This window comes from Ciconia boyciana, chromosome 10 (assembly GCF_034638445.1).
Source record: "Ciconia boyciana chromosome 10, ASM3463844v1, whole genome shotgun sequence".
In the NCBI taxonomy this organism is placed as follows: domain Eukaryota; kingdom Metazoa; phylum Chordata; class Aves; order Ciconiiformes; family Ciconiidae; genus Ciconia; species Ciconia boyciana.
Genome location: NC_132943.1, coordinates 1,042,534 through 1,186,200, shown reverse-complemented (window position 1 = coordinate 1,186,200; position 143,667 = coordinate 1,042,534). Strand labels below are relative to the sequence as shown.

At 45.2% G+C, this 143,667-nt stretch overlaps 2 protein-coding genes and 2 non-coding genes across 9 annotated transcripts; 2 read left to right on the top strand and 2 right to left on the bottom strand.

The window, feature by feature from the left end:
- Positions 1–42,495: 42,495 nt before the first annotated feature.
- On the bottom strand, positions 42,496–48,398 carry NR4A2 (nuclear receptor subfamily 4 group A member 2). Of its 6 annotated transcripts, none has more exons than XM_072875018.1 (8): positions 48,234–48,398; positions 47,301–47,423; positions 46,236–47,101; positions 45,583–45,712; positions 45,287–45,450; positions 44,653–44,855; positions 44,068–44,246; positions 42,496–43,957 (listed from the first exon to the last, which is right to left on the bottom strand). In XM_072875018.1, the coding sequence occupies exons 3-8, from the start codon at positions 47,097–47,099 to the stop codon at positions 43,701–43,703; spliced, it is 1,797 nt and encodes a 598-aa protein (XP_072731119.1). In that variant the 5' UTR covers positions 47,100–47,101; positions 47,301–47,423; positions 48,234–48,398; the 3' UTR covers positions 42,496–43,700. The 6 variants fall into 6 exon arrangements, with proteins under 6 accessions (XP_072731119.1, XP_072731123.1, XP_072731121.1 ...); XM_072875022.1 differs by having other exon boundaries at positions 46,236–46,923; XM_072875020.1 differs by lacking the exon at positions 47,301–47,423 and having other exon boundaries at positions 46,236–46,562; positions 46,692–47,101.
- A 19,598-nt stretch (positions 48,399–67,996) lies between these two features.
- TRNAA-CGC (transfer RNA alanine (anticodon CGC)) lies at positions 67,997–68,068 on the top strand. The gene has a single exon. It is a non-coding gene; the product is annotated as a tRNA-Ala (tRNA).
- A 226-nt stretch (positions 68,069–68,294) lies between these two features.
- Positions 68,295–68,365, bottom strand: TRNAG-GCC (transfer RNA glycine (anticodon GCC)). The gene has a single exon. It is a non-coding gene; the product is annotated as a tRNA-Gly (tRNA).
- An 8,764-nt stretch (positions 68,366–77,129) lies between these two features.
- Positions 77,130–139,744, top strand: GPD2 (glycerol-3-phosphate dehydrogenase 2). Its single transcript, XM_072874512.1, has 17 exons — positions 77,130–77,473; positions 91,375–91,482; positions 100,411–100,582; positions 104,029–104,153; positions 105,159–105,256; positions 106,321–106,484; positions 120,924–121,088; positions 121,857–122,001; positions 126,308–126,501; positions 129,137–129,271; positions 129,515–129,690; positions 130,218–130,349; positions 130,810–130,968; positions 133,517–133,629; positions 133,723–133,801; positions 133,918–134,016; positions 137,596–139,744. The coding sequence occupies exons 2-17, from the start codon at positions 91,381–91,383 to the stop codon at positions 137,719–137,721; spliced, it is 2,184 nt and encodes a 727-aa protein (XP_072730613.1). The 5' UTR covers positions 77,130–77,473; positions 91,375–91,380; the 3' UTR covers positions 137,722–139,744.
- Positions 139,745–143,667: the final 3,923 nt, after the last annotated feature.

Below are 143,667 nucleotides of genomic sequence, written 5' to 3'. Positions count from 1 at the left end.
TCTAGAGTATCCGCTGCAACAGCCCAGGAGCAACCACAAGCACTGTCCTTCAGGATGGTGAAGGGAAAACTTAATTAATGTTACAAATAACTTCACAGCTTAAATAGCTTTGGGAGTACCATGGGTAAGTCAGAGTCAGAAGCAAATCTTTCACTTCCATCTCTGCTTCATGCCTTAGCTACAGGTCCCCTCTTAAACCTCATTCTGCTGCCTTTTCAGGGGAAAGAAAGGGACTTGCTGAGGGACCAGCTGACAGCAGGGTGAAAGCATCCCTAACGTACTGCACTTACTGCTCTGCTTGAAACACCAGGCGTCCAGGCAGGGAACAGCAGAAGGAAGGACACCCAGGGCTTCGCATTGCTCTAGGCACTTCTAATCCCGAGCTTAGCACACTAGCGCATAACTCCTACAGATAAGGTCCTTGCAGTAGTCACCCGTCCCGTTGTCACCTTCAGACTGGGGTACTGCAATGGGCTGCAGCACAGGGCTGCACCAGAAGCTCACTCACTCTCCATCTGGTGCAGAACATGACAATGGGATTATTTCATGCCGTCAGATGAAGACAATATATCTTTATATCACTATGGTAGAGGCCATACTAATTCCTCATTCACCACCAGGACCAATTCAAGGTGATGATTAGAGTAACACATGAATTATTTGCAGGGAAACTTGTTTTGACAAATGTACCACCCTTTTCTGCTTATGAATTATCCCTATACAAACTTCTGTTGATACTCATTTATTACATTCACTTACAAGTTACTCTGATTTTTTCAATGACTCATTTACAATAACAAGGATAACTAAAGATTGTCCATGGACTATTCTCAAGCCTGTTGGCTTAAACATTTATTTTTCTGTGTGATTAGTCATTTAAGTCACACAATGCTGTTTCTGGTCATTGATAGCTACCCTACAAATTCAAAAAGTCTTGCATCCCCAGCTGAGTGAACTCAGTCTAGATGTAAATGCCTTCAAACTTTTGGCAAGGAACTTTCAATTAAAGAACCTTTAGTCTGGATTTTTTTCCTGACAATACAGCCCAGGTTGAGTTTCAGAGAGTGAGGCACGACTTTGTTTCTGCAAGCTTTCGCATAATGTAGAGCTGAGAATGTACTTTCATACCCTAGTCAAGGTATTCACTTGCTGCAGATTTCATTATTTAAGGTGACTCCATCCTTTGCTCCAAGATTCAACCTAAATTTTCCTAAGAAGGGCAAGGTTTATGAACAGCAAAACAACTGCTACTGAATCTTAAAAGACAAGTTCTTAAACTTTCCTTCTAGGATTCATCATCTCCACTTGTTCAATGTGATGCTGCATTACTGTTATATGATGAATATACTGATTTAAGTTCAGAAACGCTACCGTGCTGGCTGCCTGCGCACCTGGCTTCTAGCAGTTTGTAAGTCACAGCGGTAGTGGCTTGGGCTCTTGAGAAAGCAGCTCTGAACCCATCTAACTCAGCTTCTCTACAGACTTCACAGGAAAGACAGGATCTACGTAAGGTTGGACAATGTAAATTCTAGTTAGATGGCAACTCAGACAATAATCAAGATCTTAAAATCCATTTTATCATCCTCTTTCATTGAGGATGAATGAAATCCTCTTTCCTTGTTTGCAGAAGGTAAGAAAGCTATATGAAACCTATAGACAGAGGTGCCTCTAGACATAACGGGACAGAACGACATTAATGAGTATTTCTCTTTTCACAACACCTATCCTGTCAACTTTCTCCAGGCTATTATTCAGATCCGGCAGGGAAAAACACAAGCATGGCAGCAGCCCCAAGGAAGTTCCTGTGCTCGCCTTCCCCACGCGGCAGGGGCAGCAAAGGCGCGGTGCTCTGGCTCTCGGCAGCCACAGCAGCACGAGCGCGAGCCCCTGTGCCCCGGGCTGCTGGGCGGGCTCCAGCCCATGGTGCTCCCAGCCTCGCTCCGAGGAGAGTACTAAACCCCTCCAATCAAACCTTAATTTCCCTGCAAAAGTTGCATTTGCAACCTTTCTCCATGACAGCAACTGTTATGGAGCATTTTAAAAATAGTCCTTATAACTTCAGTTCGGTTTCAAAATTAATGATCCATATGTTTAACCTATTTCAGGACATCTATATCTAAAGAAAATGCATGGGAACCAGGCATTCAGACATCTTACCCTTCAGTAAAAGTTCTACTGACTGCAAGGGGCTCTTAACTTGATTTCTTGTAGATAAATACAGAACATATTTACAGCTGCCAATGACAGATGTTCAGTGCAAATATTATTCCGGCAGATTTTTTAATCAGATGGTGTAATGCATGATAGTGTCATTTAAAAAAAAAAAAAAGTATGAATACAGTGAAAAAATTACCATTTGAAAGGCAAAACTATTTTTGCAGAATTCATAATGAACTGATTTTTCTCATCAGCAAAATGATGTTACGAGACACAGAAAACTTATTTCTTAGTTGTAACAAACCAAATAATTAAAAATTATATACATGTTCACCTTTATGTTCAGGTGCAGAGGAGTCCCACACACTGTGACCTGTATTTGTTCAGCACCATGGAAACCATTTCACTCCATTATCCAAACATTATTTACATAAAACCGAGGGGGAAAAGGTAAGAGAAAATAAAAGTGACACAGGCAGAAATAATAACAGCGATCGGATTCATGGTGGAGAAGTGGGCAGGGAACCAAGAGGGCTTTAATGAAATTTACATTCACGGAGGGGAGCGGTTTATGAGGAGCTGATTGCATCAAAATGGGATAAAAAGGAAAAGTCAGGCCTATGTGAAGTAAGATTTTCTGCTTCCTGCAATAGCACTTGTACAACTACTTTATCAGAGTGATAAATCTTACTTAAACAGAGCAGGGGAACCTTGGCAGGAGAAGCACAATGGTACAACAGGTAAACGAGCAGAAACTTGGTGATCACACCGTATTTGTAATAAGCAATCAAACAACAGTCTAAAAGCGACATACACGCCTCTCTGATGGGAAAAGACACTTTCTGCTGAAGGCTGCAAACAGCTACTCAACAGTTGCATGCGGGTTAAAATATTTTAAGATTGCTGCTTTGAGACTGCTCCTTAGTGTCACCTCGCCACTGCCGCTGCTTCAGTACTGACCATGCAACAGCAAAACATTTCGCTAAAATATCTTCCCTTTATAACCTGCTGAAGTGTTCCAAATGTTTTTTTTTCCAAATTTTCTCTAAAGGGAGAAAACATCCAGGATAATCAGAAGATCAGGAGACATGGATGTATTAAGACAAGCTGAATTTAGCACAGACAATTCCCTGTTTGTCCAGCTCATGAAGCTGCTGAAGCCAAGAATTCTGCAAACAGAGGAAGGGAAAAAACAAGCAAACCAAGAACTGCCTCATCCAGTTTTTCTGCTGCGGGCTGAGTAAGATACACCTCAACTGCAACTGCCAGCCTCTGCCAGGACGGCAGCTCCAACCACGACATCAGCAACCCTGTCCATGGCCAGAACACATGCACCGAGCAATATTTCATGTAATGGCTTCCAAAACAATTTACAACCAAGTGTTGGAATACCGAATGTTTAATGTCACTTAATTAAAAGAATTTCATTTTAATGCCTTTTGCACATTTAGAGCCAATTAATGCAAGGTACTAAGTACTTTTAAATCACATTTCAGCCAAGATGAGCTAAGGATGATCAACTGTTCACAAGATGAACCTTTTCTGGTTTGACAAAGGACAGGAAGTCTCAGCTGAGATGCCGAGATGTTCTTCCAAGTGTCCTTCTTCGAGACAGGAAGTCAGAGAGAAGCAGAAGAACTGAAGGCTTCCTCTAACAACAGCACCTGCAGACTGTGACAGTGACTGCTACCCCAGAATTCAGGGAAGAAAACTTCAGTGCTCTGGTTATCGTCATCTGTGGGCTGATCTCACCCTTAATTTCAACTGAACATACAATCCTCTTCTTCCTCTATCATGTCTTAACATTAGAGGTTTCGGAGCACTGTGATGTTGAATGTGCTACTAACTGTATGTCCTATTCCCATCTTACTCATGGCTACGTAATAAGCAAGTAAAATGATTTTACATGTACAATGTATATAGCAGTGTGTGGTTTTCAGTGGTTTGGAAGGAAAGGGACCACAGATACTTAAAATAATTTAGATATTCAACAGTTCTAAATTTTTAATCTTAAGATAACACCTCTCCATACCATGCCTCCTCTTTCCTGAGCAGCACAACCAAAGTCCTTAATAGCAAGGAAAAAAAACTGACCTGCACTGGAATTCCACCACTGGAAGATGTTAAAAAGAATTACAACCAAAAAAAAAGTTGCACCATTAGCTTTCTGTGGAAAAATAAGTTGTATCTTTCATGCATCATAGCAGGAAATATAAATAGCCACTAATATACTGTCTCCATATGTTAGACTGAACAACCATTCTGAAATACTGGTCCCAGTAATTACTGACTGCTACAAAAAAAACCCAACACGGACCTAGTACAGACCTATGTTTCTGTTTATCAGCTAACTCCAAATGGAAAGACCTGGCTGTATGAGATCCTTTTCCCCACTATCCCCGTTTAATTTGATTGCATGACAAACCAATGCTCTCATGTTTTTCTAAGTTGTTCTTGTCTTTCAGTATGTGAAAACAAGAGCATCGTAGGTGGCATAAGGTATGATTTGCTACAGATGCAAACATTGAAGATCTCCTTATTTTCACTGTTTATAAGCCCTTGCCATCCTGTTGACGTCACTGGATTCACTCCCGACTGACAGAGATGTGTAAGAACAAAGGACTTTTCACAGAAAAAAGGACGGCAGGGAGGAGAAGCAGCAGAAGCAATGAGACCGAGACGTATTCTAAAAAAAAAACCCTCCATGATGTGAAGCCACATCTGTTGGTTTATAGATCACTGGACACTAAAGGCAGCAGAGTAAAGGAAAGAAGTCATCAGATGACTGCCAAAACTGGAAGTTAAAAATACACCAGCAGCTACATGAACACTGGAAAGGAGACCAAATACAAATTGGATACCACTGAATATATGCAAGCATAACAGGGTTTTTTTTAAAGTCATAAAACTTGGTATTTTATCATGAAGAATCCCTTCTAATTCCAGAAGGATGCACAGAGCTAGAAGGACAGACTTACCCGTTGTTGAAATGCTCTTAAGCCCAGTTTGTCTCCTTCATTTAGGACTACTCAAGCTCTAATGTAGATTCCTCTGGGTGAGTCTCACTAGGTGCAATTTCACAGCTGATCTCTGATCTAGTTCAATATTTCCTTTGTGGCTGATGCAGTGTCATCTCCTTCCTTTTGAGCAATTCTAACTTCGATCTCTTTTCTCTACAGCTTTTCTTTTCATGTGTCAGTTTATATGAGGAGCATGTACCCCAACAGGAAAATGCATAGCAATCTTCACTGGTATATATCTGAATGTATCCCATAATTGCAGACATCCTAAATTATGTTAACTAGCCTGAGCTAAAAAAATCTGGGCTTTCCAAAACATACTACTGTATGTATTAATTAATAACCATCAACTAAAATATAGCATAACAGCTGGTTTTTGCTTTTTTTTGGTTTGCATTTTTATTTTAAAAGGAATCTTTGATGTAATTAAAAAAAAAAAGCCCCTTCTCACTCTCAAGTTAAGGAGGAGCAAGACTGGTGTTTTCAGTAAGGTAGACTCTACCCATTTTGTTGTTTGCCTTCCAGGAAGAAAAAAGGGAAACTAATTGTATGCAGAAGTCTCTAAAAAGGAGATTACATAGGAAAGGTACCACAGCAGGTACTTCCACTCTACTCAAAAAGTTGTTGAAGAGACTAACTACAGTGTCTTCACCATGAAGGGATCGGTGCGTCTGACCAGGCTCTTTCTCCGCAGCCATGGCTTTTTGTTTTACGAGATCACAGTGAATACTTCCACATCTTCTCTGAAAGTTACAATCGATACAAAAAATGAACCACACTTTGTAAACACTGTGATCACATCAATTGCTATTGTATTTGTAATTACGTTCATTTATCAAATGTGCTACTAGGATGATCATAATAATCTCAACATATCCATAAAAACTATCTAACTAACATTATCTCAAGGTGTGCACACATCCCCAAGTCATGAATCATCCATCCTATGTTATGTATTTACCACCAGAAGTTACAGACAAGTATTTGTGAAAAAAAACTTGCCTCTGAAATATTTAGAGACCGTATTTTCACGAAATATCATCTTCCCATGCTCATTTAGCCTCCATAAAACAAAAATCTCAGGCAAAGCCTTTAATACTCACCCACCTGTGATACTGATGGGTAAACAAGAAAAAAGAAAAAATAAATAGGAAAAAAAAAAAGAAAGAAAGATTCAAAACTCTTAATTTCACCTTTATAAGAGCATATTTTGATCCTGAAGCGTTGATGACAGAGGGTACAGCTGACCAAGCAGAAAGTAGAGAACAAAGGTAGTACAAAGAATATCACTATTTATTAAATGTGCTTCACAAATACTGCATTGATATCTGCTTATTTTGAGAAAGCGGGAGGTGACAGACATCAGATTCTTGAACACGACACAGAATAAGAACAGTGGGTAGAAACTCTTTTTTCATTCCCCAGCAATCTCCTAACCTGATGTAATCGACATTTCTCACTCAACCTTCAGACAGCTGCTGAATGCACATATTAAAAAAGAGGTGTATACAAAATATACGTTGGGTGTGCACTAGTTAAGTGAATGGAAAAAAGGACAAAAGTAAGAGAAGACAAACACAGCCCTCTAAGAATCTACTTTCTATTTTCAACCCAAGACTCGTTTTCCATTTCTGTGTGCTTTCCCTACACGCATCCAAATGACACACTGTTGGTCACAGTAAGAGAAATCCCTGAGTAGATTCAATGGAAGAACCACCCACCCAGTCAGCAAAGGGCATATATTAGAAAGATTAAAGATTAATTAACATTTTTCAAGAACTTTAGCAATTCTGCTGCTTCCAGAGCACTAATATCACAAACAGCAGTCACATGCAAAGGCCGGTCTGACCTCTGAACCTGGTATGACAAAAGATATCTGTGGTCCCAAAGAGCAGAAGACTTCAAATTTTGGGCTGGACAGAGAAGAGGACTGAAGACGAGACCTGCCCAGTTCTGGATTCTTCAATGCCATCTACTCATTCAAGGGAGGTGACTCACAGCTCTGCATCAGTAAAACCCCACTGCCAGCCAGTCACATTCACCCAACAACTCAGGAAGCCTCTGAGCAATGTGGTATATTTTAAAGGCATGCTTAAAAGTCTAGAGCAATTCTTTTATCCCTAAAAGCATCAGACTGCTTTTTGACACCAAGCTGATGTACACTTTTTTGCTATTTTGCTTCCCAATGGTAGCCCTGTATTTTTAATACAATGTAATTGTGGTCCTATTTCCCACTCAGTCACTAACACTGTGGGGCAGGGTGATCTACAGAGCCACACGGAAGCTGTTGGAAGAAAAATGTAACCCATTAAGAATAGTATGAATTAGTCATGGGGCAGTTGCTTACCCAGCGTAATGCAGAACACAGGCAGACGTTCAATAACATGACGTGGAGTACACTGACAGAGTTGTTCTGCATCTAACATGTATGAAATTGCTTTATTTAAAAAATGGTATAGTTTAAGTCACATATAGGGAACGACAATTATAACATGCTTGAGGGCTCGTGTGAGATTTAACTGCTGCAAAATGCGGCGTGCACGTCATTATATGAAAACAGGAATCAAAAGATGTATCAGTGCCTGTGAATTGAAGCCGCTCTTCCCATTCCTCAACGCACTCATGCAAACAGGCTGCTGCTCGCCACCCCCTGGGCCACCACCTGCCCGTATGGATCTTCCTCCCGGTCTCTCCATTTGTGCTCGGGGAGCAGCAGGGACATTGCCAGGCAGGACTCTCATCAAAGATTTCATGTGGGTGGATGTGCCCTGTTGCTCTTAGTTACAAGGCTGCAACCCAATTAAAAAAAAAAAAAAAAAGGATTCTCTGGCGTGCTACAGAGGCCATAAACATTAAGACTTTGATCATTCATTGGTACTTCTAGAGCAGGCACCCTCAACCACTACCAGGTGATACTGCGTGCATCCAACGCGATGCGCTGAGCCAAACTCTGATCCCCTGTATTCGGTATTACATTCCCCTCACACCACAAGACATTCCACTGATTTTATAAGAGATTTCTAAATGACAATGATGCCAATAGCAAGTGAAAGTATGAGAACCCAGCCCTCTAAATCTTACCTTTATTTTACCGAATTCTGATATGCAAGGCTTGCCTAATTCCTTTAGCGCATACCTCTGGGAAAATAACATAGGAAACATTGAGTTTCACTCTTGAACACAAACATTTCCTAGACATTCAGAGAGAACTAGAAGTTCTTGAAAAGCTCTGATCCCAACTTCTGCCTTTTTCCTTGCATGGACAATAACACTGATTGTGACAACCCCAAGCTCACTGAAGTCAGTGGAGACTTTTTTCCCTCCTGTGAATGGATTTTGGATTATGTCCTACAGGAGCACAAAGTGCTGAGTCAAGACCTGAACCACCAGCTCATTACAGACAATGTCTGTAATTTGTCTGTGGTTACAGAACAGGCCCATAATCTTAATTTACATATTTGATTTTAAAACAAAGGAATGTTGGTAAATCAGATTAATAAATAAGTCCTAGAATTACAGGATACCCCAAAAATATGGCATTTCCACTATTTTTTAAAACATGATGGTCTCCTACTCAAATTTTATCAAGAGTCAACCAACGTATGGAAGACATTAATAAGTGACATTTTAGGTACTAATTGATAAAAATCCACTAAAAGAGGATTGGCAGTATAATCTCAGCTATTATGATTGATTTGTTAGTTAAATCTGTGTTTATAATCAATTGCCCTCCAGATAAATAGGTGGTTTAGCCTGGGTGGTACGTTAGATCACTAATGAAAGATCTAGGGTAATCCTTAAACAATTACGTAGTCCTGTGCTTACAAAACAGCCTCATATACTGAATCCATGAACAAAGTTTAGGTATTTAAGCACTGTCTTTTGGATGTCCTAGAATATTAATTATACCTGATATATAAAACGTATTTAATTACAGCGAAATGTGAATCTGGATGAATTAGCTACACACATAAAAAATTACACACATCCTTTTCTCTGTTATGAACAATTTAGCATCATCTCTGAAGCATGAGCTTTGTAACGTAGAAGATGTTCATAGTGAGAAATCAGCTGTGAAGGGAATTCAGAAGAAACGTAGAGGACAGAGCATCAGAGACCTCTTTGGCAATTGCTCCACAGGCCTGGGACATCGCCAGAAGCAACCTCTACCATTGCACCAGTGTGTGACCAAGACCATCAACAGGTCCCAGGTAGAGCCACGGCAGTATCTGCACCGGTGTGAAATGATTCCCAGCCCAAAGAGGTTTCAAAGGGATATGCAGCATTTCCACTACTAACACACATGGAAATCCACATGCTTTCAACATGCTTTTCTTGTGAGCAAGTTAGCATGAGAGTTACTGGAAATGGTCAATACCTTCAAAAGAACAGAAGACTGAGAAATGTTTATAAACATCTGTTTCGTTCAGCTACTTCTAATCATTTCTGGCCATCAGACTGAGACACAAAAGTGAACAGTTATCCAGTTATCCATCTTTTGACCAACGTCCCAAACAACTTTTCACCATTCTGCCACCACTGGCAATTTACATTGAAAATCTATTTAGAATGCATCCACCTTGAGCAGCAAAAGGAGCTCTAAGTATTGAGTTTAAACAGTGCAGATTTCCCAAAATGGAAAATTAAATTCTAGAGACACCTCCCTCATTCCTTCTTTTGAAAGGAAATTAATTTATTTCCATGCAGTTTACTATGTTGGGAAACTTTTGGACAAAACCTTCAAAACAGAGATCCATTTCTGTGTGGTCAGTAAGGGTCAGATTTTCTCACCTCCCCTCTGGAATACCTTTACCAGGCAAAATCCCAGTTTACTGCCTCTGCCTCGGTGGTGCACGGTGACCCAAACTACAGCAGCGTTAACTGAGAGGATCATGAGACTACGAACTAAAATATGCGAACTAAACAAATAGCTAATGGGAATGATTCTGAGCCCCAAACCCTTGAAATAATGGCTTCGGAAGAACTGGTAACTAAAAGTTTCCACAGCTGAGTCACAACAGCGCTCTGTCTTACATGACCTGGGAAGACAAGTTACGTACAAAGAATAACCCAAGTTTTCAGGTTCACATAGCATATATACATTCGGCTTGAGCAATGAAGGATTTTGCCTGCATATGGAAATACCAGGCATCAGGAAACACCACAGTCCACCCAGACACAGAAAAACTGTTTGCTCAGTCTTCGAGCAAACCAGCTCTAGAAAACTGAGGGTAATTACTTCATTTCTCACCCTAACACTAAGTTCATTATTTTTTTGTGTTTGTTTGTTGTTATTGTGGGGGTTTTTTACATCACACTTTAAAAATATACATACCTTAAATAGCCCAAAGTATCGTATATAAAGCAATTATCTGTTCTGGTTAAATGTATTTTTTAAACATTCTAATAAATAACCTTGCCTCTACACAGGGGTATATATCTCTGTTGAGTGTGGCCAATGTACAATTGTTCTGCAGCTCCACGGCTGTATTCCTGAAACTCGTGAGATCAAAACAAACAATCTAATAGGACTCGCTTGGCTGCATCACAGTTGTTTATAAAAATGGCCTGTATATTACTGGTACATAAAAATCAGGCAGCTGGGCATCACGTGTGGTCCCAGAGCAGAGTACAAAGGCAAGGGAGACACAGCATATATATTGTAATAGAGCATAATCACCACTTCATATCGTATTTCTGAATAAAATAACACATCAACTTTTTTCTGCGTTCTTAGACACACCCTTAGCTTCAAATTTAAACAATTAAATGAGCTTCACAGAAGCTTGTGCCTGTGTGCCCGTACCACGTCATTTCGTAAGCCTCAGCCACCCGCGTTTCACACGCAGGATCCACGAGCACGGACGCACGCATGCACGCACGAAAAGCAGAGGCACGTTCGACACTGGGAATGGCGTGGATAAGGTCGCGCGCTCCTCCCCGGTGCACGTTCCCGCTGCACGGCACCCACGCCTCGCTCTGCAGCCCAGCTGCCCCGGGTGCAGAGGGCAGCTCGGGCAGCGTCGTCCTTCCCGCTGCGACCTGGGCGCCCAGCCCAGCCCTGGGCACAGGGACGCCCGCTGCCTGGGCAGTGGCTCACCGCCGGCACAGCACCCACGGACCCAGCAGGCACCAGCTGGGGTAAATCCAAAAAACCTCCTGTGCTTACACACTGCCCATCTGCAACCAAGGGCATGAAACCTTGGGCACGCTGGGGTTCAGCGCAGCTGTCTCTTAATAGAAATCATGTTCAAAAACTGCAGTCGGTAAGCTTTTTTTTTAATTTATTTTTCATTGCCATTACACTGAAAAACAAAAAGTCTCTCCCAAAGCAAACGCAGAAGTTGCCAGCTCTGCTGTACCCCATCCGCGCCATCGGAGCCTTTCAACGAGCCGGAGCCGCACCGACGCTTCCCGCGCACAGGAGGCTCCTGCAGGGAATCAGCCGGGCAGAGCCCCCATGGGCTGGGACCTGCGGACCGCCTGGAAGGGGCAGCAACCCCGGCCAGCATCTTCGCTCCCCCGGGCACTCCGGCCCTGCCCGGCCCTGCCCGGCCCTGCCCGGCCCTGCCCGGCCCTGCCCGGCCCTGCCCGGCCCTGCCCGGCCCTGCCCGGCCCTGCCCGGCCCCGCTGCCGGCAGAGGGCGGCAGAGGGCAGCGCCCGCACAGCCGCCGCCCGGCCCTGCCCGGCCTGCCTGTCTCTACCTGCCTCTACCTGTCCCTGCCCGGCCCTGCCTGGCCCTGCCTGTCCCTACCTGTCTCTGCCTGTCCCTGCCTGTCCCTGCCCGGCCCTGCCCGGCCCTGCCCGGAGAGCCCCGGCGGCGGCGGAGTGACGCGGGGCTTGCTTCGTGTCCAGAAGACAATGTGGTTTGGGCATGGGCATAAATGCAAAGATATTTAACTTGAATAACGTGGGGAGGCGTGTCCTAAAGAGGAGTCCATCTGTGAACAGAAAAATAGCCTTTTGCTGAAAAATGAGAGGACTTTTTCCTCAGAGGTCACATCGTATCTGTGGGCCTCATTCCTACCCGTCAGACAGGCGCTGTTTTTCCCCAAGAAAGCTCTCAGAATTCATTAATGCTGTCATTGCCCAGCAGTTCTTACCCAATACCCACATACCGTCACGATTAACGGCGTCACCGCAGACACAGGCCCAACTCGGAAGGTGTCGTCGGAAGCAGGCGGCCGCCCGAGGCACGCTGCAGAGCTGCTGAGAGGAGGAGCAGACGCCCACGGAGAGCGCGCCACGGAGAGCGCGTCTGCTGACGCTGAGGGACAGCGCTGACCAACACGCGTTACAAGAAGGACGCTGCGGCGGCATTTGCAGAAGAGCAGATGCCCTCGCTTCGCCTGGGACTTGGAGCGGGGACGATCTGGCAGGAAGGCCTGGAACGAAGCTGGTGATGCACGAAGAATTGCAGCAAGAGTCCCCTTGAATGAACGGATCTCGGTAGAGACCCCACAAGAGAAGGACAGTGGATGACAATTCTGACCCACCCTAAAAATGTGGCACTCCTGCTACAGTTCTGAAGTTACAACTATCAAAACAAGAAAATGCACAACTGAAAGTAAGGCAGAGAGCTGTTCACAGTAAGAATGGTGCTCAAGTGTCAATTATCCTGAGAGAAAACAGTCTAGGTTTAACTTAATATTCTAGCTACTCTTTCATATTCATTCTTCAAAACATGAAATTAAGTCCCCAAACTTTCCGCTTTTCCTCTATAATCAAACGAATTTCAGAATTCTCCAAAAGCATGACAACTCCACCAAACAGAATTGGATTTAATGCAGCAGCCAAGGCGAAATCCTCATTAAATCTTCATCACAAGGTACCAGATCTGTGTTACTTTTTCCTACTTTTCAGCACTTTCACCACTGCTTAATCTTAAAATGTTAAAACCCTTGACACTTACTGCTGTCCTGTGTATTCACCTGAAATAGCTTGCCTGCATAACTTCATTGCATTCTAATGCCACTCCTTTTCCATCCTGCATTCAATGCAAACCATTTTTTTAAATTAGTAATTCAGGTCCAAGTTCATGTAAACCCATGAAATTCGGAACAGTTCAGGCTTAAGATTTATGCCTGAAGCACCTCTAAATTTCTTCTGAATGAACGTAGGGAGTTAGTCTCAAGGTAGTCTAACTGTCTCTGAAGTTTGCCGCTTCAAGAGCACTCGATTAATAACATCGCAAGGACTTTAAAGTAAAGTTTGAAATAGATGCAGGCTGTGAGAAAAAGAGATGAGCATAATTAAAAGATCTGTCACATCCATACACCCTATATCTAACATAAATTCTCTAACCCTTGAGCCACATCTGATTCAGATAGGGCCAGGCCTCATGAACACCGTTTTAAAACTATCTTAGCTCTTTGATACCCTTTTCACAGTGAAACTCTTTATTGAAGAACCATGGGAGTCGACTTAAAATTCAAAATTACACACTCTTCTTTCCCTGCTGCCCTGCCCCCAAAGATGCCAGAATCTCAGCAAGACAGGTAAAAGTACCTTACCATTTTAAAACTCCCATTAAAGTATTTAATCTTAGAAAAAGAAATAATCATAAAGTGAGAAGCTATGAAATCCAAAAAGTTTCTGTAGAGTGCAGGATTTTTAAAAATGTCAAGGAGAAACGCAATAAATATATGCTAAGATAAAATTGTAAGTGGCAAATTATTAAAGTGTGAGGCCAATATTAGAAAATACTCCTTATAAGTAAGCAGAGAAAATGCAATCATCCTGCCAATGAAAAGCAGTCAATTACAATAAATAGTGTATGAACGCATCTCATATGCTTTCGATGCAATACACATACCAAAGGAGAACTGTCGAATTGTTATAATTTGCATGGGAGAATTACAAATGAGACATAAAATATCATTTTGAAATGCAAGTTATTTTTATTTTGGAATTACCATGATCAACAGTGATCCCCTGCATCCAAATGACCAGACAAGGCAATAATAAATCACAAGGACTTACGCTATAGGCAGCACAGAGAACAGAGGGTCACAGACTGTTTTGCAGATAGATTATCAGATACACTTGCTATCCTAAGTATTCACAGGACGTTTGTTTTTCAAGTATTCAAGATGATCCCAGCATCTGGGTGTAAAAAAATGACATAATAGATGCTAGATATTAATTCCTTTGGTCCATCCTATTTCCAATTCCTACTTTGCCATTGATACCTTTGGACTCCTAATTTATTACAGGCACTTTTCTTGGTTGGAGTTGCATAAACTGAACCAGTGACCCCAGCTGCCTTAGTTAATGTAAGGAAAGAAAAAAAATTATTTGTAAGTTGTTAGCATGGTATTTTTTGTGGCCCAGAAGAAGTCCTTGTTCATTTATCTCCATATAATCAAAGAGCAGCTGTAAGGCATTCAAGGGCTTAGCTTGAAACCGTGCTTCAAGAGGCACGATTCCCAATTTGAAAGTTGGACTAAACAGGCACCAAGAATTACATCAATTAACTCTTGTCCGTTATATACTTAAATGTGAGGGCCACTCCTCAGACCCTATCAAGGAACTGAAAATACAGTAATAGATGGACGTTGCACAATGTTTCTGAACAGTTGCATTTGCCAATATTTTTCCCACTTCAGACCTTGTAGAAAGTAGCAATAGGATGTTTCAAAGTCGTGTTGCGCTTTGGATTTTATTTTACCTGGAAGAAACTTAACAGGCATTTTTACAAGGACAAAAACTTATGGCTGATTCACAGTTCGCGTCCTAGCTCTGGAAGCTGCAGGTCATCTTTTAGGAAAGAACTGGCAACCTAACTCAAGAACCAGGTTTTCCACTGGTCAAATTCAGGTAGCCCCGTTTACTTCATTACAGAAAGGCAGATCCACCCCATATGAATATCTGGTGGTAGGGTCTTTGCAAACCAACCTGTCAAATCCTTCTACTTGACAATTCTAATGATAATGACAGTTTTAGTCATCAAGAGAGCTTCTATGTGGCAGTTAAAATGCCCCCAAATCCAAAGTGCAGCATTATACAGTTTTCCCAACATGCTGAAGAGATTGTGATAAGAAAGGACTCTAGCTTCCTTAGCCTTCAGGCTTGATATCTGCATTGGGAATCTCAAAACCTTCAGCCTTTACAAGCAATACGCTAAACAACCTGAAGGTTTCCATTGAATTTCTTTTGCTACCTTTCTTCTCAAGTAACTTGTTTAATTCACCCAGAAATAATATCCTCTTATCACAAATCCTTTAAGCACTGTAGTCCTGTCAATTATGGCATAACGAGCAAGGAAACCCTCTGCAATCCCATTGGGGTCAGCTGTGGCGTATTTTGATTCCTGTTGTTAGAAATGGGAAGGTAAAGCAGACCATGCCATACACAGCTATCTCCTTGCTAAGAATTTGCAGAAACTTTGTGAGCATATTTTCCCCTATAGCTTTCAATTTAAGTTTTCCCACTGAAGATCAGCAGCTCTGAAGGAAGGGTCATCCACTTGGCTTTCATTGCTCCTTTACAGAATAAGGCAGGACCAACAAAAATCAGATTTCCTTTAATTGCCATGGATTTCAGCTGATGATATGCCCATATGAAGACAGGTAAACTCAGAGATAATTTTAACATTGCCATAATGCTGATCTACTTCGAGATACATTTGCCCAGTCCATGTTGATGGCTGCCATCCCCATGAATCAAAAAAGTGGAGAGAATATAAGGGTGACAGTACAATCCTCCAGCTACTAGAAATTTTATGTACACCCTTTGGGCTTGTGGTTTAGCTTCCCAGGTGCAAATTTTTTTAATTACTTTTTGAACTCTGCTTTATTCTAAAACAAATAAGTACTCTAAAAAGGAATTACAGTGTTGGATTGCCATGGGGTTGATTTTTCAGGGGGGGTTGCTTAGTTGGATGGTTTTTGCCCAACTGCTTAAAAAGTTGCAGGGATTCCAGTATCCCAGACAAACACTTTCAAATGTCTATGGCTAGTTGTTGGCCTGATCAAACGAAAATGCAACCCTGATTAATCAATACTGATGGCCATTATTTAATTTCCCTTCTGGCTTCTGTAAACTGAGTATTTTGTTCTGCCAGAAATCCTGTATTTCTTTGTAGTTGCTGTTTATAGTGTATTATTAAAAGTAATGAATTATTTTATTTGCCTCATTATCTCCACGAGAGGCATGCAAATGCTGTATGCTGCTTTGACTTAATCTTTGCCAATCAGCATGCTTTGCAGAAAATGTATATCCAGTCTGGAACATGAGCTCCCTACAAGGAACACAGTATCAATAACTTTATGTGAATTTCCAGAAATACAGAAATACATGAACAGATTTAATGTTTGAAAGTTGTGAAGATCCAAATTTCTTCATCTGCTGATACTTTAAGCTACCACACCTAACATACATCTGATGCCATCTCTAAAGAGAAAACAGTTTAACTCCCAATTTTGTTGTATACCAAAAAGAAAATAACATAAGCTAGTTAGATAAAAATGTTTCTATATAGGGATATTTCCCTATAAACTTCCAATATCTGTCAGAAGTTCTCTTAAAGAAACATGATTTTTTAATATTTTGCTCCTGAGAAAACTCTACTAGGAGTTTTGTGTGACTAGGACCAAAATGAAGAAAAGCATTTTCTTTGTACTCAATGGACAGCAACAGAAGTTTTGGTGCGTTTGATTATCGGAACCAAAGAAAATGTGCTGTTCAGTTTGCAGTTGCTTGTGCAGGTCAAGATAAGCTAAATTTTTACATTTACGTATTTCCTGTCACGTGCACATCTCCTGGTCAGCGCATTCTACAAATGTGGGAAATTCAAAACCAACCTCCAAGTTTGGGAGCTCAGAGCCTGTCTCTAAATTTACTCGTCATTAATTTCAATCTGCCTTGAAATCCCCCCTACAGCTACCTTCTCTTCCATTTAATTTTCCACCCAAGTTCATACAAAGAAGAGCAGTACTTCTTCCAGTGTTGTTTTCTGTTGGCAGCAATACCAGAATCACAACCTTCTTGGCCCACTTTTCTTATTAGCTCTCTACTGCCTGTTCATATGTGCAATGCAGTCCACAAGGTTTGATATACTCTGTCATTATATCACCCCGAGATCTAACTGGCTGGCTGCAAAGGTTTTTGGCATAATGTATTTACTGTCTGGACAAAAAAAGGGTTTTTTCCTTATGGTTTTACCAGTGCTGCAGTGAAAACAATAGACTCATTTTTTTTCCTCCCACAGCTACGTCTTTAAAATTCTTTCAGTCATCTCCTTTGACCACCTGGCTTTCCTCTTCCATCACCACTGGGAACGATGTCCACAGCTCTGCCCAGTGTCTCTGAACAAGGACGAACGCCTGCAGAACTGGCGACTGCCCAAGGAGGGTGGGTTCTAGGTCTGAAATGGGAGAATTCCCTCTTACAAGGATTTTTAAAACTTGTGTTGCTTGTATTCAGCAAACACAAGAATTTTGGTCAAGTAAAGGAAATCAGATAAGGGAAGTTTTACTGCAGGGTAGGCATTCCCAAGAAAGTAATTCCTGGATTCCTTAAAAATAATTTTTTAAGCAACTGGGCTCTTGATTTCCTGAAGTTAACTTGTCTCATGTCTTTCTAATTGTTCTTCTAGTACCTCCCTATTTTCAGTAGCACATTTTTTTTGTTAATTGATTACAACCAAATTTCTTCAATTTATCCCACATTCCTCAAAGTCTGCTAGTCTAAAGACTAATCCTTTTGAGCTACTACCTTTCACATAAACCCTCAGGTGGATTTCAAATATGATATGATTACTAGACCCTAGATATTCACCAGTTTCTATCATATTTATCATACTTGCTTCATTTCCTAGGAGAAAGGGTCTGATTCATTAAAAATTATATGCCCCATTTAAGCAGGTTTTCTGCATACTTTACTCAGGAAAAAATGCTGAATGCATTTTTACCACATAAAAGTATGTCTTTTTTGTGATTTATCAACCTTTTATACCCTGCTTATAAGTGGATGCCTCTCAGTCATGTACCCTAGTGGTACATAACTCCTGAAAAGGATGATAACAAGCATTTCCAACTTCCAGCTCAGAAACTGAAGCTATTTCAGATAGAACAAATGTCACATGGTTTTACTGTTTATGATATTTTTGTGTGGTTTTATTCAAGCACCATGATTCACTACTTGAGTTCCCTGCAACAGTTAAATTCACACTCAGTTTCAGTTTGGTTTTGAAAGATGGATATCCAAGTATTTGTGGGTCAGATGCAATCCAAATAATACTAGGATGGGTTTTTTTGCAGAAGCACAGATTTTCACATTACTGTAATTTATCTATCTTTATCACTTTGGAGATTTAAGTGATCATTTGCTGTTAGCCATGCCACAGTTAAGCACAGAAGCTTTTAATAACATCTAGGATTAAATTCATTCTTGGGCACAGAGCACAAACAAGGTTCTCTGGTCCACCTGAAGCCTTCAGCATGGAGTTTACATAGTCTAGGCACCTTTGCACAACCTCTTTGTATTATGACAAATTTCACAGGTAGGGGAAACAAGTCTTTCCAACACTTACATCATGAAACTGTTTCTTTATTTTATTTCATTTTTGGTTGTAGAGGGAGGTTATGGGATGGGGAAGGAGTCTTAGAAAGAGCTAAAACAAGTAGCAAGGGACAGAAGTGTCTCAAGAAGCTGACAACCAAAAAGAGTAAGAGAAGGCTGTTCTCTATCAGCACACTGTTGTTTTGGAAATCCTGCAGCTAATACTGAAACTAACACTTCCGTATCTTTTAAATCAGAGAAGATCTGAGACAGAAAGTTGGTTTTATAATGAACACTTCTCATAAATGATGACCAGAAAGCTCGAAAAAGTCATTATTAGCATTTGTAGAATACAAGTGACTTCTGAACCCTCAATATACGTGAAAGTATGTTTCTTATTTAACAACACTTTGCAGCAGTCACCATGAACTAAAACACCCTGGTATTTACCAAGTCTCGCTGATATTCAACCCATAGGAAAATGAAGGTGGTACCTGATACGCAAGAGCACTGTCAGAATTGACAAGGACTGCCTTTTAAGCAGTGACCAAGTACTAAGCACTTTCATAACAGAAGCTGGCATTAATTTCAAAGAACAACCACTGATATAAGAGTTACCACATCCCTTTATGGTTAGTATATTCAGGCATAAAGAAACAGAAGCATAAAGAGAGATTCACCTGTAGTTCAAACCAAAAAAGTCCAAAACATCCCCAAGCATGCACTGTCACATGTTTATCACATAAAAGAAAATGCCTCTAGTAAAATATCAGGAGGATAAAAATTGCAGAGACAAAGGGCAATTTTCAACACACTGTTCACGCAAATCTGAACAGATACTCCACAGACACAGCAAGAAGCTCCCACTGACCAAGTTCTGAGTTTCTTGTCAAAAATACAGGCATCTTGGAGCTATGAAATTCATGGAGAGAAAAGGTTTTGCTGTGCTCTCTGTGGCTGTCATGAATTTATTCACATTAGTCTTCTGCTGTATTAATCCAATAATCTGCTGCAAAATCACTTCGCCTGCCATACCAGAGAAAGTCTTGAAAGGTGACTTCCTAGGAGCGGTTAATACCTGGTACAACGTGAGACAATCCTTGGGCTTCTCCAAACGGTGCTGTGCATAGCATGATACAGCCTGCGAGTGTTACAGCTTCGTTCCTACTCCACAGCCTTGTTGAACTCAGTTTCATAAAAGTGGTTAGTGATAGAACTGCCCGGACTTTTCCTTGCTGTGCCTGCATCTCATTTGGCAAAGGAGACAAGCCTGAGACTTCTGCTGCTCGTATCATTTGGACAGGGCTTCACACTAGGGTAGCTAAAACAAACCCTTCTTTTCAGAGCTATCCAGTGTAAGATTCTGCCTCAATCATTTTCCTTTTTCCCAGATAAAGGAGAGAAATTGGCTTTTTTCTGTAACCTCGGTTTATGCTGAAACACAGATAGTTCATATTTCACATAGCAAACATAGTTAATTCATGCAAATGTATAAGATTATATTAAAAAGATTATATTAAACAATAAAAAGATTACCAAACTAAGTAAAGCACTGCATCTCCTAATCTTGCCAATGTTTCAAATGCTATATGTTGTGCAATTGTTGCAATGACCTAGACTCCAGCAGTGGAGAGATTGTTAACACACGAGAACACTACTATTTTACAGCACACTTCCACCAGGAAAAACCACCCAAAACCCCCAAGATACTTGCTTACAGTGCAAGGGGCATTTATTCTGTAACACACTTTTGTAATCCCTTGATCTGTTATCCCACATAACCAATGACGGAATCATACAGTGTCACGGATGCTCTTGCAGAAGATGGTCGCTTGCTAACCTTGACTAAGATGTAGTAATAGTAACAACGCAGAATCTGCAGTCTCAGTCCCCGTGGATGTCATTCAGTTTTACATGCAGAATTAGACAATGGCCAACAGAAAAGAAATGCACATATCAACGGGGAAATAATCTCTTACGTAACTGTATGAAAAATTGTCATAAAACATGCCTGGGACATGACTGAGCTAAAATACAAGTTGTCTGCATAAGAACAGGGTATCAAGCTGTTCTTTAACTTTCAGCTTTTGAGTTCCAGTTTGAACTCAGTAATTATACAACACGAAAAGTAGGCAGTTAGCATGGAGAACAGATCTAGCTGCTGACAAAACGCTACTGTTCACAAAAGTTCAACCAGTCAGAGCTTCAGTTATTCAGAAGTGCTCTATTTGCAGTACTATGGCTATGGTTTTCAATAGCATCTATTCCTCAGGCTAGCAAAACCAAAACATAGCCATGACAAACTATGCAAAACTTTTCCGTTGTATCTAACAAAACTGTAAAAAAGGCCGATTTAAATTCTATATAGAATAAACAGAGAAAAATCACACTGCAATCACAGTTCAACTTACCTTTTCTTAGTCTCCTATTAAATCAGAACCAGAGCAAATGTATCAAAGACTAATTTTTTTCCTCCATTTTGAAAAAATTTCATCACAGCTTCATCTCAATATGCCTTTTGATACTGGTTAGACAATTTCTTCTAATTATTTAGAAGACAACAGACTCAGCTTTTGGGAGACTACACATCCTAACCCACATAGGTGGGCATACCACCTACTTATGCTTACAACATCAACCTGAAATCTGTAAAACAGTTAAGCCAGTGGCAGCACAGAAAAACATATGCTAGGCACAAAAGTCTTCAACATGTAAGTACCACTATGAGCTCTCATTTCTGCATGCAAATAGTATATAGCTTTTTGGGGTTTTATAAAATAGGATCCAGTTAAATTTTGTTAAAACTGCAGATGAAATTATTTTGGAGAATTTCCCTCCTCTCGACTTACAATGCTCTTTTTGTGCATGTTTTCCACTTGTTTTACTCTCCAGGCTACTGATGTCCCCATAGAAATATCTTACAATTTTGTAATCATTCCTAGGGTTCCTACAATTCCACTTGATCTATTTTGCCAAGCACCTCCTGCTAGAATGCATCTTTATGCAGACACCATTTCAGTCAGCACCTACCTTAGCAGTCACGTTTGCTCTTGGTCTGTATTATTCTGCATGCACAACTTTGCATTTTTGTGCTTTGTATTATACCCTCAAAACATTTTATTACGTTTAAATGAAAGAAAGAAGCCACTTAAATATTGGCTAGAAGTTTTCTCCCTTATGCAGAACATGACACTCATCCCAGCCAGATCATGGAAGCAAGATTAAATTGTCCAGAGTGTTTACTGGGAGAAGTGCCTCTGACATGGAATAAAACTCTGGAAGGCACGGGTGGGAGGAACAAGAAGAGCTTTAAAGATTAGAAGGCCTAATGGAGTTTGGAGGGGACGCATTTTGAATCTATCAAACTCTGACATTTGAGGTAGCTTTATATTTTGCTTTAAGAATAGTACAGACCCCAGTGAATTATATAATGGAATATGTCTCCCCAATGTAATCAAAGTTGACCTAACAGATTTGTCTTTCTGGCGATACAATCTACCAAAAATCTTTACTGTAAGGAAATCAGAACTGGATTCTAATGACAAAGAGAAAAATCACTTTTTAAATATATAACAGGCCTAGAGAAAGCAATTCCTACCAATTATAAATACCACAATGAAAAGCACCATTAGGAAACTAGTAGCTCTCCCCTTCATGACTTCTGAGGAATGTGTGCTCTGCAAGATTTTGATGTGGTCCGAGCCACCAGACCTGACAGAGCCAAGACCGAGGCTGGCGGGGAGAGAAGAGTTCAACGTGACCTGCAGGAGCTTGCACGCTCAGAGCTGCAGTCCATGGACCTAAGACCGAGGACCACTAGAATTAGGTAAATAGCCCAGTACAGCGCTTGTGTAATTCACATGACTTAACCTTCAGTATCGGCCTTCAGGTTTCCAAAACAGCCTGTAGGAAAAGGGCAGCTCCGAACTCAGGGCACCTGAAGCACTCAGAGAAGAACCTGTTTCTTTTCACTGCCTGTATGGCTCATGCCCTTCAAGTAAGCACTTGTGGCGGGACACCTAAAGGCAGACGGCAGCAATGCTTCTGACACTGCACCTGAAAAACCCTTCGGCACTTACCTAAACATTACAGGGGATGCTGAGTAGGTACATCCAATTTTTTAAAAAAATGTATTTATTAGGCTTGGGAAAAGGACTCCTTTCTCATCTAGAGGAACGAGAGGAACGGACTTGTATTGTAAGGAATGGACTTGTAGCAAGCTTGTATTATAAGTGTATTTCAAGAGGCACTTTTCCAGGTTTATGCAAAAAGACATGGCTCTGAATTTGTATAATAATCCATTTATTTTATTAAATCCCTCAATATAAAAACATGTAAATGATTCTTCCCAAAAAATGTTTTAATCATAACTTAAGTCAAGTTTACCTGTTGCTAACTAATCTCAATTTCAGAACTACTGTTAACTAAAGAATGTAATGCTGATATCTACGAAGTTAAGAGCAAAGAGTGAAATTCCAGAAGTGGGTGCAGAAATTCAAATTTATATTGCCAAGCAACTGAGCAGGCGAACCTAAATCAAAAGGCAGAGCCACTGCTAGTCTCATGAACATGCACAATAAAGCCAGTCAGATTCCATTTGTTAAAACATGCCATTCAATTAATTTTGCCGTCTTTACTGAATAATTTACTTGATGAATCAATTATTCTGGTAACTAACCACTTCTACATCCCATTGACTTCTGTGTGGGCAAAACTGATTCTTCTTTTGGCACTAATTGTATTTTTCAGAGCCGGTACAGAAGAAGGCAGGGGTGGGTTAGCAGGTAAACTGAGGGAAGACGATAAAGAGCATCTGGCATTGGTGAATCAGTAGGTGACCAAGGCAGCACCTTCCTCTGCAGGAGAGGGTTTAAGCCAAGCTCAGCAAATCAGCAGGGCCACAGAATAACCCTGTTAGCTTTCAGCTGCTGGTAACCCATGTTCATTCAAACCAGCAATATGGATGATGACGCACTTGTATATTTTTCCCCAGTTTGGTTAGCTACCAAGATCCCCCTTGGATATTAAATGCGATATGGGAACTCTTAAGGACAATTTTTTATTTAGATAGTTATATGACTAGTGAAAAATGTTATAACATTTTTAAAAACGAGGCTTTCCTGTAAGCACCATCAATTTCCTTAAAATGTTTGCTGTGAAACCTTTATCTCGGAGAAAAGATAAACATAAGGATGCAGAGACAGAGAAGAGATATTTCTGCATCTATTTGAAGAAATCTCATCCATAAAGAAACAAATTGCCATGGTAATTATCACTATCTTACTTGTAATTGTAAGAATAACCGTACATGGTTTATACATATGGACCATTCTCATTCTGTTTGCTTTAATTCTCCCTAGAAAGAAATGATCTTTTATGGAGCAGAAGTATTAAATGTGTTCTGACAACCAGGAAGGGGCGGTTTGCTGAGGTGCTCTGCCACAAAGCAAGCCCGGTTTGCAGATTCTGAAACGTTCCTGATTGTGCTTCAGAGACTAAAACACCGAAGGTTCTAGGAACACTAATTCAATATTCACCAGCAAACCTGAGAATTACCTGCATGTTCACCAGGACAGTGCTGGCGAAAGAGTCACAGATGTAATCTGCATTATAGCAGAGTTAGTTTACATTAGCCTTCATCTCAAAACTAATTACTACAAAACAAGAAAGGGTCTGTGTTATCGACATTATGAATGTTTTAAATATCAAGGCGGTGAGTAGATCTACTGTGTTTTGGGTTGTGGGTTTTTTCTAAACTGTGGCAGAGCACCGTGTAAAACTAAAAATCAAATTTGCATTATAAAGCTATACATGGATTAATATTTAGTTCTTCTAGTCACTGCAGATAATCTATTCTGAATAGCCAAAGAGTGAGAGTACTCATAACCCTAGTCCAATTAGTCAGTGGAAAGAAATGGTCGGATTCTTCCAAACGATAACCAGCTACCTATCAGGAATAGCAACTGTCCACCCATTCACCCAGTCTTCAAACACAGCAGGTGACACCCACAAGCCAAGTCATAACTTCAGCGTAATTAAGTAATGCTTGTGTATTTATTCCCCGAATGTTTGTTAAACACTTGTAGGCAAGAGCTGGTTTGATTTCCAAGACGGACTTTCATACAGTTAGTTGAACTGGAAACGTCAGCCATGGGCTGGCAGAGCTCTGCGGGGAGCCGCCAGCTCCGGGACCACCCGAGCCAAGCCCGGGGGGCTCAGCCCTCCTCTGAGCGGGAGCACAGGGTGGTGATTTCCCCCAGAACAGCCCCGAACTGCAGTCATGGGAGGGCTCGTAAACCGTAGGCAAACAACACGCGCTTATTTTGCGCTCGGAGCCAGGGAATTAAGCCAGGTTATGAAACTACAACGCTACAGCTACCTTTTTAAGACCTTGCGTCAAGACATGATAAAATCTTGACAAAAGGATGCAAGACTATAGATAAGTCAATCTTTTTGCTTTCCTAATATATGGCTATATATTTTAAAGGCTACTCTTCCACATTACATACATCTTTCTTGGGGGATGCTATTTCTAAATATATGAAATTTCAGTGAGCACATTTCTATTCCAAACCAGGAAAGAGATTACCATAGGAATGAGTAGTTAAAAATAAATCCATCTGCTGTCGATGGAGGAAAAAAGGAGAATCCAGGCCACAGTGAGGACCACCTCCTCACCCTGTGATCAGGGCTTGTTCCAAAGGGTGCAGCTGATCACCTGCTGAGGGGCTCAGACTGTGGGGCTGGGGAGACCAACTTCGGTGAGTCCTTAGAGGAGAGCTGAGCAATGAGAAAGTGCCTGGAACAGTTTATACACTACGAGACTGACAGTTCATTCCTCTGTGAAATTGCCAAATTTTAAGGTCTGCGGTAGAGAACTGTCATTTACAGCTTAATCTTAGTGTTTCTGTGCTTAAACTGTATTTATAATGTGTATGCTTAAGCTGTATTTATTAATCTTGAGGATTAATAAATTAATTAAAATTACTTAATAAATTATTAATCCCTTTGAATAGAGAAAAATGAGACTCCAAAACTTCCATTTTAATTTATTCACTACTGGTCCAAGTTTCTACTGAAGCTAAAGACCGCCTGCATAAGGATTAAGCATATACCTCCAAACGTATCCATATACCTCCGAATATAACCAAGCACAGTAAAATAATCTCACAGAGAAAATAAACCATAACTTTCACATTATTAGTTGCATCCCAGCTTTGCTCTCATTGATTTTGGGAAATGTTTTATTATTAATTCCAGGATGAGGGCTGGCCCATAGCTTTGAACGTAATACCTTTCAGAAAAAACAAGGGTTTACCCTGCCTAAGATTAATATTCACAGGTAAGCTAGAGACACAATAACCCTAGCCATTCATTGAGCAACTGAAAGCTTTTTGCATTTCACTTGCTGAAACGAACATTTCCATTAAATATTTTTAACCATGATATGGCCATGTGTCTGATTTCTGAGCCCACAGCTACAGTATATACGGCGCGTGTATACTGGCTCATGTTATCCATGCCAACACATGGAACAGAACACAAGCTTATGTGCTTGTGTAGTAGACAGCACAAGGCAGGACAAACGCTGGTGGTAAGGCAGGCAGGTAGGTGACGGCAGCTGGGAAGCCTGCAGCTGATTTCTGGGTGTTCTGCACGAGGAGTCCCATCGTTCCTGCCGACAGCGAGGCTGTGGGCAGGGGGGCTGCCCTCACCTGCCCTGGGTGCACCCACACCTGCCTCCCACAGACTCCCATTTAGCTCTGTCCACTCTTGGCCTTTAGCTTTATTAACACAAACCTAAACTATTTCCCCTTAAGATTGATAGCTTCTGTTCTCCTGGACGAGGACTGCACAGCCTGTGTACACAGGAACCTTTAGCATCGGAGCCACACGTGCCCTTTAGCATCGCAAGGCGCATTCAGCAGAGTCGCCTATCAAGTCAGCAGAATCACTCGCTGCTTTCCCAGAAGAGCTAGCCCCAGTTGTCAGGGTAAAGTATCATTTTTATCACAAGGCAAGTGCTACCAGTGTATTAAAATCAGGTCTAACAAAATAAGGTCAAACTCAATACAGTGAGAAATATTACAGCCAGCATATAATTTCTATACCTTAACTTTCGCTGCAGTGTTTTAAACAGATCAGGCATGGACCTTAAATTAAAAAACATGAAAAGAACAAATAGCCTCATTTTGTAGTTTATATGTTTTTCTACGGAGGTAAAGGAGGTGGGCAAGCCATAAATTTGCCAGTCCTAGTAGTGCAAGAGTACTTCGACTTACTGCTTCAATAGTTCTAACACTGAAAATATTGTACAAGATTCTTGTCTATAAAATCATATGCCAGATCTGTGCAGAGAGTGTTTCCTGGCTTCTCAGCCCCAAAACTGAAGCACTCAGAAGTGGTATTTTAATTTGCCTTTAACTATTTTTGGCTCACAGATGTTTACAGTGACTGCCCTTTAGAAACCTGGAATTAGAAATCTCTCATTAGTTAGATTTTTTCTCCTTCTGCATGGAACTGCAATTGTTACTGTAATATTATTTACAAGTAGTGAAAAAAGACATGGATTGCACTTATGGCATCAGAAAAGAAAGATTGTTATAATGAGTACTGCAAATAGATACCGGGTTGGAGAAAAGTGCAGCGCTGCACCTGCAGCAAGAGCGCGGTTTTGATTTACACAGGAGCTTCCATGGGAATGGAGCAGCATGACGTGGGCTTTCATCTGCCTGATACGCGTCCTGATACGCGTCCCAGGGAAACCTGATACGCGTCCCAGGGCAGGTGCAGCGGGATGAAGGGTCTCAGAAACAGTGCAAAACCAAAGCAGGAAACAGGCAATAGCAACACTACCCATGCTTCCCTCCAGTAATTCCCAGCACTCCCCAGCTACAAGAAACCTCGGGTTGTCTGCAGCCTCTGCTGCCGCGGATGTCTGCGGTGTCCCCCCGCGCTCTCCCCAGTGCCACCACCGCCTACCCCGAGGTGTCCCAACCGCTGCAAGCTTCTGTCTGTTAGTGATGGGGAAGGCTTGCCCTGAAAGTCATCCTGATCTCAACTTCCCCAAGAGTACAGGGAGCAGGAGGTATGCTAAAGCAACCCCACAACTGCCTGCACTTACCCTAGGAGCTGGTCAGCCCTGACTACTCTACAAATGCAGGGAATACAAAAGTGGGAAATAGCCTACCCTGTGCACTCATCCTACCTTGGACTCTTGATACGTGTATACATATGAGGAAAACAGAAGGAAACTTATTTTAGAAGTTTTTTTCTCAGATTTTTGGCTTCAGATTGAAAAAAAAAAGGAGCCCCTGTTCCTATTAATAAATGCAATTAAACTTCAAGCTAGAATGTTAATTCTAGCTCTGACTTAGTCCTTCATAATCTGTTATTTTTCTCCAGAGACAGCTACAGGACTAAGCTGTTCACGAGAATCTGTGCACAACACTTCTACAGCAGGCATCTAAGACCTAACAAATTCTATCATCCATGTCCTTTGTATCTTCACATACCATAATCATTTTGAAAGCTTCAACACATGTCTTCTAATGGTGTCAGTGTGTATAATGAGATAGGCAAATCAGATTGTCATGAGAGAATCTTAATTGCATTACATCATTTGAGTTGTAAACGTTTGTCTAGTCACTGTCCAGGTAGGACAATCAGTAAAAGAAGAGAAAAATCCATTCTTTCGTACTCCAAAACAAAGCAGACTTCCATTACTCATAGGCAGACTGTACTGTACGCTTCTCAGACACACATTGCAACAGCGGGTAAACACAAACAGCTTCAGGAGATGCATCACTTTTTCCCCTATTAATGCTTCAGGAACCCTGGCTTCCAATGTCTTGGGGTCCTCAAGGCGTATTTCATATATTGTTTTTAAAGCTTGTTATAGACCCTGAGGAGGAAAACTTAGATCAAATACAGTTTGACAGGTAAAGGGCATTGTGAAGACTCCGTAAGCGTACCTGCTACAGGGGGAATGTGCTCACGATGTAGAAAACCCTTTCTATGCCATGCAGAAAGATGTCTCCCGTGCACATTTTTCCAAGCACTCCTTACTACTGATCAGGAAAATGATCATTTTACTTATGTAAAATATAAGCACTACCTTACTCTGTTTGTGCTTTCTTCCTCACTGTCACCTTGGTACTGTGCAGACGAGCTGCAGAAACTGCAAACCAAGGAAGAGGGGAAAACCAGCATCACAGGTATCCTCTTCATATTGGAAATAATGCACTCAAAACAAATCCTTTTGTATAAAAATCAGTGTACTTTGTAGCAACTATAGGAAAGCCTAGAAACGTGGACATCTTAAAAAGTCCTTCTGCTTGTTTGTGAATCCAGCCAAGATGAGAAGCTTACATTTTTGTGAACGGTGAGCCATGAACGGTGAGCATTTGTATGCATGTAACTTCAGAATATCTTAATGGTAGAGGACTTCTTATACGTCTCCTCCTGGAAACCAGTCATATCTCTAACACATCTAGATGCAGGTATCCAGAGTCTTTACTTACTTTTGAAAAAATTGTTCGAGGTCAACTTGTTTTAAAAGTTGCATTTTGATATATATAATGGTTTTTGTACTTAACGTAACTCTCAAGAAACAATGCCATGTTACTCTCTTCAAGACAATACCTGTTAGGCTCAGAAGGGTTCCTGGAGTAATAGTCCCAGGAAGAAAAATGCTGTAAAGTATGTTATGGACTTCTCTTTTTAGATACATGAGATTATAAAGTACATAAACCTATTGCTGTAATAATTTCTCCCTCTGCAATGCCATCTAAAAATCTCAAAATTTTCTGTCTAATCTTTGCAATGCTCATGTTTATGTTCCAATTTTTCCCACATATTCGATGACAACTGTTTTTTAACAGCAGCACAGCCAGACTCTCTTACTGAGCTATTACACAAGAAATTTATTATAGGAGAAGCGGATGAAAACAGTACTGAAAATAACTTGGAGGTCAAATTTATGTCATATATTAACTTTACGTAATCAAACTCCGTTCAGTTGAAGTACGCCAAAAAAAAACCCCTAATGAGAGGAAGAAAGCCACAGCTATTCCTTCGGTGTCCGTTGGCCGGGCACGCGACTTCAGGCTCTCAGGCATGGGCACACGTGCTTCAGCTATCAGCTGGGCGCCCATCACTTACGCCATGGCTCTGACTCTCAGCAAGGACACCGCCACGCTCTCGCACAGTGTCATAGCTACCAAGGTCTCCTTGCACGCCCTGCAGCTCTATCATCGGGGAAATCTGTTGCAAGGAAGATCTGAGGACAACTGACAGCAGATTTACTGTAAATCCCACAGATTTAGTGCTAGAGGCCTTCAGAAGACTGTCTGGGAAAAGTGGCTAGGAGTGGGCATAATCTAATATGCAGACAAAGAGGAGCAATGCGGGTGGCTATCTTCAACTATAAAACGGGTTTTGATCAAGAGCTCACCAAAGAAGAACTTCAAGTACAACAGACAGTTTTTCAAACCTGAAGAATTGCACCTTATCTTTGTCCTGGAGGAAGCCTATCCATCTTTTAATCACAGCTTTCTGAGTCAGCAAAGCCTATCCATCTTTTAATTACAGCCTTTTAAGTCAACATGCCCGTCCCACTCCAGCTCTTATTTTTCCAAATGCTTCCCAAACTATGGGATGACTCCCTCATTATAGCTCCCTTATCCCAAAACAGGGAGACATTGCTTAAAACAGCACTAGTCCGGGTCCTGAGTTCTTCTTATGGAAGCAGATCAGCCTCACATGCTGTGTATTAAATCAGTTCATGTAAGTGACAGAAGAAAAAACATTTAATTTGCCCCACTCACACAAGTACCACTTCTTCAGGCCTCAACCAGCGAGGAGGAACCCAGACCCTGCTGGCACTTGCATGGAGGTGACGGGTTGCGACACACTGCAGTTGGATGTTCATCACACACTGAGCAGACACGTGGTGTTATTCGAATACCTCACCACGTACCAAAAGAAACAGAGAAAAAAGGTTGTTAGGTGAAGGAGGAGCTGAAGGCAGACCAGTCGCATCCTGCGTGTTAATTATGTTGATTCTTCTAAACAGCCACATGAAAATTAAAAACTTAAAAACAGGAAACTGCAATAGGGAATACATAATTACACAGGAATACCCGAGAAGATAACAAATGCAGTATGACCACTCAGCAAATAAGGTTTCCCCTCAAGCCCAAGCCTTAGCGGTTCTTACATTGATGACCTCTGGCTTAGCAGAAACAGGACAAACGGCAGGTGACCTTCCCCAGATGTCTGTCTTCAGCGATGCCCTACAAAGGCACCCAGTGCGAAAACATCCCCATTTCCTGGGTGCCAGGCACTTCGAACACAAGGTAACTAAATGGACAGTTCTCCTGGTAGTTCGTTACCATGAGCCACGTGATCTTAATGAGGTTGAAGTAAACCGCGATACATTTAATTCACTGGAACCCAGGGTTCAAACACTGCTATGTCTGCTTTCAGAAGTTCGCAGAACTTAAGGTCTCGCGGCCGCTGCTGATGCGTGTTTGCTTCGCTGTCATCAACGGCTTCGTTATGGGCAGCCAGGCAGCCTTGCTGTAAAGAGCTGCCTGAGGAGACGAGGGTCTAGCTGGCGCGGCGGCCAACGGAGCACCAGCTCCGCGGACAAACCCCCCGGGGCAGGATGGGTCCCCTCGCCTGCCTGCCTGCCTGCCCGCCTGCCTGCAGCTGCTGCCGCAAGGTCCCCGGCGCGCCGCAGTCTGGCACGTCCCCAGCCTGCTCCCTGGACTTGGGCAAGGTGGTTGCTCCTGCATCGAACTGAACTTCTCTAGATGAAATCATGAGGGTAGGTTTGTGCAGGTTTGTTCTCTGTGCATTTTGTTTGTTTGTTTGTTTTTAAAGCAAGTCACCCTTAATATTTTGCGTTCACTTGTGCCCAAATCCAGAGGCATTCAGAGTTCAACTGGAAAACAAAGCAAAACCAGCCGGGTTCCGTAAAGGTTTACTGCTGATGCTTATGTTGATGAGGACTTTTCCCTTCTTCAGCTTTCTGTTCCCTACAAAGTTGATATTTTACACTGCTTTAACCCAGGAAAATGTAAAGGCTTTTTTAGAGATATTTGATGGATTTTATTCTTTTTCCCCCACAGTGCTGCCGGTTAGGAATATATAATCTTTCCTTCAGAAAGTATGCACATCTACAGGCAATACAGAGAAATGCCAAATGGTAAACTTAAATACAGATATACTCTCCCAAAACCTGAAATTAAGCTATTGTTATTACACCGTTCAAGGAATCGAATGACTACTAACCATAATTTAGCTCAGAACAAGTGTAAAATCTGTTTAATAATATCCAATACATCCTCTATCTAGGAGATTATATCCTGCATTTGCAGGGCATTGACTCAATAATCTAATAGGTCTTTTCCATCTCTGACTTCTATTAGCCTATGAATTATAACAAAAGGACCATTAGGCAAACCATAATTGTGGAAACAGCCTTTGACACATGAGACTAACTACTGCCATGGTACAGAAAAAACCCTAAAATTAAAACATGGACAGACAATTGAAAGTAAAGCTTTCCCTTTATCCAAGTGTTAACTCGCTTGATTAAAATCATGAAAAAATCTCCGTAAGTCACAGAGAAGGCACTTTTTCTCCCCATCTTGTTAGGTAAAACGGCCCTGTTTTGGCAGCACAGCAAACGCTGCGTCGTCACTGACGGGGGCACTGGGACTGGAGGTTCCGTGGGGTATTTTCCTCAGCTGTTGCGTCTAGCCAACCAAACTCGCCCTGTAGTCCGGGCCGACGCTGGCAGACTGCCTCGGTTCTGCTGAGGAAAGTCACGTGTCTTGGCTTTCGCTGAGCTTTACCTGGGGAAGGAAAAAAAAGCAAACCAAAAAGCCCAAAAAAGGCACAAAGCATACAGCCAAGGTTCACTCTCTGTGAAAGAGTTGGAAGACGCAGCCATCCTCTAACAGCTCTGTCTATCGCACGTTCCTGCAAAGAAGGTCATCAGCTTTGCAAACACCTTAGAGAAAAAAATGAGTTAACAAATGAAGTCACACATTTTAATACATTTACAGGGAATGTAAACTTCACAAGAGCCCAGCAGTGGAGACACCTGAAAGAGGATCAGCAAAAAATTCAGATTTCAGCTCCCTTCTGCAAGGGCTCATTTAGATTTCTGAATTTATCCTGCTCGCTATATTAGCAGTGGCCAGGTACTGCTCTGCCTTGATGTCGCAGGAGCTGCCAAAACCAATGCGAGACAGAAGGGCTGCCGACATGGACGCGTTCTTTCTCCCGAGCATCTGCCCTCCCGACAGCACGGACGATCCCAGGCGCTGCACCTCGGCCGCGGCCAGCACAGTCCTCCCGCGTGGGATCGCAGGACCATCGTGTCCAGTTAAAATTGACCAAAGACCCGGGATCCACGTCGGGTGGGCGAATAGCCGAGTTAATTCCAGAGCTATTCGCTGACCATGAAGGTAACTACACGTCTGAGTTCCTGTGCCGAGGCCTCGATGCTCTTGGTGCACAGACGCTATGCTTTTGGCAGGTGCGCAGATCTCCCGGTGGGTGGAGGTTTAGTATCACAGGTAAGGGAACGAACACACCATGAAGTCCTGTCTCCTTGGTCCCATGCTTTCACAGCCCATCACTGCAGGGATGTCACCCCTCCGTTCAGAGAAGGGCTTAGAGGAGCGTGTCGGCACCAGGTATTAGCAAAGCAGCACTGAGACTGGAAGTGAACCATCGCTCCTGACAAAAATCACAGCTTTCAGTTTTCCGTAAAATCTCTCAAGCTTAATTAATAAGTACTTTTTACATGAACAACTGTTCCTTTTTTCCCATTACCTTCTAATAGGACTGTTTATGCAAAACACATCCATTAAAGACAGTTCTGCAGTATCATCTGTTTACGCTGCTATTTACAAATACTGCAAAGAAAAAGCACTGGCTAATATCTTACCTTTATAGATTCTACTGCTTCCAAGATGCCTAGCTGTAGGAACTGCAAACTGGAGCCAAGCCCATGCATCCATTTGTTGTACAAGCCTCCTCGCACAGCTGTGCCGCTGCACCATGGAGCAGACTTGCAACACATCTGCTCACCCAGTCCCAGCCCTCTGCTGCGGAGAAGCTGCCAATTGTGCCTCGCTGTGCCAGACCGTGTGGCAGAGAGGTTTTATTATTATTTATGAAACAGAGGGATATCCAGTAGGGATTAGGAGGACTCTCAAGATCACTTCTGTTTGTGACTCGAGCAGGATTTGAAAACAGGTCTTTTCAAATGGCAGTGAGTAAAATTACACATTTCTGCAACAACATGCTTAGAGCTATATTAACACTTTCATTTAAAATTCAGTTTTCCAAGGGATTTATGAGTTGGCAGTAAATATTCTCCATGAGCTAATAGCAGCCACACCTGAATTATTTTTCTCATTAAAATCAGATCCTGAGAAATATCCATGCAAAGAGCCTGTTGACTGAACAGAATCCATGAAAAAGCATACAGGCAAAACCCGCCTGGGTTAAACAGGAAAGTTTTACCAGTTTACGGTGAGGGCATGCTCGCTTTCATCCCCTGCTGTACTTTATAGCCACTGGCTTCAGCAAACAGCCACGAGCAGCACAGGAAACCATCCGGCACTAGCAGGAGCGACAGTATGAGTTTAATAGAAATGTTAATATTGACTCTCTCACAAATACAACCACCACATTTAAACAGGCTACTCAGCATTTCATGCTGCTGGACTCCTGCGTTCGGAAAGACTGGGCTGCTCCATCTCGCCTTTTCACCTCAAAGCACATTCCCAATTTTAATTTTGTCCACATGTCCCATGACCAGCTCATTAAACCTTGTTACATTTCCTTCCAGCTCCAACTTAACATCTTTTCTTTAAAGTTACTTCCTTCTCACTAACATCTGTGGTCTGCACGATTTCTGCACTAGACAGCAAAGTAAGAGTTAATCTGGAAAATAAAGTCATCCTGAGCCTGGCCCTAATTCCTAGACCCGGCTTGTCTCAGGGAGTCAGAGCAGGTTGCATTCACTTACCAATTTCTGCAGGACCCTATATATATATTGGTAATCTCTAACCATCCTGATTGTTTGAAAAAAAACACATTAATTTCATCTAAAAACAGGACACACTTGCTGTTTGTCTTCTAAATCACCAGTGCAGATGCTCAGACACCCGGAGCTTGACACCAATGGCTGTAACAGCTTCCCTGGAAGCCTCGCCCAGACCCAGCACCACCTTGGTGCTCTGCTGCTGGTCCTCCAGCCATGCCAAAGCGCTAATAGCCTGGCCCCTTGCAATTAATCTTTCAGGTAAGATTTTGTGAGGCACCGCACTAAAAGTCCAAATATGTTGCTATCATCTTCTGCATTCCCGTGCTCTGGTTTGTAATTCAGTCTCAAACAGTGCACTTGATGGCATGGGTTCTTCTGCGTCGAAAGAACTAACCACCCCTATTTTATTGTCATGTTTGTCTGAACAAAGAACACCGCAATATCAATCCCAATTAAATATTTGCTTAACTTGCAGAGGAATTGTGGATGCAGGAATAAAAACAACACAGGATTTCCTTCTGAAATTGCACTCCCGTGCAGAAACATCTGTAAACGTTCTCAGGGCTTCTGCGCCCTCCGATCACTACCGACAATAAACCTGGTCAAAGTTGCCATGGCACAGGCATTTCTAGGATTACAGAAATAGCGGTTTCTATCTGGCCCTCCCTTTACTGAACCTGCAACGTCCTTTCCTAAGATGTTTAACAAAGGCATAGATAGCAGATGTTTGTAGTTAATTTTAGCTAACCTTCTCACTCTATTTTCACTAGTATCAATAACTTTTTCCAAATAACTTTGCGCCATTATTTCATATTTGTTTTGGAAATCTGCTAAAAATACAAGTCTGAAACAAATGTATTGTAGAAAATACGTATTTCTCCATCAGAGCCATATTGCTCACAAATGATTGCAGAAGTAATGTGAACACATGAAATTTATTTGGTTTTGTTAGGAAATTAAATGAAGGAAAAATTCACAGTTCTTTAACTTCTATAAGCTCCATCTTCAGGAATTAGCACAAAGATTTGTTTTTATAGAGGTTTTTCAGGAGAAAAGACATCAGTTTATGACTTTAAATGAATTTGTAAGAGACGCAACTGTGTTTTATTGTCCTTGCTTATGCTCTCAGTTACACAGTAGATTATTCTCGCTACAAATATCATAAATACATGGTTTGGGGTTTCTGTTCTTTGGAACCCTCCGCCATTTACACTAGGTGTATCCATGAAGGCATGATGCTATGCTAACACCCCCTTAGCTTCAGAAGTTTATCCATGCCAGTATACTCGTGTGCCTAAGGTTTGTAAAATCAGGCTCCTGTTGTAAAGCAAAATTCGTAGCCCGACGCTGGAAGCCATGTCGCTACTCAAGAATCGTGTCCACGTTATTTGGGAACATCATACAGGGAAATACCCAATTTTATGGTAAAACAGAAAAAAGCATACTGTAGCATCTAGTCACTTCGCTTCTCAAAATGCTTAATTGCAGCTGTAGGGAAATGCTGTGTTTCAAAAATATGATAGTCCTGAACCTTCACGAAGTAACTTCAGGTACAAAACCACACAAAAAGCACTGATACAGGCGTGGCGAGTTCTGTTTCCGTGGACTCAGCAGATTCCTGCTCTTACATTTCTATGTTTGCAATTTCTTATGAGAAGAGAGTAAAATTGTCAAAACTAAGGATCCTAAACTACTCAAATGGCTCTGAAACAAAATCACCCGACGACTTAACGATGGTATGGCTGCTTACATAAAGGACTTTTAGAGCTGGAGAGAGATGCAAAAAAATCAGCGTTTGTGGGGATAGAGCTAAGCCGTGCTTTGCAAAGCAGACCCCTGATGCCGGGGAGTGTCTTCCGCGGGCCGGGAGCGTGGGGCAGCGCCTTTCACTGCGGGCTGCCCGTGGACGCCCCAGCCCAGCCCCAGCCCCCCGCGCTCCGCACCGCACGGCCGGGCTGCGTCCCGCTCCCGGGAGAGGGCACGGCGCGGGGAGCAGCCAGCCCAGCAGCCTCGGGAAGCAAAGCAACCTTGACATGGCTCCAGGGAGAGCTGCTCACCTGCCCTCCCAGCTGGAGGTAAGGAGCTGTCGTGGCAGCTGACAAGGAGTAAGTGGAGATAAAAACAGGAGAAATATCTGGGACAAAAAAATGTCAACCCGTACAAACTCGGGGACAGTCTTAAAGAGAATAACATTTAGGAGCAATCCTACAGAATTAGCCACGTCGGTGTTAAAAAAGAGCGATCCCTGTACTTTAGAGGTACCGAATCACCCGCAGAACCTTCTGACAGAGCTCTGCAGAGAAGTGATTGCACGTGCCCCCGAGAGAAGCCTGGCACCCTGCTCCTGTGCAGCAACGGGGGTTCGCAGGTTGCACCTTTTCTTTCAAAATGCTCATGCTTACATTTTCCCAGGAGCACATTTAAGAGGCCAAACAGGCACAGGTACAACCCCTGTAAAGCTGCGGAGTACCCGCTGCGACACGCAGAGCAGACCTCGCTGCGGCCATGGTCCTTCTGCCAGCTCCGGGCTCCGGCTGCTGCTCCCTCCTCACCCCGTGCCGGGGATCCGCTGGGACGCAGCATCCCTGCCTGCCGCCTCGGCCACATCTCGGCCACCCCATGTCGTGGCTGCTCTGCCTTCCAAGCCCGGACTGAGCACAGCCGAGTGGAAATTAAGATACTGCTTTTGATCTGAAAGGCAGACCCATCCTATTCTAGCAGTGGTTCCACTCCCCACGCCATGACCTGAGCCCGTCCCTGGCTCACGGTGACGCTCCCTCCCCGCAGTCAGAACATTTCCAGAGGGGCTGACGACATCCACTCGCTCCTCCCGCAACAGAGCCCCTCGTTGTTGGCCTTTTAAATTTTGCTCCAGAGCTTGTCGCTTCGCTTTATTTCTTTATGAAGAAGCTGGAGGGTTTCTTGTTTTAAGGTACATACCTTAACTATTCAAGAGAGACGTGCCATCAGCGCAGGCCTAGCCTTTTCCTTGCCGCACGCCGACCGCAGCGTGCATCGGTGGCATCTCACCCTGGGATCTAATACCCGCAATTACCAGATCGCCAGTTGAGCGCCTGTTTCAGTAACTAAACGTAGGCACTTTCTCAGGAAATAATGATTACAAATCCCAACCATTTTTACAAGTTTTGTTGGAGAAGGGGAACACACAGAAAAGACTTTTTGCGGTTTATTTTGCAACCGGATTACAGCTACGTTTTATTGTCTGCAATTCTGACTGGGTTGTTATAGTATACTATGTAATTTGCATGGAACATTAAAATGATAGAATAATTAAAATTTTGGATTGATGTCTGTTTGTAGAAAACCAAGTTAGCTGAGAAAAATTAGCCAAGTAATGTTATTTAGCATTTACTAACATGTGCGAGCCCCTGTGCCTTTAATAAGATATGCAACAAGCATTAAAAGCTATTTTTGCCAGTGCTGTAGAGCAGATTTGTCCTATTAAAGCATTACTTCAATCACCAAACCTGAAGCGCTGCGACTTAAGAGCATCAATCCAGCACACACGGCAACAACCCCTGCCTGCTGAAAAACAGCTGTACTCACCACCGCTGCTGTGAGTCAGAGGAACCGGGCTCCGACCAGGGCCCACCAAGGCAGCTTACGTGAAAAAGCTGCGTGCCTACACACAAAAGTTGTTCAAGTGTCATTTCTCCTAACGAGAAACGTTCATCTGCGTTCAACTCTTCCTGCATTCTGAAAGCCACTCCGTCGTAAAAGAGGGAGCTGGGGAGAAAAATGGTAAGTGACCAAAAGCCCCGACTAGCGTTACAGAAGTTCTCTCATCTTAGTGAAGGCCCCAAATTTACTGACGAGATTTGGTTTCGTACAGAATACTGTATGTAGATGTGGGTAAAAATTATCTGAATAGACAGGAGGCCTGTTCAAGGAGCGTATTGTTTGCATGTGTCCAAAATTAGTTTTCTCGGCAGTCATTCTGTGGCCTGGCACGTTCTCCATCTTGCAGGAAACATTGCATTGGAAACTCAAGCAATCACAAATCACCTTGCGGAATTAAGCAGGGCTGCCTTGCTAGTACCGTAATAAACCTAATACATTTATATTGCATCTACGTTAAGTTCTAGTTATGCAGAAATCCCTTGCCTTCAGATTCTTACAAATCTGTATGCCAGACATGCTTCTTTTGAAAGAGAGCACAAATCACCTGTTTTGTCAAAATGAGCTCTTCTGGTCATAGTTGCACCACATTAAGGTGCAGTAATCCCATTATTTACCTAGACACACACTTTGAAATAAAATAAATTAAAAAAAAACAAAAAAAAAAAAAAAACCAAAGCTTAAGTTTCTTTGCAGATCCACCCTTCCGCCTCCAAACCAACCCAGACCACACAGTCTGGTGAAGGCTACTATTTACTACTGAAATAGGGGGGGCAAAGACAGGAGGAAATCAGAAAAACAGAGAAAGAGCACACCATATAGAAAATGTCAAATATGTCAAAACATTCATGAATACCAACATCTCCCTCTGCACCATAACCAGCTGTAAAGGTTACTTAGGGCTAACATTTCAGCAAGTGCAGATTATGCAGCAGTGGGTTTACTTATACATAAAAAATCAGCTACAGGTGCAGCCGAAGTGCTTTTATGTATGCAGCCAGTGCAGGGATTTCTACCACTAAAGAAGAGTCAGAAGGGTAAAATCACATAAAACACAAATTTTCTAGCTTTGACTACCCTAGACATAAATTCCTCCTGGCTGCTCTCTATGTATGTGACACATGCAATGAGGATAATTAGGGACAGGACTAAGAAAGCAAGTGTTGCTGATTGCATTCCAAAACTAATAGAGCTCCTCCACGGGTCTCGTGCCTGCAGTCATTCATCTTCCCAGCGCTACGCTCAGGAAAGGCGGTTTCAGAATACGTCGCGACACTTGCTTGTCCCTAAGTCACCACTTGTGAGTTATGTCAGAACTACTGCAGACAAGCACAGTGTTACGGAACTCGAAGCATAACACATGCAAGGCATACGTTGCGTTAGCCAGGCCCTCAGATAAACGAAGCTTAAATTAAATGTCACGAGTTGAATACGATGTATAAGCAAGCACCTGGCCTGAATTCACCCCCGGTTGGTTTGTCAAGTTTGTAAACCCTAGCATGTTTTGGAAAATTATGCCTTACTGCAATCGTCTCATCCTTCCACACCAGGAGGAGAAAGGGTCCGGCCCTGGAGAGGAACAGTGAGACAGTCCACACCGTAACTGCGCGGGCCTCACTGGAAACAGAAATGTGACTTTTGGATAAATAAAGCGAGCAGACTCCAGTCTCATGCATCGGTGCACTGAAGGCGCAACTCTGTAGAAGACAGTGGAGTTGTATGAGCAAAAAAGTTCGGTTCAAATCAGCCCAGCGGCCTGATAACGAACTACAAAAAAGGAAATCCTGCGGGAGCAAAACAGAATGGGTTTTGTCTGCCTTCTCGCACAAGCCAAGCAGAAAAAGCAGTAACAAATTTCATAATCAGCACAGAGCTAAAATAATTAAGGCAGTTACTAATGTGAAATACTGTATGCCTACAGAAGTAAAATCTTTTAATAAATCCTCCCATTGATAGTACCATTTAAAAATTATTCCTTCAGCTCCATATCCTGCGTTGAGCTTCCACTCCACACATTTTTCTAAATGTTTCTATACAGTGCTTGCTTCTTTCTTTCTTTCTTTCCTTCTTCCCTTCCTTCCTTCCTTCCTTCTTGCCGTCCTTCCTTCCCAGGGGTCTGCAAAACAGGGAAACCAGCGGACTCCTCTCTCGGGGAGCAGAGAGGCTCCAGCAGCCCTTCCCTCCCCAGCTTGCCCTGCCGCTGAGGGTCAGTGCCCTTCGGACGAGAGAGCCCCTGCCAGCGGCAGACGTTACCTCCTGCGAATCCCAACCAAAGCCCTCCTGGGTGCTCACGCCCAGGCCGGCAGTGTTCCTCCCAGCCTTTTGCCCCGCTGCAAGGCACCGCTGACCGGGTGCCGAGCCCGTCTGGAGGGATGCGGAGCGGAGGGAAGAGCCTGGAAAGCTGCGGGAAGAGGGGACCGCTTGGCAGCTGGAGGGAAGAGCCGAGGCGGGTGTGAAACGGCTGCACGGCAAGGACAGCCTCTGCTCTCCCCGGACACAGCGGATTAAGCGTGTTGGAGAAGTTATTGCAAAAGACACTGAGGAAAGCGTTTGGCGAAAGCAGCCTCTAGCTCGGGAGAAAACGAGAGCAGGTGGAGACTCCATGTAAGGGTTAAAGTCCCAACGACTCCAGCCCCGCGCCTGTGGCCATGCCCAGCTCGGACCCCGCTCGGCCTCACCCAGGCTTTGCCTAAACCCCCCCCGCGCCCGGACCCGCCGCCTGCCCCGCCAGGACCGATGTCGAGTTCCTCTTACAACTCCTTTTTACGAATTCCTCGCCTAACCCGGCCACAAAGCCCCTACCCCCGGACAAACCCGAAGGGTCCGTTTCCTCCGTCACCGCACCACTGAACAACACCCCCGCGGCGCGGGGCTTGCCCGCACCTCCCGCAGCTAGCCGGGGGTGCTCGCCCGGCGGCGACGGGCTGCGGTCGGCGGCTCTGCAGAGCCGTTCGGCAGAGCCGCCGACCGCAGCCCGTCGCCGCCGGGCGAGCACCCCCGGGGAGTCCGCAGCGCCGGGAGAGGAGCGGCCGCGGGGAGATGCGCGGTCCCTCGCCCCGGGAGCATCCCCGCCGCCCGCCTCCGCGGGTCCTTCACGGCGGGATGCAGAGCAGGTGAAAGCCGATTTCGGGGGTGGCATCCCGCCCAGCCCCGGGCATTTCTTTTTTCCCCTTGACGCAAAAGGCTGAAGTTTTCTAAATTCCCCGACGTGCCACGGGAGTTTCGTTTCCTCCTGCCTTCCCACGCGCGACCGCGCGGGCTGCGGGGCCGGGACACCCGCGGAGAGCATCCCCGTCCCACGCCGAGAGCCCCTCTGGAAGGGAGCTGGAAGCCCGGGGGGGGCCGCTGGGCTTCTGGAAGCCCGGGGGCTTCTGCGGCTGCTGGGGCCGCAGCTGCTGGCGGGGCTGCTCCGCCGCTCCCGGGGCTCCTCCGCCGCTCCCGGCACCGCCCGGGAGGTTTCCAAGCGCGGTGCTGGCCGCAGCCGGTCCCGCAAAGCCGGGTTCGGAGGAGACCGCCCGCCCGGCCGGAAAGCTTCCCGGGAACGCGGAGCCCCCGGCGGGCAGCGAGCGGCCCCCCGGCACCGCGCACCGCGCCTGGCTCCGCCGCCGGAGAAGTGACCTCCTGCGCATCCCCGCCGCCGCAGCCGCCCCTCGCAGCCTCCCCTGAAGCCCCGGTCCTGCCCCCCAAAGCCACCGCCGGGGCCGCGGGAGAAGGCGCGGAAGCGCCCCCCCCCCCCCCCCGCGCTCCGCCTGCGCGGCTGCCGGCGCGGGAGCGGGCCCGGGCGCTGCAGGGCCCCGGCACGGGCGGGTCGGGCGAGGCGCCGGCCTCGCAGCCCCGGGCTCGCCGCCGCCTCCTCCTCCTCCTCCTCCTCCTCCTCCCGCGGAGCCGGCGCGTCCCGCCGCGGCCGTCCCGGGCCGGGAGCTGCCCCGCGGCCGCCCCGGCCGCGCAGCGGGGCCCGGGGCCGCTGTCCCCCGGGTGCCACGGGTGCCGGCGGCGGGGCTTCTCGCTTGGAGAGAAAGCAGACGAGATTCCGTTCGTTTACATGTTTTATTGTTGTAAACATTAAAATTGTCTTTCTCAAAGAAAGAGTTATCAGGAGAAAGAAAAACCAGCGTTGCTAACTGTCATACACCATAGAAAAAAAGGCAGTGACTTGTACCAGGTGCCGTGCCGGCAATATACAAAGGAAAATACTACAGAATATGGCAATATTAAAAATATTACTCGAACGTAAAATAATATATTAACCGACCATTTCAGACGTAAAGAAACGGAACAAAACAAACCGAAAATTCAAAGTGCTCAGTAATTTCCAGGGAGTTATGTATAGTATAAGCACTCTGGAAACAGTCAAAAGCTGCTGCATGCAAGATTTGTTTAGCTTTAGACAACAAAATAATCAAGATATAAACTTCTTTTTTAATCAACATCAACAGTACATACAACACTTACAAACAAGGAATGTCGGACGGTGTTTACAAACACTATGTGTCCCTTTGGGGAGGGTTTCGGGGTCGTAATACTTGTGCCCACCTATTGTACAACTGAGAAAATGTTTGAAGCTTAGATAACTACCGGTCTTTATAAAAGCTAACAGACTACATAGTGTCTGAAATACTATTTATAGAATATAGACATTACTGAAATAGCAAGTGCCTATAACATTGTCACCCTAGAATCGTCATGCTTTCCTGGTATGGAGAGATTTATTTTTCTTTCTCTTTATTCTCCTTTTTTTTTTTTTTTTTTGCAAACACGTTTAGCTTTTATTTTTAATTTTTTTTTAGAATCGTTTTCCATATTTCTTCATAAATAGGCACAGAATAATTTTTAAAAAGCCAAACTGCATCTGATAAATTTACAAGCCTTCGCCTTCTTTAATGACATGCCACCCACACAACATTTAGGTTTTGTATATATTACAGCTTTCTTTACAGCAGAAAACTTTAGTCTTTAGGAGGGTGAGACTTGTGGGTCACCTTAACGCTTTGTGTGTCACCGTGTGAGTCTTAGCTGCGCACCCGGCGTTGCCAGATATGTTCATCTTTTTAATCAGAAGTCCTTAATAATAAATTCATTTATAAGCTGATAATAAAAAGTTTATACCATGGTATTTGTGTAGTCCATGAGCTGCATCCGTGATGCCCCAGAGCCAAAACGCCCATTCACGTTCTGCCCGCGGGAGGTTAGCAACACTGGCTTGGATGGGAAGCTGGCACCCAGGGGTGCTGCTTCGGGCCCAGACGAATGCCCCTTCGGACGGGTGAAGTTTCTCTTCAGTTCAGTGGAAGTGCACGGGAAGAGTCTTAAAAAGGTAAAGTGTCCAGAAAAAGTTTGTCGATTATTGCTGGCGGTGGCACCAAATCTTCCAGTTTCAGGTAGAAAATGCGTTGCAGCCCCTGCGTGCAAAGCGTGCGAAGTTCAGGGAGCTTCCCCAAGAGTTTGGACAGATAGTTGGGGCGATTCAGCCCCCCGTTATTAAAAGTCACATGGTCTTTGAGGCAATTTACAATCTTGTTTTGAAGTTCTTCCACCCTCTTGGGTTCTTTAAGCCCGTGCCTCTCTGCAAAAGAGAAGGATGCGGGACGTTACAGGTCTGACACGGGGAGGAGGGCGGGCGGGAGGGGAAAGGGGCTGCCGGCCGGGGCCGAGCGGGAAAGAGGGGACACCGACCTGTGACCATAGCCAGGGCAGCGATGCAAGAGAAGGCAGAGATATCGATGTTCATGTTTTGCAAGTTGGAGGAAAATTCAACAATGGAATCGATCCACTCCCCAAAGCCGCGGACGCACTGCAACCGGTGCAGGACTACCCCGTTGCAGAAGATAAGCTTGCCCTCCACTGGGTTTGACCTGGAAGGAACGTGACAACCCCAAAATGAACAGATGAATGGATGGGTAAGAAAGAAAAAATGAGATAGAAAGAGGAGGAGAAAGAGAGAGAAAGACAAAAGGCAGAGAAAGAGGAGAGAAAGGAGACAGAAAGAAATATAGAGAAAGAAAGAAAAATAAAATAGAGAGAAAGAGAAAAAAGAAAAAAGGAGAGAAAGGGGAAGAAAGATTAAAAAAAAAACCAACACAGAAAGAGAAGAGAAGATGGGGCGAGAAAAGCTAAACAACTAATTACTTGAGGAGCAATAAATGAAGGATTTAAGAGGCACCTAATTACCGAGGAGTTAATAAACCGCAGATCAGCGGACCCCGAAAGGATCCGCTTCCGCAGCCGCCCCGAAGGCCCCCTCGGATCCCGGCCGCTCACCTGTACGCCAGCCGCAGCACGAAGAGCTCCAGGAAGGCGGATTCGAAGAGCAGGTCCTGGTCCGGCTTGGGGAGATCAGTGAAGCCGGGAATTTTTTCTGCCCACCCTCGGATGATCTCCATGGAGCCGGTCAAGAGATCATAGAACTGCTGGATGTGCTGGGTGTCGTCTCCGCTCATCTGGTAGTCGGGGTTAGCCTGGAACTGGAAAGTCGTTTTGAGAAGCGCTTAACGAGGCTCTCCCAAGTCCACGGCCCGTGAAATTGCTCGCCCCGCGTCTGGGCGGGGAGCCGGGTTTCCGCAGCAGCTGCACCTCTCTGACCAGCACGGAGACCGGGCAGCCCGGCCGGGACCGCCGCTCCGCGCCGCCGCTCCCCGCACGCCGAGGGCGGCCCGGCGGGGCAGAGCCCCCGGCCGCTGCCCGGCCCCGCTGCCGGCCCGCTGCGGCCCCGGAGGGAGGGGAGGGGCGGCCGGGAGGGACGGGCCGGCCGGGGGCGGGGGGCACGGCGTGCCGCCGGCTCGCCTCTCCCCGGCCGCAGCGGGGCCGGCAGCCGGGCGCGGCGGGGCCGGCCGCCCCCTCCCCGGGCGGGCGGGCGGGCGCAGGTAGGTGCCTACGCGAGCTCGGTCCAGCTTACCCTGGAATAGTCCAGGCTGGTCATAGCCGGGTTGGAGTCGACATGGGCTCTCACCAGCGCACTGATCAGACTCACCGGGGGAGAGGGGGGAGAGGGCTCCTGGGGGCTCTTCGGTTTGGATGGCAAGCGACCCCTCCGGCCTTTGAGGCTGTCTGTGCGCACCACTGCAAGAGAGACGGCGCTCAGCCGGGGCCGGGCAGCGCCGGGGCCGGGCCGGGGCCGGGGCCGGGCCGGGGCCGGGCAGCGCCGGGGCCGGGCCGGGCCGGGGCCGGGCAGCGCCGGGGCCGCGGACTCACCCTCCTTGACCATGCCGACGGCCAGGCACTTCTGGAAGCGGCAGTACTGGCAGCGGTTGCGGCGGCGCTTGTCCACCGGGCAGTTCTTGCTGGCCAGGCACACGTACTTGGCGTTCTTCTGCACCGTGCGCTGCGGGCCGGGCGGCGAGGTCAGCGGGACGGGCCCCGGCCCCGCTCCCCGGCCGCCGCCACCCCCGCCCTTATTTCCTTTCCCCGGTTTTTTTTTTTTTCCCCTTTCTTTTTTTTTTTTTTTTCCAGGGCATTTAACAGGAGAAAATTGATAGCGTTAACATCTGAGCTAACCCCGCGGCTCCTAGCTGTGTTTTATATGCCAAGAGAAGGGAAGGAGACGCTGGGTAAATACAAATCCGTGGGCATTCATATTATTTACATCCCTTGGAGACCTTCTCTATTTAAAATGATAAGATTATTCAATCAGGATGGTGAAATAAAGAGATCACTTAATTTTACCACAGGGAATTCTGTTCCACTTGGTTAGCTGAGACACGGTTCTCTGTCCTAACCGATTTCCATCTGACGGGGAGAGCGGCCGCTGGCCCCGGCGGTCCCCCGCTGCCCACCCCGCTGCCTGCACCGCTGCCCGCCCCGCTGCCCGCAGCCCCGTCACCCTGCCCACCACCCCGCCCGCTCACCTTGAAGAAGCCCTTGCAGCCCTCGCAGGTGCGGACGCCGTAGTGCTGGCAGGCAGCGTTGTCCCCGCAGACGGCGCAGAGCCCCTCGTTGGAGGGGGAGCCCCGCGAGGGCGGCGAGGGCACCTGGCTGTCCAGCAGCTGCGGAGCGTGGCCCAGCTGCAGCCCGGGGAAGGCCATGGAGGGCTGCTTGCGGAGGGGGCTGGGGACGGCGAAGGCCTGCCCGTCCACGGCGTGGTGGGCCCCGGCCGGCTCGGGGTTCATGGGGACGTGGAGGGGCCCGTCGAAGCGCATCTGGCAGCTGGAGACGGGGGTGCCGGGGGGCGACTGCTTGAAGGAGAAGAGGGAGAGGCGGGAGACGGGCGTTTTGCGCTGCTCGATCATGTGCGTGGTGGCCACGTAGTTGGGGTGGAAGTTGTGCAGGGAGCCGGGGTCGTCCCACACGGGGCCGTGCTGCACCTGGAAGCCGGGCGTGGAGGGGGTCGGGGGCGACGAGGGCTTGTAGTACACGGAGCCCGAGTGGGACATCATCTCCTCGGACTGGGGGGGGAGGTGGCTGTGCTGCTGGTAGCCGTGCATCTGAATGTCTTCCACCTTAATGGAGGACTGCTGTCCGGACAGGGGCATTTGGTACAAGCAAGGCGGCTTCACGTCGTAGCTCGTGTTGTAGTTGTCCATAAAGGTACTGAAGCTGGGGAGAGAAGTGGTGGCAGTGATTTCAGTGTTGGTGAGGTCCATGCTAAACTTGACAAACTCCGGAGTTAAGAAATCGGAGCTGTATTCTCCCGAAGAGTGGTAGCTGTAGCTCTGGGAGGCCGGGCTGGCTCCTTGAGGCGAGGACCCATACTGCGCCTGAACGCAGGGCATGGCTGCAAACGAAACAGGTCATGTAGGCTCGGCCCGCACAGCCGCGCTCCCTCCCCGCGCCGCTCCGCTCCGCCGGGCACCGCGCTGCCCCGGCCGGCGCGGGGGGAGGCGGCGGGAGCGGCGGGGCCCGGCGGCGGCCCCCTCCCCGCCCCCGGCCCCGGCCCCGGCCCCGCCGGTGCCGCGGCAGCGCAGCGGACAAACCTTCAGCCGCGGGAGAGGCGTTCTCGGGGGAGCTGAGGGCGGACAGCGTCGGGGGTCAGCGGCGAGCGCGGCTTCCGCGGTTTCAGAGCACGGAGGAGGGCTCCCGCCTGCCCAGCGCGCCGGCTGCAACACAGACACGCGGAGCCGCTCTTCAGGCCGTCCCGGCGGCGGCGGAGCGAGGGCAGCACCGGAGCGAGGGCGGCCCCGGCCCCGGCCGCGGCAGCGGCCCCGCGGGGGTGCGGGAGCGGCCCCGGGCAGGGCCGGGCCGCCGGCGTCTGCGGGGCGCTTCGGCGCCCCGGGAAGCCGGGCCGGGGCCGGGGTCTTTTTAAGCGGGACGAAAACTTCCCGCGGGCGGCGGTCGCTCGGCCGGCGGACCGCCACCCCCGGCTCTGCCCCCCGCCCCGCGGCCGAGGGCAGCCGGCTCGTCCTTCCGTCCCCGCCGGTGGGGCGAGGGAGGCGTCTCCGGGGCGAGCCGGGCGAGGCGCGGGTCCGTCTCCTCCGGGGGTCCCGGCACCCCGCGGGACAGGCGAGCCGCCGCCCGGGCAGGGCGCGGGTGACAGCCGGCGCGGGCGGACGCACGGCGGGCAGGAGCCGCAGCCCGGAGACCCAGCCTGGCGGCACCGCGACTGACGCGCGTCCACGGGCGGCCGGGCCCGGCCCGGCCCGTTCCGTCCCGTGGCGGGCAGCGGGACCCCCGCCGCGCCTCCCGGGCTCCCCCCGAGCAGGAGAAGCGCCGGGCGCTCCGCGGCACCCCGCTCCCACGCGGGCTCGGCGGGTGGGACGGCAGCGCGGAGCCGCCGCCGCCGCCGTCACGCCCCCCCCCTCCTCCTCCTCCTCCTCCCGCGCGTGGAAACCCGGCGTGGGGCGGGGGGGAGGGGGGGGAGGAGGGGGGGAGGCGGTCTGCGCGCGGGTCTGCGCGCGTGGGCTACTCACCGGAGAGCGGAGACCGGTGCATGCATCCAAGTGCCGGGCGGCGGCGGCGGGACACGTCGCGTCGCGGCGGGACACGTCGGGGCTGCGGCGGGGGAGAGCGGCGGCAGCGTCGCGCCGGGCGAGCGAGGCGGCCGGAGTGTCCCGTCCCGTCCCCGCAATGTGCCTTTGTTTATGTGGGCTCCCTCTTCCACAGCCAACGTGCGCCTCGAGCCCCCGCGCGTCACCGCGCGTCAGCGCCGCCCGCCCAATCAGCCCGCCGAGGGGGCCGGCCTTCACCCCGCCCCCTTGGCCCAGCCTCTCCCTTTGGTAAATTTCCGACGCTGACGTCACGCCGCGGGACACGCCCTCAAGGTGGGTGCCCCCCCCCCCACGCCGCTCTCCCCCCCCCCCCCCCCTTCCCGCCCCGTCCACGCGCGGCACCTTAAGCGCGAGGAACAGCGCGCGCGGGGTGGGGGGGCGTGGCCTCATTTGCATAGAGGGCGGTGGCGTCACCCCGCCCGGCGAAAGGGAAAAAGTGAGGAGCGGGGCGTGGCGGCGCGTGTCTCCCACCCACCCACTCTGCGTCACCATTGACGCAACCAGCCGGGGCGCGCCAAAAATAGCGCGCGCGCCCCGACGGGATGCTCCCGGGGCGGCGGGCAGCTCCCGGGCCCTCGGGGGCGCGGGTCCGCGCCCCCGAGGGCCCGGGAGCTCCCCGCCGCCCCCTGCGCCTCGCCTTTTTGGGGGAAAACCCCTTCTTTTCGGGAAAGACGCCAGAGCCGGGATGGCGGACATCCACTCCGCCTTCGCTTGGTCGCCTCCGTTGCTTCCAAGCCGCGCGAAACGCGCGCGTTTCCATCTCCCACGCAAAATTTAAGGGGTTTTCATTTTATTTATCCCCCCCCCTCCCCCAGCATCGCACACACGCAGCCTCTCCGATGTGCATCATTAATAGCACAAGGTGGGGTCAGCGTGGGCCGGAGAAAGTGCGTGGAGGGGGGGAGGACGCAAAGCAGAACGGGTTTAGTATAATTAAGGGCGCTGCACTTATTAAAACCCCACCAGGAATCTTAATTTTGCAGGGCCATCCGGCACCGGCTGCGATGGCGCGCGGGGCTTCGGCGGGGTCGCTGGTCCGAAGAGGTTGTGGAGGGAGGGGAACGCTCGGCCTCCTCCACGGCCGGAGTGGACGCCGACCCCGGATCTCCCCGCGGGACCCTCCGCCGCGGTCCAGCCTGCGAGACGAGGCAGAGGTCACGCAGGCCCCGGCGGCGGAGCGTGGCCATGCGCGGGGCCCGGCCCCGCTGCTCGCAGGTGCTTTTTCTTCAAAGTTCAACGGACTGGAGCGTGCGAGGTGGAGCAAAGGCTGGGAAAAGCTACTGCACGTCAAGCTCTGTAAGTACTGCTCCGTGCAGAACGACAGACTAAAAGCCGGTGCACGCAGCCCGGTGCAACCTTAACCTAGAAAGCCAACATTTTCCACACAAAACCCTTGCCTTACATAAAAACTCTATGAAGCACTTAAATACGAATGGTTTATGTGAAACTGTGATCGTTCCTTCCTAATACGTTTCTCTTGCTGTAAGTAAGTCATCATTCTCACTTTGAAAACCCTTTTCCCTTTAAGCTTACGCTGTAAAAACCCAAACACCCAAGACAAACTGCCTCCCACCGTCTGGCTCGCTCGCATCCAGATCGCTTCCACTTCGTGGTTATATTCTCTTGCTACTACCGAGTTACTACTGAGATTTATCCAACGGGAGACGGGATGACAAAGATTAGCAAAGAAGTCGCGCAGCGCTGCACGCCGCCTCTGATCTGCAAGGGCTTTTTAAAACGACTTTTTCACGGATCGATGTGCTGCTTTGGTGTCGTCTCACGGCGTTCACCCGGCGGGCGCTGGAGGAGCTCGGCCGGCCGCCCCACGCGTCCCCTCGGCTCCCGGGACTCCTGCCGCAGAGCTGTCGCATGACGATCAGCATCCGTCGCATCACGATAGTTCACCCAGGCTATAGTTTTAACATCACAGAAGAAACTCACTGCAAAGGCCCTTTTAGGGATAAGGAATACATCTAATTACCATATCCTTAGAATAGATGTAATATAAATTTCATTACTCACTTAAAAGTTCTAAAGTTAACAGCATAAACTTGAAGTTGAGTAATTAAGTAATCCTTATATAGACACTTATTAAAGTATTTATACATATTATCTTAAATCTACATCTATCATTTTGCCAATTAAAATTAGGACTTTAATTGCAATTAAGTAATTTAATTGCCAATTGAACAGCAAAATTGCTAAGTGACTAATTTTAATGCCTATTTTAATTACCAATCATGACTGGGGAGGGAGCTAATCAAGCAGTATCAGAGTAATGATGTGAAAAAAAAGGGAGAACAAACATTCAAGACTACATGCTTTTAAAAAAGAACTCTAAATTAAATAAATGCAAACACAATTTCATACATGTGGTGAAATGCTGTATTTTGGTATCTCAACACACGAGCACAAAGAACACGTTTAATTAAAAAGAACCGTCGCGCTTCCCCCAGAGTGCTGACGATGAAGGGCCCCTTAGCCCTCGCTTCTGCGTTAGTCCCCCCGAAAGGCAACCCCGAAACTCTGCGCAGGCGGGAGCTGTGTACAGCCGCTAGCTCGGCAGGCTGAGCTCCCGTAGAAAAGCCGAGCTTAAAACCCAAAATGTTGGTAAATTTAAGAAGATAGAAGACCCCTCCAACACCGGGCGCAAGGAAACAGGGTGGCACTGATGGGCCGGGGGTCCCCCCGTACAGTGAGGTCCCCTTAGAAAACGTTTCGGCGGTGGCTGCAACAGCCCGCGCACCCACGTGAGAGACCCTCACCTGTCCGACGGCACGGGGAAAGCCCCGGCTGCCGCGGGGAGAGGGAGGCCAGGGCGCAACCGGTGCCTTTTCCACCCGCAGCGCTTGCTGGTGCTGTTCCTTCCCGTCGCGGGGGCCCGTGTCGTCCCCTTCCCCCAAGGACAAGCACCGGCGCACACGCACACGTGTGTGCACACAGAGGTGCGTCACCGCTGTTCCCGCTCCCTCCCATCAGCGGTTAAAAGACGTAAAGGTGAATCACAAGCAGTTTTGACCCTGAACCGCCCGTATAGGAGGGCCGTCCCCAAGCATACTCCAAAAAGTAAAAAATCCCTCTTCCCGAAAGTCCCCACCCACCACTAACGAGGTTTCCCAGCTCATTAGAACAGCTTCCACAGGAGGACGTGCTGCAGCCGACCCCACAGGCCGTATCTTGGAAACCATCTGCGCGCAGGCCTGCTTCAGGTACTCTCATTTTCAATAAAAGCACAAAAATCCGTGTCATTCCTATCCGTGAGGGTAGCAGATTCCCAAGGTCTAAAGGAAAGTTACAGCGTTTCTTTAAGATTACGAAGCGCAGGAACTGATGTGCGGCAGCTCCCGTTGCACATCTATTGGTAGAAAGACCGTAACCGGATCACAGTCCCCGAGGCTGAGGGTGCGCACCCAGGGTGCACAGCCAGTGCTGCAGCCGGCAGCCAGCATGGCCGGACACGGTCAGCGCTGCGGCTAGCACCCGTGGTGACCGCAACCCATCACGAACGCTGTGAAACACCTGCCCCCGATGTTTTATTAACGCATAAAGTCTGAACTACGGTATGTCCTTGGCAGTCTTGGGCGTCACGGTATTGCAGGAACTCACTATGCACAAAGCGACCGGTTGTTTTGTACACGGGCAACCCCAGCTTCGGTTCCTCGGTGTCCCGCGGCAGCGTCATGGGTTTGCTCCTTCTCTTCTCCAGGCCAGCGAGCCTCGGCTGGTGCCCCTGTATGACGAGGACCCCGTTTGTGTGGTACGGACGAAGAGGGTTCTGCAACTTCTGCACCTGGCCCTTCCCTCTGCGAACACGCTTTCAGTCCCGGAGTCACGCACGTGTACCCCGTCTAACTTGGGCAAGTGTTTCAGGGTGATGTTTTGGGAGAGGGAAGCTTTGTTTCCTCTTCAACAGAGCAGAAGTTGAAGACTTACAAGAAGGTACCCGACTGAAGACACGATGTGTACAAGCGGCTGCGACTACTTCCATCGGGAATCCCCGCTACAGGCCAAGACCCCGTCACCCTGCCTAGGGACAAGGCTGCGGAAAGGACAGCACCGGGCCCCCAGCGCACACGCGACCCGTCCCCGCTTGGTGAACTCACACGCTGCAGAAGGATGTTTACGCTGACATATAGCGGTGTTATGGCCGAGAGATCCAAAATGAGTGGCGTCACTTCAGTGAATACCTCCCAAGGGAAGGAGGACCAACGCATCGTTTTGTCCAATTTCACTTCGACACTTCTTTACATGAGGTGCGCAGTCCCCAGACGCAAGCCCAAACGGAGAAAGCGGCAGGCTGCACGTTAGGCACAAGCCTTGCGCTAGCGCCCGGCCGCTGCGGCAGCGCCCGGCCCCGGCACCGCCAGAAATCGGCCAAAGACCAGCATCTTCATCGTGGCGGCTGCAGCGCCCGCGCTGACCTCCCCTCCAGGAGAGGCCGACAGCTCCAGCCCCGGAGCGGCAAAGCCAGAGTGCACGCGTCCGTGTCCCCGTGAGAACCGTCAGGTCTCCCCACGGCGAGCGAGTAGCTGTGACGGCCCCGATGACGTGACGTTAGTTAGAGCCCCGATGATGTGAAGTTAGAGCCGTCAGAGCGCTCATTTCCAGGCTCGGACGTGAACGGAGCAGCTCGCGAGCGCTCCGCTATCCCTCTTACGTTTTCCTAACACTTCCAAAGGGGCGTCGTTCTCCCTTCTTTCCCGCTCTTAGTCCACTCCTGAACCTCGGTGGTGCTGGTAGCATCAGCCGACGTAAGGTACTCGTTACGGTAACGTTTATTTCCGCTTATATTCTTACTAACGCGTGATTATTCCGCGGCAGACGCTAAGGCTGGATTTTCCCCCTGCTGCGCCCGGCCGGCAGGCACAACGGGTCGCGCGCCAACGTCCGCCGAGGCCCCAGAACGCAGACGGACGCTTCCCGCCTTCGAAGCCCGGCTCGGTTCGGCCGCGGCCTTCGTAGCCCTTCGCAGCGACGAGGCCCGTTCCCCGCCTCGCCGTCGCCCAGGTCGAGGGCCCGGCGTCGCACCGAGCCGTTCCTCCCCGCGCTCCCCGCCGCGGCCCGACGGGCTGAGCGGCCCGCCCGGCACGTGCCGCCTTCCTGCGCTCGCCGCGCAGCCGCGCTCGCGCTGCCGACGGCGACACCCGCCCGCCCCGGCCACGCGGCCGCGCTCGAGCTGCCGCCGCCGGCACCGCGCACCGCCGCGGACCCCGGGCCGGCTCCGGGGCCCGCCCGCCGCCGCCCGCACCGCCCCGGACGCCTCCCGCCGCCGGTCCCGCGCCGCGCCGCCCCGCCCCCGCCGCCCGCCCGCCCGCCGCTACCTGCCTCCGCCGCCGGCGCGGAGCGGCGCGGAACGGAGCGGCGCGGCGCGGCGCGGAGCCGAGCGCGCTCCCCGGAGGGCCGGGGGCCGCCGCGCCCCCTCGCAGCTGCCGCCGCCGCCAAGCGCGTCAGCGCCCGTCAGCGCCGCGGCCCCGTGACGGCAGCGCCGGCGGTCGCGGCCCGGCCCCGCCGGCGGGGGGGCGCTGACGCGGGCGCGGGGGCGGCGAGGGGGCTCCCCGGGGGCGGCGAGGGGCTCCCCGGCCCCGCGGGTCAGCGCGGCGGCGGCGGCGGCGGGGGGGTGGAGGGGGGGTCGGGGCTGCCCACGCGCGCCGCGACGGTGGGCGGGGGTGCGGGGTGCGGGGTGCGGCTCTGCCCGCAGCCCGGCCCGGCCCAGCCCCGCCCGCGCGGGAGAGGCGCGGCGCGTCCCCGCGTTCGGGACCACGCGGGGCTGATTTCGGGGCCACGCAGGCCCGGCCCTGCCCGGGAGCGGGGTGCAGCTCCTCACCGCCGCGATGGGGAGGTGCGCGGCGGTTTGATGTCAGGCGAGCGTCCTCTGGATTCCAGAAAACGGACTATTTTAAGCACCTTGTAAAGTTTTCTTACATAAAACACACATCTATACACTTAAACACACACCCCCCCACACACATACTCTAACGCATACGCAGATCAGATTTTTAACTTGGCAGCGTTTTCCTAGAAGGTTTGAAAATGCCAAAAGTAGTAACTACGCTGCAGAGACGATTACAGCTCCTCATTTGCTATTCGTTTCTGAATTTCTGTTCTCTGACAAGGATGCCGGCCAGGTTGGAATACCGGCAGAACAACCCCAAGGTTGTCCCAGGAGCGGCACAGGCCCCTTTGCGGGCGCGGGGACGGCGCTGGGAAGCGGCAGCAGCCGCCTGCCGCCACCTCGTTAGCAGGTCAGGGAAGTGACAGCAGGAAAGCGGAGCGGCACCACCGCAGCTCCTCCAGTCACTTTGCTTCCAGTAGAATATATGAATGTAATTACACTTTTTTTCCCCCAGAATTTGTGTATGCAGGCCATGGATCTGCACGTGGATCAGACGCTCCCGATTAAGCGAGCCTCGCCAGGGGCTGCAGGTACCTACCTGGACGGGCGGATTTCACCACCGACGCCAAGAGTGAGCAGGCCTTGAACAAACCAGTCGTCCCAGCGGGAAGGGCTGGCTCTTTGCGGGCAGTGCTATCGCACTGCTCCCAGGGACTGCCTGGAGTAAAAGCGAGCCACCCACATTGAAAAGCTCAAGAACCCCGAGCCATGATTTTCAAGTCCTCTCAGTGATTGCTGCCTCGTTTCGTGTTTTCCTACCGCGGCCGTTGCCAGACGCTCTCGCTGGTGGATGGGAACGGGAGCAGCAGACATCTGACTCCAATCGCCACGGCTGGTTAGCGAGCGCAGCGCTGCGCATCCGAAGGGGACCTTTTCCCTCTGCCCCTGCGCGTTTCCTTAGTCGAGAAGCCCCCATTAGCAACGCACGAGAAGTCAGGATGGCGCAGGGGACACGGAGCGTCCTGGAGGCCGGGGTCTGGCTGCGGTGACGGTGGAGGTGGCCGGGGTCCGCGCTAGCCATCGCCTGCCTCGTTTGGGAATTGTCTCAGGGATTGGTGCCAGGCTGTTCTGACAGCTCTGGAAACCCCCAAAAAATGTCACTTGAGTGATGTACTGATGCCACAAGCACTCTAAAATAGCATAATTACACATTCTTTTCCCTGTATTTTGGTAATTGACTGACAAAACACACAGAAATCTGGTTTAATTAACTACATTCTTTAAGTGAAATCCTTCTTGTTGTTTTAAGTCAAATCCTTTCTTGTTTTGGGAGGGATTTTATCGACATATCTGGGATCCTTTCCCCCTCATACGGTCCTCAGAAATACATTCCCTGGAAGACGCTGCCATATTTGACTGCGGGAAAAGAAAAAATCACCGAAGCTGGCAAAAGGGGCAGGTTTCCAGCGCGGCCCTCTCCAGCAGCCGGCCACGCCGAGAGGTGTTGCTGGCCCCATCTCCGGATGGACAACGCCGTCCAGAGGCCCTTGTGCACGGCGGGGTCGAGGCTGAGCTCCGAAAGCGCCTCTGGGTCTGCCCGGGGCCGGCGCTGCTCAGAGCTGGAGCCAGGAAAGGCGCTTGACACAAGACCAAGTATTTTTCCTCCAAGATGTTTTTCATTACTGGAGCCTCATAACAACAGCGTGAGGTTGCTCAGGACTCGGTATCAGGAGCCCCATCCGCGGGTGCCAAAACTGCCTGTGCGAGAGAGGGTGTTTCTCGGGACATCACGGCATCGTTATCTTCCATCCTGCGTTGCGGTCGCTTGCATAAAGCCTCGCAGATGTGAAACATAATGCCGGAGGAATGTCTGGTTTGACCGAGTTACCAGGAGTCTATTTCTGTAATCCCCAACTAGAAACAGTTTGCTGAAGTCCTCTCAAACAATTTACTGTGGGATGGACTTGCTGCCAAAGGCAAGAAGTGTTTGGCCTGGTGAATTCATCGCTGCAGAGGGTGACTGTGACCCCTCGCTCTCCAAAATAGTTGCGTATAAAGACATCGTGGTTTTAAAGCGGCGGATGCGTGGTCTGCTTTTGCAGGGGAGGTCGGCAGTGGTGCCGATGGCCTCGCCGGCACTGCTGCGGTGCTTGAGGACCGACGCGCGCTGCTTTGGGGCCCGATCCTTCCCCTTCACTCAAGTCTTAAGAAAATAATGTTCCATTGAGGCTGTAAGCCTCGAGGCCTCCCGAAACAGAGATATTTTGAGTATTTTACACAATATCTTAGAAAACTGTTACGCTCATGCCTAGTGAGTGGGAGTTCCGTGCGTGCAGACCTCACCGAGCTGCGATGGAGCGTGCCAGCCCCACCGGGTGCCAGCCTCCTCCTCCATCCCAGCACAGGCTGGGTTGAAATTGCGGCACAAGCAGAACCCCCCGGTCACCGGCCGGCCGGGGCTGCCTCTGGGCTGGCGGGCGGCTCTGCCCAAGGCACCCCGCGTTGCACGGCGCCTGTCGGAACCCGGGTCCCCTCAGCCGGGGTGCGTCCCCAGGCGAGGGTCTTTCCCTAGGGGTGCCCAGTTTTCACCTCCCGGTTTCCTCAGTCAGCCCGGGTGAAGCCCTGGTTTGCAAAACACGCGTTTAATCCCGAGAGGTGACCGAGCTGTGTTTTGCAATCATTGCTCTGAAATAAGTCTGAGTTATAAAATACAGTCTCTTTTTGGCAAGAGGGCTGTTAAAACTTTTTTCACTGCTGAGGGTGCTGATGGTAACGGAGGGAGCGTGACAGCCGCTGCGGTGGGGCCTGGGTGCGCTGCGCGACGGTCACCAGGAGCGGAGTTACCGGCATCGTGCGTTTGTCCAGCCGCTCGTATGACAATGACCTTCCTCTATAGCTGGCTCCGCGACGGGTGTCGAGCAGTTAGCAAATGCCAGAATACAGGTTCAGAAACAAAATCTCGTGGGAATTCTGGTTATCTCCTGGGTAAAAGGCTCATACCCCACTGCAGGCTTCAGAAAATAGTGGTAAAATTAAGAAAAAACCACTCGTGATAGTTATGAATTTGCAAAACTCTTCATGTATGTGACGGTTGCTGTCATTAGAGGTAAATGGCAGGGAGAATAAACCCATTAATGCAGGATGGTAATTGAAAACAGGACTTGTGTAGAGAATGGAGTTTGTAATTACGAGAATAGTTATTAAAATATCGTTTTGCTTCTAGAAATGCCTGACTTCAACGCAGAGTATGAAGGAGTTATGTTTAAAGAAGTTAATTATTTCTAGTGCTTCAAAAAGGGAGGTCTAAGCTGAAAATGATTTACCAAAATTGTTAGGACAGTTTTTCAATTATCACTTTTAAAATGCTGTTGTAGAATATCAGCTGAACCTTATTTTTACTATCACTAAGAAATGTGCTTTACTCCTGCGCAGATTCTGTTCCTTTTCAGGGCTTTCTCTGGAGCTGTGCTCCGGGTACGTCCGTGGTGGTGGATCACAGCCACAGCCTTGCCTTTACAGGGGCTCCTGGATGACAGCTTTGACTTGCCATTTGGCCTTCTGGGGGCTCTGGCTGTCCGACCCACGGCAGCATCGATGCTGATGGCTTTTCTTCATGGTCTCCCCGTCCTGGTGTGGTTTCTCGGGCACGATCCTGCGCTCTCTGCGCTGCCTCCCTCCCGGCTGGGCTCTGGCCAGGGCCCCGAGGTGCAGGCGCAGCTCTGCGCCCAGGGATCGTCTTCCTTCACCGCTTCTCGGAGCCCCACCTTGCTGGGGACCGGTGCTGGCTCAGGCAGGGGCCACCTGCCCGCCCCTCTGGGCTTCGGGTGCTTTGCAGCCTCCGGCCACCTTCGGCAGCGTGCACCAGGGGAGGACCCCGCACGGCAGCCGCTCGCTGCTGCCAAAGCGGCTGCAGACGTCTTGCAAGAATCCGGAGAAAACAAAGAGGAGCTTGTGGTGGGGAGAAAATACCGGCTAGAGCTGGGCACGTGCTGCGCAGCGAACAGCTCCTTTGGCAAAGCAAGCCGCGCGGCAACATCTGCAGCGCCGCGTCTGCAGCTCGAACCTGTGGACTTCCATTTGTTAATGTAAGCATTCGGGGTTTATGTGCACGTAGATGGGAGTATCATCAGCTTGTGTGCCCTGCACGCTGGGTGTGCCTGGAGGTTGTGCCAGCTATAACCACCGCCAGAGCCCGGCGATGGATCTGCTCCTGCGGCGTGCACCCTCCGCCAGCGCAGAGCTGCCAGGTACCGGCCCGCACACCTCAGCAGCGCGGGCGTCCTCCGTGCAGGCTCACCAGGACCTCCGGGGATCACAACAGAAAGCGAAACCTCAAAAATCGTGTTGGGAGGACCCCTATTTTCCATCTCTCAATGACTTACCGAGGAGGGGGTCGGAGCTTCGACACCTCTCGCCCTCCCGGCAGCGCTCCTTTGCTTTCCGCACGGCCCTGCTGGGATTTAGTGCAAGCGTAGCACTTACGTACACCCAATGGTACACAAAGTATATGCTTACCATATCCAGTCAGTGAAATAATTACGGAGAGACAGGCAAGTAATCATGCACAATAAATAATACAGTCTTCTCTGCAGCATTTGAAACACAGTAAGTAATAAACACTGATTTGAGAAAGACTAGTATTAAATAAAAATACCCAAACTGTAGTTCAGCCTGCACACAGAACGGAGGAAAAACTGGGTTTTTTTTCCAGTTTTAACTAAATGGGATCTGGTTCTTCAATATGAAAAAACTAGATTAAAACTGAGGTAAAAATTGAATCCCATTAATAGTACCAGTAAATAAAAATACATTATTTTTTGGATGAGAGAGCTTTAATAATAAGACGTATCATAAAGAGAGAAATCAAAACTGGATTGTATATTCACCAGATTGTTCAATGCAAAAGGCAACAAAATTAGCCCATATTGATGTCATGAGCAAGAAGAAGTATATTCGTTTCCAGATCACAACATTCCAGTACAAGAGATCATTGGAAAAGCAAGTCAATTTTTATATCAGTCAAACTCCTATTAAATTAGCCCCTACTTTGCAGCAAGCAAATCTACAGAACTGGCCCCTATTGACATATTGATAATGAGATGTAAATATATTGCTTTCTGGTTCACGGCGATTCAGCGACCCACCAGCGCTCGCTAACAGCAGTCAGGCCGGGTGGGCGAGTGTTGCCAGGCTCTCGGTAGCCACCGCAGCCGGTACCAAGTCTGGGGGCAGAGACGCCGAGCAGAAGCCGTGTTGAACCTTTGGCTGAGCGCCGGTCTGATCTTCCAACCCGTGCACCAACAACCGCGGTAAGGATTCGGTCACGCCAGCTTGGTGCTGTGAGGGTGACGTAAGTCTGTACTCGCTGCGCTGAATCCTGGTTTAAACAGGAGAGGGTTTCGTGCTGGGGAACAGCCCGCGTTCTTCGCCCACGCAGACGTGGGCGGTGTCGTGCTGATGGCGGCCGCGTAGCCTGCCGTCCCCGCGGGACGGACTGCACTCGGTGCAGAACCTGCGCTGGGTCACTGAAGAAGAAAATCTCCACTGCTGCAAACGGAATGAGTCTGGATTAGTGACAGGGCAAGGAAGGGGACCATTTTTTGATCTTAAGTCTTTGGGCTGTGAGGCTTGGACGTGTTTCTTTGGAGTCAGTGGCAACTTCTGCGTGAAAGGGCAAGAATCAGTTTGGCTGAATTCCCAGTTCCATGGGAATTTGACATTGTTTTATTAAGGTTTTTAAAGAAATAAAAAGTTTAGTCTAATTTTAAAAGAAATGTAAAGTTTTAGTCTTCCTCGTTCACCTAAAATAACGGTCATATAATGGCTTCGTAAGGATTTATTCTCTCTGCTGTATGAAGATCCTATTTAACACACACTAATGGTCTTGTGTGTCTAATTATTGTTCAGCCTTACAGCAAGGTGCTTCGACGCTGCAAACTCACAACAGACTAGGCTAGGATTTAAGAAAATCTAGACCAGTGAAAAGCTCTTTGATAAATGTGACCAAGAAAGTAGCTACTAAAGTAGTAAAGCTGTATTTTTCTTTCAGTGTCAAATATACCATACCTGGCAGCAGGTTAACATCTGGACGGAGAGTTTGGGAAATCCATTCGGTGGGAATTAGAGCAGGAGTTAGCTGGATGTGCTGGTATATTGAAAAACGCAAACACAACAAAACTCTTGACCCTGCCTTACAAGATCCCGACTGGCACGGTTAATGCCACGGCGGTAAATGCAGCCAGCAGGGAAGAGCTGATTCTCAGGAGCAGAGCAGGCAGGGACGGGTAGAACAGCGGACAGGGAAAGGGCGGGAGGAACGATTGTGTGGATGCGAGAGAGAACTTTTGTTTTTAAATCCTGTCAATATATTGGCAAGGTGGAGCGGGCAGGTCCACCCCCTCTGACTGTCAACGCACCCGTCCAGCACTGAGGCTTACTTTGATGGAGGAACCAGAGGAAAACTTGGGGAACACCTTCAGTTTGAGGCCTGAGTTAAATGCTGTTATTAATAACGTGTTTCATTCCGAAACACGTTATTAATCCAAATCAGGTAAGTCTGGGAAGGTAAAACAAGGGGGAAAATTTGCCATAAGATCAACGAGCAAAATACAATGAACTAGTCTCAAAGAACAGGCAAGGTGCTAAACATTACCACCAGTATTTTGGTGGAGTCCCCTGAGCACGGCTCTAACCCCGCGCGGCTGCACAGTCGCTGGCGAGGAGCTGACTCACAGCCAGCCCGGAGCGCGGGGGGCCGGGGGTCCCGTCCCCATCGCCCAGCCGTGCCGGGGCTTTCAGAGTTGGGTGTCTGCCGTGCGCCGAGCCGACGGCGCCGACCCTCTTCGGGAGAACACAAAGTGGAATTTGGGTCTCCCACATCTCGGGTGCGCAAGGTACCAGGCGGCTTTCCACGCCGTACGCAGAGTGGGTATCTGGGGGCTCCGTGCGTACCGGCACTGCCGAGGCAGAGCAGCCTCACCTGGGGGTCATCCCCGCGCCCCAAAACCTTGGCTTAAAGCGTCCAGCACTGCAAAGGCTCAAATCTTTGTTGCAGACGTGTACTATGTGCCTAAGTCCTTTCTAAATCCTTTTATTTAACTAGTGCATGAATTTCAAGGGTGCAGGGTGAGACACCATGGGTCAGGATCTTGCTTTTTCCCAACATTACATGTTATTGCTACTTTATCTAATTGAAGCTCCAAAGTGAAAAATACTCCTTATTCACTGAATTCAAAGTCTTGTTGTGTGTGTGTTTCATTTTCTATTTTCTGGTTCTCTGTGGTTCTTTTCGGTTGCTACTTTCTGGTTCTGAGTAATCTCTTCTTTCTCAGTCTTAGCATTGTAACAGGACAGGACGTTCGCCGTCCACTGAAGGAGTTACCATGACATATACTGGTTTGTCTTCCACGGGATGGACTTGAGACTCCATGTAGAATATCCCTTGCAGGAATTTGTTCACTTGAGTAACAGCAATAAACTCCTGTCCTCAGGGTTTCTCAGTTATTCGTGTTCCTGACGTCCATTGCCAGTGAGACTTTCACTTTGCCCCGTTTTTTATTAACAACAAATTCTTGTTGTCCTTCGGCATATGATGCTTTTTCACAGTTATTTTTAGGTTCGTTTGCTGTAGTATGGCTGCCTGGCAGCAGAACCACAACAGGATGTGATAGATGTGTTCTAGATGCTCTTCTAAGACAGTATTTGTGTTCATCTACTTGCACTAGTGCAGAGGAATAAAGCAGTTATTCTGGTATTTTTATATAATGAAAATATATATAATAATTACTGAATTAATTATTATTATAATTCAGTAATTATAATATCACTGAAATGAGATAAAATGTAAAGCTTCCTGTTTCCTATCATCAGCTCAAAAGTAGCCTGGTAACAAAAATGAAGTCCAATTGCATTGTTTGCAAGAGCGATTAGTAGTAGCCCTCATTTTGGTTTTCTTCCTCTATGAGTCTGGGTAAAGCAGTCTGTGTTCCCACATGGATCAGGAAAGTGGAAGAAGATGGCTTTACGTGAGAATATTCATGATTCCCGAGGGGAGAGCCTGCTGAGTGTAGCAGGGCCCTGATGTGCAGAGGAGGCAAAGGCAATAAGGGTTCCCAAAGATTTTATACATGCGGCCTGTGTTTATAAAACATAAATATAAACCCAATGAAAACGCCGTGCTTCTCGGCCGAGACGGCTGAGCCGTGTTTCTCGGCCGAGACTGTACATCCCCCGAGCCTCTCTCTCCACAGCAGCCCAGATGTGATGGGGGGGGGGGGCACTTTTGGGGACGAGGAAGGTTAGCAGTTCTGCTCCTTGCTTTTTTAAATGAACAGGGACAGCGGAACGATTTGGCGGCTGCATGTTTGGGGTGACCCGATCTCCCGCCCGGGGCTCCCCTTGCACAGAGGTGAGCGGCGAGGGGCACGGGCCACCCCTCTCCTGCCCCGATCCACCTCTGCGTCATTTAGCACCACGCGCGGCATACGGTTTGGGTGGAACGCAAACTGCGGCCGCTTAGCTGCTAATGGCACAAAATGAAGACCCGTGCACGGGAAGGTGTCCGAATTGCCAAGGACAAACAACGGTTTCGTGGTTCTTCAGCCACACTTGAGGCAGCTTGTCTCCCGCTGGCAGGAGGAAAGAAGAGACCAAACGGATGCGGGACAGGCAACCCTTACTCAGTTCAACCGGTTTTGTCCATGCAGAAACCAAACCTTTCAGCGATACCAGAGGTCAGCATTATACATAGAAGAAATTGTTGGCTGTTGTAATCTGCGACAAAGAAAAATCATTATTAAGTGCAAAAAAGCACTTGTCAATACGAGGCCACATCTCCAGGACCGCTTGGTTGTATGCGTTTTTATCCTGAGCTTAAAGGGCTACACACCTCATCCTGTACTGTCTCAAAATTATTTATTTCCAAAAGATTTACATCTTCCTTTTGTCTGAAAAAACATTTATGTTTGGGATTCCAGCTGTAACCTGAAGAACATGAAGAATGGAGAAGCAAGAGATTCCCCTTGAGGAAACGGAGCACTGGAAGCTGAAATGCTCTGCAGTAATTTGAAGTAAGAGTTATGCTTGATTTAAGATGATGAGTACGAGCCTTGCCTTCTTGTTGTGTAATTTCACGCAATCAGAGAAGATCTTACTTAATATTTGTAATGATATTGTGGTTCAGACGGGGCTAACGAGCATGTCGTATGATACTTGTCACCAGAAGGTGATGTGTTGCAACTGGGGTATATATGTTTCCAAAACTTTTCCAGGAACAACAAAGAGCATTTGTTCCACGAGAGAGATCACAATATCTCTTCCTTAAAAATATAGCACTTAGCAAGCAAACTGGAGAAAACCAATATTTCTTAGGGATTATGTTTCAGCATGCTGGGGACAGTGAGGACTGCAAACGTGGAATAAGGTTCAGAGAATAAGTCAACGCTTTAAGAAATAATAATAATAATAATAATAATAATAATAATAATAATAGTGCAGGGTTGGGGTAAAAGATTTTGCAGAGTATTTTAATCAGGCGTTCTCTGAACAAAGTTAAAGTGTCCTGTTGAATGATCTGTCCCAATGGGACTGCCCTGTTGGTTTCCAAATCAGCCTCTACCTTGGCTTCACAGGTAGGTCTGTAAATTAAAGGCCTGTAAAGAACGCAGGAGCATTCCGCTGTCGGGACGCTTTGGCTTTATAATCTGAGTAAACCTGTGTAATTGTGCTAGACTCGGTCTTTCTGAGCTTTACAAAAAAACCTCCTATTTGCCTCAATCCCTGAAATGTTAATTTTCATCTCTGATTAAGCTGAAGACCCGTCGAGGCTCCTTTTATTAAGTCATGCAGACTCTTACCTGCTTCCTGAGGGCTAAATTTGGCTGAGAAAACCACTGTAATATTGTGTAATTAATTTGCCAGTCAAATAATTTCTGCAGGGCTATAATTTACTTATCTGTCTGCAACCCTAACGAATCTCCCGGTTCAGCACTTTAATCCTGTTTTCTGCCTTTTTATCTCCTTTTTTAACTCTAATTTTTGTAATTCTTTACTATGGGCTGATTTGTAACCTGTATTTTTGGGATGTTCTTATGGTGTTCTCACCGGGAACAACAAAAACCAGCTAAACACTTAGACTTTGTAGTAGGCCTTGCATGACTGGGAACTAATGAAAGACTTCCTTGCTTTATTCCTCCATTTCACCACATACAAGGGAGTTAATTCAATAAAAATCAAAGATGTAAAAATACAGGAGAAAAAGCGATTTGTATTTGGAGGACTTAAGATTGTAACTTCATTCAGACTCAGTCCAACATACGTGCAGAACTTTGGAAAGCTTGTTCTGGGCACTCTATTCCCTGATGAGCGGCAGTGGATAAAAGCTATTTGGTAAATGTAACGTCGGCATTTTTTTTAGTTGTTTAACTTTGCAAATTGCAACTCTGTCCTCGTTTTTTAGTTCTAATACATTTATTATTTAAAATGGTTCGGGAAGTGGCATAAGTAAGTAGTTAGTGTGTTGTTCTGAATCTCCGCAATTTGTCCCTTTACAGTTTTCCCGATCTCCGGCAGGAATGTTTTGTGAAGGAGGATGGGAATGTAAACAAAGCATAAATAATGTAAGAGATTCGTGAATATTCTGCACTGACTCATTGGATACTTCCAACAAATGGACAGTATGATCATATGATAGAAGAAAAAGGACTTTTCTAGAGCCCATTGCCACGGGCTCTAGCGCTTGGTCAAGACTTGCAGCAGCACACAGGGGGTTGCAGTGTCACAAACGGAAGGAAGACGGCACAAGCGGGGAGCAGAGACCTCGCGCAGGCCAGGCAGGTCTGCGATCGCGCAAGGCGATGAATGTGTACGGCTGAGCTGGATCAATGAAAGGAATACTCTTCATATGCTTGTTCTATACTGCAGTGCTTTGCTTCTGTATTCTATTGAATGAGAGTGTTTACCTGAAGAAGGAATTTTGCGTGCAAACATTCAGTCCTGGGAACAAGTGCAGTGATAGGAAGCTATCGGAAAGAAATGCAGAAACACCTATCTGTCTCTGCAGAATTTCATTGCGATCGTTCTTGTGCGGTCCGGACATCGGGTAGCTTTGAAACGGAACTCTTTTCAGGCTGGACTACAGAGATCCATCAGCTTGGAGAAAAACTGCTGTGGAAAATACAGAGTGAATTTAAGCATGTATCTAACAAGAATCAATGAAAAATGCAAAAACTTGAGCAGATTCAACGAAAACCCCGACCCCAGGGACTGGGAAATGCGTAAGGTTTGCAAGGTACCAGGAACGAGTTAATCCCACCAAGGAATGCGGAGGAGCTGCCAGATAACAGAGTGACATTGTTTTTCCCTGATGTCAGCACAGAAACCCAAACACAAAGAGGTGAATGTAGTCCTCTGAGAGAGCTCTTGAGAGAGCTGAATGTCGAGCTTGTGCCCTGGCATCCAGCAGCGTTAAAATCCGCTCCGCACAAGATGACAAAGTGTTTCCTGGAACCAGGGGCTGCCCCCAGACATCTGGGCAGGACGGGCGCTGTGGGCGATAGTCGGAAGGATCATGAGATGTGCATGTGGCAGCGCTGGGAGCTGTGTCGCTGCTGCGGCGGCAACAGGGTCCCGCTTCTGCCTCCTGAAGTTTTGAGAACATGCAGCTCTGGCAGGCTTGGGCTTACCACCGAGCGGATTTATAGCCATCTATGGGTCCTTTCATCTACTTTACAGCTCAGTCTAAGGCATCCTATTTTCTCCCATAGCACCCACATGTTGAGTCTTGCCTGAGTAATTCAATTTATTCTGTATTTGGTAGGTGATGGTCTAGAGGATATTTAGATCTAGCTGCAACAGAAGCGTTGTTTCACTTTAATATAGGCAGCACATAAGCTCTTGTATTGGTTCCACCGGGATAGTAATTAAATACCTGCTGATATGCTTTGGATCTGTAGCTGCTCTTCTCAGAATGTGCTCTGCCCTGATCCACCTCCCGAAGAGGAAGTTTCACAATTGGACTGACTGTCCATCACAGCTGAGAAACCCATAAAGGCATAGACATATCTGTATTATTCATTTTCTACTATTCTGAAATCTACAGAAAGGTAAACAAAAGGAGAAAAACCTGAAGAGTCGGTTTTGAATTGCTTTGTGTTTTTATTGCAGTGGTTGGTATTAACCTGCTCTGCACCCTCGGCTCAGCCTTGTTAGGAGCAGCTGCTATGCTGTGCTCTGCGTTATCAGACAAATCAAATAGTTTGTGTGTTCTGTTAATTATGAAAATCAAATTCAGTAACTCCTAGAAAGCTGCTTCTGAAAATCTGTTTTGAAGAAAGTCAAGCTGTTAAATGCTGCTTTCTGACAGGATAGAAAAACGTGAGTCGTGGAGGTTACGAATGTCAAAGTGGGGTGCACTGGAGGAGCCGCGCTCGGTGGCGAAGGGTCCTCCTCCTCCTCCTCCTCCTCCTCCTCCTCTCAGGCTCGGTGAAAGGGGTACGGCTGCTTGCAGCGGCTCCCTCTAACAGTATAAATCGAATGCGCTATAGGATTATGTGGTATAGTATAGATGCAAGTTGAGGGGAGAATAGCACATATCATGGAGGTGGTGCCGAGATTCTGAAAATAAACCTGAACGGAGAGTGGGACCAGGTAGTTCCCACTAATGGAAGCTGCTGGTTTTGCTGGGAATAGAAAGAACCTGGATGGGTTCTTTTAGTATCAGGGCTCTAAACCTGCCATATTTAGATAGGAAAAATATCCTAGAAGAGGTGCATTTTATGTCATGATAAGAAATCTCTTGCTTGACAGCTTAGAAGCTTAGATTTGTCAGGACGATTGCAGATTCAAGAAGCTGCGCTGAAGAAGACGTGTGTGTTAACACGAGGAATCTTTGCAGATTTGCACGGGCAGGAGCAAGGAGCCGGTTAAAATCCATTCTAAAAGAAACAACAGAGTATTTTGATCGTAAGCCTGGAATTCTCTGAGGGAAAAAACCCCGTGAGGTTGAAGGATCTCAACGGCCGGGCGCCCGCAGCGGCCCCAGCGCCAGCCCCGGGCAGACGGGGCAGCCCTCGCCCCGCCGGGGGAGCGCGGCCCCAGCCCTGCCCCGCGGCCCCGCCGCCCTCCCGCCCCGGCCCTGCGGCCGCAGGGCGCTTCCTCCCGCCGGCGGCCCGGGGCCTTTGGCCGGCGGGGAGGGCGGCTCTCCCCGCGGGGTGCGCGCCGTGCGCTGGCCGCAGGCTCCGGCTTCGGTGCGAAGCCCCGGCGCCCGGGGGACGGGCGGCCCGGCGCTGACGGGGCACAGCGCCCTGCCCCGGCCCTCTGACAGCGCGGGCCGGCGCCTGGGTGCTGCTGAGGGGCCGGGGAGGCCTCAGGCCGGGCCGGGGCTCTTCCCGCCTGGCTGTGCGCGCCGCGGGCGCCGGGGAGGCAGGCGGGGGTTGCCGGGCGGGGTCCGGAGGGCTTCCCGAGGGGCTCGGAACGGCTCTGGGCACCGAGGTGCGGGGAGAGAGAGACGGCGAAGCAGCCTTTAAGAGGCGGCCTGCGGGGAGGGAAGGGCTCTTTCCCGTTGACGCTGCCCCCGCCGCCGAAGAGGGGGCTTGTGCTGCCGCCGGTGCCGGCTCGGCTCGGGTGGAAGCGCGGCCGCTGGCGTTGTTCCACGCTCACGGGCCAAACGCGGGCCGGGCCGGCGCCAGCTGGGCGCTCCGTGCCGCGGGAGCCCCGCTGCCGCCGGGGCCGCGCCTGCCAGGCCAGCAGGAGCTGTGGGCAGCGGGACGCGGCCGGGGACGGCGGCAGCCTCGGCCCGGCGGGGCGTTGGGCCCGCCCGCCCTCTGATAGCGGCCGGCGGAGGGCCCCGGTAGCCGGGGATGTAGCTCAGTGGTAGAGCGCGCGCTTCGCATGTGTGAGGTCCCGGGTTCAATCCCCGGCATCTCCAGCGGCTACTCTTTTCTTTTTTTTTTTTCCTTTTCTTCCTCCCCCCCCGCCCTCCCTTTTACCGCCGGCACGGGCCGCCGCCAGCAGCGCGCCGGGCCGCCGGCACGACGCGTCCTCGCCCCCACGGCGCCGCTTCTTCCCGCTCGGGAACCCCGCGGGGAAAATGAAAGGGCGCTGGAAGTGCCGCGGCCTTAAACTGCGGCGGTTTCCGCCGAGAAAAAGGAACCTGCATTGGCCGGGAATCGAACCCGGGCCTCCCGCGTGGCAGGCGAGAATTCTACCACTGAACCACCAATGCGCTGCCGGCTGCCGCTCTCCTGGCTCAGTGCATACATTGGGGGTTTTCATTTCTTTTTTCCCTCCTTTTTTCAGTTCCGTGTTCGCGGTCAGTAGTTTTGAACTGTTATTTTCAAGGTAAAAAAAAGTTTTTTAGGAAGTTGGCAATGTCTGTATAAGTTTTTCCTCTAAAGGATAAAACACCCCTAGAAAATTGTATAATATACCCATCATCCTTTACATTTAAAAGCTTTCAGACCAAGTCACAAAAGGTGTATTTTTGTTCCTTTTCCACACTGGAAGGACTTTGCCCGAGGAGGCCACCAGTTAAGAGCTCAGAGGCTCACAGGACCTACTAATAGAGGAATCACAACAGTACAACATCTGGATTTACACCTCTGTGTTTTGTCAACTGATGTAGTACTACGGGTTCTGAGACGTCAGTACAATGTAACCTTGCGTAGTGATGAGATAGCAATAGAATGCCATTGCTTGCACTGTGATGTAATGATGCCAAGTTCTAATATAAATTATGTACAGTCTTGACATTTAGTTTGTCTTGGACGCGCTCCCAAGAACGGCCACGCATGGGCCACAGAGTTCAGGGAAAAGCAGCACTGAGTGTTTCGCGTCAAGAGAACATCCAGATGAAGTACGGGAAGAATAGCTTAAGAATACCCTCAGACAGGATGAACACCTACCACCAGCCATCTCATGAAAGGTAGTAAGCAGGCATTTTCCTCTTCAACGAACAGTAATTTGACACTACAGATAACGTTCCAATTTCCCGTGTGAACATACGTTAACACCAAAACGCAGACTGCCCTATGGAGGGTCCTCTGCTTGCCGGTCCTGCAGCTACTACCTACCTGTTCTGCATGGCTCGTTCAGTTCATCGAGGGGGTGAATTTTTTCTGCACACGTAAAACGGAAGCTGAGCAAAACTTGTGTTCTCAGTGAATCTGGAAAGAAAGTCAAGGCCACGATTTGCTCGCCGGCCAGTTGGGTACCAGGTGACAGCATTTCCCAGTCACCCCTGGCCTGGAGGAACAATGCAGGCCAGTAACGATGCCATTACAACTCCCTTTCCCCTAAGCTTAATTGCAGCTTCTTAATTTCCACTGGCAGAAAGTAACATAGTGAATACTTCAGGTAATAACTATTATTTAGGCTATTGCTTACAGTTGCACCAGTCAGCCTTGAAAAACTCTTTTCCCAGACAAGCATAGGACCAGAAATCCCAAAGCAGTTATGCAAAAAATATTCATATGGAGAAGACTTCAATTCACTATTTTAAAACATCTGAAAGTTAGCCAAGCTGAGGTAAATAGCAATAGTTGACCGACTAGTTTCCTCCCCTACTTTTATTCTCTCACCCCCTTTCATTTCTGGTGAGCTGAGACACTGCAAGGCAGGGGATGGCTGGCGGGGGCACGGATCTGGCAACATCTGCGCAGAGCCGCGTGGGAACCAGCAGCGCTCTGGGGGAGAGGAGTCCTTGGGCTGGTTCTCCTGGGCAGCTCGCGGTGATAAAGAGAACAGGCTCTGTTCCTGCGGAACTGCCGCTCGTTAGAGAATCATTTTACAGAGGATCGCCGCAGTAACAAACTTTGCACTGTCAGCCAGCCTGTCTCGTTCCCAGAGTAGAAATGAAACCCGTTCTTGCACTCATAGTTAATAATTTAGAGAACAGTTTCCCATGTCCATTAGACCATGTTTTGCATCTGCTCAGAACATCTGTGGGTGTTGGCTGACGTACTACTGAGAACTCTGTAAATCAGGAAGAGTTTGGCAACTCACATGCCTCACTGGAGCTCAAATATTGCTCTAGAACATGCTCCGGAAACCCTTTTTCAAGCTGCATGACACAGGCTCATACTTGGCTTCCCTTTAAAAATGACTGGATGTAGGAGAATGCTGAATCAAAGGGAGAATCAAGACCTATAATATTAGAAAATGGTGGTCTAGAGTCGCAGAACTGGTGAAAATTTCAGAGGATTGGTTCAGCTGATTAAGAATCTGCATCCTACTCCAGTGAGACAAGGAGTCCTTAGGAGTTCATTGGCTTAATCATCACAACGGTTGGGAGAACGCTCCTGCAAATCCTCAGTGCAGAAGGATAAGGCTAGCAGAACAGTACAGGAACACTCTGTGAAATTACCGTCCTAAACAAAATTTAAGTACAAATGCTTCATAAAAATAAATGTGTTTCTAGCTGTCATCCATAAAACATATATAATTTTGGAAGTTCAGTAGATGGCTTGAATGGCATCAAGAATCCAACTTCATATAACAAGGTGATAGGATCTAGGGAATTACTTTTAGTGAGATTGCTTAAAACGTACTTTTGTACATTTCCACCCAATATCCGACGAACGGGTGAGGGGGGTTATCTTGTCAGAGACTCAAGACAACGTCTCCTTCGGTTCAGCTAAAAATCTTTCAGGCAGCTAAGGACACGCCATAGACCTTCACCAGAAACAAGGAAGGCAAAACTTGTTACAGGAAGAAGGGAAAGGATTTTCTTAGGCCTTTTCATCCCCCAGAAGGGGCCAGAAACATTTTTTTCCATTCCGGGTCACCTTTAAAGGGACTCTGATCTGGATACTTCTGGCTAAGGCTTGACAGAGCATCTTCCCACGGGGCTCTGCTGCTGCAGAGCAGAACCAAGGAGCTCCAGGTGCTGCTGCCGACCCTGAGGAGGATGCCGTACCTCTGAGGAGGATGCTGTAGCTCAGAGGCACTTGTAGCCTCAAACATCCCAAGTTCAGCTGGTGCAGCTGCAACAGGAACAAGGTAGGGACTGATCGATAGGCAGCGGTAAAACAGCTCAAGCCAAGCTTAAAACTGCAAGTGTGGATTACCTGGGGTGGGGTAAGTGGATACCATTCGTTCCCTCCTCCCTAGATGGTATGACCACACGTTCTCGTGTCACGCGATAGGATTGCGGCTGTGCAGCCATCCGCTTTAGAGCTGGTGTTGCATCAATCCCTCTATTGGTATAGAAAAAAGAGAAAGTGTGATGCTACAAATGTACCTGTACCATTTGCTCTGATTCACCTCTTCACGTGGAGCTGTAGTAAACGGAGATCTTGTTAGAAATAATGCCCAAGGAGTAATTCAGACCGACCTGAAATATAACATACCTCTTTGTAAGAACCAGCTGCCTGCTCACCAGTTTCTCATGTTTAACTAACACATACCTAATACTTAATATTACCAGGAAGGTCCAGTCAAGACTTCTTCCTGGCCCCCAAAATAATGAAGGATAACTGCAGGCCTTTCAAAATGGCTTCTAAAAGCCTCTTCAGTAAAGGCTTCCAAACCGTGCTCTTGTCTCTGTTTACAGAGTGCAGAAAATTTGAACCATCCCTGGCAAGTCCTCCGCTGAGTGGAGTACACGCACATCAGCTTGATTTTAACAGGTCACGGAATAAGCTGGGCATTTAAAAATATCCACCTACCCAAAAGGACAAATGAATACATATTGCAGAGCCTTCAGCAAAGATTGTTGAAACAAAACAAACAAAGCAATCGTGGTAATCTTTTAGGTAAGACTTATAATGTAGAACAACTTGTCAGTGCAGGTTAAAGTTTTAAGGCCTAGCAATTTTGACAGCGTCCCTTTGAGCACAGTGAGAGCGCAGGGACGAGCAGGACAGCAAAAGGTCACTTGGTCACATATCTGCTGCCTCTTTTAAGTTTAGCTCAAGACCCACTAGGCACGTCCCAATTAATTATTTAAATCTGCAGGGAAAACTATTTCTGTAGATGAAAAGGTAGAATCTTAAATTCTGGGAAGCTACAGGATGGCTGGCATGGCCAAAAATAGTGCGAAGAGGAAGCCGAGGCGTGGTACCCGATCCACAGGCTTCAGACACCGAGAGAAGTCGTTTACATCCAGTAACACTGATTTATTTCAGATACCAGCGAAATGGAAACTTACGGATTTTCCTGTATCCCTTTCTTTCAACTGAACAGCTCTGGATTACAAAAGGTCACCGAACCCAAGCTGACAATGATATATGTGCTTATTTAAAACAACTTTTCCCAACGCAACTATTGATTATGTTGCTAGCGATCTGCATAAGTTCCTTATAAACCTGTGGACACCCTGAAAATGTTTGTCCCAGATACTATTCAAACGGTCACAAGCGACAGCCATCAGGCTAGCAATGCTAGTGAAATGGGCATTGGAAGAGAACAAGAGATGCACATCCTGTATTTCTTCATTATGTACTGGAATATTAGGCTAGGGCTTTCAGAGTGATTGCATATGTCTTTGAACAGGTTTTCTAAGATTTATCCCTAATCAATCCAACGGAAAAAATAACTGTATAAAAAGCAGATGTGTATATTCATTGGGGCTGATTTTGGTCTGTCATTGTCTGAGAGAAAACAATAATATAGCACAAATTCCAAAAGGCCTTTTGCATCGCGTTTTCTGAATATAATCTCTCTGGCACATGTAAAGAGAAAATAAATTTAAAAGATTTTTTTCATATTTCCTGCCACAAAGATCTTTAAACAACAGAAAATAAATACTCTTGAATAGTCCAAGCAGTCTTGCTTTCTAAAAGATACTCTCTTTCTTTCCTCTCTCTCTACCAATGGAATTCACATTCTCTGTTAGACCTAGCTCAGCTGTTTGCCCCAGAAGAATACGGATACTCCACATGGCTTCTTTCCATTGCCTGGCTTTCCCATAGTTAAGCTGCCTGTGCTACCATTGCAGGGAGAGGCCAATTAATTATTGTGTTTGTTCTGCAACAAATAATGTGACCTGTGACCTTATTCTTTTAAAACTGCAATTTTTGCATTTATTTCTGTGACTCAGCCCTGATGTGTTATCTTTATACAACAGCAAACAATAAGACATAATTATGATGATAACACATTACTTCAGTTTTAATAGAAAAATGAGCCACTTTCTCTTTTCAGACGCACACACACACAGACACAGGGGATGTTTTTATCTGTTGCAGTGTATTGCCATGTTTCAACACTGGCGATACAGCCCTGCTTCAGTCGGTAAGCTGAGTATCTGATATGAAGCAATACAGCTGTATTTCCGAATGATACCTGACACCAGCAGCCAGAGACGGGAACACTTTTAAATGTTTAATCACAGCCATGACTAAGTACTTTTGTTTTCCAATGGGAGGACTTACCATGGATCTGCTTGAAAAAATCTCAGTAGAGAAATTCTGCTTCTGTTTCTGTCACTTCATTTCAACTCTTCTGCGATTATTGTTACCCCTTGCTCCTCACAAAGACAGTTTCCTGAAGACAAATTAGGAGAAAACATATTTGTGAACGTACGAACAGATTTTCTTCTTATGATACATAACTTTGGCACGCAGTCAGGAAATGATGATAATCTTTTTCTCTATCTTCCCTTGCTAATGAAGAGAAACTGCCTCTGGGGTTAAGGACAAAAGGTGAACTCTCCCTGAACACAATTTACACCTGCTGAGCACATGATTTGGGCATCTAAAATTCTTGCCTTGGCAGGTGTCCCAGGGACCAGGCCACACGCACGGAGACTTGGGAGGTAATATTTTCATCTAGACATTAAATAAAAAACAGACTCAAGAGGGACGAATTTTGTGGTACTTTAAGGCATCTCATTTTTTTGCTTAACCTTGTAAAAATCTTTCACTATTCAAACTTATGAAGACCAATCTTTACCAACCAGTAACTAAGATAAAAACACAGTTGAAAAGTAACTAAGATAACAAGTCAGCTGTAGCTGAAAAGAAGCCTCATCAAGGGAGGAAAGAACGGCCCATCCCTCATTTGTTGGTAGCTGCAGCGTGGACCTGCGGAGAACCTCTCCTGGAAAGGGAGATTGCCAGGTAAATGTGGTCCTTAGAACAGTTTTCACTCATTCTTGGATTTCCCTTTTATGAGAAGAGTAGTACAGCGCTCTCATTTACTAGCCCCTTTAAGATTTTGCTGGTTTGGAAGAGTTCATGAGACGCAGAAGTGCTGGGGTGCAGAATACGTTCACCTGGAAACTGGATGTAGACACATTTTACACTCATACACGGCCTTGTTTTGAATCAATCCAAAATTACCATAAACTGATCCTGACAATGCAGCCACATCTGGGTAGACGACAACCTCGAGGGGTGGGAGGACAGGATATTTTCCCAGTTCTAACAAATTCATGACGACGTTTTGAATATTTGTTAATAGATGGACGAAACGGCGCATTTAGTGCCACGTTAGGGGGTAGGTATTCACATCTAGAACTTGTGTGTGTTGGGTCATGCTGAAATTATTCACCACAAATTGCATACAAATCCTTTTTTTCCTAGCCCAATTCTTCCTCTTCCTTTCTCACACTCTCTCTCCAATAAAAACCCCAAAACCATACCCCCAAAAAACAATGAATCCACTTCTGGGGGTTTTTCCTTTCATTTTCCATTCTTTCTGTTCAGCTGAGGTATTCCCATGGATTCTAAGCCTGAATGTCTATGGAGTGTGCTAATTCCAGCTGCCACTCGAGATCTTACTTCCTTTTAAGAGCACTACCATGTCTCCTAATGTGTCTGGGATAAAAACCGCTTCCAGCATCTGCGGCCTGAATATCACTTACTTCGCAAAACTTCTGAAATCCAACCCTTGCAGTTGTTTACCGACTTTAAATGCCACCTAGGGAGTTGATAGCCATACATTATTATTGCAGCTTCCAATTTAGCTCATCTGGGTATATCTGACCCAAGGGGGAGGGATTAGGTTCCTACGGCCTCCTCAGATGGGACCTGTTGCTGACATTTAGCTGGCTGACGGGAGACTGGAGCGTGCCTGAAGGACACTGTGGGAGGGAGACGTGCCCCATCCTTCATGGCAGCAGCAGGTTGTTTTTCTGTGCCTGATAGAAAACACGTCTCATGCTGCCCGTAAAGCATGTCGACTAAGCAGTGCGCACGGAAGAACAGCAATAAAAGCAGTTTCTGGGAGACAGCCAAGAAGCATGGGTAGACACAGCTGATCCCTGTATGCCTGGAAAGCAGGGAACCATGGACACTACAGTGCATTGGGTGCGTAGGGGTCCCGCGTGTGTGACACTGACTGCATCGGGCAACTGACAGAGGCAGTGTACAGGCAAAGACAGACTCGTGACGGGCTTATGGGTATAAATAGTCACACGAGCAGCTCGTGTTGTGGTCCAGCATGGAAAAGGAGATCCCAAACGCTTGTGGAATCATAACTGCAGCACACTAAAAATGTAAATTTGCAGGGAAAAGCACAGCAAAAGTTCAGCAATGAGTTTTGGAGGGGGAGGAAGATCCTGGCATATTACTAATGTGTGTCTGGCTTTCTCACTGCAAAAGAAGCAACAGGCAGGAATCTCCAGATGATTCCCCCAAAAAACATAGCTATGTTTGTTAGCTGTGTCCCTAGGAGCCTGGAGGGTGGGAACCAGGATGAGAAACAAAGAGGACTATTAGAGACCGGAACTCAGCAGCACCTCTTCCAAGTCTTGTCACTTGGTAGCACAGAACAGAAAGTAGTAAGAAGACTGAGGATACACAAAATGTCTCAAGGTATCATCCAGTCAGCAACTCACTTATAAGCCTTACACAGCAAGTGCCCAGGGAAGTTCAAGATTGGAAATCTGCTATTTTGGAGAGGTAAAGAATTGGAAAGCTTTCAGTTCAGGAAGCTCCCAACAGAAAAAAGCAAGCCTGCATACTCTGCTGCAAAACCAAAGTGAGATCCATCCTGTCCCAGCACTTTGTGCTGCAAGTTTCCTCTCCGTGACGGTGTGAGTGTCACCCTGCGTTGGGCTCCATTAGCTGTGCCCCAGAGGGGCAGAATCATAGAATCACAGAATATCTCAAGTTGGAAGGGACCCCTAAGGACCATCGAGTCCAACTCCCTGCTCCTTGCAGGACCACCTAAAACTAAACCGTACGACACAGACCATCGGCCAGAGCGTAGCTGTGCAGCCTGCCTGCAGGTGGAAAGCCTGCCTTCTAGTCTATGAAGACCTGGATTAACTGCTAAACTGCGCTTCTGCCAAGTCCGGTAGAAATGGGGAGCTCAGCGGGGTTTCATGAGAAGTTTCAGTTCACGTAAGAGAGCTGGTAGGATATATCAAGTCACTGGGAGGCAGCCACCGCTTCATGCCATACTGAAGCCACTGGAGAGGACAACTGAAAGAGAGATTTGAATCTGGCTCTATACCTCCATTACGCACTGTTTTTGTCAAAGGTGGACCCTCAGAGACTTCGTATTTTTCTGGTCTAGGATTTCCTCTGTGAACCATCCAGGTTGTGAATATGACAGCTCTAACACTGATCAACAGGTGTGTTGGAAAGGCCTTCTCTCTCTCCACTGCACTGCGCTTTAGCCCGCTAGGCAAGCAGGGAAGGACCTGCGGTAGGTAAATGGACATTAAGATAACATGCGTTAATATATATTAATATAACGTAATGGATCTGTTCCCCGTTTATTTCTAAGGAGGAAACCTCTCTGTGACCCAAAAGTGAACCACCGCCAGAATTCCTCAGAAATGAAGATGATAAATTCAATCAAACGCCAGTTCCCGGTTCAAAGGCAAGGGCAAACAACCCCAAGAAACCACAATGTCAGCGTCCAAAGGAGCCTGAGCTGCCCCCGCCCGCCGGCTCGGGCTGCGCGGGCGGCGGAGCCAGCCCCACGCGTGGGCCATAGGCCATAGGCCCACAGGCCATAGGCCCACGCGTGGGGCTGGCTCCGCCGCCCGCGCAGCCCGAGCCGGAGGAGGGGCCGGCACGGCCCTAAATATAGCCCGGGGTGAGGCGGGCGCGCCGCTCTCCTCAGCGCCGGAGCGGGAAGGCGGGAACAGGCCCCAGCGGCGGGGCCTAGCGCGGCGCCCCTTCCTGAGGAGAGCCGGCCCGCCGTTAGGCCCGGCCGCGGCCTGGCGGCCGGCTGAGGCGGAGGGCAGGGCGGGGAGGCGCCGCTGGTGGTTAAGGCGGAGCGGGGGAGGGCTGGCGAGCCGCCGGAGGCGAAGCGAGGCGTGCCGCGGCTGGAGGAGGCGCGCAAGGAAGCCGGCCGCCCCCCCCCCCACGTCTCCTCCCGCCGGCCGACGAGCAGCGCGGAGAGGGACGCGGGCTCGCCCGGGCGCCTGGAGCGAGTAAGTGGCTTTCGGTTTTGGGGAGGGGGGGTTGATAGCGGAGGGGAGCGGCGCGGCTTCCAGGGCTTCGCACCTGGGCCCGGCTGCGGGACGGGAGCGGTCCCCGCCTCGGGGTGACTTTGCGGGAGCGGCTCCGGGCGCTCGCTGGGAGAGCGGGTGCTGTGCTGCGGTCAGGGAGAGCGGGTCGGTGTGTGCTCTGTGCTGGACACGCGTGTGGTAGCCTCGGGCTGAACTCGGAAGTTGCCATTATTATAAATCTGTAGCATCATTACTGTCTCTCTTCTTTTCCAGATCTTACTTTTGCAAAGTACAGTAAGTCTCGGCTCTACCAAGGGCTCCCAGCCCCCTCCCCTCTGTTGTATTTAAGCTTTTGGATGGAAAGCGTGACCAAAAAATTGAGCGCGTGGCTGTTTTATGGAAGCAGTATAAAGTCCTTGGCAGCTGTCCCGTTTGTCCGTGTGTTGTCACCCTGCTCAGGGGCTGAGCTCCCCGAGAATGTCCTCATGAACAGAGATACAGCCCCAGTGCCTCTCTCTGTTTATGGATAGCTGTTTGCACGTGTGTAGGCGTCTGTATATAACAAATAGGAGTTTTTGTAGAACTCTGTCACTAGATTTTCTTTCTTGGATAGAGCTGGTAGAATACAGCATCTCCTATTATTAAAGAACTGTGAATGCTGGGCAAAGAATAGCGTAGCTGCAGTTACACTGAACTTTAGAGAATGGAAAAGGTTACTTCTCACTTGCATTGAAAGTTTTCATGGGACCGTTTTGGGGTGAGAGTGTATCGGTGTAGCACGGCAGTCCTAAACTTTTTTGAGTTCTTATCTCTTCTAGCTGATCACTTAAGTAAACGTTTGTAAGCCCATTACTACAGGAAAAGATATAAATGCGTGTGTGTGGAGACCTTGAGTTTAAAACAGCCAAATTTACTACCTGCTGAGCTTTTATTTACTATTTACTGTAAGCTGGTCGTAAAGGCGCATTGGAAGGGAGCTCCCTTCCACCCGCTGCTGGGAAGCGGGGGCTCTCCCTTCTCCACTCTGAAGTAGTTGCACTTTTCTTCTCTGCCCTGCTCCTGGTCGCGCTTCCCAATGTCTCTTCTGCCTAAGAGGCCCTCGCTTCAGAGCGCTGTGCCTGCTGCAGCTGTGCTGAGCTTTCTCGAGGGGCAAAGGCGTTGAATGTACGGCAGGAGCAGCAGTCGGAACGCATCTCCAGGCTTGCCAGGCGCAGTCGGTTTCCAGCTACGTGCAGGGCAGCTGCGGAGGCAGGGACTACTTTCTCTTGAAGACTTGGGAGTGCTGGGGACATGTGAATCTGTTACCACTGCAGATTCTTGCGTTTATCTTCTAGTGGTTCTCAGGTCGTGGCTAGACTTCTCTGTCTGTCTTATTTTCATTCTCTGTGTTTGCAGTCTGCTTCTGTGCTGAGCCTTCTTTGAACCATGACTGCTGTTCTGCGATGGGGTTTCCACCCAGAAAGTTTCCCTGCATGAGAGGTTTGCCCAAGTGTAATTACGCTGTCGTTGGCCTGAAGGCTCTGAAGTCCCTTTGTAAGATAATCTTCTGACCGTGGATAAGAAGCAAGCTTGGAGACGCAGCTGTTAGGAGTGTGGTGTATTTTTAATTTAAGTTAATCAGGCCTTTTCTTTTTCTCGCTTACTCGTAGGTATGGTTCCTCAGAAGTGTTTAGTGATGAGCAGGGACTGACGACTAGTTAATAAAGATTCAATCCGATCCTTCAAGATCTTTAAGGGTTGATAGCTAAGGCAAAATCCAGTATTGGCTCTTCTGTAATAGCCATAAGGAGAATATTATTAATTTTAACGTTAGCCATTTACCAATTTTATTTAGTCCAACTTTGGATGAAAGTTTTGAGTAGGCACACATGTGCATGAAAAATTATACACGCACCTTATGTGTAATTTATAGTGTTACTTTGGCTGCATGTATATGGATATACACTTTGTTTTGCTTAATTATATGTGTGCGCATGTATGTGTGCAGAGGAGCATAGTAATAACTTTGAGCTAGGCCCTTATTACATAATGTCATATTTTCTCTAGAGATCCATTTCTACCTGGTAGTCTGTCACTAATGGACATTTGGGAAGCTGGATGGATGTGGTAGGTTCAAAGGCCGTTAATGCAAACCAGTTTTCCAAATGAAAGCTCATACAGGTTCCTTTCTGCTACCTACTTTGTCTTCACACAAGTCTCTGCAAGCTTTAGCGAATATTTAAGAAATGTGCTTTTTTCACAGTCAGTTTGCAATTGTTACTTTCTACTTTCCCATGTAAATATCTTGATGGTTTTAAAACAAGGGTTTGCATTTGCAAGTAGCTCTGCTAAGCAATGGCTTACTTTTATCATTGTGCTTGTTTACATGTTGGCAAACAGGACTTAAAGAATTCTTTTACCTTTTCTAAAATATATGGGCCTATGCTGCACTCAGTCTAACCCAGAGGTCTGATAGCCTAGCTGTATAAATTAGTTAATCTCCCGTATATTGCTTGGCCTTCCGGTTGTAGTTTGAGCTTGCATTTTTCCAGGGTTTAGCTTTATCATTGTGGGTGTGCCGCTGCAGCTGACGTGAGCTCATGGACGGAGCAAGACCGCAGAGTTCTGCCTCCAGAAGGGCGCAGATGGCTGGGCACATGCCTGTCCCCTTTCCGTGTTGGGTGCTCTCGGGAGGGTGGGAGACCACTGAAGAGCTGAGTGCTGGGTAAAACGGGAAATGAACAAGAAATAAAAATTGGAGGCTGGAAAAAAAAATTCTGAAGCAGATCGGACAGAAGTGGGAAGATCACCCTTTAAAGAAGGAAGGCTTTGTGTGCTTCAGCTGCTTCATGGGTACTTGTGGGTCCAGACTGGAGCTGCCTGGGAGTAAACGATGCAGAGTAGAGAGGCCACGGGGGCTGCGTTCTCAGCAACAGCCGTTTTGCTTTAGGGGTCCACCGCAGCTGTGCCACAGCTCTTGCTAATGTAGATGATGCTTCTAAAAGCATTATTTTAGGAAACAATTTGTATTACATAATGAACAAACAATTTGTAATAAACTTTTCTACAGTATCACGGTATTGCTTTTAGAAACATTTCGTATCCCTAAATAACTTTCTTTGAGCCAGATTCCCAAGCGAATGTGTGGCTCTGTCTCAAGAGGGGCTTCCAAATGCCAGATGAACTCGCCCGGAGTTACGTCCTGGTAATGCTGACGGAGCCCAGATTGCCATTTCTCTGGTGGCTGGGTACAAAGTCTTGGACTGTGCCTTTTTTGCTTAGCAAAGTGTTTCTCAAACCAAGTGTTGATTCGGATTTCAAAATGATATTGAATGCATGCCCCTCCTCTGGGATTAGATTAGCATGTACTATCAGGTCTCAATCTTTATTCCAGTATATAAAACTAGGCTACTTCCTTGACACACCTAAGTAATCACCTAACTGGTAGTTATTTTTTGAGCAGGTCCCTGTTTGTGTATGCAGGTCTATGTCCAGTCTTGTAATAAACAAAACATGTTATTTTCTAATCCTTTCTCCTTTAGTGTTTGACTAGGGGCAGGGGGAAGAAAACTGTGGATACAGTTCAGTATAGGATCAAGCTGAATTGGTAGACTGTCTAATCAAAGATCTGCATTAAATATGAGGGGAATGAAGAATATCAGAAAAAAGGGTGAACAGCTATAAATTAACTGTCTCTAGCAGGAACATTTCTTTCTAATTACACTAATTGGTTTACAATATTTGCAAGTTTGTATTGTGTGTGTGTGGTGGGTTTTATGGCTGATATTAACCCCCACTAATACAGAAATCAAGAATTACTATTTAAGCTGAAAACAATGTTGGCACAAGAGCAAAAAAGTATGGAAATCATCCTGCATACACGTAGTCAGTAATGAGGCCAGAGACTAGGTTTCCCGCTCCCTGAATGGCAGATTCTGAAGTAATCTTTCAATAGGACAGGAGGGAATTTAAATACTTTTATCACAAACCTTGATAAGTATATTATGATGTATGGTGGGAAAGCTCAAAATACTCACGACCTCAGTGTTTCTTTGTATTCCTGTTAGTTCTTAGGTACAGTGCTTGGGAGTGCAGCCATCATTGTCTGTGAGTATTGCTCATTCTCAGAAACGTGCTGCTTTCTCTGGCAGAATTACTACTATCTGAAATCCCAAGGAAGATTTACAAATGGGACTTTTCCCCTCATTATCTGTAAGACTTTTTTTTTTTTTGTAGGAGGGTAATGAAACAGCAGAAAAAAGTGGTTAGGTTAAAAATACAAATGATGGAAAGAGAAGCCAAAAAAGTTTGTTCCTTGTAGGATACAGCTTAAAGCAGTTGGGAGATCATCTAATGCTGGGTGGGAAGATCTTGGTCACCCGAGTACAGAAAGCAAATTAAGTAGTTTGAAGCAGCGGGGACCAAGAGAAGGAATGAGGATAGTACGCCTATTTTTTGCTTTGTTTTTCCTTTATTTTTGTGCATGACAAGCACTGCAACTACTTTTGGGCATGATAGCCGAGCTAGTTGCCTGTACTGGAGTGTGGGAAGGATTTTCCCCGTATGGTGAACTGCTGCTTTGCTTCCACTTGTTAGTCAGGGTGGCCTGTGGGGTTTTTGGGTGTTAAGTTCTATGTACGGGAACTTAAAAATTTGTGGTGTGGTCTGTGGCTTAAAGGGCCTTGTAACCCTGTGAGCTGTCTAGATATTGTGGGTTATGTTTCTGTGCTTGCTTGGTGAGGTAGTTCTTGGATAATTACTTTAATTAAAGTGCCGTAACTTGTGTTTAAGAACCCGAAGTAACCATTGGAGGCTTTGGGAGAGGATCGGGAGGGTGGACTCTGCCATGGTGTTTCAGCCGTGTTTTGTACCCACTGGAACTCTTTCTTGGTGTGTGGCTTCATTATAGATACGGCTTACAGTAATGGCAGGTAGAAGTCACAAGTGCATGAGTCAGTGGCCCAGACTTCTGCTGGCGAGGTAGATAACAAGCTTTGGTTGCCATTCAAAGTGTGCTGCTTTCTTTTCTTGTTTGCTGTCATTGCTGGTTAGGTAACAAGTAGTGCAGGGCAGCCTAGGAGATTAGACCCAGAGCAACTGAGGAGAGAGGTGCTTGGTGACTGCTAGGAGTGCTGCAGGGGAAGCATCTTCAGTTTTGGTTGGTTTAAGCTTTAATCACTTGCATCTAAAATGCTTGCTTTGGTTAGTATGGTCTGACATCCTATGTAACTTAGTATTAACCACTTCAGTCTTTTAGAAAAGCAAACAAGAAAAGCTGTAGGAGAGCTGGTAGATGATCTTGTTAAGGGGGGTGCTAATAGGATTATTTTCTGATTACATCCCCTTTTTCTTGTTATTTGGCCACTTCCTGCATTGACACACCCATAAACTGCCAATGACATGCTCTCAGAACAGTACAGCTTTAAACGCTTGAGTTACCCGCAGTAAGGATCCTAATTGTGCCTGTCTTACTGCAGTTCTGTGCGCCGTCACGGTGGCCACCTTTTGAGTAGTCCTGCAAGAAGGATCAAAAGCCAAATTAGAGGGAGCTGAGGGTAGCGACTTTAGCTGTTTGGAGAAGCAGAGGTGGCTCAGCCTAGAGGGACATCAGTCTGGGGCTCTCATCATCCAAAACTCACCTGAGGAGCTTTTGGAAGGAAGGAGAAAGATTGAATTAGACAATGCTACTGTGCCAATGGCAAGTTATGCAAACTGTAGTGGTGATGATTATAAGTTTTCTATTTTTAAGTCTTCCATTGAGTGACTCACTTTATTAGATGTGTTCGTTTAGAATGGAATGTGAAGCACCCAGATTCCATGGTAATGGCCTCATAAAGCACACAGATATACAACATAACAGATTGGATTTCTTCTCTTAATTTAACAGGTTTTGCGTCTCATACACCATGTCTGATGGCAGCATACAGGGCGTCACACACTCCTATTGCTAAGCTCTACAGTTTGTATCCATCTGTCTCTTCACTTTTGCGAAAGTAGTCATCTCTCTTTGATCTCTAACTCGCGATTCTGCATCTGAATTTTCCACCATTCCTCTTCCCTCCCTCTTCCCTCATTCCTCTCATTCTTTCCCCCAACTTCGGCCATGCGCTGCTTAGATCCAGCCCAATATTGTAATAATTAGAAAGTACCTGAGTACAGCAACGCCAGCGATTGCAGGACTTCCATTTCAGTCACCTGGCCTCCTTGGGTGGGAGCGGGAGCCCTGGTAGGTGCCTCTGCGCTCTGGGCTGTGCAGAGTTACACAACTCAAAATAAGATCCAGCCAACAGTCTTGCAGCTACCTGGGCTGGGCATTACAGGAAGTAAGGCAGGCAGGTCATTCCTAGGATTTATATCGGGCTAACGAGAACTGCGGGGTGGCAGATGTCCGTCGTGTTATTTGGAAGCATCTGCTGAAGGCGGGTGTTGAAATCCCCTCTTTAAAAGACAGGATGTAAGTTGCGTTTTGTGTGCTTTCTGGTTTTTAAATGTGGGGCTGAAAGTGAAGCAGAAGAATCCTGCCTTTAAGAAATGCATTCGTTGATGAAGCCTGCGGTGCAGGAGGTCCAGGACCCTTTAGCTTCTGAGGTTCAGTCGGGGACCTCACTGAGGCAGGGTCGCCGGTCACCAGCCTGGACTCTGGAGTGGGAGCTTCCTATGGAAGTGACTGCTGATGCTGCTTTACCTCAAAGTAAGCGCGACTCTGAATTGCTGGTTAAGAAATGCACGGCAGGAGGGAGCGGTTCCTACTGGGATGACAGTTTGTATTAACTTCTTTAACTTTTGGAAACTGAAAGCATGAACTTGTCCTGATAAATCTTTTGTGTAGTTTCCATTTCATGTAACTAGCGATTCTTTTTTTCCCCTTTGTGTTTTCTTAAGTTTAAAGCCTATTTCTTCTTATCAAAAGTCCTTTAATGGCTAGAGGTTCGAGCTAGTGTCCCTGTGAATCTTTACCAATACTCAGCTGGTTCGCTGAGAAGTGTTCCCTGTGGGTTGTAACTCTTTGCACAGATGATGCTGTACGCAGTACCCACTCCTCACGGCATGCTGCTGGCTCCTCCCGTGCCAGGCAAGGGCTCCTTGCTCCTGCCTGAGCTTGTTCCAGAGCCTGTCGGGGGCTTCAGCCCACCCTCGAATCGAGGGCATGGGTCCAAAGGGTGCCATTTATGACCTGCATTGAAACTAAGGGTAAGGCTTAACATATGGATTTACAGTGTCAGGTGGCACTTACAGCATTAAAGCACTATATGCTGTTTGAGCCATTTTTAAAGGTGACTCAAAATATTTGTGTTATGGAAAGATGACTTATTTCTGACTGCATCACTTCTTGTGCTGTTTGCTATTATAATTTTCATTAAAATAAAATCCAGTTTCCATCACAAGCTATTGATCTCAGCTTGGAAGAGAGTCAAGTTTTATCACCTACTTGCAAAAGATGAGGGATTTCTCAGTGTAGGCTCTTCTCTGTGTACATAGCACTCTGTGTACAACCTTTGTCGTAACTGTGTGGACCGCATTCTTTCCCCTTCCGTCTTCTGCGCTCTGGTTTGTCCTGCTTGGTGCAGACAGAACTTGAGGAAAAACCCCACAAGTGTATGTTTAGAGAGCCTCTAATTTCTCTTTGGTTGTGTGTACAACCAAAAAACACTGGGGCAGTGTTTAAGCCGTCCTCCTGTCTAGAGGAGACCGTGTTGCGTGTCATTCCCCACATGCAATGCAGCTCCTTTCAGAAAGAAGCCGGAGCATTTGGGCAGGGAGAAGTTGCAATATGCTCTGGTAGGGCCCCACTGACGTGTCTGGGGCAGAGCCTCGGCGTGGCACACAGCAGCCTGGCACGTATAGATGGTGTCTCTGCCGGCTGTTTGTCTGGGGCTCTGCCTGCCTGCACTACCTGCTAATGCCCCGAGCTCAATTCAGCCTAATCCCAATACATCTGCTCATACCTCGCAAACACGGGCTCGCGGGTTCCCAGGATGAAATTGAGATGTTTTAGGTGTAAAAGCACCGTCTGTAGGTTTGAATGCCTGTCTAGCTTTGCGTTGCAGTGGCTTATGTTAAGCCGTATTTTCCTTCCTGTCCCTGAATAAGCTTCTCTTACCCATGGTGAACAAGATTTATGTGGCAATTTGAGCAGCTGGTCTCCTGGGAGTGTTCCTTTCTCCGGGGAATTGCATATAATCTGGCTATCAGCTCTGAGTAGAGCTAATGACAGACATACCCGGCTGTCGGGCAAGCAGAGGGTAGCCCCTTAGCTGACGGTTGAGGCTAGAAATCCCTCCTGTATAGAGGGCACTGAGCCTGCCAGTTTCTTTATCTTGTATGTTATCTTGCATAATGAAAGTGGCAAAATTGTTCTCTGTGGCATATCTAACTTCACTTCAGTGCGGTTAGTACAGCTGTATCCACGGTGACGCTGGTATAAGGTCCCACTGCAGGAGTGATCCTGAACCCCATTCCCTGCGTGCCTGTACCTTCATGCCCGCTGTGGCAGTGCACAGAGCTCGCCACTGATGTTGCTGTAAACAGGTTGTGTTAGTAGAAAGGCTTGTCACAGCTCTCTGTGTGTTATATGTGCAGTGAAAAAAAACATGCTCATCTGTGGGAGGAAGCTACGGGGCAGTCGGATCAAGTTGTAAGAGTATGTGGGCAACCACATTTGTATTCTAAGGATTTTAAACCGCGACAACAGAGGTGAGTGCCACTCTGCTGTCCAGCCTGATCCTCCTTCGAGGTTATTGCCTTTGTTGCTTTTGAAGCAGCTTCTGTACTGCTGCGGTTTCCAGCCTGGTATATAGGTACTCTGAGGTCTCTTTTTTTCCCCTTATTATCAGTGCACATTTGTGTATGGCCTCATGTGAGGAAGCCAGCTCTGGGAGGTGGGCGAAGCGGACAGGCAGGCCGTGGCTGTTTCGGCTCCCGACTGCCCGTGGCCAAGTGTCAGCACTTCCAGGTGCCGGAGGAGCTCTGCAGGCATCTGCGTGTGTTGCGTTGCTCGCACTGGATTCTGTAGGGTAGAAAGTTTAACTGGTAGGAATTTGAAGGTGGAAAAGGTTAGTATGCCAAAAGACTGTGGTAAACAGACACCGATCTAAAGATTTTGTATCTCATCCAAAATTTTCAAGAAACCAATTTTGAGTTGAACTTTCATTTGATTTTGATAATCGCTTAACTTCTGAAGACTGACTGTCCTTTATTTATACATATGAAGGAATATTTATTGCATGCAATTGGCAGTGGAGTTTGTTGGGTTCCTAAAAGAGATTTTGTATAGGAAACTGTTAAATAAAATCTGTTCACTTGCCTCTATGGTATTGTGTTAGAGCTGGTGACAGATGCTTCAGAGCTTTCTGGATCAAAGTAAGCATTGTGGGGGCATGGGGGCTTTTGTTGTTTTTGCTGGTTGTTTGTTTAAATGAATTCTCTTATCTGGAAAAACTTACTGTTTATTCTAGTTAATGAATGAGAACCTATGGCATCCGTGGCAAAATGTTGCCTGTCAGCACGTGTGAGTACACGAGCAGGGCGGGGGGGTTATGGAAGGTATGTTAGCGTGGCAGGTTGCTGATACCCGGTGGGAAGCACGGAGGAAATGGCACAGGGAGCTCCCTTAGCCGAAGCAGCTGGAAGCGGGAGCCTTGGGTCTGTGCCTGCGATTTGCAGAGGCCTGTTGGGAGATGGAAACGGAGGAGATGTAGCTCTCTGAACATGAAGAGCAGGTGTAATATTAGTCATTATCTTATTTCCCAGCACTGGCCCAGTACAGCTCTTATTCAGTACGTGAGCATGTTCTGTCTGAAGGGGTTTTTTTAACAAAAAGTTATCAGAAGAATAGACATTTCAAACTACTGAAAAATAGCATAACGCTCTCTATGTAACTCAGAATTGTGGTGAGCATTGCGTTTATTCCTCCTGATTACTTTCGTAAGTTTGTGCAGCATTGTTGTACAAACAACTTAGAAATCTACTACACAACTTTGGGGGAATTTGTGCTTTTTTTCTTCATCTATGCAATGATATTTCTAGTGTGATTCACGAGGAAACTTTAGATTTTGGTTGATGCAGTAAGGGTTTTTAAGCCATAACTAAAGAAGTAAAGGTCAACTGAATAAAAGACATAGCTACATTATTTCTTCAGTTTTAGAAACTTGGATTTTTTTTTTTTCTGAAATATTGATAAAATGCTTGTTAAAAAGGCCCGGTAGAACATACAGTCTGAAGATCATTTTTTCCTTGCTTAAAAATGCAGTTTCCCAGACAGCTTTGGAAGTCATTTATTTTTGTTTTTAGAAGTCAACTGGTGTAGGCAACAATCACTGAGACTTCTAGTCAGCGGTTTGTATACCTTGTGCTGCTCTTTCAGCCCTGCTCAATGAAAATGTCGTGGTTTAACTCTGGTAGGCATGCACCTGTTCTTCAAAATGAAATATCAGAAAAGGCTTAAGGAGGCCGGGCGACAAGAAGCAAGGATGAGCGTCGGCCGTGCTTTCAGTTGCCCTGGTTCTGCGGTCTGCCCCTCCGAAGGCTTGGTTTGACCTTGGTGGAGGGTGCCCTGTTGCGCAGTGGAAGGTGCTCAGCGCTTGGCTAGGAGCCTGCTGGACTGCGCTTGCCATCGAACACCAGCTGCTGAGCTGTGGCTCTCGGTTAGTTCATAGTTAATCAACTTTTGAAGAGTTTACTTGAACTGGGGTAAGTGCTTCAGCCATCACCCTGTCTTAAGGAACTTGGGAAAACATTGAAAGGTTACACTTCCATTTGTTTTCTTAAAAGCTGGTATCTCTGCAGGCATGTCAGCTGGCTTGTTGGAAGATGCTAAGTTGTTCTTTTAAAACTCCCTTGGATTCTAGAACATACTGTGTTCCTAGAACAGGCACTTGCAAGGGCTTCATACTCTGATTTGAAGTGACTCCTTTGCTGATGTGTAAGGTGTGTGAAACTACTTCAAGACTGCCACCAGTTTGCAGTCTGAAAGATGAGTTGTTATTCTAGCAACTTGAAGAAACCTCATGGTAGAAATGTGTGGTACACAGAGTGCTTGGATGATGTGAACGTATTCACCATCACCGTACGCTTCGTGCAGCTATAGGCAGTATGTGAACTGATGTTGATTGAGTACTTTTATTTTGCAGGAGATCATGAGTGTGGTGATGGCGGTGCAAGTTTTCCGGCTGCACGCTTTAATTCTTGTGCAATACTGAATTTCATATTGTATTATGACTTCATGAGTATACATAGGCATTTTCAGGTATGTAGAAGTGATATTATAGAAGGTTGTCTTACCAGATGGTAGGTGGTAGGGTTTAGCTGATGGCTAGTTTTTATTTTTTAATTGGGGGGGGGGGGGGGCTAAACCTACAGGATAGGGTCTGATTCTGAGGCACTCTGCTCCTGTGATAGGACGTTTCTCAGACTGCTCACATCCTGTCCTGCAAGACTTGTGCCAGACCGACGGGACAGGGACGCCGCAGGTGACAGGCCTGCATCCCAGCGTACGTGGCTGTCCCAGCGCCGGCGGTGCCGGGCTGCTGTGGGAGTGCTCCAGTGGGTCCCCCCGCGGCAGGCCTTCCTCGCTGGGCGCTCGCTTTCTTCTTGCAGCAGTAGCCCGTGTGCGATGCAGCTGGGCAGTGGACCACAAACCTGACGGGGAGCCTTGCACCCCTTGGGAGCTGGAGCCGGGGAGAGGCAGCTGCCCCGCGGTGCCAAGCGCACGCTCCGCAGCGAGCGTAAGGGGAGGTGCAGGGGTGGCCGCGGCAGCCTGGCTCTCTGTGGTACATAGCGCCCTGGCATGGTGCACTCTTTATAGCCGCGTACTGGTGGTGGTGCAGCTGCTCGCTGTTCCTGGCAGCGAGGTCCGAGGCGTCCGACTGGACTCGTACTCCCTGTTTCCATGGAGGTGCTGTAGCCTTTGAGGCCAGGCCTCCACAGTAACTTTCCTTTGAGAAACTTCCCTTGCTATGGGGTTTTTTGTCTGTTGCCTATCCCTTTTACTCCTCCCTGTCACGGTATAAAGGAAAGATGAAGTTGGTCTTTTTTGAGACCCAAGTATGAAGTAAACGGGAAATGTGATGCTCTACATACATACCAATGTGGCATTATGGTGGGAATCTTCAAGAGCATACATGCTGCTCTTCAGAAAAACTTGTGGGAAGCTGCAAGTCTTGGCCTTCTGTGCAATAATAACTTGCATATAATACACACATACAACTTCTGTACATCAAATGTTTGCATGCAATGATTGTGTGTGGAGTCTGTCATCCGTCTGTGTCCCCGTCCTGTGTCCCCCTCCCCCCCCCCGAGTGTGCTGCAAGAAAACTGCACAGGGAGTGAACTTAAGATCTATACCATCTTAAAAATGAAGTTTTCTTGTTTGGTGTGCGTCTTAAACATGCTTGGTGTATTTTTTAAGAAAAGAAAAAACAATTATATGAGCTGGAAGAACTAATAGGAGAACAAAGGTGAAAAGTGTACAGACGTATAGTAACATACAAGGTTTCGTGCTTAGTTGTATTTGTAAGACCAAAGAAATAACTCTTCAGCTGTAAGCAGTTTGCTGCAGATCTTGACAAGAAAGCTGTACGCTGCCAGAAGTAATGGTTTATAGCCCAGGCTGGTGTGTTTGGTGTAAGATGGGTGGCAGCCACGGAGGGAGGGCTGCCGGGCCTCTAGATCAGCAGGCGCCGCATGTGGCCTGGCGTGCGGCGAGGCACCGTGCCATGCCGGAGCTGTGCCGGACCAGGGCAGCGGGGGTGGCCCACGGGGCCTTGCCGGGGGACCAAGGCGGGGGCTGAGTCCCCTGGACCAGGCTTCGTTTGAGGCTACCGGGGCCTCCCCCCTGCCCAGCCCTGGGATGGGGAGCCGCCGTGGCTCCCTGCTCCTGGCCGGGGGCCACTCCTGCCGTGTTGTAAGTCCGCTGGTGTTGCGGTGTTGGCACGGGGCTGTACACATTGCCTGCTTCTCTTTAAGCCTTAACGGTGCTAAATCTCTTGTGTGGAGACTGCTGGGTGAATCTGGGGCTTGGACAAAGATGTCTTCATAAGCGGAGGGCTTGGAGCGCCGACGGGAGTCCTTCAAACTTGATGTATGTTGTTTCTGATGTGATGCGAGCTGCCGCGGTCCTGGGAAGATGGATTAGGTTGTGCCTGCTTAAGATTCAGGTCAGTTCCATGCAAATTTTTCATTCAGGATCCAAACACTGGGTCTTTTAAGAATTTGCCTGACCCACATAGGGCTAGTTTTAAACCCACTGTAGCTAGATGATAAAGTTCTGCACTTACTTCAAGCCACTTAATCTTGTCCACTGTCTCTGCTGCTGCTTCCCACTGAAGGACCTGCTTCCTGACTAGCAGTGCATCGCTTCTCCACCATTCCTGGGTAGGACGAGCTTTGCTGGTATACAGTGAATACTGGGATCACAATTCCTGGCTGGAAAGCAGGGTGGAGTGCTGTTAGGCAACTGTGGTTGTAGAAATAGTTTGATGGGACAGGAGAGTAGCTGAAGGTGATCTTGTCAAGCAGATCAGCTGTTCTGTTGTGGTAAGGGTTTGGTGGCCATCTGGCTGACAAGAGGGTGTTCTTGTTCTGCTTTTGCCACGGTAATGTGAGCACTTGTCACACGTGTGTACTTAGACTTTAAATGGGGGGTATGTGTACATCTACTTGTATATCTAAATACTCTTTTGTCGTTCAGCTTTCACAGCAAATACCAGAGCACTCTGGCTTGCCTCTGTCTAGACTTTGTTTAGAAATTATTAATACTGCAATGAAAATCGCTAATTAATATATTGCTACCCTAAGTTTCAACTTGTCACAACATTGTCATTAATTTCTGCAAATGGTCTATTCTGTGTAGCCTAGATTCTAACACGGTAAAACTGCCTATTAATTTTTATCTCCTTTTCTTACAGTAAAAAATGGCATTTCAGAAGGCAGTGAAAGGAACTGCTCTCATTGGAGGAGGTGCCATAGCAACAGTTTTTGGCCTCTCTCAATTTTCTCAGTATAGAAACAAACACGTAAGTATTAATTATGATTTCTGATAAAATATGAAACTTAAAATCTGTTTGAGCGTATGCTAGGCTTATACGAATAGTTTTGTTTGGAAAGGAATGCCAAGAGCCTCTCAGCTTGATTTGGTAGGTGCTAATCTGAAGGATGGCATTAAACGATGTTTCACTATTGTAGGTCTTTAACCAGTGGGGAAGTGAGATTCTTGTAAATAATTTTTCACGTTTAAAAAATGACCTTTGTGTACTACTAGGGATTTTACTTAGTTGCAGGAGGAGTGGAAAGTACTGACTGAAGTGTAGGCACTAAGTAGAGTTTGGACAGTGCTTTCAAACTTAGAAGGTTGAAGTGAAACCACTAGCACTACCTCTGAAAATCTCAGCTTCAAAACAGTCATGGTGGCAGCTCTCATTCAGTTCAAAAAGCTGAAAACTGTTTTAGGATAGGATCTGTGCCAAAGAAGGCAATGGCGAGGCCCCTGTTGTTTCTGGTGGGCATTGGCCTCTGTCTTGGTAGGCACAACCTAGACACTGGTAAGCTCCAGACACAGTTCAGTGCTGACTTCCAGGTGAGTAAGGCACACGGACAGAATAAATTCCCCGGGCAGTGAAGGGTGATGTTGGAGACTTACTGTTAAAGTAGTGGTAGCAGAAAGAGATGCAGTACATTCCGGTATCAGTTTGTGGATTGATTCTTGCTGTTGTAGAAAATAGATTTCATTGGCATAGCTGCGCCTTGCAGTAGAGTCGGAGTCACCGTGCTCTTTGACTTGCTTCTCGATGCAGAAGCCAAGGAGAAATCAGTAAAAGGAACATGTGTTGTGGACTGGTTTTAGGCAGAGCTGGTGCGGATAAACAACTGCTCTTTGTCTTACAGCAAACAAATGCCCATTTGTGCTGTGCTTTAGCGTTGTAAAATAACCATGTCTGGGCTTAGTAGATGTGTATAAGGGAACATGTCTTCTGATCTTGTGTTAAATGTGGGCTGTGAGGCTGGCACCTCACATTTGGCCAAAAACATTTGCAATCGGTGTTCCATAAACGGGTTGAAGTAGGTCTAGTCAGAGCTCTGGCCTGACTTACTTCAGTCTGGGTTTGGGAAAAGCTTAAGCCCAAGGAGCTCCCTCCTCCCTCCTTTGAGATGGTATGAGTCTGAGCAGCTAGGTGAGCAGGTGCTCATTGCGCATTTCACCTTAGAAATGTAGTCAGCCAGCTCTTTATCCAGGCAAGCTGTTACTCTCTGAACTGCTTCAGTTACCACACATGTACTATAAGCTGCCATTCAAATTGGGCAAACTGAAAATAGGAGTGGAAGAAGTGGCTCTTAGTGGTCTAGTTGAAGGTAAAACAGTGGGTGATGGGAGACAGTCTTCACTTAGCTCCATGAAGGTGTGTATTATGTCTGAATAAATGATGATCTGAATCTTCTGGCTGTTTCTATGGGGAGGAGGAGTAGCAGCTGAGGTATTGGTAAAGCAAATGAGATGAGTCATTTCTGGGGAACCTAGCTGGAAAGTGGATAAGCCAGGATCCTTATGGCTTCAGAAAAAATGCTGCAGAAAATAAAACCTAGCATTTAAAGTGAGCTTCCCATTGGGCTGCCTGTCTTGCACCTAGCTGATAATACTGTTTCTAACTCTCTCTGGAGTCTTTATCACAGGATTTTACAATCTGGCTTCGTTACTGTCAGAAATGGCAGCTTCAAATTTTAAGACTGTTAAATAAGAGAAGGAGTTGGAAGTGAAAAGCGATCTGGATAGCTCACTTGTTGTATATGCGGTATTCCAGAATTCAGGGAATTCCCTTTTTTCTGGGAATAGATGGCCATTGGATGGCCATTGTGAATTTCCAGAGACAGATTAAAACCCAAAGTTTTATGGAAGGTGATAGTGGTGTCAAATGAAATAACCACTTGTCCCCCAATTTCTAAACCTATTGTGTAGGATCAGTCTACAAAGGATCTGAAAATTTCCAGCATATGTGTAAGCAAATAGATCTGTCAAGTGAACAGCATGTTGTTTTCATGTTGTACTAACTTGCACATTTCCCACGTGATGTCCCTTAAAGCTGCTGCCTTAAACACCTAATATAGGGCGGCAGGTGGAACATAACTGGAGGGATTGACACAAAGGAGGACAGTCCATTTGTTGTGTTGACATATCTAAGCTGTGGGCACGTCCCCAGCCCAAGTGTCCTCTTTTTAATAATGCCTGCCAATCAAATATATGCTAGGGCAAAGATCTTGTCTTCCTTTGCCAGGGAAGGATATTGCCCCAAGATGTGCACTAACTGGCTATACATTGTAGGAAATCTGTTGTTATTCCAAGAACAGAATCCATCACGTAATAAGGCAGAAATAAAATGCTCAGATTTTTCACCTATGTTTGTATTGCCTCACTCAGTGACCGGATGTCTGTGCTGTGGCTAGCATCCTGGAATTAGGGGCACCCAGTTACAGAATAAAGACGTCAGCCGGCTAGTAATCCTGAACACTCAACCTAGTTGATCTGTCTGTCTTTGTTTTCCACGTTCACTCAGCTGGTGTTCGGTGGTTCTGTGAAACTTGGTTGTCCCAGGTAATTCCAAGGGAGAAGCTGAAGGGTGGTGAACTCCTGGCCCTTGAGCATGGGTGGGAGGTCATTTGGACTCAATGATCTTAAAGGTCCTTTCCAACCGAAATGATTCTATGATTTGTTAGTCGAGCATACTAGTGAGTGGTTTGCCTACTAAAAGGGATGAGTATTGGCAATTTCCGACACTGAAACTTAAATTGTCCTTGCTAGGTTTGAGGATCAAAGCCTGACTGTGAGGAGAATGGCACAGTAACACGGTTAACCTTGGCTGTATGTAAACTGCTGTAAAGTGTTTACAGCTTGGAAATAAACCATTCCATTGATTCACATCTGTCCTGGTTTTCAAGATTTTTATCCCAACTCATTTTTCTATACACACACATGTGTGCTGACATTTTGGAGCACATTTCTGCAACAGCAATTGAGGCAATATAATCTGAAAATGTATATCTGCATGTCGCATATGCAGGCATACATGCAGTTTAGTAAATTGCCCTTATTGTGTGTTGAGTTTTTTGACAACACACAGTTCCTGCTGGGCAAAGGGAGGATGGGAACGTGTGGTGACATGACAGAACTGTTGTTGAATTTAACTCATAAGCTGATAGATGAATATTGCACGTCTGTGTCTTGTTTAGTAACCTGATCACTGGGATATTTACTGAATTAATGAGCTGGGTTAGCTTAATGCTATGTGTAAGGGAATAAGTAGGAATGACACTAATTCAAGCAAAACCTCTTTCAGTAAGCACACAGGAGTGATTCTTTCATATTGAATAACCATTACCCTTAAGGAAGCTGGTCAAGCTTTCTGTGCAGCCTTACTGACTTAGGCTGTTGAGGGCAAATGCGCAAGTCTGACAGGGAGGCTTTTGGTTAGATTAAAAAGAAAAATCCTTTTCCAGAGAAAAGGAGTCAGTTGGGGAACTCTTCACAGCAGGTAGTGCAGAGGTCTGAAGAAACTAGTCCCTCCTGAACTGTTTTCAGATAAAGCAAAAGTGTGCGTAGACTCTTACATATTTTTTTTCAGTGCTACCACTGTAAATGAATTTAATCTTGAACAATACAGAAGCTCTCAAATCCATGTACACTACATCAGCTACCAGTCATGAGCTCCTGAAAAGAAGAGTTGCATCTGAGATGAAGTTGGACCCCTCTGGGGCATAAAATACACAGGCTATGTACATAATTGATTGATTTGGCCTCAAATATTCAGATACCTGAATGGCAAAGGTGATACAGCCAGCCTTTGCTAGCTGTTTCACCAGCGCTTCTAACACTGGTAGTGATAGAGAAATGGAAACACCAGTTTCTCTTGCTTCTTGTGGATGCCAACTGAATTGCTGCATTCTTGCTTTCTGTGCCTTTATTTTAATGCATCAAGCCAAGTGGGCTAGAACTAGAGATGATGTGGGTATTCTTTGATGTGCCAAGTTTGAATTGGAGATCACTGATGATGATTTCCCCCCCAGTCGTTAAGGGGAAAAGCACTGCTTTGTTCTGGAGTTGGAAGAGATTGCTGTCTTTTCCTAACTAAGCCCACCAGGCAATCCTTCTCTCTTTTCGGTGTGCAAGTACATTGTTGGTCAGTAGGAACTGGTCATCAAGGTGAATCCAGTAGAGTGTGATAATACGATAATGCATCGGAGCCTGCTTCTGGGCTTTCTAATTCCTTTTTTTTTTTTTAATTAATAAGGATGATGAATTTGACTCTGCAAACCTACCTGGAGATTTACATTAGCAAATTAACAAGAATGCTTGCTTATGGATTACTAGATCACTTTATAACTTCATGATTGAATTAAAACTGCCAAACTAAATTTCTTCTTGCTAAGAGTGTAATCAAAACCATTCAAGGAACTCTTGCCTGAGAAGTTGTAGATATAAACAGCAATTGCTTATTTCAGTAAACATACTTGTTCACTGCCAAACTAATCACGTTATTGCAGATGGAATCCCTGTACGCAGCTTTTCTTCACTCTCGCATTTAATTGACAGCAAGATGAATCATATCTATATCAGTTCCTAGTGCGCTAATCACTTTGCTTGTATTTCAGTGCTAATCTCTATGCTCTTGCTATACCAGTGGCTATCTGTGTTTTACTATGAGCCATTTGTTGTAAATAATGTGTTTTAAAAACAAAACAGAAAATATAGTCAAAACCAAATGATGCTAGGACTTCTTGAACTCTGAATTTTGTTTTTCTTGTGTTCTCTTATTTTCCCAAAGTTAAGTTGTACACTTTGAACATAGTCACTTGTTTTGCTGAAGAAGGCATGTCTGCAAGCCTAATGTGAAACTAATTTTGAGATGGGGATTTTCACTTTTTTAAAGCTTAAGAAAATTGAGCATATGTAGCTGAACTTGATCAACCAAAACACATGCAAGACTAAGCCACGGGTGGTGTTGGTCTTCACAATTTCCTTCTTGTCACTGTTGTCTCCAAGTCACAGGGTGATGTTTAGGGACGCTGGGAGATTGGCGCCAGCTGTCTGTCTGTACGCTCGGTACTGGACCAGCACTAAAAAGCAAGCTTAATGCAACCACTTACTGAGGAAAATCCAGAGGCGGTGTAGGAGGCCAGACAGTGACACTTGCTTCGCAACCCGGAAAGTTGCAGCGTTGTCGCAGTTTTCAGGTATTCAAGGGGAAAAACCTTTCATGCGCTGCTTTCTCGTCCCCTTTCGGGAGGGGAAGCTGTGCAGAGCCGCTGGCGGAGGCGGTCAGAGGGATCACAGCAAACCTCTGCGGAAGCACAGGGACAGGAGGGTCATTTCACTGCCGCGGAGGAAGGAGTGAAGACAGGAATGGCTGGATCCTCTCAGTGCCTCCCTCCTTGTGTCCATTGCTCCCTGGAAAAACATATTCTGGAACTCTATCAGTGTACCATACTTCAGGGATATAAAAGTTTCCACCATACTTTGGGGGATATAAAAGTTTTTAGCACTGCTAGAGCCGAGTAGGCTGGGGAGAGAGCCGGGCAAGAGGCAAAATAGGTGGGAATGTACAGAATTAACTGCTCAGAAGAATAACGTGGAAGCTGAATTTCTTTGAAGTGCCAAAACTTTATACCTCATCTGGTGATCTTTGCCAGCTGCCACATGTTAGTGTGTCAACATGTGAGAGCGATGGGAGGCTGTAACGGGAGGCTCGCCAAGACTGACCCATGTGCTGTGCTTTGGCTCGGCCTCGCCGCTGTCTGTGTGTCTCTTGTAACTCCTTGAACTCCTGGGGCTGGCAGCACGTACGCCTCTATTTGAGGGTTGCGGTGGTTAAAAGAAGCTTCTAATTAGGAGACCTTTCATTACTGTGCGTTTGTAGTTGGTGACCAAGCCTGGGCCGCAGTTGGTTGAGTGCCTAACACGGCTGCTCGCCTGCCTGGAGGCGAGCCCGTGCCCAAGCACCTCGCTGGGCCCGGGCTGGCTGGGCTGGAGGTGACCCCAGCAGAAACCACAAGCACCGTGCTTGGGAACAATCAGCGTAATACTATAGCTTGAGTCATAATTTGCCAAATTTTGGTTGATTTAAATCTTAATTTTCACTTTATTTCTGGAAGATAGAAATCCTTAATATAAAGGGAAGCATTTGCTCTAGTCCAACTTACCTTGTTGATTGAATTGTAAGACGCATGCAATGAAAGTGGTTGCTGCTATCCGAAGTAATTTCCATGAACTACTTGCGTTATAGTCAATATAATCCACGATTACAGGATGAATTTGATCATTAATTATCTTTTGAATATGCACTTCCTTTAGATGTGGCTACTAGTTATTAGATTTTATTTTCAGTTGTATAGTAGTGATAGGAATGTTGAGAAATGATGCATTTCAATCATAATACTGCTGAAGAACGAGCAAATAATTTTGAACAAAAATATTGAGGGTGTATGCACCATATAATCTGAGTTCAGGCTTCTTGTGCATGGCAGGATTGGCTGTTAATTTACAGCGGACGTGTTGCGAGAATCACTTTTACCTTTAACTCGCAAGGTCTGCTTACAGAGCTCTAGGACAACCAGTGAATTGCTTGCTCAAGAGGATCTACACCGTCTGGCTAGCTGCTGACGGAGACCCGGGCAGCTGCGCGCGTGAACAGATGGTGGCAAGCAACCGAGTTACCTTTGTCAGTCAAGCTGTTTTAATACGGCAGGCGTCTATTCCCTCCCCATTGCAAATGCCAGGGAAAGTGGCTGGAGTTCCTAAAACCTGGAGGAGGCTTACATTAGCGGAGAGCTTTTCATAACTGCAGTGATCTAGGAGTCTGTCTGGGAAACTCAACATGTGGGCTGAGTAACGATAAAAGACCGAGGCAGGGTAAACGGTGCCTGTGACGGTGTGTTTGCAGCGTGAGGCTGGGCTTAGGAGCTAGTTCGGTGGCAACTGTAATTCATGGTTAACAGTGCAATAAGCAAGAAAGCTATAGAAAGAACGGAACAACTTGTTCAGTTTATTCAAGGAATGTTTGGAAATAAAAATTTAAATGAGAGAGTTTCCTTGCACAGTGTAAGCAGTGGATGGAAAGAGATTAGACAAATTGTTCTAGATGGTAGTAAGAAAGTAGTATTTTGTGTTTTGTCACTTGAATTTGTTTTAGTTTACTCTTTCCTGTCCAGGAGATCTGAACACAAACTATTTTACATCAGTTAAGTCTGCCATTTGGAATAAAGACTGGCTTATGCCCAGACCTTAGACTATAGGATTTAAACAGATTTTTCTTGTGTTGAAAATGATTATAATTTTCAGGAAACTCTGAAAATGTTAATTCTTAATTTCCTGTTTGTTTATTTTGATCCATTCTGAATCGGCCAATTAGTTCTTCTGTCCTGGTCTCCTTGTCTGTGTAGTGTAGGCCTTTATTTGTTTTCACATATGTATTTCAAATCAGTAGTGGTTAAAACAGTTCCTTTGGAAGTGCTAGGTACCAATAAAAGCACTTCTCTCAATCAAACAAAATTCAGAGCACCAAAATCTGGTTATTTCTGGAAGAGCTGGCTGAAGTGATGTTCTCAGCATTGTGGGGGGGTCTGCTGCCGAGCTAGCATGTTCTGGCTTGGTGGCCGGTACCTTGACTACCCTTCTTATATTGTAAATGCAGGTGCTTTGTCTGCCAGGTACACTTATGTACAAGTGATTACTCTGTTGTGGAAAAGACGGGTCCTTTGGGTCCTAAAAAATAGTGGTGAGAGAAATTCACTGGCTAGTTTTGTGCAGAATGAGGGACAGAATGAAGAAAATTTGTGCAGAATGAAGAAAATTAGTGAGGAAAAGAGCTGGAACAAAAAGCAAAGCTAGAGCTGAAAGCAAAGAGAAAGCAAGCGTGACTTTTGTGGCCTTGCACCCTATTTAACTGTCGGAGTAACTATGATATCTGCCCCCAGCCCATTGTACATAAAATTAGTGTGATGGATATGAACCCACAGTGATGGCACTCATAACATTATTATTATGAAGTATGTGACCAGGAGTAGGGTTTGGGGATTCCTGTGACTGTAAAGGTTTTCAGAGTTCAGTTTAAATTAATGTTAACTGAAGAGAGCCTTCAGAAACTGGTTAAAACATTAAAATTTAAACCGTGGTCCATATTAGTTGACTGAGCAAGCATGTCAGCCTTTCTCACCACCGTCACTCAGCGGAGAGCAGCACTGGCTCGTGGGATATCAGACAGAGTACTGGAGAGATTCTCAAGGCCATTCCAGTAAAATCTGAACTTGTCTGGCAACTGCAACATCATTAAGTTTTTGTCACTTTAAAGAAAAGTTGTATTTTAGCATGCGATAGGATATAAATTGCTTTGCTTATAAGATTTTTTAGAAGGATATGGAAATAGTGTTTCTTTGGTGTTTTAGTATACTATATTTGACAGTAAACCACATTGTCTCATGAACCTCATCAAATTTGAGCTTGAATTAATGCCACTGTACAAGTAATCAATTTTAAAATATAAAATATACCTTAATCTTTAAGTCCTTTGCTTTGATGGACTTTTTTGGTAGAGAGTTAAGAGCCTAACCATGTGTCTGTTTATTAAAGTACTTCCTGAGCATCCTGTGACATTTGACATGGCAGAAGACTATTCCTAGAAATAATGAATATAGGTAGTAGCACTTGAGAACAGCATTATATTGAAATAGACAGGATGAAATAAATATGTGCTAGCCCTTTATGGTTTTAGTACTGTTTGTTGCTTTGTAATGTTTTAATACAATATTGTTATTAAATACAGGTAAAGTGACTGGGAATATTTGACTTTACCTTTATGGTTATAGAAAATGCTGTGATTTGGTCGTGTGTGTGTATGTGTACACATATGTGTGTGTATACACAGTAAATACAGATCCTCGTGTGTTGCTTTTAATCTTTGCAGGGTACCTTTGTGCGTGTTCAAGCTGCAGAAGCTGTGACTGTTCCAATAAGGAAGCATTTCCCCACAAGAGAAGAACAAATTTTGGCACTGCAAACCACAGATGAATTTGATGTCCTTGTTATAGGTGGAGGAGCAACAGGATGTGGCTGTGCTTTAGATGCAGTCACTAGAGGTAAGGCTTGAAAATTTAATTGCATTCTTATTCTTGGATTACATGGTTTATAATAAATTTATCAGATTGGCTTTTCAAAAGTACTTGAAGATAGAGAAGGTGTACCCTGAATGCCTGCTTATAAAACTTCCTTCTGTTCTCAGAAGCTAAAATGAACTTGAAGAAAAAATGTCACTGCATTTTGTTGTTTCAGCAGAGTCTTTATTGTCTAGGTGCTTGTATGCAGTTGTCTAAAACCTCTTTGCTGGATGCTCTTGGGTGGACTTCTTATTCTGTTGCTCCTTACTTAGTGGGTTTGTCTGTAGTTACAGTTCACTTGTCTGTGCAGGAGAATATCTGCAGCAAAGAGAAGACAAGAGTTGCACAGCGCTTTTAGCATCTATTTGGAAAGGACCAAGCATGAATTCTGGATGAGGCACAGTGGCTCTCCAGCTCATATTTCTTATAACATGAGATATCTACAACTTCTGCTAATGCACTGTAGCTGCTTAGTATACTGCAGAGAAGTCTGTTTGGATTTTCAATGAAAGGTACTAGCACCATTCAGTCTGAAGGTACTTACGCTAGATCGGTGCTCCGATTTCCCCTCTTTGGGGGATTAGCTGTGTAACTGGTTTAAGAAGCTACTAGAAGCAGCAGAATTGATGTTAACTTTATGCATAGCCTTAACTTATGGAAAGCTCGAGGTAAAACGATAATGCTTTTTACCTGACTTCTGCAGGAGGATGAGAACATGTATGGTGACAGTCAGCTGTTGCCCAACAGATTGCAGATGTTGCCCAATAGCTCATGCAGTTGGTCAGACACGTGACAAACTCTGTTCAGGGGGGGGAAAAGCAGGACACTAATGCCCACTCTGTGTCATCCACCTCACGTCGTAACTTTGAAACTGGCTAGCAGGTTCAATCAAATTTGGCAGTTCTCAGAGTAAGTCATTTTTACAAGTTTAATGAAAATAGATCTTCAGCTACAGAGGTGAGAAGTCATGGGTACTGTTTCTGTGGAAGAGGCTGTAACATCAACTCCTGTTCTATTAAAATGCTATATTCCCCCAGAATATCATATTTTTATCCAAGAAACTATGTAAAAGATTTGTGAGAAAAGCTTGTCTTGGAATATGTTCTCTCAGTTGGTTTTGGTACGATCCGCCAATGAGAGAGAGAACCAACCTTCCTTAGTTCCTGTGTTTGTAGACCTTGTTTCTGGTTTTGCAACTAAAATGAAAAAAAAAAAAAAGTATAAAACTTAGTAGATAGCCATAAAGTTCTTTAGGTTCCTTAACCTTTAGACATAACTCAGAAATAAGAGACAAAACCTGACTCCAGGAGTGTTTTGTTGTTTGCTTTGGAAAATACTTGTCCAGAAGGTGTGATAATTTTGAAATAGGTAAAGCAGTAAGGTCTGCACCATTGGCAGATACATACAAACTGAAATCTGGCTACTAATTTTTTTCGTGTGTTATTAAAGTTAACTTGGGATCTTTTCACTTCTGCCTCTGCTATATTGTGGTAGAAAATGCAGTTGTAAAGCACACAGAAATTATTATAGGTAATCTATGTTTATCCTTTGACTAGATATTCTGATTATATCAGTAGATTTCTGAAGCGTGAAATATTCCTAGGCATTTGGTTAATGAATTGTGTATTGTTGCTGTTCATTCATGGAACTTGCTCTCTTATTATGTTTGCTTCGCTTAACAACAAATTTTGCTTTTCATGTGTTTGATATATCTTTGCCAAATTATTTCTGATTGTATCCATTAATCTTCAGTCACATTTGACAAAAATAAATTACTCTGATCTTTGGAAGTTACCAGTAATAATTAGATTTTTTTAAGGACATAAAAGTTTTGGGAGACCAATAGATGTTGAAATGTATGTTCACCAACCAATAACATAAAGCACTCCTCAAAGAGGGGGAAGGGAGGACCCAGGGGATGACTTCTGATGCGGATGATGCTCTCCTCCTTGGCTATGTGTTTGTCATGTTGTTGCTGTTGGTTTTGGTAGCAGCGTCACCGAGTTTAATTCACTTTTTGCCTTGCCTGCCTAACTTTGAAATTCTGTCAGTGATGGAGGGGGTCTGTTATGCTAACTTCGTAACACAGATTGTCCTTCCACCTAAGTTTTATAAGTGAAAGATTGCCATGTACTTGTCCTGTGGTACTTATCTTGGTTGGGTTTACTTTTATGGTGGGTGTTGGAAGGCAGTGGTGGTTGTCTTGCAGGTATGTGCCAAAGGATGTGGCCAGGCTGTTGCCTGTATCTGATCATTAAAAGGCATCTGTTAATCATCTGTTTCCTGCAACTTTTTCTTTCACTTACCTTCCATCTCATAACCTGACATCAGTCTCCTTCATGAAGAAAATGCCAGCACTTCCCTTGCACAAGGGATGTAGTGTAGACAGCATTGGAGTATATGGTTTCATAGCGACTTCCACGTGAAGCGGTGTGCCTTCGCCCATGGAAAGCTTTTTCCTGGCCTTCAGGGTAACTGGGAACACAGCTTGTGCAACAATCATGCCAACCTCGTTCCAAGTGTTTGTTAGAATAAGCATTACAAAATTCCTCATAGAGCACTTTGTGTTCTGGATTTGTGGGACCCTCTGTGAGCCAGGTGGTTATCCCTTCCTTGTGCTAGTCAAACCGTCAATGCCTCTCGGCATCAGGGAACATGCGTGCGTGATTTCGAGTAAACTTTTTTCTGAAATACTTAGTAATATCTTGTAGTGAACGTTCTGTGTGTGTGCCCTTTGCATATGTAGTGTGTAAAAGGAGGATGTCTGTGTGAGCACTGTGGTTTCTGCATAGTAAGCTGTAGATGAACTTACTTTTTCCCATTGCTTAACTTCCTAGGTAAGCTGCTATATTTTGTATTAAGCCTCAATTACCAAACAATTTAATGTATATGGCAGAATTCTATATACGTGTACGTTGTTCTCTGGTGAGCTCTCCCTGAGCAGTGAGCATGCCCGTGGCTGGCTCTCCTCTGGTTTCAGGCACCTCTTAAGCAGCCTGTAAGTAAGCAGCCAAAGATGCCGGTTGTCTGCCTCTCTGGTGTGCTGTTTAAATTGTTAGTATGATAGGTTTAGAGCTCTCTGCTGCAAAGAGTTAAAAGTATTCATGAAAATATTCTGTTCCTGCCATGAATACGAACTATAATTTGCTTGAGGGAGCATGGCCCCTATAATGTACTGTAATGCCTTTCTATTGTGAAATATCCAGGTTTTAATGTGCTTCTGTTTAAGTTCTGTTTTGACTTTTCCCTTAGGAAGGAGGCTAAAATTTTTCATTACAATATAGACAGTGCACTACACTTTGAATACAAATTTATCCATGTACAGAGTAATTTTTCTTGTGATTGTCTCTACCCTAGAGAAGTGTCTTTAATGAATTACATACAAATTGTGTAATTTAAGAAGTTAATTTGGTTTTCTGGTAACGCAGGACTAAAAACAGCCCTTCTAGAAAGAGATGATTTCTCATCAGGGACCAGCAGCAGGAGTACTAAATTGATCCATGGTGGAGTGAGATATCTTCAGAAGGCCATCATGAAGTTGGATTTTGAGCAGGTAATTGTTTATGCTGGTTGTTAAGCAAAAATTGCTAGTAGACACTTCCCCTATCCCAATTATATCCAAGTCTTCTTTTTATTTTTTCAATACCTGACTGCTGTGTTCCACAGCTACTGTACACAGAAAGTGTCTTCTCCAGGTGAGCTTTCCAGACTAGGGAAATCGGTGCTGCTGCCTTTTGCTAAATTCTTTTATGGGCAATCCAATTGACATACCTTGCAGACTGTGTATCTTTTGGGGGAGGAAGGCAGAGACAGGGCTGACTTCAGAATAAAAAGCTTCCTACCTGTCACGATCAGAATTTGGGGGAGTGAGTGGTTGTCCTGTTTATTTTGGAATGGGGAAGGAAACTATGGTAAATGAGTGATTATATATAATGCTTTTATGTATTCTGGTGTTGGCGGAAGCATGACGTTCTTGTTTTGGGAAATTGATTTGTCTTCTCATTGAAACCTCTCTAACTTAAAGTATGTTTTAATGGTGATAATACTGCTACAGAAATGGTGACTTCTCAGGGAGAAAATATATAAAACATGCAGTTATGTAGCTATAGAAATCAATCTTCTTTTTTGCCAAAGAACAACTTGTATTGACTCATATTGATTGATTTGGAGAAGAACACTTCTGCATTTGCAACTCGGAGTTAGTTTGGGATTTAATTGTGGGAATCGGCACAGAAGCTATACTGTGGGATGAGTTCTAACCCTCCTTAAGTGCCTCCTGCCCATACTTAGGAGTAACACGGCTTTATTGCGCTTTATGTTCAAATGAAAAATTATTCAACTGACCTGCCAAGACACCAAAATGAAACTAGTGAAACTTCATTTTCTTGGGAAACATTTTCCTTAACTTTTGAATTTTTCAGCAAATCTCAGTGTGTCTTTGAAAGAACAGTAAAAATTATGCCAGGTATTTGCTTTGATAAACAGTTTCTTACTAAACGTTGCACATGGAGACAAAATGGCATAACGTGGGATTCACATGTACGCTTCTATTTTTCAGTACAAGATGGTGAAAGAAGCACTTGAGGAGCGTGCAAATCTGCTTGAGATTGCTCCTCACCTATCAGCTCCTTTGCCGATAATGCTACCTGTTTACAAGTAAGCTCTGCTATAGTATCTCTCCTTTACCATTGCTTTTGACAAGCAAGCTATTTCCCTGGAAGAGTTTCCGGGTGTCTCTTTCCAAGCATGTCTTGAAACTTGTCACAAGCTTTGTCCTTCAGGAGGTGAGATGTTGCCATACTGTAGAAGCATGAAGTTCTCTTACGGCACCAACCAGCTGTCCCTGCTATCTAGGAGCACATCTTGGACCTCAGCTTTTCCGTGCATTTCTCCCACCCCAGTGGGGGGGAGGAGGGGAATCTGCAGCTGGAATGAACTCTCATTCCCAGGATGTTACTTACGATTCTTTCCAGTACATCCTCGTCTTCAACACATGCTATCATAGTGTTCTTAGCAGTGTGCTGTTTAGTCCTTACAACCACCAGCATTTGGTGCAGTAACTCAGTGCCTTTGCCTTCCACAGTACACGGCAGTTTGGTGTTGAGAGAAGAGTTTCCTTCTCCTATGAGAAAGAGACTTTAAGGGACCTGGGTTAGGTTTTTAGATCTGTAAGAACAGTTACTCCCTGTAACAGGCTACTTAGAGCAGTGAGTTTTTGCTGAATGATCTTAATGTATGGCTTTATTCCTGTCTTAGTAGAAGGGGCTTGTAATTGCTGGAGCTCATCTAGGTCAGGGGTCAGCTGCATTTATTTGGTCCTGTTCGTGCAGGAGGCATTAGGTGAGATGTGCGTTGGAGGAGCCTTTTCAGCTTGCGCACACAGCCTGGTTCTTTCCTCAACACATAGCTTTAAATCTGACCTTACACTGAAGTACAAAAAGCCAGGTGGTGATCCTAGTTCTGGGATAAACAAAGCCTTGAGTCTGCTTGACTAACTGCAGTGAGTAGATCAGTTGAAAACAGTAGTGAACAATACATAAGCTCTTGCACATTTACATTATATTGTCATACCATGAATTTGTATGATGCCACAAAGTAAAACTGGTGTAATACAATACGCTGTGTTACTTAACATGTTCTGTGTTACAATAACAGTGCATGCATGCACTTTTACATTGTTTTTTTTATTTCACTTCATGGGGATTTTTTTTTTCCTGCAGATGGTGGCAGTTGCCATACTACTGGTTTGGAATAAAACTATATGACCTCGTGGCCGGAAGTCAATGTCTGAAAAGTAGTTATGTCCTTAGCAAGTCAAGAGCCTTGGAGCTCTTTCCAATGCTTCGCAAAGACGAGCTTGTTGGAGCTATTGTCTACTATGACGGTACGTTGCCTTTCTGTGCTGTCATTATTGCATTGTGCTGTGGTTTGGCGGGGGGCGGGGAACACAAGTATGCAACTGTAGATCATGGACATTGACTTTCTAAAGGGAAGAACAACAACTTGAAGGATTCAACTTGCATCTTAAGCATTAATTTGGTAGATAAATTATGTTTTTCATGACAGTAACTTACTGGGTGTAGGACCGAATATATTCGTTTTCTTGGCTAGTAGGTATAGTGATGTGTGGAAACATCCTAGTGTTCTGGTGATTCCCTACAACTTCCCAGCAGTCTGCTCTACACTTCTCAGACTGAACACTTCTTCTCAGGTATTGTAAGTCAGGAAAGTGTGATCATTCCGGTAATGTTAAATGGTTTGCTGTAGCGCTTCCACTGTGCAAATAACTTCAACCCTATCTAGATGACCTGGCTGCTGGTTGTAGTTGTTGCACTGGGTTGGATGAGGCCTGGATCAATTATTTTTGTATCACCAACAAAACTGGTTGCTCTGCAAAGAGCTCAGCGTTCATTGTAATTATAGTAAAATACTAGAGATTGCTATAAGACATGAATGGTTTCTGTTAAAACCCCTTTAAAGGGGTATAAATTAATGAGAGGAAAAGTACCTCCAGCTCGAGTTACTTAATCTATTGTATCAGCTAGTTTTAGGTACGTTTGTGTACAACACTTACACAAAATCATTGTCTGAGTGGGAGAAAATAAAGATGCTTTCTGCAAGTCTTCCAATGTTCATTCCAAACAGAATGATGATTTAATAGATTCATTGTGGTCGTCTAGAAATAGCAATGTTCACGTTCAAAAGTGTTCATGTGTATTCATGTTTGGAAGGAGGTCACTCGTGTTTGTAATGTAAGAATGGATAAGCCTTTTTGCCTTGTTCTGTGCAGTAAGTCTAGTGATAAGTCCCTGGCATAGCTGTATAGCAACAGGAGCCGCAGTGGATCTTCTAAGCAAAGAATTTCTTAACTCTGTCTCTACCCCCTCAGTCTCTACTGCACAAGGCAATCTGAAACAAAATTGGTGAAGGTTTAGTTGGCTTACTTGACAAATGACTACCTAGAAAATTTGCTTGTCCGGAATATTAGCATTTGTGTTGATGTACATGTCTCTTGAGCTTTATGCAAATGCTATATGTCAGTGCTTTTCCATGTCATGCAGGTTACATCCCCAAACCATCAGAACTTCAGTATTTAAAAAATACTGAACTTGTACAAGTTCTAAAGGTTGGAAAGTTCACTGCTTAAGTTTGAGTACCAGGATACACTGTCATAATTGCTTTCTTGAATATTTTTTCTTTGTATCAGACTTCTATTCTGTATCACGTGTGTTTTTAGTTAGGTTGGTATTCCCCCTTCTCCAGTCCACTTCCCTTCCAAGACAGAAAGTTTTGGTAAAACTTTCTTGGTAATAGGGCCAGCTAGGTAATATCAAAATGTCAAATGTGTTTGGGATAGGGCAAGAAGCCATAGATTCCTTGCAGGCTTGGAGGAGCCCTCCAAAGAATAAAAAGCTTAAATACTGATTTACTTCGGGAGTGGTACAGTTCTAGTTAGTTTTTACCTGAAGATGTAGTTTCTGACCTTTTGGCAGCCAGAAAGGTCTTTACACAAAATTGATTATAAAGGTAGTTCTTTTCCCTTTTTAGAACTGCACTTACACTATTCATCAGCTTATCAATATAGGGGCTTTTGTACTGGGAAGAAGTAAGAGGGGCTCTCAAAACATGCTGGACTCAGGTAGTATTTGAGGCTTCTGGCAAAAGCACATGTTAATAGTTGCAAGTTGTCTCATACAGAGCCCAGCAGAACAAAAAAAAATTATATATTTGTGTGGGAATATGTATGTGTAGGTTCTCATTTAGGAGTAGGCTGAGATTTAAGTAAAAATCAAGTCCATCCTTTATCTCTGATGGAGACTGCATCTTCTCTATCTTATTTTAAGGTCTAGAGGAAAGAAGAGGTTATTTAGAAGCAAAATTTGCTATGGAATTATGTGGTATTTTTTTGTATAGTGTAACAAGAGCTGCTGTAAATAGCATACATAGAAGTAATTCAGATTTATTTTTTCATTATCATAAGCTATCCGTTAGACTGCTTTAAGGGATCCCAGGAGCATGCAAGAAGAACGAAGTGGTTCTCTTAACTGTAATTACACTTCTCATAAGAGCACTATAACTTGAAATCTATTTATAATCTATTGAAGTCTTTTTCTGATTAAATAGATAGTTTGGATGTATCATAGCTGTTTACTACTCCAGCATTCTAAAGATATAAATTTACAAGATAGCCTTAAAATTAGCCTTCAGGTTTCTTGGACGAATAATTGTTTTAAGCAGTGTTGCAATAAATGAAAATTCAGCACTAAGGTACCATGTGGTCTTTTAGTGGAAAACAGCTGTGCAGAAATACAGTGCAGAACTCTGGGACTGACTGAGAGATGTCTCTGATGGTTTTGTTGCCTTCCCAAGTACTAGGAAACAAACCCACGCTCTGCATTTTGGAAACAAAGAAGTGTCAACTAGAAAAAAAGGAAATGTAGAAAATACCAAAGAGCGGTTTAATGGAGGAAGAGGATTGTGTAATCACTCTGTTTATTCACACAAGTTTCATGAAAGCAGGTAGCTGGCAGAGACTCTTGACAATTCTCCTTCAGAGGAGGATGCTAGCAGGACTCAGGCTGATTTGGTGACAGATATCAAAAATAGACTTGAAGTTTTGCTGCCAGTGAAACTACTTGCTTGTGCTAGTATATCTGGCCTTATTTTGCTTTACTTATAAGACTACAGCTTAGTTATCCACATTTTTATGCAGAATTTAAAGAAATGGTGTTTTTCAGTGAAAAAATTAAAAAAGCACTCAAAGCTCCACCAAACCTCAATTTCTGAGAAGAATAAAGTGGTCCTGAAGGACTAAAGTATCAAATTTGTGAGTTCATAGTACACATTTGGGTGCTTTGAGGCTGCACCTAATCCAGAATAAAAACTTCCCAACTACAATGTTAAATCAATTCTTAACATGCCATGTTCCAGAATTAAATTTTGTCTGTAGTGACTTCTCTGTAGGTCAGCCTGTGGCCCATGGTGTAGATGGGCTCACGCTGTGTTGTAACACAATTATTTTATTGTGATCAATTAACCTGTGTTCTGTCCACAGTAAATTTGTTTTAAGTCATAATGTTTCAACAAGCACACTTTAGATCTTGTAAATTTTTATACTTGAATTTTAATGATATACTTTCATGCCCTAAATCCGGAGGAATGGAGGACAAAAGGGAAAGGGAATTGAACTTAAAGTAGAGAAGGGGATTATAAGATTGAATTGAAGTCCTTTTAGTTCTTTCAGAAAGATTAGTCATAAAAAAGAGCATTAAATAATGGCAAAAATATGTATATATGTCTTAAAGTAGGTCATATCTCTATCTTCTCTGTCCATCCCTTCTCTGTCTTCCCTAAATAGCGAATAAATAAATTGGCCTTTTAAGAATGGCGTGTCTTAACTGATTCTATATGTGCAGTTAAATGTAGTTTTATCTTGTTTTCTTGCTTGTCTCTATTCCTGTCTCTATCATTCTTTCTTTACATCTGTAGTCGTTAATACTAGCTACGCCTCACTGTTTGGCATGTTGATCACCACCACCAAAGGGAAGAGTTAAAAACATTCGTTATGTAGGTTACTTTTTATTTGATAAAACCACCTGTCCAGTTATGACTTATTGGTGGCGATGTTCTTTTGCAAAGGAAAGATCAGGAATGCTCTTTGTTTTGTTTTGTAATTGTTGATCAAACTAGTGGCATGTCAAGTAATCCATTATTCATGAATGTGTTGTGTTCTGAAATGTTGCTGTGGTCGTCTTAATTACATTTTTTAAAATTGTTTATACAGGCAAAAAAAAATGGTACATTATAAATGTTGGAAGTACCAGCAACAGCAAATCACAGACTTTACCAGAGGCTATTCTTGCTCTGTCTCAGCATCAGGAAACGAAAGCATATGTTGGATGTTAGCCTGGGTGTACACAATGTGTCCTATTTATTCAAGGTTTTCTTTGAAGCCACAACTTACAAGTTTGTTTCTTAGGGGTACATGTCAGACTTCATTTAGCATTTGTTGGTATTAGGATACTCCTGAATAGCAAAAAGGCAACATTTTGGGGGAAGAACGTGGCTGCTATCTGAGCAGTGATCTGTCAGTTCCACTTACGTAGCTCAAGGAAAACTGGAGAAGAGGCACTGTGGAGAAGCTGGGCTGCGATCTCGAGATCATAGGCAGAATTATTTTAAAGCACTTTAAATGGAAGAATTAATCTCCATTTAAATTATATGTAGTTCATTATGTTAAGAACTAGGAAAAACATTAAAGCAGAGACCCAACTGGCCAGAATATTTCAATTTAAAGTCTTTAGAAATTCTAAGTGGCACAATTCTTTTTAAGATGCATTATTTTTCTATCTCTAGGTGCTTGCAGACTTTTTTGTTAACATATTTTGCCTTGCAAGATGAGCCTTTAGGTGCGTAAGGAAAATTTGTGTTCTGGAATCGGTCATGACTTTAAGATTTTAGGGCTACTTTGACCCTGCTCTTTGAATTTACTGCTATTTTCTGCAAGCAGGAATTAACATATACTACTTCTGTGACTGTTTTGCCACATCAAGGTATTTGATTGTTTAATGTCTTGTTCGACAAATTTCCAGTATACTTGCTGCGACATAAGTAATTGTTCTTTATTTTTTTGCATTCTTAGTATTTTTGTAGATATTGTCTCCTGAAATATTTAATATGGAGGTTATTTAAAGGTAGAAAAAGCAGCTTTGGCAGAGGATTTAGCTTTCCTTGTTTACAGCAAACCCCATGAGAAATCCTTCCCAGGCACACATGCACACACACAGACAGACATACGCACAAAAATCAATGCAAAAGAATAGGGCATTCATTAAGCTGTCAAAAATGGAATAAATGCTTTTTTTTATTTAGGCTCTTGTAGCTATTTTTCCTAGTATTTGAGTGTGTCCTGAATTATGAAATGTTATAGCTTTATAATTCATATTTGACAAATTAATATTTTGAGAATGTTGAGCTGTAATAGGGGTATTACCCTATTACAGATGCAGACAACTGTATGAGTTTTTTCCTTCTCTGGATATAAAAACTCTTTGACAGTTTGTCACTAAAAAGACTTTCTATAGGTGAAATACACGGCTAACCATATTTCTTGGTATTTCAAAATTGAAGCTGGATGGATGAAAGAAGCCTTGCAGGCACACTAACTGTAGGTATAACCTGGAAAATACTGTGCGTATTCACCATATCCCGTTGCTTTCAAATACATTTTGTCCCATGTTCTGTATAATAGAGTTGTATGTGAAATCTTGAAGAAAATCGGCAGCCTGCTACGAGAGGGCTTGTAAAGGTAATACTGGCTGCCTCTAGTGGAATGCCTGTCAAATGAAATGCAAGTCTCCGGCAGAACCTATAGAAGCAATGGTATTTTTCCTTGTCGGCGTTAGTATAAACACTAGTGGGGATCCGTTACAAATGGTGCTTCCCAATTCTCGGATAAAATCCGTCGGGTCTCTCTTTGCTTGTAGTGCTTCTCGGCGCACGGTGGCTCGAGTCACGCCGTGTTTTATCCGTCAGAGCTTTTTCATCGTTTTCAAAAGGGATAAAATCAATAGCCTAAAATGGCTTGCATCTTTAACCCACTTTTGCCTCTGTCAAAGGGTGCAGCCGCACAAGCCTGCAGGAGCAGCCGCTTGCTCCTAACAAAAGGGACCGTGCATCCTGCCCTCTTCTTCCTTTTGCTGGAGGCGTCCTTCCCAAAAGCATGCAGATGATAACTGCGTCTCCTGCTGTACCTGTAACAATTTAATTGTGTAAGTCAGCCCAGTCAAGCATCCCCAGCTCATGACTGGGAGACATGAAATTCATTGTCATTATTGTCCCTGTCATTTTGGATCATTATATCCTGCTGCAGAATTTTCCTCACTCCAGTGCTTTCTTACCTCCAGGAAGCAGGGATTATGGCTGAGGTTGGGGTGGGGGCAGGACTGTGAACTACATTTACCTCAGGGGAGCCACAGATTAAATTGGCTTTGCTCTCTGACTTGCTGGATTCGTCTGTTTGTACGCCGTGGGTTTAAGGTTGGAAATGATGAATATTCTAGTGAATTCTGTGCCTCTCTCTTTTCTTTTTTTAATGCTCGTATAAGCAAAGGATGGTTTTTGTGTCCCTTAAGAAGTGAACGGGGAATAATTCTTCAGATCATGTTACCTAAAAGATTTAAGATTATTCCCGAGCAAAACGACATTATTTGCACGTCGTGCCACAAACATCTGAGCGTTCCCCAGTGTGTCGTGGCTTTTAGGGGAAAGACTCCATCGAAGCATGTAACTCTGCTGTAATTTATATGTGTGCATTTTATGTGAACTTAATAGTCGGTCATTAGTTAATATGTACACTGTTCCATATTGTAGGTATGATTATACGTATGGTGAAGGAAAACGGATTATGGGATGCCTGTACATCTTGCTGCACCTTCCCCTGCTCCGGTGGCTGTCCCCCTGTCATTTGGCATACAGGGCTGGAGCAGCCCGAATCCTTGGGAAGGGCTGGGGAGGTGCGCGTTGCTCATCTTCCTCGCCACGCTCCTCCTCTCCCATCAGCAGAGTTCACCTCGCCCAGCACCTCCTGGCCTGTTTCTGTATCCGTTCATGCGCTGGGTTTCTCTAGGTTCTGGGGAGAATTACCAGTTAAAATGCTGCTGCTTGACTTGTCTATCGGATGGGGTGGATCCCTCCATCAGCAGCAGCCCTGCCTGCTCCCCTGCCTGCTCGCTGCCTGGCACCCTCCAGCTGGCACCCAACTGCCCGTCCCGGCCACTTGCAGTGTGCCACGTCCCCGTCCTCGGGAGCAGCGCTGCCTCTCCCCAGCTCTGGCACAGCAGTCCGTCCCTCCTGTGACTTCTTGTTCCCCGGCTGGGCCCTCCGGCCCCGGCTGGTCTCCGCTGGGTCACACAGCGGAGGTCGGCGTCCCGCCTGCTGCAGGCAACGTGCAATAGCTGACAAATTGATAGCTACTTCATTTAGGCTTAAAAAATAGCTACTGCGGTGTGCAAAGCAAAGTTTTGTTTTGTACAAATTTAAGTTTGCCCCAAATTTCAGCTGTTAGCGTGAGCGTTGGGAGCAGTAGTCGGCTCTTATGCTGTGCGGGTGTGCAATAAGCTGCACTGACATCATCACGTTTCTTTCTGGCGCGGTGGCACGCCGCAGCAGACCTGCTGTGACAGTTGTTCGTGGTGACATTTTAGCGCAGTTTCCATAAACTGACAGTGACAATGTTTAGTTTCATTTTAACACTGTGCTTTTACTTACACTGACACTGCAATATGATTGTAGTGACAAGTTGAAGGCTGATACAAAAGAAGTGGGAAACAACATAATTATAAAGCAGTAGCACAGAACAATAATTCCAAATTTGTCTCTCACTTGATGTGCCTCAATATTGTGGCTTATTTTTGTATGCTGATACTTTAGTTTCAATACAAGTTTTAGCTTCTGTACCATAACTTGGCAGTAGACTTGACAAGACAGAGATTCTCAGGGCATTGTGATTGTTTGTTTGTTTGTTTGTTTTTAAAAAGCTTTTATGGGCTTCCTGTCTCTTGCTTATGTCATTCATTTGTTTATAACTCTGTATGTAAGTTGGAATGTATCGTACTTTCATTGCCTAATCTTCATTGGGATCTTGTTTGTTTTTATCCATCCGTGCAATTTGTTTGGTCCCAGGTTGCTCCATTCCTTTAATCTTGCCTTTATGAAAATAATCTAGACTTGCTTAAGTTCCCTAAGCTTGTCTTGTAAAGTGGTGGTTACCTTGCATCTTGGGTGGTCTCTGCACCGCACTCCCGAGCTGTGCGTGTTAAGGTTTGATGAATGTCGCTGCTGTTGGTGAACAGGCGTTAGTCCTTCCGGGCCCTTGAGGAGCAGAACCCAAAAGTCTGATGCCGATGGTTACCTCTTCACCTCTACTGCTCACGGGAATAGGGAAGTTTATTTCTTGTGGTCTAAGCTGGTGATAAATGGAGGAAGCAAGAACTTATTTAAAATGACTGCCACTGGATTATTTAAACTCGATATGTCAAATCTGAGTTTGAATCTGTTAGAATAAATGTACCTGTGAGACGGCCAAACTCAAGGCTTTCCATTAAAGCTCCTACAGAGGGATGGCTGACAATATCTACATCTTAGGGCAGATGTTAAAGAACCGAAATAATGTGGTGTGTGTTTTTTTTTCCCAGTGCAAAGTGCGTATTTAGGTGTGTATCACTCTTCCCACCCGGTTGGGCCGTATTGCAGCAGCACAGATAACACAGTGGAAAGCAGAATTCAAATTGTACATGATTTGTGTGAGAAGTATTAACAGTCTGGTGTGATATTGCTGTGGTGGTATATGTGGGTGTGATGGAACTGATTTAACTGAGTCGGAACGCTCTTCCCTCTGAAGCAGTCCAAGAACACATGCGTGCATGCTACGTATCCTAGAAAGTCTGTTAGTTTTCAGCGAATTTCTGACTTAAGTTTCATGTGATTCAGAGAGCAAGAAATAGTTCAGGTCTGAGGGCATTTTTAATGACCTGTGACTCACGAGTCAAATTTGATGTTTACCTCTGAACTTATTCTGCTTATGTTTGGGGAAAAGAACTTGCTGAGTTCTTTTTCAGAGAGGTCTGGAACAATTTTGAGTCACTCCAGCTGATTCATAATGCCTAAACTTGGATAGAACTGATTTCAGTATGTACAACAGATGTTGAGTTCCTGTTTTAATGCTTGTAATAAAACTGATCATGCAATTAAGCCCTCTCTTAAAAATGAGAGGATGCGGGCAGTCCTGGTAACTTAGTTATGTATAGTGATGTATGATTATCACTCATCAGCCTTAAATTTGGTAAGGTTTTGGTAGGGTTTGTATACACACAGCAAGAAAACTTTCATGCATGTGAAATAAATTATTTTATTTCATGCATTGCTTTGCTTTACTATGTGCATGCAATGATCTAGTGCAAGGCTGTTGTAAGAATATAACGTATAGGTACGGAAATATTTTAAAATAACTTTTAGAATATCAGTGCTTTTGGGGAAAATGGGTGTCATTATTGTGGTGATCAGTAATATCCCCGTCTTGATGCTGGGTGATAGGTTTTTGGGTATGTTTCAGATCCAAGGGACTGCCTCGTGAGTTGCGGTTCAGTATTCTAGTTAAATAAGTGGAGCTCACTGGTGTCAGTAACATACAAGCAAGAGATTAATTTGCCAGTATTTGTTTGCCTTTATCCCCTCAGCTTTTTAAAAGAAAACAAAAAAACCCCCCTACTTATTTGTATGGCTGCGTTATGTAGGGATATAAAACTGTGACCGTACTGGGGGCTGAGTTCTCTCATTCAAATATTTCTTTTAATGTATTTTTACTTTCAAAAGAAGCCTGGTAAGTGGTTCTATGGAAAGATATGTCCTTCTGAGAAAGTTCATTAAGACTGTCTTATAGCTTCTTGCATGGCTAATTTCCAACTCTCCATTAAACTTGACCTCCACAGCAATAACTAGATATGCCTGATCAGAAAAGACTGTAAACTGAGAAAAGGTGAGAAGGCTTTCCTGGCTGCCGCAGGGACCAGCCTGTTCTTCGAAGCAAGAAGTTGGCAAAACCACCCGTTACAGCTATGCTGTCGCAGAATGAGCCGAAGTGTATTTGGGGCAATTGTTGCAATGCTGTGTGCATTGTTACGTGACTAGTTGTCATGCAGCAGGTAGACTCAGTAACGAAGTGTTAGTTCTTAGCGTAAAAAGGTTAACATGAACAAAAGTTACCTTCTTAGGATTAAAAGAGCTTCTGGCTTCTTAAAAAAAAGTATGCTGTTTGTCTTCAACTGAATAGGGTTGCAGAGGAGAAAGCAAGGATCGGTATGAAAGTCACAGGTGTCGGAGAGCGACACAGGACAGAATATACCAGAACTACCGGAGTGCCTTATTAACACTCTGGTTTTCACACAACTCTACTGAATCAGTCACAAACAAATTTCTACAGCCTGTGGGCTTTGTTACCACTACTGGCTGTGGTTCAGCACTGATAAAAATAAAATTGAATGTACGCTATGTGCACTCTGTGGGAGGATTCTTTTAGTGCCAACGGAAGCATTGTCTGTTCGTCTTTGGAGAAATACAACATTTGCTACTAAGGAATGAAAATAGAATTTTCCTAAATTACACAAAAAAAGAAATTATAAACCAAATGGCATCACTGTTGGTCTTAATGTGATGTAGGACACACTTACACAAAATGTCTTCATGCACTAAATGTCTTCAGCAGTATGCCTTCTAAGAATAAGGGGTTTTTTTAAGAGGATTCGGTGTTAATTTAATGAAAGTATTTAGGCCGGTGTTTTGTTAAAAGCTAGGTTGACTACCCTTAATAAAAATTAAAGTATCACTCCATTGTTACTCTTACAAGCAGATGACAACAGTGAATAATGAGATGGATGATTCTTTCAGTTTTTCTTGCTAGAAATGACTTAAAGGATTTAAGCATCCTCTTATTTTCAAGAGGTGTCACGGGAGGAGTTGCGAAGGAAACGTGGTATGTCCCGTCAGCTGGCTCTTGGACGCTTCTTCCGAAGGTGCTGAGGTAGGGCTGCCTTTCGCACCGCCCTCGAGATGCACCCAGCTGACAAGTGACACGCATACAACAAACAAGTGCTCTCCGAACTAGCCCTCGAGCCACGGGACTGAAGCAGCAGTGACCTCTCCAGGGCAGGGTGTTTGTGAACATCTGTTGTTGGTGAATGTCATCGTTATAATTTCACTGTATTGCCTACAGGTTAGTTATGAGATCTTCAGGAGCTTACTCATTTATGGAAAACGATACCAAGTTAATTGGGCTTAGCCATTCTGTTGTTATAAAATAACCTTTTGGCTTGCAACATTTGGAAGAAAACCCCATGGTATCGTAGAGGGGTTACCTCTGGTAGAAAGGGGGAGTAATTGTTTTCTTTGTTTTGCTTTGGAGCACCGTGGCTGCTGTGAAGGACAAGGGATGCGGAGCTATCTGAAGTAGGTAACCCAGGACCTCTCGTAGAAGCTTTGGTTACCTTGCCATTTATCACACAACTATGCCTTGGGTTCCCTGGGCATCTTCTGAACATGGTAATAGTGCTCGTGTCAAGAAGGCTTTACGCCTCTGTTCTGGAGGACGTTAAGCTTGGATGTGCTTTTGTCTTGGATTTAGAGGATCTTACCTGGGGAGAATAGCATTTAACCGGAAAGTCGACAAGGCTGAGATGCAGAATTTGCTTTGCTTCATCCTTCCGTTTCTCTCTAGCGTGGTAAGGATCATCTAAGTACCAGGACACATACCGATCTCTTGGAAATAGACATTCCTGATTCTCAACTAGCACACATGTAAAGAGCTAGTTTTACTTTAATCAGCAGAAAATATGCTTTGTCAACTGTGAATGGTGCTGTAGTAAGACCTGATCTGGCTACAGTGGCTTTATGATGGGGGGTGTGCATGGAGGAACAGCAACCAATTCTCCAGACATCAAGAATAAAAGATAATTGCATATAAAGTGCAGGATTTTAATGTAATTGTCTGGGGGAAAAGGTGCACATGTGAGTTGGAGGGCTTTAAAAAAACCAAACAAACAACCCCCCCCCAAAAAAAAACCCCCAAACCCAAACCTGTTCCTGAGTATAAAAACTATTGTACTGTTGCAGTATTATTCTCCACAGATGACAAATTTCTGAGCCAGTAAGTCACTCTTCATTTCTTTCAAATCTAGACCTCTACAGATCTCTGCTGTTTGTGCTATGAAATACTCTAGGACTCCATGCTGTAGATCACATCAATCTGAAGCCAGTGGGTTTTTCTAGATGTGTAGTTAATCAGGAACGGGTTATTTCCCAGTCCTCTTCCTGCAAATGCATTACATAGGCGCTCAGATTTCCTTTTGGACAGCTGAGAATTGAGTAATAGCAAGGGGTTTCTTGCATCAGAATAATGATGAGGGGAAAATGGATGAGAGTTTCAGAGAAAGCGTGAAAATGTTATCTTGAACACAGCAGTCCAAATCCTGAAATGCACTGAGCGTAGCCTTAGTTCACTCTGACATTGTGAGCATTAGGAGTTTTGACAAAATGCTGAGCAGCTCTTGGATTAAGCTTTGGAGCTTAATAAACAACTGTTACTTAGATGTTTGTTCTTTTTAGAAATTACACCTGTTTCCACATTATTTATTCTGCTGATTGGCTTCTCTGGATTGCTTTTTGTCTGGACAAATAAGTCACAAAAGTGGGAAGAGACAAGCTTGCAAAATTTAAACAGTAAGACTTCCCATAGACCAAAGCTAATATTGGCTAAGAGTGTAAATTGTGCTGCTTTTGTGTGATGAATCCACACCCTGTGTCAGACAGAGAAAACCAGTTTGTATCAGGTACCACCTTATGCACTGACGGCAAGAACAAATTGATGGAGGATCAAAAAGTAACTAAGGAAACCCTCTTGGCCCTGGGGTCCTTCTACGATAAAAGAATCAATCCTACCGCACGGAAGCGGGTCCTTTGGGGTTTCATTGGTGCGTAGACAGCACTTGTTTGAGGGTAGTGTTTCTGGTTTGTGCTGGGTTTCTTGTCCTGTAAAGCCAAGACTTGCAGTAGCCTATGGGTCAGGCAGTCCCCCAAGTCAAGCACCACAATGAAGAGGGGTGATCTCCAGAACACTGCACTTCTGCAAGCCTCCGACTTTGGGCTAGAGGAGCATTTCCTGGATTACTTTGGAGTACGCGCTGTATTCTGCCTTACGTGGGAGCAGCTACTGTAATGCAGCTTGTCGCTGTTCTTTGTCTTTTTTCTGTCTAGTGCTCCCTCTGTACGCGAGACGTACATTCTCTCAACCCTGTGTTAAAATGTTAAGGTTTGAGGTAGACCTCATAAGGTCATTTTGTCCATTCCCTGACACTACTGCGGCGTAAATGTTGATGCATTTATTTAATGATTTGCCTGCCGCTTCTGACAGGCGGTCGTTTAGTCTTATGCATCCTGTGTGATGGAGCATCCCCAACTTTTCTTGACATCTTGCTCACTTGTTTTGCTGTTCTTTCCTGTAGTTTATTCTGGGCATTGTTTGCTTAGTTGAATTGGAGTTACTGTTTGTTTCTTCATCGGTGCTTTATCATGTTACTGTTTCTGTACGCTTCGCATAACTTTTTTTTCCTCGTAGTTGAAGACTGATTGCACTGTATCGTCTCGGCTGTGTTAGAATGAGAAGTTTGGGGAGGGGAGGTGGCACCTCCGAGGCCATTGATCCCATCTTTATAACTGTGCCCTTTTAGCTAGGAACAGATTATTTGCGCAGTGGTTCGAGATTGCACAGGCAGAATCAGAAGGACCAAACTTTACATAAACCATTTATACTAAACGTTGGGAATGCTGGCAACATAAATCAACTACAATATCTATTACAAATTTATCACTTTATCAGTATTATCTGTGATAGAAGCGGTCCAGACACGTGGGGAAGTGAACCGTACCTCAGGAAGTTTAGCCCTCTCGTAAATTAATTATTCAGGACACACAGAGCCTGGCCCCTTCAATGTATAGTAATTCTTTCTAGCCAGCATCCAGGACTTTAACTTCAGTGGCAATAATAAATAGGAAAAGTCTCAGGTGAAGCCAGTATTTCAAAGTAATTAATCATCTTCCCCTCATGGTCCCTCCGCCTCTCTCTTGGTTTTCTTTAACGAGGGAATTTCAGTAATAAATCTTTAATGATATATGTTAAGAATCCTTCATTAATTCTTGTCTACTTACTTCTCTTTTTTTGATGCTTTTATGTTGTATGTTGGGAAGTTAAAATGCATATACAAGAAAAAACAGTTATAGAAAGCTGATAATTTGGCACAGTCTCTGAAAGGTTGTTTCTTGGATGTTGAATGTTGTGTGGTACATTTGCTAATAGGAATTGTTGATTAATACTGGTTCGACTGTCAAAGGAATACTTAGTTACAGAATTACAGCACGATTGCACAAGGAAAGGTAAAGAAAAAAGTGATTTGTCCTCTCCTAAAGCGGAGGTGAACGAGTACTAATTCTCAGTTTCGTAGCGTGCAAAGGCTGTCCCGTGTTCTATAGTCTCGGATGCTACAGGGGCCCGCGTGGGGAGCGCAGCTGGGCGCGCTGCTGCCAATACAGCAGCCGGACGCTCCGGCGCAGCAGAGGGGATGTATCTTTAAATAATTCTCGTTAGACGCGAGCAGCCATCACGCCTATTCAATGTGACAGGGACAGATGTGACAGATCGGTTCTGACACACTTCCATACCACAAGTCCGTGGCTGGAGGTGACTGGTGTCCTTCCTCCGGTCCCGTCCCCGCTGCAGGACAGCACAACGACGCACGGATGAACCTCGCCATCGCCCTCACTGCTGCCAGGTACGGCGCTGCCACGGCCAATTACGCTGAAGTGCTGCGCTTGCTCAAGACGACAGACCCGGCCAGCGGGAAGGAGCGCGTGTGCGGCGTGCGCTGCAGGGACGTCTTAACAGGTGTGTGCCTTCCCAGCGGCGCAGAGAGGTGCGGGGACCCACGGGCAGCCTCCTGCCCGCCTTCGCCGGCCGGCCGGCGAGCGGTGCGGCACCGCGCGCCCTTGGGTCTGCAGCCCCCTGCTCGGTGGGTGGAAGCGACGGCTTTCTGCAGCGGGCTCTACCGTGCCGCAGTTGAACAGAAAGCACAGCACTTTAGGAGAGTGTACTCTCTTCATTAAAGAAACGCACAATTAATGAAATGAGGGAGGAGCGGGGAACGCTGCTGTTTGTAAATATCAGTGAACCGACAAAGGAGCCATCTTCCCAGAGCACAGTGGCATACCATTAGTGTCAATCATCTTTAACTTCTGTCAGATTTTTCACTCAAATCCTAGTGTTTTGGCAGGGTAGACTAAGCTTTACATCCAAACCCTTCTGTCAAGCAAAGATGATATTGTAAAATGCTACGTGCTGTACAGTAATAACCCCATTTACCAAGTCTATGGGTTGAGACTGAAGTCTCTCTTGTTTGAGAGGCAGATTTCCGCTGAACTCCTTCTACCCAGTCTACCTTCTTCTGCCTTCACAGATAAGATGGTAAAACATTTTCTTTCAAATCTGGTGTTATGTGAAAACTTTGTTAATTTTTAAAAACCATTCCAGCTGTTCTGTTCAGAGAAGCACGATATACTTTACAGTAGGTTAACTTCATAGATAGATTAATAATAGAGAGTGTCAGTGAGCAGGAAAACAAATGGTGTGTGTGATTGATACTGTTTTCTTTCACAGGGCAGGAATTTGATGTCAAAGCCAAATGTGTTATCAATGCTACGGGACCTTTCACAGACTCTGTGCGCAAAATGGATGATCAGGAAGTACCAAACATCTGTCAGCCAAGTGCAGGCGTGCATATTGTGATGCCTGGTTATTACAGGTAACGATATTCAAAGCCTAAACCATTTGTAATGATCTCTGCTGGTGTCTGTAATAAATAAGCTTGCGGAGACGCATTTGTAGGTTTTACGGTAGTTTTGAATGCACGATTTGATTTTTATTTTTTCTTTTTTTTTTAAAGAGGATTCTGGCACTGTGCCTGTGAGAGTAACAATTTCATATATTCAGAAAAGGCTGAAGTCTTGTAGTTCTTAGTTAAAACTCACCAAGGCAGAACTGCTGCTGAAGCAGAAGGGCGTTTAGGCAGAGCATCTACAACAGGCTTGTGAAAGGCACCTTTTTTAATAATGAATTTGAGTTGAGTGTACTGACTGCTTGTTCACCTCCCTTAAGAAAACAAGCATATAAAACCTTCCAGAGAGGAAGACTCTTTTCCTATTAAATATCAAACTCTCTATGCAATAACACTCTGCCACTGTACTCTGCCACATTACGACTCCAGTCATAGTAAATATGAATGCAGCGTGCAGGCAATATGATAAGTAGTTCAAAATAACACGATTAAATTCTGACACTGCTGTGGATGCAAGCCCACCCACCCGTGGTTGTTTTGGCGGAGAGGGCTTGCCTCCCTCTGCAGACCTTGTTACAGGAGCGGTTCCCGTGGCACTCTGCAAGCACGCTCTCTGCAGACTCCTGCTTCTTTCCTTATTTGCTGCTGCAAAACCAAATCCCCTTCTACCGAGTAAGCCTTGTCCGTTGAAGCTCAAATATTACCTTTGGTTTCTGAAGTCATTAGCATCCTAATGGAAATTCGCATTTATAGACTTATCCCAATTCTGTTGATACAGTGCACTTACAATAATGCCTTCCATATCATCATTGCACTCCTCTGTGAATATAAATTTAGACTTCCAGTGCACAACGTGTTGTTTTTGCCCGAGCTATCCCAATAGGACATGACCATATACTGTAAAATTGAGGCATTTTTGGCCTAGTGTAAAATCACTCTTGCATTCTGTTCTTTTTTTGGTGTCTTTCCACATGAAAAATGGGAAAATGACCTGATAGCTGCTTTAAAGCACTAGCAATGTGGAGAAATGGGTTGTAATCCTGGTTTCCTCATATACTGTGAGAAGCACATTGTGGTTGACTTTATGGCCCTACAGCAAAAACACGCAAAGTTTTAAAACTTTGAATCACTTTGTAAATTCAAAGTAGAAGATGGCTTGATATACATGAGGGATCTAACTTATTTATTGTGTAATAACCTAATAATTTTAATTGGAAATGTAGAGAATTCTTGTTCTCCTTGTTCCCCTGTGTATGTCAGCATGTGGGCATTACTTTTCGTGTAAAATAGTATCTACCCACATACTGCCTCCACAGTACAGCTGAGCAGATAAAACTGTACTGAATTTCCTTGAAGTGGGATAGCTTAAACCAAGGAACTGTCTGCTAAATGGGAAATACTCGTGGTATTTAATCTTAGTTTCAACTAAGTATCAAGGCTTCTCCTGGTGCCAAGGAATAATCCTCAACAAACGAAGACTGTATTTCACTGCATCCACTTGCCTTTTGGTAAACATTTTATAGAATTTTGGCCCAGACTCACACAAATGAAAATTTGATAACAGGTAAAGGTTTTCAGATATAAACATAGTTAAGATTTTGTAAAACTAATGTTAACCTAATGCATTCATTTCCCATGGGTTTCTTACTCATTTATGTTCTTCATTAATAGTCCCAGTATTCCTCCTCTCATTAATTCTATTTTTAGTATACACATCTCTATTCTAGTAGCTGCAGTAAGCCTCTCTCACTCCCTATTGTTTAAGTGTATTATCTCTAAAATGAGAGAGGTTATTTTGGCTGCCTTTGTTCAGAGAGGCTTCCTGTCTGAAATGTGTCTATGAATGCAATACTTTTTTCCCCTCCCTTCTGACAGATTTCAGATGTTTTCCGTCTTTTCTTGAATTTTCTATCTGCTCTGCATGCCAGATTCCCAGTAAACTTGTCTGTTAAACCTTAGTTCTACTCTATGGAAAGTCACCTATTTGCTCTTTAACTGCATTTGTGGTGCTTTGGTCAAATGCCTCTGGAGCCGCAGAACAGGCAATATTTGCGTGTTAGGATGCTTGTCTTTGGCAGGAAACACCTTATTTTAAATTTGTTTTGGTGGCTCTTCAGTTATTTATATAAGATGGAACACACATAGCAATAGGAGATTGAGAGCGTGCTTCCCAGGATAGCCGGTAGTCATTAATTCAGTAAATTAATCGGCATATGGAAAACTGTTTCATCCTTTCTCATCATTTGCTGTGTAATCTAATTGAAAACACTTCAGTTGATAGGTGTTGTGGCGAAACTTTGTACAAGACTTGGTGAACAAGTCTTTACTTGTTTCTCTTTGTTATTTGTAACAGTTTTTACAAAATCACGTTAAAAAAATTCATACTTTTGAGAAAATGTCTAAAGTTTTCTGAATATTCTGATACTGTATATTAAATCTCTAGTTTCCTCTGTCTCTAAATCAATAGCTTTTTCATTTTAAAAAGTAATCTTTGTCTGACGTGATTTACCTTTCACAAATCTGTGTTGACTTCCCCTATTAAATTGTACTTCTCCAACTGTATGCTTAAGCTGTCTATAAATATCATCTAAAAAATGTTCTAATATACATGCTATATATGAAATTTTCAGCTTCTCTTCTAGCCTTTCCAGATATTGAAAACTTACCTTCAGTAATCAGTTTAGACTTCCTAAAAATGAAATATTCAGTGATTCAGCTTGCGGCTCTCTTAAATAGGTAATTCATATCCAAGCAGGTCTTTGCCTACCTTCAGCTTATTGTGTTAGTAGTTATTTGAGTCCATTGAATTATTCCCCTCTGATGGTCCTTATTACCACCTAAATATATACGTCCTGTCCTCCTTCCACATACTTCCTATATCCTCTTTCCATTATCAGGAATAGGTGCAAAACCTGAAGACTGCTAAACTGAGGGCAGATGTTTTTACAAGGACTTCCAGTGCCTGCAGTGAAAGTCTCCATCTTTCCTTTAAAGAAAAACAAGTGAAAAAAGGGGGCAGCTTAAATGTGTTCCTATATAAAAGCTGTTTACTTTGAAGTGTTTATAGATGCCTTTTGTTTCTGAAATATAAACAGAGCTATTTAATAAGTGAGAAGGATAACTGGGTTTGTACATGTGGGTTTATTTTTTTTTTTACATTATACCAGGAAACATTTATACATAAGTTAAAATTTCCTGTATGAAGAACTACTGTTTTTCTTCATTTTACTGAACCATCCTGTTTGTAGGACTGGCATAAATAAATAAAAAATCTCGGAATCCTAGCATCCAGTTAGTGTCTGTTAGTCATTATGGAGGTAATATCTTTTGCCGTTTTTTTTTTTCTTACAACACGGTTCCCCGTTCAGGAATGCTGTAGTGAGAGCTGGGAGCATTCGGAATGTGTTTCTCAGTCCGAATCCTGTGGGAGTCTGTGGGCGTTGGTTCCGTTCAAGTGGCGGGTGGTCAGCAAACTCGGGCTGCAGTGTCACTGGAAGCTTTCCGTTTAAGTGTACTCGTGACGCGTATGATTTCAGTGTTGCTCTTCTCTTGTTTTCTCTACTTTTCCCTTCTGTTACTAACCCTCGCCCATACTCCCCCGCCCCACCTCTATTGCTGGTGCAGGTTGTAGAAGCCGTTGGGATTTTGTATGTCTTGACTTTTGCCCTCTGTTTAGGGAGCAGATAATTGATAACTTGGGTTAATAATGTTTCATCTTAAATTTTTCTTGTTAGGCACCTCAAAACAGAACTAGGGTTCTGTTCTTATTGCTTCCATTTTAATGTGCATTCTGTTTCAGCCTTCCCTTTCCTTTGTGGCATAATATAAACTATTGTCCATTTTTTTATTAAAAGCAGTTGTTCATTCCATAATGAGTTTCAAGTAATTGCTGTTTTAAAATTTCCAAATGTTTGTGTTTGGAATTCCAATGAGCAAGGTTTTCAAGAGTGAATGGAGATGTGAGATGCCAAAGGCCTGATTGCTTGATTTAAGGTTGTGGTCTGCTACCTTGTTTAAGAAATCAAATTCTAGTAATATCTGAGCATCACATTCAAGGGCCTTATTTCTCAAAACTTCTGGGACTACCTTTTAAAGTCAGGTCACGGCCACATGTGAAATCTCTGATATTTTTATTTTGTTTATTTATTTTTAAACCATTTGACCTAAGAACAAAGGTAATGTTCTCATACTTTATCTGGGGTACAAGGTGGGCAAGAACAGAATCCTTGGGAACGCCTGACCTGTTTTGAACCATGTCCCTTCTTTATTTCAGCCCTGATAATATGGGTCTGCTTGACCCAGCCACCAGTGATGGTAGAGTGATTTTCTTCCTGCCATGGGAGAAGATGACTATTGCAGGGACCACAGACAGCCCGACTGACGTTACTTCCCATCCGATACCAACAGAAGAAGATATAAACTTCATTTTGAATGAAGTGCGCAACTACCTTAGTGTTGATGTTGAAGGTAAACCTTTGTCAGCTCTCTTTTTCCCTGGGAAGGTACTGATGAGCCTGTGGCATTTCAGTTTGAGTAAATGCTGTCTGTCTAAAGTTTTTCGGTGACTGATAACTATGGTTCTTGTGCATCTGGGTGTTTCTAAAACTAGTGGGACATAAGTGTCATCTTTGATCTACGTATCAGCTTAAAAAATGGTGGTTTTACAGATATACTTGGGCTACTTGGACTATGTAGATGAAAATCTGTTGATATCTGCATGTTCAGACTTCACATACCTTTCATCTAACTGGCACTAACTGTCCAGCTCCGCAGCCAAGTCGTTGTGGTCTCTTTGGGTGGCAGAGGCAAGGTTTTGCAGAACTGGGACAGTTTGGTCGTACATCAACGCAAGTACATCAAATAATTCACCTGCTTTTCTTGAAGGAAGAGTTGTTCTCACTTTTGCCCTGTCTTTGTTTTTATTTCCATTTTTCTAGGCGCTTTATTCTTAGAATTTGCTTTTCTTGATATGGTAAATATCTAATAGTGTCAGTCTTCAGTGGGAGAGGAAAGTATAATGGACAAAGAGGGAATTTATAAAAATTACTCGGTGACAGTTGTTCTCTTCAGTAGCTGAGCCGAGAACACGTTTGTTGTAAGATGCTGACCTGCTTTGACTCAGTGCTGGTTTAAAGGAGAGGGGCTTCTTTCCTCCATAGTGAGGTTTTTTTAAATTATTCTTTGAAAGCATTTGTACTTCTGTATTTCTGTTGTAGTAGCAACATTAAAATAAATCTGAAAAGCACTCTGTCAGGAACATTGCATCATCTCTAGGTTTGGGAAAACTTGCTGTCCGGAGGTTGGAAACGCTAGATTACTTGTTTCCTGAAGTGGATAATTGATGGCTCTGTATTGTATAAAGTTCAGAAAAAGTCTTCAGGAAATGTAGCTTTAAGTTTCTTGAGCAGAAGTTGATATAAATAAGTGTGGTAGGCCGGACAGGTAGCTGGTAGAGTTAAGACTGTGAATAAGACAGAGATTTTGCAAGGTATTTTACAGAAGTACATTATGAAGTGTTTAATTCTTTTGAATGAAACCTACCTAGGTGCATGCTGTTTTTCACATATGCAATTAGCAGTGTTTATAGATTGCTTGTTACTGAATTAACAACTGTGCTGGCCATATCAACTCACTGCAGACCTGCCTTTTTGCTGCCAGAGACAGTGCCAGGGTTATCAACTTACACAGGCTTGGATGTGTTCCAACTGTTTAATTATAGTGTCACGCATGCTGCTTTTTCTAGTTTCATTAGTTTATAAATGTAATATGGTATCTTATTTCTGTGATTAACACTTCATTTTGGCAGGTTAAACATGCTGGCAGAGCAACATTGATTTCTGAAATCTATTTTGTGTTCTTTGGGGATATTTTTACACCCCGTTACTGATTTTCAATTATCACTTATTTGAAAGTTGTATAAAAAAAATGTTCCAAAGACTTCAGCATAAAGCAAATCGGTCAGTTTTTCTATTGCAAATTTAATAAGCAGCAAAACTAATTTCATTAAATTCTCTCTCAGTCCCATGTTTTATATATGAAAAAAAAGTGACTTTTGGAGGCTGGGGTATTTTCCTACAACTGTTAAGGGCTTTTGTGACTACTTGATGCCTTCAGGTTTTCTTCCTCCAAGTTTACTGAGAAGTCAGGGTTGACTTTAGGGATGTGCTTGGAACTCGGCAGGAAGCAGAGGAGTAGCATGGGGGGGAAGAAGAAAGTAAAGGACCATTTAGTCAGGCTTCTTGTGGAGTGGGACAACGTTTCTGAAGCAGTGATAAGGAGGAGGAAGAGAAGGCAGGGCTGGAAGACGTGGTAGTGTAAGAGATGTAGACTCTTCTGTTGGGTGGTTTTTGGCAGGTCAGTTGGGCCCTTTTGGGTTGCTGTGCAGTAACAAATGCTGGCGTGGGATACAAGCTTTGGGGATGTGCTACAGCCGACCACAACCTTGCCAATAAATTTTCTCCTTGTGCATATGTGTAACTGCACTTTTGATAAAGGCTGTGGATAAAGATCACTTGTCAAGAGGAAAACTTGGAAAAATAACCTACAAGCTAGAGAAAAAGCTTTGAAGTCCTAAAAGCAAACCTCATGGTCATGTGGAACAAACTTTATTTTGGTTTCTAAAATGTAATGTAAAGACTGTCCTGTCAGCACAAGCAAACAAGGAGAAGACTTGGTGCTGGGGGGGGATGTTTTGGTTTTGGTAGGGTTTGTTTTTTGGGTTTGGGATTTTTTTGACCTGATCGATGACTTTGACAGTTGAACCACTCTTGGTTAATCAGTTCCCAGGATATCTCTATTCTGTTGGATTTTTAACCAGTGTGAAAAACAGACCTCTCCATCTGACTTTGTTTTGCGCTAGAGAATATTATTGATACCGATCAGGGCAGTGCTGTCTTTAGTTCTGCAGCCCAGCTTATTCCATTACTTTGGAGAATCTTCTTCAGCTTTTTTGAGCTGCTCAACTAACAAGCGTGGTGTGGTGCAGTCCTTGTTTCACAGCGAGTATCTACTCAGAGGCAATGCCACAAAGACCATGGGAGGGATGTGAGATAAATACCCATCAGTTCCTGGCTGACTTTGGCTGATCTTTGGTTCCGGACAGTGAGAAGAGGAGACGTGTTGGCAGCGTGGAGTGGCATTCGTCCTCTGGTCACAGACCCCAACTCCAAAGACACACAGTCGATATCCCGGAATCACGTCGTTACCATTAGCGATAGTGGCCTTGTCACGATAGCAGGTACTAGAAGTTCTCTTAAAGTATAGCTTTGGGCTTCCCCAGCGTATTTTATTCAAAACTTTTCTTGTTACAGGATAATCCTTCATGTTCCTATAACTAGATAATGATCTGTCAGCGGTAGCACGACTGGCTTGTTGGAGCAAGTCTAGTAAGAATAACGTGATATATAAAATATATATAGTACATACTAACTTGGTATTCCGCTTGCTTTCCCCAAATAAAGAAGTAGATGTGTGGTTACAGGTGGGAAGTGGACAACCTACCGTGCCATGGCGCAGGACACCATTGATGCAGCTGTTCAGGCGCATGATCTGAGGGCAGGTTCCAGTAAGACCATTGGGCTGCAGCTACAAGGGGCTGAGGACTGGAGTCCCACTCTCTACATTAGGCTGGTCCAAGACTATGGACTTGAAAGTGAGGTGAGTCATGGTTTCTCTTGATACTCTGATGTTTCTGTGTTGGAGGGTTTTGTTTTCCCACTAAATCTAATGCCAGCATAACTTGTACAAAGGCCTGTTGAGCCTGATAAGAGCTTATTATCTGTCTGGGGCAAAGATAGTTTTAACAAAAATAAACAAAAATAAATTCTAGTAATTGTTCTTCTTTTCTTCCCTTCTCCCTTCCTTCTAATCTTGACTGTTTCCTGCTTCAAAATGTTATGACATGCTAGGGTCTGTCTTCCTTTGAGCCCGACAAAAGCTGTACTTCAGATGTGATACGGTGTAGCAGAAGAGTTGGAGCATCACTAGTCACAGCTGTATTGATACAGACATGGTGGTTTCAGTGCTGGTCTAACCCTTTCACAAAGCAAGTAGTTTCCTCCCACACAATCAAAATCTAATACTCTCTTCAGCCTGTTTGTTATTGCTGATAGAGAATTGACAAGAAAAACGTGTATATTTGATGTGCTTTCGAAAGCATATTGAATTTGTTTTCAACTCCGTAGGTGGCTCAGCATCTAGCTTCAACATACGGCGACAAGGCTTTTGAGGTGGCCAAAATAGCCCAAGTTACAGGAAAGAGATGGCCGATCGTTGGAAAACGTCTTGTATCAGAATTTCCTTATATTGAAGCTGAGGTATGTGGAAAAACTCCATAATGTTCTTCAGTTCTTTTCTCGGGATAAGCAGTTTCTGGAGCAGGTCTGTCTCGCTCTCTGAAACATCTCCGTAAGCCCTTTCCTTTGGTGAGGTCCAGATTTTTTTCCTGTTCTTGTTTTTCCCCTTACCCAGAGCATGCTTTATTTTTATGTTTATGTATACACATATAAATATATTTTTATATAGTTAAATATTTAGAATTATATAATGTCTATTTTTTATTTCATATATACATGTTTGATCCCGGATGCATTTTAGAAAATGTTCCAAGTAAAAAGGAGCTTTTCAAACCCTTCTCTTGTCTGGGTGGGAACTAGTTACAGAAAGTTCATTTTGTACAGCCAGCCCAGCAGTGCGGTTTGTGATGCTAAACATAATTTCCAACAATGCCTGTCTACTTTCTCATCTGCATTTTTTCCCCTTTTCTTATTGTTCCAGGTTGTCTATGGTGTTAAAGAGTACGCCCGCACGGCAGTGGATATGATTTCCCGACGTACTCGCTTGGCCTTTCTGAATGTGCAGGCTGCGGAGGAAGCCCTGCCAAGAATCGTAGATATAATGGGCAAAGAACTTAACTGGAGTGAGCAGAAAAAAAAGGTACAAAGGGCTTTTTTCATCTGAAACTGTTTTGTTTTTCTTAAGTAGTTTCCATGTTAACGATCTAAATTAGTTGAATAGAAAACTTCAAGTGATGCTTTCTTCCTGAGAGAATGATTCGCTTGGCGTATTTCATTATAAAGACTTTATCAAAATAGCTGTGAAATGAGTTGGTATTGGCCAGGGGGTGGAGGGGAAAGTGGAAGGTCTGTATTCTTTTGTTCCCCAACTTTAAAAATGAAAGCAGACTTGGCATTACTATCCCATTCCTGTTCAAATATTTTGTTTACTGACACTTTCCAACAAATCTGCCTCAGAAAAGGAGGATCTTGTAATCTGCGTCACTCCTTTTTGTCTGCTGCGTCTTTTGAAAAGTGATGATACTGAGTTTGCACCATTCTCTGGCCTAAATTAGTGTTTAAGGTCACTGTTAGCTTCCTTTGTCCCCAGTGGGTCTGTGCTCAGACATACAGCGTGGGACTCCTCCCGCTTTACTTGCGGTGTTGATAACAGGCTGTCTCTATCTAAGCCAGTCTCTGTAGTAAACAACTTTGGTCAAATGACTTACCCTAATGAAGGCATCTGCTGTGCATGCATTGAATTGCACCCTACAGCCCTGTGTAGATCTCCACAAACGGTCAGGAGTACCTTGGATAACTAGCTTAGATGTAGACATCCCACTTACTGACGTGAATCCTGCCCCTTCTGAACTATCACATCATGTAAGTTACCGATTATCGCTTCTTTCTGTTGTCATAAAAAGACAAATGCCCCGAATACTGGAGGCTGTGCTTGTAATGCTGTCCAGGGTATGGTGGAGGAAAGGCAGCGCAAGGAGTGCCGAGCCCAAATGGGACACGCGATTTGGGACTTCTTTCACTGTGAAGCAGACAGAACCTGTGAATGCTCACCTAGCTCTTCCACTCCAAAGGGGATGGGAAGTTTCCCTTGCACTGTTCATGAAACCTTTTAGCCAGTTAGAAGTTTGATTAACATTCTGGAAGGAGCTCATCTGAATCCTGCTAGCCAGAGGACCTGCTGTGATCCTGAAGCCTCCCCACAGGAATGCATAAAGAAAGGGATACCATCATGTCACAGTTGTGAGCTGCGTTGCTTGTGTGCCTTTGTGTTGAGCAACCCCATAGTCAGAGGTGTTTGACTGAAGTTAGAGGTGTCTCGCCCTTACCCAGTGAGATTTGCTCATATAATCATTTGCCACGTTAAACAAAGCTTAAATTCTTCCATAACAATAGATTGGAAAATGGGAAGCTTGCAAAGCAAAGAATTTGAAACCAGCATGACGTTAGGGTTGCATGGACAGCTGTAACTCCAGCAGCCTGTAGTTGGGGAGTTAGGCACCCATTCTCACCATAAGCTGCAGGAAGGAACATTAACGAGTACTACATGCACCCGTAAGACTTACAAAGCCATCTGTGGCTTGTGTGAGCTCGCTAATGCCAGCAGGGCAGTCTCTGCATTCCCTGAATGCCCACTGGGGTTTCTTTTGGAAAAGTCTCCTTTTCTTTCAAATGAGGCTAAACCCCCCCGAGTTATTGAGCATCTCTTCTGTAACCAGTCTTGGGCCATTTTGAAGTGCTGCATTTTTACAGCAATCCTGCACGTGCTACATTTCAACTTGACGGACGAGGCAATTCAATGCCTATCCAGAAGAGCACTCTTTAATTTAGATCTTATGGTAAGACCATTAAGTAAGTCTTTGTTGGTTTGGGAATTTAAGGCTAATTTGTGTGCTTATATTGAAGTATGTAAGAGTAGTCTGGTATAGTTTGGTTGGTCTCCTAATACGCCTTCATGAACAAGTCTTTGCTAGATGAAGTGGCTTGTAAGTACGTGCCTAGGAATCTTTTACTGCTACTGCTGCCGTTACTTAGCACGCTTACTCTTGTTTGTTAACTGCAGTGCGGACTATTTAATACTGGTGCCCATGTGGCAGATGCTTGTATCACTCTTAGAACCGTGTCTGGTGTACCCATCACTGTAGAACTCTGTTCTACAGTACTTTAGGTATGTCAGGTGTTTATCACTTATTAAAAAACTGGCTATGGAAGACCTTGCACTGCACTTTCAGGTAATAAATTAATGTTACTGCCACCAAGAAAACTAGTTTAAAACATAAAGAACCTGCCTGGCGTTGAGCCTCCTGATTTTTTTGCTGATTTTGGACAAGTTAGGTGAAACGTTGCACTAAGATACCAGCTGTGAGTTAAATGGCATTTTGTAGGCCTGACCTGCCAGTGCCGTTCTTCTTGAAATGGGTAGATATACCATGTGTGACTGAAGGCGTGGTATGGTCTTAAAAGCCCTTACACAGTAATTAGAAGTCTTTACCAGACTTGATATCTCTTTTCAAGAGTACAAAGTGGCTAAGCTTAACTTATTTTTTAAATACTTTTCAGCTACCATCTGCTTAATTTTTGGACCTTGGCTAAGTTCTAGTTAAGTGGAAGAAGCTAATAAATACTACATTAAAAAATTGTGCAAGAGCTTGCTATTCCTCAGGTATACAGTTTTTCTTTTTTTGTTGTAGGAAGAACTTGAAGCTGCTAAAAAATTTCTCTATTATGAAATGGGCTACAAAGTAAAATCAGATCAATTAACAGACAGCTCTGAAATCAGTCTAGTGCCTTCAGATATTGAAAGGTAAGTAAAATAAGAGTTCCCTATGCTGCTAGGCATTAATACCTATCATTCTTCTGAGTGCAGTTTTTCCCACTGATAATCCTTATCTTGCAGGTACAAGAAGCGATTCCACATGTTTGACAAGGACAAGAAAGGGTTTATTACTATACTGGATGTGCAGCGTGTCTTGGAGGTAATGTTTCCTTGTGTTCTTCTAGTTTCCTTTTTAAGCCTCTTATCTAAATTTCAGAGTGGCATAAATAGTGCTGAACAACCCAGTTGACATCCTTCTGTGCTTTTTTTGTCTAGAGCATCAGTGTGCAAATTGCTGAAAATACACTTCATGAGATTCTAAATGAAGTGGATCTGAACAAAAATGGACAGGTTGAGCTCAATGAGTTTTTGCAGGTAGGTGTTTCTCTGTTACAAGAGAAGCTGTAACCTTAATGAACAAAGGCATGGGTATTTCATTTTTGCCCCCGTTGCTGAAGGGCTGGGTTGGAGACTAGGCGAGTGTGTTACTTGCGTAAATGCTGTAGTGTTGATGCTATTTGCCAGATCACAAGAGAAGTGACACTCAGAGCCATCCTCAAGCAACTTTGAAATGCGAGGATTTTTTTTTCATGTGCGGAAACAACGAGACCCAAAGAACGGGTCCCATTGACAAAGTATACCACAGTACAGACCTGAATTTGGCTTTTTTCATACAGAAATGCTGTTTAAGTATATTCAAAATGATACAATTGTCCATTGGAAGGTATATGGCACGGTTATGCACGCTGACATTTTTCTGGGTCTGTTAAGTCATTAGTCATTTCTAAACTGTTTTGAATATTTTAAAGAATGAGCTTGTGGTTAAAGCACATCCGGTCCATATAATCCCACTTAAACTCCTGGATTGGCTAACATTGTCTCAGTTTGTGTGAAAGGCATTACACTGACAACCCATATATCTGCTTTTTGCAGGGCTTTGAAATAAAATTCAGGGTGCTACTGAAACGTTTGTTTGCCCAGCTCCTCTTGCATATGCAGTTTGCCAGCCAGCTTTGTTTTTGTAGAGTTGTTCTTGGTGTGGTATTTCAAGCGACTGCCATGTCTTTCCTGCATGGTGGCAATGATGAATGCCGAACATGAGATAAATTAATGCTGGGGATTTTGGTCAATGTCAGCCCTTTCTTCACTGTGTCAAGTTAAACAAACAAGATCAAGGCAAAGGAAATGGTAATTGTCTCTCTCGAGATGAGCTGCAGATAAGAGCAGCATTGTTGAATCTAAATGCAGAAAATTTTCACAGGTTGTGTCCAGCATTAGAAAAAAGGACTATTTATTTGCCTAAAATGCAGCAATTTAGCTGGGTAACTGAAATGCACTTGGGGGAAGGGGAAAAAAAAACCCAAACAAACCCTGGGGGGAAAGGAGAAACAATGGCTTTGGGAGTTTATACTTATGTATTCGAATATAAGAGAAAATCACTGCTGTTTTTCTGGCTGTTGAAAAGGGTCTCCTCCTTACATCCCTTTGCACATGAAAACTTAATTGGTGGGGGGAACCCACCATTTACTGTAAGGGCTGTGTTTAAACTATAATTTGGTTAGTTTGGATACATTGTGGTTAAGGAGTTGAAACAACTAGTAATTGTATCTTCTGTGGATTTTTTTGGTGGCTTTCTGGGTTTTTTGCTTTGCTGTGCTGAACGGTCTTATTGGGGTTGCCTGCCCTATGTCATAATATCTGTAAAATATAGACGGCAAGTCACTGTTTTGGTCTAGTTTCACAGTTACTTTCGTAAAACTGTGTAACTGTGTGGCTACTGGCTTCTCCTATACGTTTCACAACGCAATCTAAATATTTAACACGAGCGACGGGCACTGCAGTAAGGATCACGTGTGCCTACACACCTCCTTCCTGTCGAGGCGGAGAGCAGCACGCGGGGAGCTGCTGCGGAGCCAAGTGCTAGGTAGGAAGTGTGGTAATAAAATTAACAGGAGGTTGCCATGGAAGGAACAAAATACATTAAATGTTTGTTTAATTTTTTTAATGGATCTGTTAAGTCAGTTCCCAATACTTTTGTGTTTGCTTTCTGAAAACTTTCAAGTAATTGCATTTTACCGCAGAATGCTTGTGGAAAGCCATGTGCAAATATTTGTGGACGTTTATATTAGAATACAGGAACACGTTGTACCAGGGTGGCTGCGTAGCTCTCCAGGTGGGGAGCAGAGCAATGCCAAGTGCTTTCATTTGGCCAACTGCAGATTGCCAATGTAGCTCAAATAATGGTCTCGTGAGAACTGGTCCTGGCAGACACCGATGCTTACAGGTGTGTCACAAAGAGAAAGCGGACTGCATTGATCAGCGTTCAGTACAAACAGGTCGTTACCGTGGCAGGGAGGCAGAGCTCTGACAGCGTTTAGGTGCGCGCGGAGCTGTCTTACGGCAGTGACTGTTTTTCTGAAGACTTGCATGCAGAAGCCTAGTGCTGCTGCCACTTATGCTCAAGAAAGGAGGGGGACCTTGGGAACTAGTTTGGTACGTAAAGGCAAAAAAACCCCCGTGTTAAACCAGGAGGATCAGCCATCTTTTTTGTGGTCACTTCCCCAAAGAGCGTGCAGTATAGTCAGACCAGACAGACACAAGGCTGGTAACCAAGTGTATCGTCAAGCAGGGTGGATGGGTGTGAGGGCAATGCCTCTCCTCTTAGGGCCTCCCTGTCTGCATTGTAGGGATCGCTACGCATCAGTAGCGGAAGTGGGGATGGGGGCGAGGGAGAACACCAAGCCCGAGCGATGGAGGACTTCCCTTGCTGGCTGTAGCTACTGCTCTTACTGCTGCTGGTCCTCTCCTTCCCAACTCTGCCATCTGCCTTGCCTCCGGGCTGCACAGGGTAATCAAAATGCCTTCAAAATGCAGGGAGGTTTTGCCACCCTCAGCTGGGTCTGTAAAGCACGGGGTTCCCCTCTGTCCCTTTCCCCTCCCAGGTACTCGTTCCTGAGTACCACATTTGCATAGGTCCAGCTGCAGATATAATTAATAGATTTTCCTATAGAGGGGAAGAAATCCAAAGGATTCTTAGCACTCAATGGGAGTAAGAAATTGCATTTTGTAAGTGCCAATTGCTTTTCATAGTAGTCTTTGACAAGCTGACTGCATGTAATTTCAGGTCTAATGCTCACTTTATCCATGGGATAAAGAAAAATTAACTAAAATCTTAGCAGTAGTGTGTGTTCGTTAAGATAGAGCTGAGTCCAGTTTGAAGGACTTAAAGGCAAATTAGTTTTAAAAGTCTGTAAAGGAATTTGGATTTGAAAGACTTGTGGAAGTCAAGTACACTATTTCTACAAAGAAGGGCATATGAATGAAAACGGGTATGGTCCAGGGTCAGTGGTAGATCAGGAATGGTGGTGTTCTATTAGTTACATCTTTCAGAGATAAAAAAAAAAAAAGAAAAACCCTGGTGTTGATGGTTGCCTGCACTGTTACTTCCAAGTGGATCGTATTTGGTACTTCTACTCTTCCTGCCACCCATGCCTGGCCAAAACTTTCATCGATATTTCTGGCAAATGTAGATGAGCTTTGAGGTGAGTCTTTGAAACCATACAGCAGTTTTGCTTTATATATGGAAAAATCAGTTCTGTATGTTCATTAACGCTTGCTAATGGCTCTTGGACAAACTCTGCCATTGTTTAGCCTGGAACTGTGTCGGTGTCGGCCGTTGCCGGCCCAGGGGCAGGACAGCCAGCCGTCTCCATACACCTCTCGTGCAGAGGAGTTCATGGCACCAAGCTGCGTGACTCTGCTGCTGTCCCGTGTCCCGTAAGCCGTGTCGGTGGAGGGCTTGGGAGGTCTCTGCTCAGGGACTGGTATTGGTTGCGGTCACCCTGCTGTCCCTCCGGCTGCTTACCGAGGCCTTTCCACGAGGGACGTACCGTCTACCTCTGTTCTTTGTCTTGCAAATGGGTTAACAGGATGCTCTCCCTGTTGTGTCTTAAGCTCATGAGTGCTATTCAGAAGGGCCACGTCTCTGGAAGCCGGCTGGCTGTGCTCATGAAGACTGCCGAGGAGAACCTGCGTCAGAGGGTGGTGATTCCGGTGGACCGGAGCGGTGGTGGACTGTGAGTTCAAACACAACGTCTGCTCGCAGCCACAGCTGACGGAGACGCGTCAGCTGCTGAAAAACATTCCAGTGCTTCTGATTGTCCTTGCTTGTTCAAGATGACTGGGATCTGTCTCTCGGTGTAGCTCTTACAAAAATACATTGGTGCATTTGTTTTCATTATTAATGGTTTCCTGTACAGCTCTTAATACTCCGGTATGTGGCCTTTTGGATTGGGTGTTCTTTAGACATAGGAGTTTATTAACAAGAGTTCAGGAACACAGTCTAGAAAGATTTGGGTGCACACAGAAGCACACGTGCACCTACTGCCTTGTTCATTAACTTTTATATCACCCTTACCTTTTTAAAGGAAACGATGCTCAGAAAGTGAATCCTGCCTTTAAATGCATTGCATTGAGTTTTGCAAATATGCGTTTAGTACGTAAAAGCTGCTGATCTGTCCTCTTCAACAAAGAGCAAGAGGGGGAAAGCTGGTGTTCTGGATTGGGGAGAGTATCACAAACGGAACGAAAGTGACCCTTCCTGAGGTGGTGATTACAGTGAAGAACTGTCGTGAGCCTTCCGTAGGTGGCTGGTTTTGCTCTTTCAAGTGCTTTCTTATTCCAGTGGTACCAATACTTGGCCAGACAAAAATATCAGCAGTATGAAGCTGGAAAACTACAAGACATCCTGATTAATCACCCAAGCTAATAATTCAGTTAAAAGCTAGGGAACGGTTTTCCTTTCTCTCATATTAATAAAAATAAGCTTCCTTTAATAAATAGCGTTGTCTAGCAGGTGGTGTTTTATGCTGTAAACTGCTTCATACTGTTTCCAGTTTTGGACAAACACTGATGATACGTAGACTAGGGCAGGTTTTGATAGCGTAAAGTCTTAATTGTTCATTTAAAAATGCTCAAACACCAAGTGAAACTATGAGATTTGTTTTGCATTCCACTAACTTTTATAGAAAAGTGAAAGGGCTATTTTTCAGCAGATTAATTAAAAAAAAAAAAAATTAGGACCACTCACTTAAGCTGTTTTCAACAATGTTGTATCTGGCTATTTGCCTTTCTGTTAGATTGACTAGGTTCAAGATCAGGTGGAAGGCTTCTGCCTAATGTAGAACAAGGAAAGGAAAAACACAAGAATGGTTTATTGATTAATTTGTCATTCTGTTATATTCTTTGAGTATAAATACCAATTTACAACTCAAAACAAGCCGCAGTTCCAAGGTGTCAGAGTTTCTACTTATGTAAAATCTGATATATTTTAACTGATGTGACCACATTCACTAGTGGAAAATAACAGTACAGGAATGAACAGCAAAGATTACTTTGATATTTTAAAAGGGAAAATGATTACATGCACAAAATGGAGATGCTGAGGAGTGTTAGTATGTAGCATAGTAAGTACAGATGTTGTGTTTGGCTGGGGAGGCAGAGTCCTTTAAAAAAAAATTAAAAATGCAGGTGTTTAAAAATAGTAGATACAAAAAAAAAAAAGGGCAAGCCTCATTTCAAGTTCAGTAAATGGTTACATTTCTGTCAGTCCAAACGATTGGTAAAATCTGGAGGGAAGGAGGCAGTCTTGGGTAAAACGTCTTTCAGATGGTTTTTGCATGTTAAATTTTTTTTGATGCTGCCTTGTGCCAAACTGCAGATGCTGTTCAGGGGTTATGGCTTTTCTGCTTCGAGTCCTGTGCTAGCGAGGCGCAGTCTGGGTGAATGAGGAGTTAGCACATTTGACAGTGTGAGAATTTCTTTATGAACAAAGGGGTTTGTTTCTGGGCTCCTGTAAACTTTTCTTTTTGAAATATGTTCCAGTATATTCGGGTAAAGTATGTCATGTTTGACACAGCTTTGTATTTCCAAAACCCTTCTCAAATACGAACACCACAACAGATTTTACATATACTGCGGAACTGGAGGGAAGTGAATGTACAATACACAGGTTATTTTGGTTCAGTGAGCAAGGTAAGAAGGGAAGGGGTTTAGGATTCTACTATTAACAACAATTTGAGGGGGGGAAAAAAAAAAAGTAAAAGTAATGAGACCTTGTCCAGGCCACATGAAGAAAAATATTTACAATATTTAACATCTTTTGTATGGTTTAAGGAAAAATTCTCCTCCACTCCTCTATAAATGGCACTGTTGAGAATTAATAATACAAGTTTACCTGCAAAGCCAGGATTTTCTGCTTTGTACCCAAAGTATACTCTTTGTTCTCTTGTTTTAGTAATATTGCATACAGAATGTGACTTTGGGATTTTCTTGGCTACACGTGTCCTCCAATATGAATTTGCTTTGCATCTGAGGCACTTTACTGTCATGCTTCTCTGCTCTTTTGTATGGCACAGCAAGATCTTGTATGACTGCCTTGTGTAACAAGAGAAGATTGCATGTGTTACTTCACACAGCTAAATCTATACATGGAAAAAATCTAGAAGTATTTATTTATCACCTCACCTTTGTTTTCAGGAATGTTGGCTTTGTTGGCTGCTTTTTTGGTTGGTTTTTTTTTTTCATGTGAATGTACTGTAGAAAGAGTTGTAAAATGTCACTGTCTTGCATTGTTCTGATCCTAGGTGGAAAAACAGTAATGTGATTTTTTTCTTTATTTTTTTCTTTTCTTTGAGGTGGGAGTTCGATTTCTGGATGGGGGGTTATTTTGTGTTTTAAATAAATTGCACGCCTCGGGGGAAGGGCATGCGTATACAGGCAGTGTGTTTATATGTGTGTGTACAAATCGGTGTGTATGTATGTGCACACGTATATACACACTGCATGTTTTACATGTGGCACTTAGATATTTTGTTAGGTTACTGTTCTAGACTGAACTGTTAAATACCGTGTGTGAGGGTGGCTTGTCATTTTTATAACTGTCTTGGTGTTTTACTGCCATTATTTATTACTTTTGATATACAGAATGAGCCGCATGCATTTATAGAGCAATAAGAGGATGTATTTAATGTGCCTTGTTTTTAACTGAGTAGGAACTGAAAGCATGAATCAATAAAACTGATTAAAAATGGTCCCTTCACTGGCAGTTTGTTATGGCAGTCACAAAAATAACTTTGATTAGCCTTGAAAAAGTTTATTTTTAAAGGAAAAATGTTCAGATAGATGCTTCTTAGTAAACATAACATAATTTTGTCCATGCTTTCCCATTTTAGCTCAGAATTTAGCGCTTCATAGTTTAAAAGTGAAAATTAGGAGTTAATACAGCGCTTAGCATTCTCGGGACGTAGGAGCTGTGTGCGTTCGCCGATGACACGCAGGGTAAGGTATTCTGCACTGCCATCTCATACTAAAATTACAGCCAGCCAACTGGCCTGGATTTTGGGGGGGGGAAATGCCAGTCGCAAGTGTTCCTTTGCACACTGATGAATTTTATCATAACTAAAATCAATAGAAATGAATGGAAGAGATTTCATAATCCATTTTGATCATTTTACATGTCAAGTTAGTCCAGGGTTGCCAAGTGTTGATAAATGTTCTGACAGAAAAAATGCTATATATTTTCATTGTCAGTAAATCAGTAAAGCTGTTATCAGTTTTAACGCAATTTTTATAATCTCCATATTATTTTATAGGTTTTAATTTACACTTGTAATGGGGATATTCCACAATTGTGATGTAGCTGTGCTGAATATAGGGGTTGCGTACGTGTAGCAGAATAGCTCCCCTCCGCGTGTCCCCCCCCGAAATACACAGGACTGATACCTCCAGAGTATAATTACAAAGGCTGTGAATTTTATCTAATCTGTGGTGTGTAAGTAATATGTCAGAAAACGTTTGCTACAATCATCTTCATCCCAAATATTCTGCCGCACTAAAATTGCCTTGGGTCATGATCCTGAATTTGCTACTCAACGCAGAACTGAAATGAATCGGAGTTTTTCTGGAACAGTATTTTGGGGCTGGGTTCCCTTGCTTTGCACGATTTCTCCACTGAATGTTTAAAAATTCAGATTTATTGCGACTTGTGTTCACTTGCACACTGCAGCCTGTTCTAGAAATATGATACGGCATATCATAGCAACATTAATATTTAAGCGTTGATGCCTGAGCTGGGTGTTTCCCGTGTCAGATATGAACTGATTGCATCTGTTGAGGAGAGAAAACCATCTTCAGTGGGGATGGCTCTTTGCTGCTAAGTAAGTGTCGTTTCTCCTCGCTGAAAGAGGGGGTTTTGTATTTGTAGGTGTGTTCTGCCTCAAGGTTTTCCTCCTCGTTCCCCTGTCGAACCAGCCCCCCTGATTTTTGCATGCCTGTGCCCTGACAGAGGAGCGCTGGCTGCACAAAGCATGTGCACGGCTGCCGTGGCTGGAGAGTGCAGGCTGCGTTTCAGAATCGATACGTTCTTCACTCGGAAGATGCCGCTGATGCAGGCATGCGCTGGGATAATCTCGCCTCTTCTTATTTTGCAAATAAAGGCAGAGATTAAATTTTGCTCCCCTGAGCAAGCCTTTAGCTTGCTGGGTTTTTTCACTGCAGTCTTCTGCAAGGGCCGTCGTGTGTGTTAGACTACCTGCTTGGGTATGAGCGGGGGGACTGGTCTCTGTAAGATTTTGGGAAGTTTTAACTGACCTCGATCCTCAGCAAATGTCAGCATCGGCCACCGTGCTTTGTCTGCCTCCTCTGAGCCACTGCGGCCCGAGACTGTTCAGTGCGGCTCGACGGGCTGGGGCTGCCTTCAAACTTTCCATGTTCCCGCAGGTGAGGCTGGGTTACGCGGTGGGAGCTGCGCCTTCCGCGCTTCGCCTGCCAGCGCTTCGCCTCGCCGGCCCCGCTGCGGCGGGCCATGCCTCCCCCTGCAAACGCCTGGAACAGGGCAGCGCTGCAGCTGGGTGCGCGTCGCCAGTTCTCCTCCGTAGGCTTTATTTAGCTAAATAAGGCAAACTTGGTTCTGTCTGACCAAGATACCGTAATCTGTTTGTCCAACTGATGTAAACGTAATTAGGCTGATCAGTAAAACTGACACAGAGTGAAGGGAGCTGGGTCGGCGTAACCCCACTCGAAGCTCCCTGACAAAGGCAGCCTGCCTGCCTCCCCAGAACAAACACAGGACCTCGCGGCCCTTAATTTTCTCTCTTCTAAATTGTTGCTCAGTTTATTTTACTGAAGCGCGCAGACTCATTTTTTATTTTTGCATATCTACAATTAACTGATTTGCAATTCATTTCTATGCAAGCTGAGTTTTTCCTGTCCAAGTCAAGAAGCTGTAAATCTTAGATCTATTGAACTGACAGTGAAATATATTTCATTTTTCCCCATGAATCATTTGCCATCCTTATTGCAGAAAAATGGCAAAATTATGGTGTACCATGTTTTCATAAATTACTGCTTTTCTCTCCTCCCCACCCCCCCCAATTTGTTCCGTAATTTGCTTGGGAGGAATGTGAGTGCGGGAACCCGGAGCAGCTTGGTAAACAGGGCTTGTTTCTCACCAAATTGTCTGAAAATCTGCCTGGTCTCTATTACATTGTTCCTAGAACTAGAACAATTAATACATCTTTCGTAGGAACCCGAACCTGATAATTGCTGCTGAAGTTATTTTGACTTAGCGTTGTTGAGAGATTATCCAGTTAAATTATTACCGTACTATAGAAAGGAGGAAGCACTACGTAGTACTACTTGATTTATTTTTTTTTTTTTTTTTTTCCACAGAGCAAGCAGCGGTTCCTTTAGATTTCTGTCCTCTTGCATCAGAGGCTTGCAAACCGCCGAAAGCTAGGTATTGTTCTGGGTTTAGGAATGTACAGAATTCCTTATCTGAAAACCTATAGCTTGCAAAACAATTTTTTAAAATCCGGGCCACAACATTTATTTTGAAACCCTAGAAAAATTGTGCGTTCATTGCGCGCCAGGCTTAGCTAGGTAGCTTATTGTGGTTAGTGACTGAAGTAGCTTATTGCATCTAGTAAAGAAGCTGTTTCAGCTGCCATACAGTCCTGAAGTCAAGTT

Coding starts and splice junctions, on each gene's coding strand:
- GPD2 (XM_072874512.1), top strand. CDS start 91,381: ATGGCATTTCAGAAGGCAGTGAAAGGAACTGCTCTCATTGGAGGAGGT. Junction 104,154..105,158: donor TGAAGTTGGATTTTGAGCAG/GTAATTGTTTAT, acceptor TCTATTTTTCAG/TACAAGATGGTGAAAGAAGC. Junction 106,485..120,923: donor AGCTATTGTCTACTATGACG/GTACGTTGCCTT, acceptor TCCCCGCTGCAG/GACAGCACAACGACGCACGG.
- NR4A2 (XM_072875017.1), bottom strand. CDS start 48,255: ATGCACCGGTCTCCGCTCTCCG. Junction 47,102..48,233: donor GCACCGGTCTCCGCTCTCCG/GTGAGTAGCCCA, acceptor TTTCGTTTGCAG/CCATGCCCTGCGTTCAGGCG. Junction 45,451..45,582: donor CGTCGGCATGGTCAAGGAGG/GTGAGTCCGCGG, acceptor TCTCTCTTGCAG/TGGTGCGCACAGACAGCCTC.